We start from the raw sequence: 144179 nt of genomic DNA on the forward strand, positions 1-144179 counted from the left end.
GTTGTCACTTTATGTGGTTGTACAAGATTCCTGGACATCATTTGAAAAGAGTACAGTGTTTCAAAATGTCCTGGATAAATTACCCACCATGACCTGGTCATGTTGCCCCCTAATCATCCCCTGTCCCTTAGTGGCTAACTATGTCTCTCAGCCCTTCAGCACCTAATTGCTATAGTGTTATGAGCGTACTAGAACAAGAATGATTGCCATCACATCCATACAGGTGGATGCTACACATTGGTGGTGGCTGAAGTGGTTCCCCACTGTCTATGCAAAAACGCTCTGAGTTGGTTAGAAAAGTGCTATATAAATGTAATTAATTAAATATAAAGAAACAGGTTTATCTGTGTATTTATATATTTAAAAAGCATAATCTGTGCATACTGACTTCTTTACAAGGGTGCAGTGTATCTGTGTGCACATAATAGTAGGTTTAAACAGGTAAAATGTGCATATGTGTGCATTTATACTAAAACAGGTACAGAGGCTAAGGCAGTAGGTTTTAAACTACAAAGCTGTTTTTTCAATTGCTGCTCCTGAGTCACTGTGTGACTGTGATTGATTCACTTCACTTTCCTCACCTCCAGTTCTAAAGAGACACATATAAACGATTATGATGTATTCTGGTCTGGAAATTTGAAATAGATAAGAATCCAGCTAAATATGTATTAATAATAATAATAGGTTCAGTATTAATGTGTGAAAAAACTGCATTATATGTGTACAAATATATTGAAGCAGACACAGTGGTGTGTGTGAAGATATTGTTATTTATACTATTGGAATGTGGCACATATAAGTGTATTTAGCGCAGGTTACATTTTGTCTGTATGAAGACTTATCTTTACATCTTTTCATTACATCTTGCCTGAAGAAGGGGCCTGAGTTGCCTCGAAAGCTTGCATATTGTAATCTTTTTAGTTAGCCAATAAAAGGTGTCATTTTGCTTGACTTTTCACTAAAGACTTATCTTCAAATAGCATTGTGTGTGTGTTTAACATCACAAAGATACTGTATGTTCCAACAGGTGTGCTCTGTCTGCTTACAGATATATTTATAAAGGAACAGGTTATGTTTTTCACATACATATATGTGTAAAGTGATGCACTGAGTGTGTGTCTGTCAGTGTCTGTTGTGGAGTTTATTTCTGTATGTAGCAACTTCAAGTAGGTGTATCTGGCAGTATGTGGGCAAAAATGTGCAATTTATATGTGTGGAGATGAATATTTAAATACAGATGACATGTGTGAGGCAGTCTGTATATATATGTAGTGTGGCAAACATATGTTTGTAGATGTATATGTGAGCAATGCACACAGGGGTTCAGCCTGTCTGGCTTTGTCTCTCTCTCTCTCTCTCTCACACACACACACACTCTCCCTCCCTCCCTCTCTCTCTCTCTCTCTCTCTCTCACTCACTCTTATGCTTGCTCGCCCGCCTGCCTCATGTCTTCCTTCCCTGCTCCCTGGCTCTTCAACAGGAGAGGGGAGGTGTGGCCAGAGCCCTGTCTGTATAAAGTCCAGGAAGCCTCATTTTTGCAGCTAGTCTAGAGCTTGACTGCCTTCTGTGTGTGTGTGTGTGTGTGTATTAGAGAGACAGAGGAGAGAGAGTTGTCTTTTTGACTGTGAATTAAGGCTGCCTGAGGAGCACCACCTGGACTACGGGGAAGCAAAGAATAAAAGATTTCCATTTTCTCTTCTGCCTTTATTTTGTTTTTGAATTGTGCATGAGAAATAATTCTTGCCAGCTGTCTTCTGGTCTGTTACTACTTTAAGTGTCTAAAGAAGACTTTCTTCTTTTTTCTCCCTTTTGTTTTTGAAAAGAGGTCTCATCGTTGTAACTGTAAATCTTGTAGTGAAGAAGACCCTACTGGTAACATCTGCACAGTGCACCTTGTGCAACATTCATTTTAGCTGATATATTGTTCAGAGGTGGCAGTGGACCTTTTCTTTGCTGAACAACTGGGACTTCTACAGCAGCTTTACACCTGCTCACTTTTGTCAGGAAACCTGGATTCATGCTTGCAATGCCCTCTCCTGGCATCTCAGCGGCGGTGCTCCTGCTCTTGCTAAGCTTGTGCCTGAGTGATGAAGCCATCCGCTGCCCACCCTGCTCTGAGGAGAAGCTGGCACGCTGCAAGGCACCAGTGGGCTGTGAGGAAACCGTAAGGGAACCTGGCTGTGGATGCTGTCCAACCTGTGCCTTAGGGAAGGGCACCCTGTGTGGGGTGTACTCCCCCCGTTGTGGCTCTGGGCTCCGGTGTTTTCCACCCCCTGGGGTGGATAAGCCCCTCCATTCCCTGATGCATGGTCAAGGGATCTGCATGGACCTGGCCGATGTGGCACTGCTTCAGACTGGTAAGTCCTATGACCCAGTTTGCTCTTCTATAATGTTAAGCTACAATGAGGAATATGTAGAAGAATGATAGGCACAGAGCAAGGGACTAATATGGTGGGAGTCGGGGGTGTTGGGTGTACTTCAGTCAGATGGCACTCCCTTTTTCACAGTCGCTTATAGACACAGTTAAGTCTTGCTGCTGCATTTATTCATCACCAGAAGGTGTGGGATAAATTCAAACAAAAGAAATCCATAGTTTTAGCCTGCATGGTTCCATGCAGTTCTTCCTTGCAGGTGGAGAAATCCAGTATTCCACCCCAATGAGCAGATATACATTCATTTTAAACTGTAGGTACCTGTGTGCGCTTAAACTGTTTCATGCTCTTTTGCTCCACTGTGGCTCTGTGTAATTATAACCTGTATTAATGACTTCATTAAGTGGCTGAAACACGACACTGTAACGCCAGTGCTGGGACGCCGCAAGGATTACATAGAAGGAGAATTAAAATATCATTACATCATTGGGCTCTGGGCACTTCAATTCACATACCAATGACTAGCAGCTTGTCCCTGTGGAGAAGCTTTACAGAAACCGGCATGTGCTTTGTTAAATCGAAGGATGGACCAATATGGAGCCCACCACATTTAAGACCACTGTGGTAAATGACATTTGTGCAGGATATAATTCCACTGTGTAGAGGAATACCTGGAATGACTTTGGGGTTGGTAATGGATTATACAATGAGCAGAAGGACTGACCTGTGCTTAATGCAGAAAGGCAGTGCTCCCATCCCATAAGCTGTCCTGGTTTCTTAAAGTATCTTTCACAAGGAGCATAAGAAAGCAATTTTATTTTATATAATAATCTATAACTTGCTGTAGACATTATTTTATATATAGGTTGTTAGAGTGATCATTAATATGTAATCTTAATTCAGCATTCAGTAACTTCTTGTATAGAGAACTATTTAAAATATTTATTTTATATTGTACCTTTCATACTTTCATCCATTTGTGTTTCTGTTTTCTGAATCAGCTTCATTAATATAGGGTTATGCTGAGCCAGCAACTAGTTACACCTTTGTAATGAATATAGACTTTTTCACTACATAAGCCATCAACTAATATACATAAGGTATATTTTAAGATAAACCTTCACAAGATTACATAATGCTGTAGAGCACCTTACACAGAATCCCCTGACAAATAATCTTTATTTCCATAACATCTTTTCTTGGAAAATCTTATGAACATATATTTTTTTGTTTTAATATTGCCTGTTATATGTAGTGGCTAATGCCAAGTAACCTTTATTTTACATAGCAACTTTCATTATAAAGTATTTCACATGATCTGTTTTATATTGTACCTTTATTTCGAATACTATCAACAGTAACTATGAAGTAATGTGTTATCCACAGTAAATACTATTAGACATTCATGGAATCCCTTGACAAATAATCGTTACTTTATGTAGAACACCTTTCCTGGGGAATTATGAATACAGTATTTTATATATACAGTGGCAATTTTCAAAATGCATAGTGTAAATCAGTATTTTTTTTATATAGCAACTTTCATGGTGGGCAGAGCAGTGGTAAAGCAGGTAGTGCTGCAATCTTGTTAATCCAGTGTCTTGTGCCAGGATATTTTCTTTGTGGAGTCTGTACATTTTTCTCGTGTCTGTGTGAGTGTTTATTACACATCTACAAAGAATTGCAGTTTAGGTTAGTTGGCAATTAGAAATTTGCCCCCGTATGAGTGCAAGTTTTGTTATGTGTGAAAAAGGGCCCTTCACTGGATTGGCGGCCTCTCCAGAGTTGTTTCCAGCACTGCTGGGATAGGCTTTGATCCCACTTTGGCCCTAGCATGGAGTAAGTGGGTTTCAAAATGTTATGTAACTTTGATGCCATGGATTTTATTGTGTCTTTATTTACACAGAAACTTCTATTGTGGGTATTACCAACCGATGTATGTTGTAAGATGTTTTCAACATAAACACTATCAGACAGTTAAATCGTGTACAACATATTCAAAAAATTTCAATAAATTAAATGTAAATTTTATAAAGTGTCATTAAAGTGGAGCAAAAATAATAAATCCATATTCAATGTAATTGTAAAAACTTTCAAGATAAACTGTTATCAAATAGTTTTACACAGCATCTTTCTTGAAGATTGCTAGCATTCATTTTTTAATCAATTTCTTCAATTACAAGTTCATGGGGATTCAGAACCTATTCTAATACAATTAGATGTCTCTGGAGGAGACATCTGTCTATTTCTGAGCACACTCACATTCCCATGCTTACTCATATTAGGCTAGTTTAGTTTCCAGTCAAACTAACACGCATTTTTTGGGGATATGTGAGGAAACTGACATACTAGTGAAAGCCCATGCGAACATGAAGAGTATATGCAGAGCCACACAAATTGAGAAACTACGTCCTTGGAGCAGTGAGTCAGGAGCCACAACTATTGATACCTCAAAATACTGACAGCCAATGTTTTTTTATTACATTGAATCTTTCCTGTGGAGCATTATCAAGAATCCTTCACTTTGTAAAGCACTTTTTATAGTGAATATTAGCAATTTAGAGCTCGCATGTCAAACTCACTACCATTGGTGTGCCGCTTCGACTGCCATACGTGCATCTGCGGGCCTCACTGTAACAAATACTATTATACTGTTATACACAGTTACTGTAGCTTTCTTTCCAATACTGAAAACTTTTAAAAAATGTGCCACTTAAAGTTTAAATTTTAAAGAAAAGCAATTTATTTCCATAAATCTACGTACAACAGCGTACAATTAGAGTCTTAGCCTCTTAGCTAGGTCCTTATATAGGAGTCTTACAGTCTGAGATCTATTTCTTTTGTCCCGACACTTGGAATCTCTTGTTAGTAACCAGTTTGTCAATTCAGGCTTTAAATCGTGTGCAGCTGCAACTTTTATGAGGGATGAAAGGTGCTCGATGGTAAGTCTTGAGCGATGTGGGGTTTTGGTAGCTTTCATTAATGAAAGCAATTGCTCACAAAGGTAAGTGGTAACGAACATAGACAGTACTCTTGATGCCAACTTACGGATCTGCACATATGAGGGTGGCAGGTAAGTATACAAGTCTGGCACACCAACTTTGTTCTATTTTGCCTTCAGATTGGAATCTGACTGCAGTTCAATCAATTCCATTTGGATATTCTCAGGCGCATTCTCTACGTTGTAAGAGTATGGTGACGTAAACAGTGCAAATTTCTGTTCGTGTAAACTGAAATCATGAAAATGCTCACTGAATTCAATTGCTCAATAATTCAAGTTGGAAAACAAATCCTCCAAAAATCAAATTTCACTTTACTAAGTTTACTTCAAAGTTTATATTGTAAAATAAGCCAATATGCAAAAAGCCCCCTGACCTGCACTAATTTTACAATCTCAAAATCACAAAAATTTGTTAATAAACAACTCATCAACTTCTCGCGTCTACTTCAGATCTTCAGCTGTAGTCTGCACTAAATGTTCATTACAATACTGGCACAAAATTACATAAAACTAGAGCAAAAAAAGTGAAAATATCCATCCATCCTCTTCCGCTTATCCGAGATTGGGTTGCAGGGGCAGCAGCTTGAGCAGAGATGCCCAGACTTCCCTCTCCACGGCCACTTCTACTAGCTCTTCCGGGGGAATCCCAAAGCATTCCCAGGCCAGCCGAGAGACATAGTCCCTCCAGAGTGTCCTGGGTCTTCCCTGGGGCCTCCTCCCGGTTAGACGTGCGCGGAACACCTCACCAGGGAGGCATCCAGGAGGCATCCTGATCAGATGTCCCAGCTACCTCATCTGACTCATCTCGATGCGGAGGAGCAGCGGCTCTACTCTGAGTTCCTCCTGATGACTGAGCTTCTCGCCCTATCTTTAAGGGAAAGCCCAGATACCCTGTGAAGGAAACTCATTTCAGCCGCTTGTATTTGTGATCTCGTTCTTTCGGTCACTACTCACAGCTCATGACCATAGGTGAGGGTCGGAATGTAGATCGACTGGTAAATTGAGAGCTTTGCCTTATGGCTCAGCTCCTTTTTCACCACGACAGACCGATGCAGAGCCTGCATCACTGCAGACGCCGCACCAATCCACCTGTCGATCTCCCGCTGCATTACATGAAAATATGTGAACTATTACTACTCGTGATGGTCAGTTCTGCCCAGTGGCCAGTCTCAGCAGATTAGCCAGTAGTGTATCCTGCCAGGATGCTGCAGCCTAGCACTTCAGTTGCGACGTCGCGGCTCATTAACTTTGGTTAAGGCTCATTGCGGGTCGGGGGGTGGTGTCGAGGGCTTGGGGCAGTGTCATGCCTAGGGTATCAAGGAGTTGATGCCGCAGCTGCAACTATACTAGCAGATGATGTTTCTGGTACCATAATGCCATGGGAAAATGTGGTTTTGTCAGAAGGCGGAAGTAAGAAAAGTCAATAAGTTACGCCGAAGATGCAGAATGATTCAATCACAAATAATAGTAATCATTTTGTACAAGTTTAGTGCTAACTAGGATCTGTCTTGCGGGCCGCAGGCTGCGTGTTTGACATGCCTGATTTTGAATATTTTGATGTATTTGATAGTCAACACTTTTCACAGAGAATATTTTTACTTCTAACATGAAAATAATATTTATATTTTATAATAATATCTAAATTGTATATTCCACCAAAGACACAATAATGCAGTGTACACTCACCTAAAGGATTATTAGGAACACCATACTAATACGGTGTTTGACCCCCTTTTGCCTTCAGAACTGCCTTAATTCTACGTGGCATTGATTCAACAAGGTGCTGAAAGCATTCTTTAGAAATGTTGGCCCATATTGATAGGATAGCATCTTGCAGTTGATGGAGATTTGTGGGATGCACATCCAGGGCACGAAGCTCCCGTTCCACCACATCCCAAAGATGCTCTATTGGGTTGAGATCTGGTGACTGTGGGGGCCATTTTAGTACAGTGAACTCATTGTCATGTTCAAGAAATCAATTTGAAATGATTCGAGCTTTGTGACATGGTGCATTATCCTGCTGGAAGTAGCCATCAGAGGATGGGTACATGGTGGTCATGAAGGGATGGACATGGTCAGAAACAATGCTCAGGTAGCCGGTGGCATTTAAACGATGCCCAATTGGCACTAAGGGGCCTAAAATGTGCCAAGAAAACATCCCCCACACCATTACACCACCACCACCAGCCTGCACAGTGGTAACAAGGCATGATGGATCCATGTTCTCATTCTGTTTACGCCAAATTCTGACTCTACCATTTGAATGTCTCAACAGAAATTGAGACTCATCAGACCAGGCAACATTTTTCCAGTCTTCAACTGTCCAATTTTGGTGAGCTTGTGCCAATTGTTGCCTCTTTTTACTATTTGTAGTGGAGATGAGTGGTACCCGGTGGGGTCTTCTGCTGTTGTAGCCCATCCACCTCAAGGTTGTGCATGTTGTGGCTTCACAAATGCTTTGCTGCATACCTCGGTTGTAACGAGTGGTTATTTCAGTCAAAGTTGCTCTTCTATCAGCTTGAATCAGTTGGCCCATTCTCCTCTGACCTCTAGCATCAACAAGGCATTTTCGCCCACAGGACTGCCACATACTGGATGTTTTTCCCTTTTCACACCATTCTTTGTAAACCCTAGAAATGGTTGTGCATGAAAATCCCAGTAACTGAGCAGATTGTGAAATACCCAGTCCGGCCTGTCTGACACCAACAACCATGCCACGCTCAAAATTGCTTAAATCACCTTTCTTTCCCATTCTGACATTCAGTTTGGAGTTCAGGAGATTGTCTTGACCAGGACCACACCCCTAAATGCATTGAAGCAACTGGCATGTGATTGGTTGATTAGATAATTGCATTAATGAGAAATTGAACAGGTGTTCCTAATAATCCTTTAGGTGAGTGTATATTGTGTAGCACATTTCAAGGTTGACCAAGTCAGGTGCAAGTATAACCAATTTCTGTTCTTTTGGCCAGCACTTTGACACACAAGACTTAACCACTGGGCTTCCAGGCTCTGAACTCAGGTCCAAACCCTGAGTGGAGTATGGATAGCATGTATGTCACCCTGTCAGTGCAAGTGACTTATCTGCCTTCTAACTGCAAGGGTGTCTTCACTTTGGAGTGAACTTGTTCCATTTGAGCCCCACTGAAACATCTTTCCTTTTTGAATATTATCAATAAGTATTTTATATATGCTCCTTCAATGTAAACGCAATCAATTGGCATGTAATATCTTGATTATCATGCCATACCATTTTCGAAGCCTGCTTAACCCTGAACTAAGTTGTGGAACACTGAAGCCTGTCCCAGCAACCATAGGGTGCAAGCCAGGAACAAACCCCCTAGACAGGGTGCTAATACATTGCAGGGTGACACACACACACACTAGGGACAATTTGGTGTTGCAAATTCACTTAATCTGAACATCTTTGGACTTGGGAGTGGAAACTGATGCAAATGAAGGAAGCCCACTCAGTCACAGGGAGAACATGCAAACTCCACACAGGGAGGACCTGGGAAGTCAATTCTGGTCTCATTACTGTGAGGCAGCAGCATTACCACTGTTCCACCCTTATGATTTTCATATTAAATATGTTTCCCAAAACAATGCACATTTTAGCAGTACTTTTATCAATCCCAGGGAGGCTAAGAAAGCTGCATTGGATAACAACCTACATCATTAGTGGGGCTTGAACCTGCAGCGTGACAGTTTCCACTGTAATGCGTTGCCATTAGGCCACACTTGCTTGCTTCATCAAACACTTTCCAAAGCAATAAATAAAGTATATTATAATAGAAAATAAAAAAGCCACAAACTCACAGGAATGACAATAGCTTATTGTAAAGCACCAGAATTTTGGGGGGCTGGGTGGAGAGGATCTTATACAGAGAACATGCATATGGTGAAGTGGCAATGTTGTGTCAGCAGAAAGTAAAATCAAGAGAGCTGTAGTATGGCATGAATGTTGAAATATCTGTTCCAACCCCCAACCCCTATAATTCAGGAAGCTGAGAGTATTTAAATCCATATTTCTGCTGTATGCCCCATGCAGCTTCAAGTTATCTGCCTTGATGGTTACATCACACTTTATCAAAGAAGCCAGTATTTATCATACCTGCTCTTCTATGTGGATGTGCCCACTGGGCCATGTCTAATCAAACTCTGTGGTTAGAGCTCAGTAATTATTTTGTAAGAGAACGAAAATTGAGAGCATGAGGGAAGTGCAAAGTCATGCTTTTGTGAATACAGCCTGAATTCAATCAGCCATCAAAAAAGCTGGAAGCCTTTTCATTTCAACAAATGGATGACTTTAAAAAATAATTATCCAAAGAAGGCCTCCTCTGGTTTCATGGGAGCCTGCAGCCCTGATCTGGAGGCTCTTTCACCCGCAGCTAGAAAGCTGGAATTTTAAAGTGAGTTGCAAACAATGTCTCTTTCGGCGTTGCCTGGAAGATTGTGTCTGTCAGAGCTGCGTTCCTACAGCTTGCCCATTAATTCAGAGAATCAAGCAGATTTCCAGCACTCCTAGGGTGAGCTAAATCAATGCCTAACAAAATAAAATGTGCGGGGAACAGACTGAATGGCCTGGAGGATGGGCTGTCTGGCTCACATGTAATGTTCTCTGTTCCTGAGTCACTGATGAACTTGACAAGTCTTGAATTTAAGTTGGAGACAGATAAGTGTTCAAAAATTACAATATAACAGCATTGTATAAATGTTTGAGGACACAAAGTATTGGTGCTTGTCAGTTATCAGGTTCTAAAATCTGGAAGTTTTTTTGGACCCATTTTTATGTTTGGTTAGTTAGCAACTTTTAAATCCCTGTTTTTAATCAGGCCTGTGTGGCTGGAGACATGACTATTACTTTATTTTGAGAGAGCCTGAGTGCTGCTATATCATGGATTCTACTATATTCAAGTCTTTGTGGAGTTTTCATGTTTTCTCTGTGTCAGAGTGAGTTTTTCTCCCTCATCCAAAAATCAATGTGTTAGGTTAATCAGCTATTTTAAATAGACAATGTATGTATATGATTGGGTGCAATTATTGATCATCCTTAATATTATTAAGTACACCTTAGCTTTATATAGTAAGTGGTGGTGTGGTGGTAGTTTTTGCTGCTGTCATACAGCTCCAGAGTCCAGCCTAGGTGTTACCTATTTGGAGTTTGCATGCTTTCCCCATGTCATCTGCCATGTGTTATTTCCTTCTTGTTTTCCTTTCACAACCAAAAGACATGCAGGCTAGGTTGACTGACACCTATCTGAGCAATCCTGCGTTGATTCTAACCTTGCACCCAGGCTGCCACTGGTTATTCATGGACCTTAAATAAGCAGGCTAGAAAAGGGGAAAATTATGGGTTGTACATCACCTGATACTGTCATGACAAGCCATTCTGCATTTGTTGTTGAGTAATTTCTTAAAGGGTTAACTAAAAAATTTTCAACTAAATGTATTTCATTAGGACATTCTGATCTTAATTCTCTTCCAACAATTAAAATGAAATATAGCAAAGATAAGACATGAACTGAGTTTTAAGAATTAAGTTAAAGTGCCTATGTTACTAAGAATGGGTGGTGGAGAAACCATGGCTCAGTGGTAGGTATAAAACATTTTTTTGTTGATTATAATAATGTAATTTTACTTATTCACAACTCACACAATTCTATCATTCCTATCATCGTTATTAAATTTTACGTATTATAATTTATTGGACATTTCTAAATGTTGCTTAGTAGGAATGAAGTTTAATAAAAACAATAATAATTTAGTAGAAGCTTTTATCCAAATCTGCTTAATCTAATTCAGGGTTGTGGGGTTTGATTCCAACCTGGCAGTAATGGGTGCAAGACATGAAACAACTCCAGTCAATCTGAGGGCCCAGGTTATCACTATGACAAATGGAAATTTGGAATTCACACAGTGAGAAAGTTGTTTAACAATTAATGAATTTAGTCTAGCTGCTGATATCCATATTGAGAGCATGTACCACATTGCATTGTATAGATGTGCACCTTAAAACTCACCTGAATATCAGTAGATTAAGGACAGAATAATATGAAAGCACATACTGTTTTAAAATCTCAGCAAAGGTATCAGTTTGTTCATTGTACACACTACTTTCAGCATTAATTAATTCACTCGTAGCAAAAGTTTAGGCTGAATTCCTTTTTTAGATTCTGCACTTGGTATCTTAGTGAGATACTAAGAATTATTAAACAAGAATATGTATGTGTACACTTAATTATGTGAGACTACATGCAAGTGACTACTAGCATAAAGCATTCAGACCACACTGCCTATGTGTGTGGGAGTATTAAGTAAGGTCCCATTTTGGGCCTGTATATATTTTACAGTTAAGTGCTTCCTAATATCAGATGGACCACCATTTACAGGAAAAAGTTTGTGAAGGCGGTTCCTGGGCCAGACTTAATTATACAAAATGAAAGAATCACTTTAAATGTTCACATCAACAAACATTGTATACTGTCACAAACTCAAACAAGAGCCATAGCAAGGTTTGGGGCAGCCACCCTTATATTGTTTTCCTAGCTGCAACATTGCAAACAATTGATAGCACTGATGTGCACAAACCTGAGTCCAAAACAGAACTGAGGGGATAGGGGAAAGGTGGAGGCATTTAAAGATCAGTATAGGAAGTGACGTCAAAGGGGCCGGGACCGGAAGGATCTTCAGCCCATAGGCTTGGTCCCGGAAATGACATCAAAGGGGCCAGAACCGGAAAAGTCTTCCTCCGTAGGTTCAGACCCGGAAGTGACTTCAACAGGGCCAGGTGGAATTTCCCGTGAATGGTCTGCAGAAAAGCGAGAAAAAGTATCTGTGCACTCTGCCACATCCCAGTCTGATTTGGAATTGCCCTCATTCAAGCCCTTTAGCTGCCTACCATGCACACGTGTGTGACAACACATAAATTCAAAAGAAAAGAGTTGTTATGTCAAGTTGGCAGATGACACCAAAATTGGAAGGACAGAATTGTTATGGAAACAAATGTAAATAATTGTGTTTTTCTCATTTCTCCAGAGCCTTAATTAAATGTCATGTAAATCATGTGTTGCAAGCATGATTAATGCTGACTTAAAAGAATCAGACTTTGAAATGACGTTAGGGGTTTACATTGACTTTTAGCATTATCACCTTGTAGTCAATGAATAGCAGCTATAAATAAAAAGGTAATAAAAAGTCATAATATATGATGAAAAGTGATTCTATGCCCAAATTGCACAACACATCAATAAGGTTACATGGTGAGAACTTTGTGTAATTTTTGTGAAGAGCAGTATGAACTGTAATAAGAGGGGCAAACAAAGAAAAGAAGAATGTGTAAGTACTCTGTCAGGCTGAGGTAATCAAACACCCGCCCCATGTGACAGGAAAAACTACATGCAGAACTAATCCATGTCCTTTTCATCCAAGTTTATGGGGTGTGGAGAGTATCCTAGCAAAATCTAATGCAAGGCAGTAATCAGATGTAGGGAACTTCTTGAGGACTCTAAAATGATCAGAAATAAAGTTGATCCGGCATTGCATTAATCCAGAACTGCATTAATATGGATATTTTACTGAGACTAAGGGCTAGTGCATACAAGATAAAGTACCTTTTTATGCAGGGTGCCATTGCACTGAAACAAACTGCCGAATCTTGAAGCTGAAGGGGAGATACCAAACTTTCTAGACTGACTAAGCCTGATGTTGAAATAATACATGTACATAGAGTAGCTATTAATCCACCAAATGAGCGTGATGGAATGAACGGATTGGTCTCATTTGTCAGAGAAGCCAGCTTTGATGACAAGTATGTGACAGATGGAGTACAATGTGCTTTTGCATGAGAAGATGCAACCATGTTACTGAGATAACTTATGACAACAAACAAACAAAACAGTAGCGGGTGGAGGGCAGGGCATAGTGACACTCGATCAAATTTATCTTTGTGTAAATCATCTAAGCTCCACAGTGTTCAGGTCAAATAACCTGAAGCCTGTGGTGATGAAATGAGAACACTGGTCATAGCTGACAGCTCAGATGTAATCCATATGAAGATAATTGAAAACAGTAATAACATCTGACTTTCAATAGTTCAGATGTCATCCAAGGCAACAGTTCTTTAGTTAAGAACTGAGTTTGGCTTTAAAATTGACAGTACAGTGTTTTGACACCTTGAGAACTTGAAATACTTTTGTGAGTGTGAAAGTGCCATAATTACTGTATTTTACTATAGTTAATGCATTTCTCATGGAATATTACCAGGGACCAGTTTATCTATAAGGGCACCTGTTGAATATTGGATGTGTGCTCAGCTAAAACAGATGTTAGAGAGTACAAGTAGTTAATAAATGTTTCCCTCTAAAAATTTACTTTTAGTATGGCACATTTTGCAATTAGTGGCCAGCAAGTGCTTTTCAAATCAGTGTATACACAATTATATACAAACATATAATTACGGCTCTGGAGAAAGGAGGAAAACACAAGTTCACCTACACTAGCCTGAGCCTTATAATCTTTCTTCAGGTAAGCAGTCTTTGCTTATGATATCCAAAATTACTTAGTCTGTTTAGGCAGCATCAGGTGTAATTCAAGAAAATGCATTAAGCTCATTTTTATAACCTGAAATAGCAGAAATATTAGAAAAGAAGGAACAATAATTCAAATACCCATGTCTGTTCACACCAATACAATATAAATTTGCCAACGCACATGTTTAAAATTAAAACCCACAAAGTTATAGGAAAAGTGTGTGAACTCTTCAGCCTGCCTGGTACAAGATTGGAACCCATAACCTCAGCACTACTAACCTTCATGTTACATGTATTAATATGTCCTTGACAGATTATATCTAATCTCTATATATATAAAATCCAATGTCTGCCTGTCTGCTTTTCATGGGAGAACTACTTAACGGATTTAGATCGTATTTTTTTCTATAATTTGCTTCAACATTCCAGTTGATTTTGTGACTTCTCTCATCACGCAAAGTATCATAGTTCGTTTGTGGTACCGATTTATTTGACTGAATCCGAGAGAGAGGCTCTGGGCCGAGGGGAGGGGGACGGGACCCATCTGACTCACATGCTAGCCTCAGAGCGTAACCTTAACTCCACTCAGCGAACGAGAGAACTACTTAATGGGTTTAGATTGGGGTTTTTTCTATAAGTTACTTGAACATTCCAGTTGATTTTGCGACTTCTCTTATCGCGCTAAGTATCATAGTTCACTTGCAGGAGTGATATGTTCACGTTAATCTGAGACAGAGGTTGCAAGCCAAGGGGAGTGGGAAGCGTGACATCCGGGGTGGGGAGTCCGTCTAACTTGCCTCCGCTTAGCTAGCGATACCTGTTTTGTTTATTGATTTTTAAAGTATGTCTTGTTTCACTACTACGTGGGTGAAGCAGCGGGGGAAGGCTAGTAGTTAATATAATGCTAATGCCTGTGTGTGTGTCCAGTCATTTTGAGCAATCTGATTGGTCAATTTGTGTTTAGTGGATCAGTAATAGGGATGATGACACAGTACATTCGAGATGTGAACTTCAATTCCTGATTGTGCCAATTTTTTTTAAATTATTTTTATATAAAGGCGGATAGTGTACCAATTGACATTGGGTTGCTAAATACTAACAAGGCACACATTGAATCACCTGAGTATGTGCAAGAATACAAATAATGTTTTCATAGTTGGTAATGGAGGCCCTTCTAAAATTAGTGTTTGTCAAAAAGACAAGAAAGCAGGCTTTATGGGAATTTGAACAAGATAGGTTCAGGCACACAAGGATACTTAGGAAAGACGTAGAAGGAATGCTAAAAGTGCATGTAGGGCAAGAGATATTAAATATGAAATAGTTTTTAAATATATTCTTTTACATGTTTTCAGCAGGTAATGCAGCTAGTATTTATATAATAATAAAGTGAAAGAATGAATATTTTTGTATTGAATAATGATGTGACACCATCACCCAACGTTTCAGAAGTGTGACTGTAGCTTCTCAGGAATCAATTAGCAAACTCTGCTGTTTATCTAATATTTAATGTGTTGCACAAACTCCTCTTTTTGTAATCTTGGATATTTATATGGTTGAGGCCATTTAGTTGACTCTCATTTATCACCCTTTTGCATTATTACCTCTGACCTGATCTCTACCACCTCAATTATAGTGCATCTCTTCTTCAGTCATTTTCTTCAATTTTCTTGAGCAATACCTCTTATTTATTGTTGCCTGGGTATAGTAATTATTCACAATTAAATCATTTTTAATTAAATAAATTATATGCATTCTTGTAATCTCAATATCAGTTGCATGGATTTTGATTTGGTGAAGCTCATGTGAATGAAACCATAACATGCTATACCATCTTGTAAACCCGCTTAATCCTGAGCAAGGAAATAGGGCTACAAATGAAACATCAGTGTGAAAATATAACATAAGGACAATAATTATCATTCCTCAGTACCATCCCAAACAACCAATTCCACACAATCGCACATAGAAATATTCATTGCATTCATGTGGAAGACTCTGAAGTTCAATGGGTTATGCAGCTCAGTGGGACTCATTGGTCTTGTTTTTTTTAATTTGATTTAAGAGTAGATGCTGCTGTTAAATCAGTGCATGTGTTTTTCATGCCTTTACTTGTAATATTTTCACCTTTCATACCCTTTGTCATTTGATTTATCCTCATCTGCAACACTGGTCTCAGTATATTGGTCAATCTGCTTAATTCTTGTGTCTGTATGACTCTGTTGTCCCACAGAAGTGAATCATCATCTAAACCAGTGGTTCTCAAAGTGTTTCAGACAGAAGATCACTACAGTATTCCCAAAGTCAAAGAAACAGTGGACCACTTACGATGAAAAGACATTTAACATAAATTCCACATTTTTGTTTTTTATATATTTATATGTTAAATGCTAATATTTAAACCCAACATTATTAGAGTTATATTTCAAAGTCACTTTCAACCAATGATCCGTAGAGCCTTTGGCCTTACTTATCATGTAGTGGTAGGCAAAGTATTGACACAGCAGAAATTCAGTCGCTTGGAAGGCTTGACAAACAGGGTAGTTCAATGATGCAGTGTTCATGCTATTGATATAGATTAGTAAACATGGGTTTAATGACCCAACATGCTTGTTTAAAAATTGTGTAAATGCATAACAGACTAACATATATGAGCAATTTGAACAGATTTTCAGATGTGATGACTGCCTTCTTGTGAATCACTTCACTCATGCTTTGATGAGCACTGATCTAAGCAACACCACTTCTCTCTCTTTGCTTTTCAATATTAAGTCCTTCATCTTTACTTACCCCCGAGGGTAAAACCTGCTGGGCAAATGTAATTGCCTCACGTGAAGTAGGGAAGCCATGCAGTTTGCTGAACATTCCCTTAGTTCTTATAGGTAGGTCACCTAATTTTCTTTTCATCAAAAGTCATAATTATCAATATGAGGTTTCAGGTTGGAGTTCAGGAGGTGACGATTCAGCAGTGGGTACTTTCCAAACCCATTGTCCGGATGTGGGAAGAGTATTAATCATGTCACCTCATGCATCATTTTTAATATACCGTAGACATAGAAGATCACAAGCCTTACTAAAGTCTCCAGAGGTTTTAATTTTGAGAATCAAACCGCATCTGAAAAAAATCAATAAAGAGTGTTTTTCCTTCTGCCAACATCTTTGAAGCTTTGGCCCAGTCTCCTTTCTCTTTTAACTTGCCTTAATTCTCTCAGACTTTCTACTGCAATATTCCTTCTTTTTAATTGTGGGGCAGGACGCTGATGTCATCTGTCATTAGCACCCTCTTGGAGAGCAGCCTGTTAGTGTTGCCCAGCTAGTATTTAGTTATGCGTGGGAAGTGTGATGTGATGTTTAACAACGTGGCCAATGATGAGGGTCCCAGCACACTGAGGTGATTCAAGTGCTTAGCCAGCGTGGGAGGTGCTGGCACACATCTTACAAAAAGCCGAAGCACGATCTTCTCATGAAAACGTCTCTTCCAAAACTTCACAGCTCATAATGCTTAGCACCATTTTGCTGTCTGTGTCTTGATTTCAAAAAAGCCATTAAATGAGAATATGTATGACAGGTTTTTGGCTGCTCTCTGGGGTAGTCCACAAATCCCTTTCCTTTGCTCTTTACTGTTACCTCATTTCTTCACATGTAATCCATCTTCACTTCCTTTAGCCCATCTTGGTCCATCTCCTCAATTTCAACCAAATATATGTCTTCGTAGCCTCTAACTTCAAGTGGACCATACTTTGTCACCTTCATTCTCCTTAGAGTCATCTCTTCACTCTGGACTTGTTCAATGACACCAAAACATCTATCCAAACGCTCTCATTCCAATCACTTATATGAGCAATGCTGGCTCACTTGGATGGAGAGATGTGTAAATGTGAGGACACATGCAATGGGCCAATGGTCAGCTCTATTAGAATTTCATGCAAGTAATTCATCAGTCCAATTGATTAATCAATCTTTATTTTGAAATATATAGTGCTAATTATAGAACTCAACATGGCAAGGTGCCCTAAAAACCAAAGAAACTGGATTAAACAGATCCTTTACAGTTTCCTTTTTTTATCTCTTTATTGTGGTCAGTTTGTTTCAGCAAGAAATTATATCTGTTGATAATGAAGCAGAATGTAGCTGCCTGGAGATTTAGAACATTTATGCTGTGTTAGACAATAAGTATTTGGTTTTGTTTTTTTATATAGTGCTTTCTGTGCAGGCCAGGCATGTGGGCTGCATATATGATTTACAATAATAATATCCTTTTTTCCTGACAGCACATATACCATTTCAGTTATAGGGAATCATGTCCTACTCATTAGGCAATGGACACAGGGAACCAGCCTTTCAGGAAACACCAGTCCAGCACAGGTCTCACTTATTCACTATGGCCAACTAACCTAACCTACATGTAGACAGAAATAAGAGTATCCAGGGAAAATTCAATACTGTCAGTGTCTATGTCAGGATTAGAATGCAGATCATGGTTGGATTCACTGGCAAGTAGGTCTTGTGTGTCGTGATGGGCTGGTATATGCTGGTATAGAGATGCTGGTATAAGCCCTTACTTCCCAACTTTGTATTGAAAGTAGTAGGATAACAAACCTTGGAAAAAAAAATTCAAACATTAATAATGTATACTTTAGAGTAAGAGTTCCCAAACTTTTTTCGGCCGCAGACCCCTTTACCAAAAACTTTAGTAAAACCATCGACCCCCTAGTCATTTACTTTACTTACTCAAATTAATAAATTGTACAGTACTCGATATTAAATATTTCACTAGATATCAAACTTTTCATCTTAATTAGTTGTAATTAATGATTGAAAAAGATAAAAGGACTATGGAATATGGCATTATCTTGTGCAACATTTAATATCGAAACCTGCACTAACGAAAATTAAATCAAAAAAATACGAGCAGAGTTTTTTTACATTTTTGACATTTATGAAATAAATATGTAAATTCAAAATAAGTACAAATAGTCCAAGCTGTACCGTCTGCATTTCTTTTTTGGTTCAGTCATATTATCTGAGGAAATAAAAACTTTTATTAACAATTTCGACAGCCCCTGTGATAAAAAAAACAATAAAGTATGTACTTACTTGAAACAGAAGATTTTTGTTCAAACTCGAATAAATATACTGTGTCCTCTGATTTTCTTTTTTGTAGTACTGCTCCTCAATAAATAATTATATTCAAAGTTCAAATCATAAATAAGTACATGGCACATCAAACAAACCAATTTATAGTGTTTTATGAAAGCATGACCGTACAAGACTGATAGATTCTGCTAATATCGAATATCCATCGTCTCGTCCCATCGCGAGCAAGTGCGGACATGCAATGTTTTTTCATGCCCACACTTGCCTTGATACGTTCGATAACACAATGCACAGACATGTTTGTGCTACATGTATTTTCATGCATTCTTACGTGTGACTCTTTTACTGACACATTTTACCTTTTTGATCGGTATGTAATGTGTTTTTATCAAAAAAGTGTTTTTTTGAATTATTTTACTTCTTAATTAGGTACCTATTGGAATCATAGATATTTTGAAATAACAAAGAAATAGCAGTAGTAAGGGGGTCTATTTTTGTTGTCGTCAACCCCCAAATTTTTTTATTGAAACTATCGACCCCTAGAAAGTTGAGATCGACCCCAGGGGGTCGATATCGACCACTTTGGGAATTCAATACAATAAAGCACCCTGTCCATCATTACATTTGCATTGTACCCTTGTGTGACTTATAAAGAAATAGCAGAATACCCGCGCTTCGCAGCGGAGAAGTAGTGTGTTAAAGAAGGTACGAAAAAGAAAAGGAAAAATTTTAAAAATAACGTAACATGATTGTTAATGTAATTGTTTTGTCATTGATATGAGTGTTGTTCTCATATCTATCTATATATCTATCTATCTATCTATATATATATATATATATATATATATAGCAAAATACCCGCGCTTGGCAGCGTAGAAGTAGTGTGTTAAAGAAGGAAAGAGAAAGAAAAGGAAACATTTTGAAAATAACGTAACATGATTGTCAATGTAATTGTTTTGTGTATTTGGTGGCAGCGTCACAAAGTTATTTTCGTCTAGCTGCATCAGAAAATGTACCACGCGTCTGACACGCCTCCTTTTTACTGTTTTATCACAGCTTGGATTGCTGCTGTCATATACACACACACACACACACATACACATACATACACACATACATACATACACACATATATATATATACACACACATACATACATACACACACACAAATTATATATATGTGTGTATGTATGTATGTGTATATATATATATATATATATATATATATATATATATATATATATATATATATATATATATATATATATATATATATATATATATATAATCTAGATAGGTGTGTGTGTGTATATATATATATACACATACATACATATATACACATATATATATACTTGTGTGTATGTTTGTATGTGTCTATATGTGTGTGTATAGCTTTGGTCACTGAGTGCAAGGGAAAAATAATAAAATGTAGTCTATAAGTTATTAAACAGTAAAACATTAACGTTTTAAGAAGTACAGGTACATTGAGCACTACTGGAGTGGTTATGGTAAACTACATTTTAAAGACTGTGTAACACAACAGGTAAGTAACTAACAGCAGCTAAAATGTATATGGATCATCTCTCGGTAGTAGATCCCTTTTGAAAGGCGCTACACGACGGCTGTGGTATAGAAATTACATTTTCTATGTGAACTTTCAAATTTGTGCCTCTGGTAATGTGCCTTACCGGCAATTAAAGAAAATTATTTTGTGTCCTTTGCAATGTTAAGAGAGAAAGGCTTTGGTTTGGGATAAAAGGAAAAAAGGTGTAAAGAAAGGAAAGTTGCCTTTCCTTTTATATAGTATAGAGAGATGTGTTCGCTGACGATATGAGCATCTTCTGGGGACAGTCGCGGTGGGTCTTGTGTAGACTGGTGAGACGTCCCGCCATTAATCGGCTGTGATGGCACTGTCAGTCTTCCACTCCTGTGCGTATCTTCATAATCCGAGCTGAGGACCTCATAATCGTATACGTGCAAAAGAAAGTGTGAATCGCCTTAATATTATTTTGCCGTGGTGTAGAAAAGGGGTCCCGTGTTTGCACTTGTCTGGGCTATAGCGCAGGGGAGGAAGAAAAAAATTAAAAGTGCTCACTTTGACTTAAGGCAGAAGCGCAGTCAGCGTCTCAAAGGCCGGCACAGCTATGCACGCGCTGGCTGCTCGACTTTTGCTGGGCAGGAGACCCCTTTTGTACACACGTTCATGATATCAAAAGTCTCAGCGTTCTTTGGAGGTAATTCATATATTATATATATAGCAAAATACCCGCGCCTCGCAGCGGAGAAGTAGTGTGTTAAAGAAGTAATGAAAAGAAAAGGAAACCTTTTAATAATAACGTAACATGATTGACATTGTCATGAGTGTTGCTGTCATATATATGCCTGCCTAAATAAGTCACCCTCGCTTCGCTCTTACTTTTTTACCGTTCATTTAATCATGGCTAGTGGCGGAAAACTTATAAAATGGAAGGAGGATGGCTTTACCAAAACAATTATTGATGGCGAATCGATTATTCATAAAGCTTGAATTGGTGATCTGTTTTTCTGTGTTAACCTCATATTTTTTCATACTTCTTCTCAAACTAAGGTGGTGCGAGGGTAAAATGAATCGGGATGCGCTGATCAATGTAATCGGTGTACCAGGAAATCATGCATTGACAAAAGCTCCCTTTGCTTGTAATGCAAAGTGTGATTAAATGCATTATTTTTAACGCGTATGGAGCACATGCATCGAAGCTTCTCAGCTGTGCTTGTGCTAAGAACGAAATGAGATGAATGGGAGGGGTGATGATGACGTGACTCCCCCACCCGCCTTAACTGTCAATCCCCACAAACACAGTCTCGGAATTTGCATAAGCACACCCCTTCACCTACAATTTTAACTTAGTTACAAAGTGATCAAAACTCTCGTTTATATCCTCGTCCTCTCATTAAACTTGTACCCCGCATCCCCGTGGGCATGTGAAACGCCAGCGTAGCCTGTCTATGAACTTAATTTAAAGTTTAGGTTTGCACCTTGCTTTCTTTCCGAGGTAGCAGGACTCATGAATATGGTAGTATATGTCACTCGCTCGCTTCTTATTGTTTTTCGCTGCCTTCTCAATTATATAATGCAAGTTTTCTTAAGCGCTTTTTGGAGGTCTTCCTGATTTTCTACGCACTGCGTTGACAGTCAGTTCACGTGATTACGTGGGAGGCGTGATGATGTCACACGAAACTCCGCCCCCCACGTCTTTCCAGCTAAACTCTATTACAGTTAATGGAGAAAAATACCTTCCAGTTATGACCATTAGGCGTAGAATTTCGAAATGAAACCTGCCCAACTTTTGTAAGTAAGCTGTAAGGAATGAGCCTGCCAAATTTCAGCCTTCTACCTACACGGGAAGTTGGAGAATTAGTGATGAGTGAGTGAGTGAGTGAGTGAGTGAGTGAGTGAGGGCTTTGCCTTTTATTAGTATAGATTTACAATGCTCTGCAAAAGACACAATTTATTGAACCTTTAACTAAATCATTGCACCCTATTGTCAATTTTAGACTATTAATTTATGTTGGCTTGCATGGTGGCACAATGGCTCATACAACTGTTACAGCCTCAAGGATTTGGGTTTACCTCCCATCCCAATCACTGTGTGGAATTTCTCTTTTTTTTATCATGACTTTACAAAGAAATATACTTTAGGCTAATGGATAGCACTAAATTAGCTGCCGGTGAATGTGGGGGTGTGCATGAGCATGCCTGGAAATGAACAACCATTGACTCCTGCCTTGTGCTAATAGTACAAGATAGGCTCTAAAATACTGCAACTTTAAAGTTTGATCGAATGAGTTCATTAAATGGATGGATGAATAGTTTTCAGTCTCCTGTGATTATGCGCTCCAAGAACAGTTTATACACCATAATGACTAAATTGAAAGGTCAATCAATTCAGGGGACCTATTGGCTAATATTAATCTATATAAAATACTAGCCATCCCCCGTGGCTTTGCCCACGCAGAAGGGAAACAGGACAATGAGGAGGGCCCTGCCCAGCTTCCTAGTCCTGACGTTACACTTCCCTCTCCCCTCGGCCCGCAGCCTCTTTCTCAGATTCGCACGAATATATCGCTCCTGCAAGTTAAATATGATTCTTAGCATAGCAGAGAGAAGTCGCAAAATCAACTGGAATGTTCAAGCAAAATAATAGAAAAAAAAAACAATCTAAATCCATTAAGTAGTTCTCTCGTTCGCTAACTAAGTGGAGTTAAGGTTACGCCCCGAGGCTGGTGCGTGAGTGAGGAGGGTACCGCCCCCCTCCCCTCAGCCTGCAGCCTCTCTCTCAGATTTACGCAAATAAATCAGTACTGCAAGCGAACTATGATACTTAACATGATGAGAGAAGTCACAAAATCAACCGGAATGTTCAAGCAAATTCTAGAAAAAAAATACAATCTAAATATGTTAAGTAGTTCTCTCGTGAAAAGGGGACAAACATACAGACAGACAAACATTGGATTTATATATATATATATATATATATATATATATATATAGAGAGAGAGAGAGAGAGAGATGTTATGGGCACCTTAATTCTGTTTTTCCTCATACATCCTCAAAGACATGTGTGTTAGGTTAACTGGTGACTCTAAACTGGTCATAAGTTGGTAAATGCACAAGTGAGTCTTTGGTTGGACTGGCACCAAGTCCAAGATTTTTTCCTTCTTAATGCCTGAATGAATAATCTCTAGTCTCTGAGACCCTGAATTGGATTTAAAGGGTTTAAAAGTGTTATTTTGTTTTCATTAAATGAATGGATTGATGGATTCTAATTGTATCCGCATATGCTTTATCTAGTGCCATAAGATGTTATGATCCTTGAGATGTGCTATATAAAAATCATACCTGGCTGTCAGTTAGTTAGTTGCTTATTAGCAGTTATTAGTTTCATATTAAGGTTGAATTGGCAGCTTCATCAATCTGGGTTCAAATGCTGGTTCAGTCACTGGCCGTAAGGCGTTTGTACATTGTCTCAAGATTTGTGCGGATTTCTGCTTATAGCTAAGGTTAACAGTTGATGTGTTAGGTGTGTGCTGTCTACTACGGGTTTCTGTCAAGCTCCTGATTATTCACACAACACAAATAATAGCCAAACATATCCATTACAGGGATGGATAGATAATGTGGTGTGGCGAGCGGCCGGGGACGGTACCCAGCCAGAACTCCCGGAAGGACCAGAAGAGGGATTATGCCTCCTCTGGACCACAAGGGGGCGCCCACCCTGGTGGCTATAGGGACCTGGGAAAGGAGCATGGAAGTTCAACCCTATAGGGGCCCTTTGTCACCGCCAGGGGGCGCCCAAATGCCTGGAGAGCCCTGGTCCTTAGCACTTCCGCCACACCCGGAAGTGCTGGGGGGGACGAAGACCAGGGACACCCAAAGTGCTTCCGTGTGCACAGCCGCCACTTCTGCCACACCAGGGAGTGGAGGCAGAAGTTCATCAGGAGTCAACTGGAGCACATCCGGGTGAAGATTAAAGGGGCTGCCTCCATCCATTCAAGGGCTGGAGTCGAGTGGAAGAGGACAGAACTTGGAGGAGAGGAGTGGAGGCAGTCAGAAGGGAGAGGCATTATGATAGAGGCCTGGACTGAGAATGATTGGTACGGGAGTACTGGGAAGGGTGCACTGTAAATAACAGAAAATATGAATAAACGTGTGTTTGGATGCAAACCAGCGACATCTGACTGTCTGTGTACGAGCTGCTTTCCACAGTGGTATTTAAAATACCGCTGAAGTGAATATCATATTATGTGTGTCCAGTGTTGTAAAGGTGATATATAATAGTGCCTCCTTTAAAGCTGCATTTTCTATCCTGTCACAGTGGATTTGGGCTGGAGGCATTCATGGGTGTCAGAGGAGAATTCTAACTTTATCAACATTTATGCTCTGCTATCTCCCACATCTGAAGAGCCAAATGCACAGAATCTAACATCATAAAAGCAGAGAAGACTGGAAAAATATGAACCTTTAATTTTCACTGTGTTGTGAGTGTCTTGCTACTGGGCACCAGGGGCTCTCTGGTGACATTGTAACCTTTTACTGTATGCACACAGAATTTAGAGTTATTTTTCATACATTATAAACAAACAGGAGCTGTTTTGTTTGTTCCTGTGTTATTGCAGACAGTCACATTTCGCAAGGGTCAAAATTAAAATAACAACAACAACAAACGAAGGTCGCTATTTAAACTGAGACACATATTTGGGTTGGAAGAACCTTGTCGTGAGCCACAGTAAAATATCAGCAAGCTGTGAGTCACCAGATAAGAAATGAGAGGTTCATCGAGCACTGCCAACAGATCACAGTGGCTCTTGTTTTGTCTCTTACTAATGTACTGTAACAGTCTGCTTCATGTGGCACCTTTCATGATAACATGTCTTGCTTAATCTACTCAGTATGGCCCTTGGACTCCAGTTTGATTTCTGTCAGGAGAGCCTTCAATTTGGAGTTTACATGTTCTTCCCTTGTACTTGTGGCATCCCATCAACAGTCACATGAATATGTTGTCACACTGACTTGTAATTTTATACTGGCAAATTGGGCTTCATTGTGTCATGTAGTAGAGTGGCATTCTGCCCAGGGTTGGATCATATCTGTCACTTAGTGCTTGTTCTCCTTCACACAGCCTGGAAGAGATTTGGAATGGGCAGGGCAGCAGTGAACCCAGAAGCCAGAAAAAGTACAAGAAGGCAAGGAGGGTGTTGGTTTCACTGTCAAGAGGTAGACAAGTGGGCAGGCCAATGTACCTTAGACAGCAAGGGGACAAACATAGGAAGGCTGCCCCTGTAGGACAGCCAAACTTTGCATTGTTTTATACTTTTATTTTTTGTGTCACTCACTTTACTTTTTCTATCTGAAAGTTTTTTTTGTTTTTTTCGGAATCTAGTGCACCTAGCAATGCATTTTAATTCTATTTAAAGAAATTCAGCTTAATGTACTCTAGCCCTGCCATTGTTTGGCCAGTCTTTAGAACTTTAAAAGGAGTACATATACATAACAAACCAGTCAATGTGATGTTTACAGCTAAACTATAAAATTAGAAAAAAATCAGAGTTCTTGTTAATGACATTTGCCGGGAATAATTTTGGGATTCTGCCAAATACAATAACAGTGAATTGTATTTTTTTGATTGTTATTGTCTTTATCAATGTGGTTAGTGATTTGTGAACCTAAATAAATCACATTATCTTATCAGTGCTCAGAAATACTCATACCGTATGTTTGAAATTGTTTCAATTCGTAATGTCAAGGTGGTATAAAATCACAAGATGGCTCATTCTAATGACTTAAAAAGAGAGAGAGAGAAAAACAGTCACTTAATCTGTCAATTTTGAAACATTGAGAAAAATTGTACTGTATCTGGAAAATGCATTAGGACTGTGCTCTGAAACAAAAACACAAAACTAGTTTAATCTCTCAGTACCTGGTGACCTTGAAGATTTCTCTTAACCAGTCAGTGGTCACATTGTAGAACCATGAGCAGAATTGTACAGCACCTGCAAAATGCAAAATGCCATGGGATTGTGTTACATATTGCTAGGTATTATATATAATCACAACCCTGAAAACAAAAGACTGCAGGGTCACCATTAACATCTTACGTGAACTGGAACAATTCACTGGCTAGTGCTCCTGCCTCACAGGTTGAGGCTCCTGGGTATGAATCAGTGCGGAGTTTGCACATTCTGTGTGAATACATATGTCTTAAAGGATACTCCACTGAAAAAAAAATTTTTTAATATATTACTTACCCCACATACTTTGTAGTGATGGCCAAAAGAGAAAACAATTGTCAGGCTTTCATGCAGAAAGTAGAGAAAATAGTTTATGACATAAAAAATGTCCATAGAAAAAAGAAACATAAATCTAACATTACGTGTGTTGCATAATCCACATTTTCATTATCCAGTTGTGTGTTTAAAATGCTCAAAACGCATGCATTTTTGCTAAAATATTGTTAAATATTCTTAGCATGGAATTCTTAGCATACACATCTAAACAGTAAACTAAAGTCATGGGAATGGTTTTTGAATTGTAGACCCTCCTCTCCCCCTCATTCGTTGGTCAAAAGTCCTATCTTCATTTCATAAGTGACTCACATAATGCTTTCAGTTTCCATTTTTTTATTTGCATTGTTTATCCCAGAAGTAACATTATTTCGGCAAAAAAGCATGAATTCTGTACATTTTGAGCAACAACTGGATGACAGACATGTAGATTATACGACATGAGTAATGTGGGATTTTTTTTTTTCTTTTTTCCATGGAAGCTTTTCACATCATTTTGTGTCATACAGCACTGGTTACTTTTGGATTCTATTATGTCATATACTTTTTTTCTCTCCTTGACATAAGATTCAATTTTTTCTATGCCACCGCTACAAAGTACTGTACATGGGTGTATGTAACATATAATAAAATATGATTTTTGGGTGGAGTATTTCTTTGCGTTGATTAAATGAGTTCAATAATAGATTGATGAATTAACTGTGTTTAGTATGAAATTGGGTCAGGACATATTACGTTTGTTAATGGACGTCGACTCTGAATTGGCCTGTGGTGGGTGAGTGTGCCTGGCATTGAATGACATATCATTTAAGGCTGTTTTTTACAAGGATGAGCTCCAGCTCCTTACAAACCTTAAAATGAAAAAGCGGGTTCAGAATGTCCATGGATGTGTAATGATTTTTTCAACTTTTGCCTTGTGTAGATTACATCCTATAATAAAAAAGTAATAAAATTGAAAAAAAGATGTAGCTCCAGTCACTGTCTGGAGAGTGTGGTTTCCAAATGTTGTGGGATGCATGTTAGATGCGATCTCGCAGCAAATGCTGGAATCAGATGGGAAGAAGGTAGATTAGGCTCATTAACCATGAAGACAAACAGCTGGCTTTTGTCTCATATAGCACCTGTCTGTGGCACCACTGTTTATACATGTAGTCTGTATATTTTATGCTTAAAACACAAACATATAAAATGACTTGTCTAGGGCCGCATGATGATTCAGAGACAGGGATTGAATCGGCACCCATGAGGTTTACATTTTAATGCCTTAGCCACTAGGTGTGACTGCCAAGACACAAGTGCAGTGGGCAGACAGTATGGTGTAGTGGTTTATGCCTTCGGCTTTAAACCAGAAAATTTCCGGTTTGATCCACATCTCTGACTCACAGGGTTCTCCAATTGTAAAAAGTGCATGTGAACAGTTGTGCTGAATCCCCGCCTTGTACATTGTCTTGGATAAATATGCCAGCGAAATGTAAAAGCCAGCATGAGGCACCAATTAAAAGCCATAAATTGCAAAGCAGCTCATGCAATTCTGAAAAAACTGGTAAAATGATCTTTGTGTAAAATAAATGACTAAACAACTAGAGCTGACTGCATGTGACTTTCCTGTTAGAGCTGATGGACCTGACCCTGAACTATAAGCCTGCCTGTCTGTTCTTATTATTGAGTGGAGAGAACTCTTGTGATCTTGCTAGGAAATCCATAAGGTAATGGCCAACTTGTATTTACTCAACAAGCTGAGTGGAAGTTTTTTATCTTTGCTACCTCAACCTTGACTTTTAAAAATAAACAAACAGAAAAACTCGCAAGTGGTCACTGAAATGGGGCTTGACGGCAGTACTTCATCTCACTTTGTTGTTGACACCTTCTGACCCACTGTGGCCTTCATGTGGACTATGAATGCCTTTAAATGTTCTTTTTATGTAGAAAGAAAGCATGCAGTAAAGCAGAAACAGTCATGCTGTATTTGAGAAGTGCCTTGGGATTGCGTTCACTATGGAGAGATACTATATAAAAGCTTCACATTCAGCACTGACTCTCTGAGTGACCTCATATGGGTCATTAACCATCTATTGATCACTTCACAGAAATATACTTCATCTGTAACACACTTTGACACCGTACTCAGTACAGAAAGATGCTACAGAAGATTGCTGCTGACTTCTTGTGTGACCTTGAGTGAGTAACAGTCCTGTACCCCTAAAATGTTTTCTAACTGTGTTTACTCTGAAAAGGCACATATGGAAAGCATATATAAATTTGGGATTGTGCTTGCTATGTGAAGATGACATATAAAGTCACATAGTGTATCCTTGTGTGATCCCAACAAATTGCTTAACAACTCATCGGGTGCATCTTAAAAATATTGAAAAGAATTGCACGTTGGCTGTAAACACACTTGGGATTGTTTTTACTATAGTAAGGTGTTATATACAATCACACTATGACAGATGTAATCTCCCATATTGTTCCCATCAGCGTGTCACTTCATCTGTTAATGACACACTCCACTTGTATGGAATTAACTGTCATTTGTAAATCACTTTGGGTAAAAGATGTCAATCAAATACAGAGTGAGTGAAAATGATGTTAACACTAATGGATTATTTTTATCTTGACCACACCTTTCCAGGTCAAAGGATAGGTCGTGGTGGACCATTGCCATGGCCTCCACTCTCCCCTGATTTGACACCCTGTGATTTCTGGTTATGAGGTATAATGAAGGAGCATGTGTGTATAGCAGAGAAGTTTGTAATATCAATGACCTGAAGGACAGAATAAGGACTATGGTATCATCTATTCCCCGTGAAATGTGTGACTGGGCTTTAAATGATACTGTTGCTCAGTGGTTTTTGTGTGTTGAACATGATGGCAAACAGGTTGAGACATTCCTGTAAATGATCTTGCACATATGAAGTATGTTTTGTGAATAAATTGTTTCCGCCATTCAAATGTTAACATAATTTTGACTCACCCTGTAAATCTTTGTGTGAATGTGCGCTTATATGTTGAAATCTGAAAGTCACAATTTGTACACTCTCAGTAAAACTCCTTCTTTATAAAACCCTTATGTTCAGATCTTTCTCTCCAGTGTTAAAATATCCTAAAGGCCTGCATTAAGAACTGCTGCGGAGTTAAAAAGCTGCACCCTGTGGCACTGGAGTTAGAAAGCTGAACCCTGTGACCCATCGCCTGGCGCTGAGGTAATGTTTAACACATCCTCAGTCACCGGGCAGCGGCTTATCTTTTGGTTTTTTTTTTTTTCTTAGAAACTGAAGGTTTCTCTCTATATGTTTCAGCCAGCCTCACTTAGTGATAACCTTATAAAGGCTAGGTGAGCGGGATTGGCCAGGGCGGAACACTTCTGTGATTGCGACCTCACTGTCTGGTGGTTTGACGTCTGGGTCTCCATCATGTCCTTTCTAAAACTTTTTCCATGTCTGACTTTTTTTTCTTTTTTTTGGGACTGTTGACAGATGGCATGACTTCACTTGCTTTAATTCGTTAATCACTTCGCCTTGTCTTGTTTGTGTTAACCTCTGGTTTGAGATGTAATTGCTGTCCAAGAGTTCTTCTAAAGCAGTCACAGATCATGAGCCCCAAAGGTGCAATAAAACAACATTTTATGAAGTGACCTGTCTCGAGGCTGGTCTGCGTGAATAAAACACCAGTAAGTGTTCAGTGGCTGTACATTCTGAGCTTTACTAAACTGTTTCTCAACTAATTTAATGTCTCACTATTTAGTGCTTAGGAATTTAAGTGACATCAAGCAAAACACATTATGCATGTCTGGCAGGTAGTGGATAAGATAATAGACAAGGCTGTCAATTCAGTCTCAATTTCTAAATTCTTTGTCAGTAATCCACTAGTGTAGACATTCTTGGAAATATGACTGGGAAAAACGATTATTGTGGAATACGCTATATACAGTAATAAACTAAAACACTAAATCATAATCATTATAATTTTGTGATTCAAACTGCTAACCTATTGGACTGCAAATCACGAGGATGCCAGTTCCATTCCAAAGAGCAACATTCTGTGTGAATGTGAATACGCCAATTATTCTACAGTACTACCCAAAAATGTGGTGGTTATATTAATAGGTGATTCCTAACAGACTGAGGAGTGCAATGGACTGGCACCCTGTCAAATAATGTTTCTTATATTGTACCAAGTGCTGCAGGGATAGGGTCCAAGGCCTGGTGACCCTGAATTGAATTACTTAGGTTTGAGAGTGTAGTATAATGTAATTTTACTTTACCTCTGAAATGACCATTGAAAGTAGCTACATTGCCAAGGTGCTATATAAAAACACAATACAATACAATACGATACAATTTATTTTTTGTATAGGCCAAAATCACACAAGAAGTGCTGCAGTGAGCTTTAACAGGCCCTGCCTCTTGACAGCCCTCCAGCCTTGAGAAAAATAATGAAATAATGAAGGTTCTTTGAATTGCAGTATTTACAAAAAATACCCTGGCAGTACTGGATGCAGGGCAGAAACCATACCTAGATAGGGCACCAGCCTGTTTCAGGACATGCACACCCACACTCAGACAGAGTTAATTTGCTTTGTTCATATTCAGAATGAGAGACCCGGCAAAGAAAACTAGCAAGTTCATCTTTACTTTTCATGTTATTGCTGGCTTCAAGGTTAACTGGAGTTTTTCACATTATCACTCCTATTTAATCAAATGGCCAGAAACTGTCCTAGGCTTGAAACAGCCCCTGAAAATCCACCAGTCCTTGCCAGGGACCACTCACATACACACCCTCACACAAATGACAAATGGGTATGGGACTCAAAGCCAGGATGCCATATCTGTAAAAAAGGCAGTGTTGACCACTTGAAACCAACACATGCGACCCACTGCTTTGCCCTTGCTCCTAAAAATGTTTGGCATTGAATGGAGAGGACTTTCACAACAGCCTCGCTGCATAACTATTTCTCAAGTTTTGGGATTGCACTTGGTGTGTGACTTTCGAAGAAAAAAAATACTATTGAATGATCCTGCATTAAAAGAACAGGCCTCTGAATCTGAGCACTCCCATTGCTGCTCTGTGTTTTGCTGAGAGCGACAGCAAATTGGATGTGATGAATGCTAGTTAGCGGCTTTTCAGGTTGTTATGATTTATGGATTATGTAAGTAAGCATAAAAAGCTGATTTCTGTTTGGAAAACCCTGGAAAATATTGCCTAAAGGCAGACCTGTCTGTAGAGAGAGCATAGCATGCTGTGAATGTTTGAGCCCAAGCTCAAGCCATACTCGGGACCACTGGGAGAAATATGACATAATAATGGTTGTGATTTGTAAAAATAGATTTTGCTTGGCTTGTGACCTCTTTAATACTGCCTGGCCATTTATAAATACTACTGTGGCCATTTTTAAAATGTTTTGAGACTCATGAGATAAGCCCAAAGACATTTGCCCCAAGATAAGTACCATATACATCTTGGAATTCAAACAGGATATGCCAAGAGATGGGTGGATGAAAGTGAAGTGGAGCTCTGTACTCGGTCAGACTGAAAGCCTTCCAGGGTGGGCATCATTTTCACTGCTGCCAAAGATAAAAGGCACAAGAGTTTACCCTCATCAGTAAGCCATTGTAACATATGTTCCATGTGCAGCCCTGGACACATCAACAGCTCAAAAGGAGTTAAATCAAACTGGAACACCAGTGGAGGTCAAGCGTGATGATAACTGAACAGTCAGCATAAAATCAAGACGTTATCCTCATGTGTTTTGTTGAAAGAGAAAACATTATTAGGCAGATTCCATTCTGCTTAGTGTGTCGCTCAGATTTCTCTATTTATTTTCTAAAGGCCATTAAAATCATTTAACGTGCTTCTCAAATCGGCAGATCAGGGAGGGGAGTTTGGCCGTTTTTAAAAAAAAACACATCTACTGTACATTTTTGTGATTTGCCAAGAATTTGAATGGTAAAGCTAAGGGTGGTGCTGCAGAAACAGCTTGTGCGGCTCTTCAGGCTGCCTCCAGTGAGCTCCCCAGCAAAGCGGCCCAAGGACCATGGCCAAGTGATTTATTTGTCTAAGTCAGTGGAGGTGCACAGCTTGAATCGAGATGTCCGTCACAGCCAACGTGAAAATTGCTAAGGCTCAATGTGGACCCTGTTTTCTAAAGATGCCTGCTATGTCTTCAGCAAACTGCCAATGATTCTGAATGCTTAACAGTCCTTAGCAAATCCCGCAAGGCTTTCCATGTGAGCAGCCTAAAAGCAATGTGCACTGCATGTGTAAGGCACTGAAAGCAGCTGGTTACTGTGACCAGGGTAAACCGCAGAGTAGTGCCATATACTGTGTATTAGGCAGTACAGCGTGCTATGGTGCTCTCAGGGGCACGTGCCCAGGGAAAATTAAAAACAATCAGTTGGTCAGCTTGCAGATAGACTACTCTATTCTGGACATCCTAGGGTAAAAAACTCTCTTTCCTACTGATCTCCCTTATGAATCAATTCATCTTTAAATCTCTGTTCAATTCAAAGCTTTGTTGTTCACTGTATGTAGTTTAGCTGTACATTATGTATGGTATACAATGTCCCATAGTATTCCTTTAGTTGCCTAAATTGTGTAAGATGTAAGGACAGAGACGGCCAGTTTTTTGGGACACCCTGAGGCAAATCCCATATAATGGAATGTATTAATACAAAAAGAAATGTGAAAATATGCAAAATAGTCTTCTCAGATATGATGCCGTCTCGAGACTGCCCAACATGGAGGTACTTCTGGTCATGTAGCAGACAGGCAGGAAGATGTGTGTTCAGCTGAACAAAAATTGGAAATAGCATTGGTGGAAAAGAGCTGTCAATCTTCTTGAGGGAAGAAAAGAGAGAATGTTATCACCCAGTACCACCCCTTGGATTGGTGGAGAATTACCATCACCTGAGCCATTAAACTGTCTCCCATGTGCATGACAATATATACATTTTTAAAGGAGTTTAATGCAATTTTGAGTTTATGGGGGGATCTGTGCCTATCCTGGTAGCATTGTGTGCAAGGGAGGAAACACCCTGCATAGGATACGAGTCCATCTCAAGGCACACATACACACACACAAACATTCTCACACTCACTTATACAGTAGATGGTTGAGAGTCTCCATTTTGTCTATCACGAATGTCTTTGGGGATATGAGAGGAAATCTGTGATACCTGGGGAAAGCACACCTGACACAGGGAGGACATGAAAACTGTACTGTATAAGGTAAATGACTGTGCAGAGGGGTGTCAACCAGGGACACTGCATCAGTGAGATGGTAGCGCTAAGTACTATGCCATTGTGTCACCTATTTTGGTTCCACGTGTACTATATTGTAATGAATGCATGATTTTCAGCCATGCTGTGACATACTACACAGTGTTTCACCATCTATTTATTTAAACATTTTCAATAAAAGAAATCATTTAATGAATGAATTCATAAATCCATACCTCTATCAATCAATCAGTCAATCTAATCAACCATTAATTAATTCATCCAGAAACTGATTAGTTGGTCAATTTGTATATAACAAATATTATATTTTGCCTCCCACTGTTAAAGGGAAAAATGCTACAAAGCAATGTACAATATACTTGCCACTACTGTATACCTTGATTTATGATTATATGTTACTAGCCATCCCCCATGGCTTCACCCAGGTAAAAGTGAAACAGGACAGTAAGGAGGGTCCTGCCTGGCTCCCTACTCCTGAAGTCACGCATCCCCTACCCTTAGCCCATAGTCTCTGTCTCCACTTAGCGTGAATATATCACTCCTGCAAGTGAACCATGATTCTTAGCACGATGAGAGAAGTCCCAAAATCATCCGGAATGTTCAAGCAAATTATAGCAAAAAAAAAATTATCTAAATCCGTTAAGTAGTTCTCTCATTCGCTGAGTGCAGTTAAGGTTACGTCCCGAGGCAGACACGTGAGTGTGGAGGGCCCTCCCCTTGGCCTGCTTCGTCTCTCTCAGATTTGCGCAAATAAATCGGTACTGCATAGCAAACTATGATACTTAGCGTGATGAGATAAGTCACAAAATCAACTGGAATGTTCAAGCAACTTCTAGAAATAAACTCCGATCTAAATCTGTTAAGTATTTCTCTTGTGAAAAGCGGACAGACGTATAGACAAACTTTGGATTTTATATATACTCAGGAAAAAAAGAAACGTCCTCTGACTTTCAACTTTTTTTACTTTCAGTAAACTTAATGTGTAAATATTTGTATGAACACTAAAAGAGTCAACACCATAAGACATAAACTAAAAATGTTTCACAATGTGTCCCTGAATGAAGGGAGGCTCAAATTCAAAAGTACCAGTCAGTATCTGGTGTGGCCACCAGCTGCTTGAAGTACTGCAGTGCATCTCCTCCTCATGGACTGGACCAGATTTGTCAGTTCTTGCTGTGAGATGTTACCCCACTCTTCCACCAAGGCACCTGCAAGTTTCTGGACATTTCTGGGGGGAATGGCCCTAGCCATCGATCCAAATCGATCCCGCTCCAGGGTGCAGGCCTCGGTGTAACGCTCATTCCTTCGACGATAAACACGAATCCGTCCATCACCCCTGGTGAGACAAAACCGTGACTCATCAGTGAAGAGCACTTTTTGCCACTCCTGTCTGGTCCAGTGAAGGTGGGTTTGTGCCCATAGGCGGCGTTGTTGCTGGTGATGTCTGGTAAGGACCTGCCTTACAACAGGCCTACAAGCCCTCAGTCCAGCCTCTCTCAGCCTATTGCGGACAGTCTGAGCACTGATGGAGGGATTGTGTGTTCCTGGTGTGACTCGGGCAGTTGTTGTGGCCATCCTGTACCTGTCACGCAGGTGTGATATTCGGATGTACCGATCCTGTGCAGGTGTTGTTACACGTGGTCTTCCACTGCGAGGATGATCAGCTGTCCTTCCTGTCTCCCTGTAGCGCTGTCTTGGGCGTCTCACAGTGCGGACATGGCAATTTATTGCCCTAGCCACATCAGCAGTCCTCATGCCTCCCTGCAGCATGCCTAATGCACGTTCACGCAGATGAGCAGGGACCCTGGGCATCTTTCTTTGAGTGTTTTTCACAGTCGGTAGACAAGTCTCTTTAGTGTCCTGCGTTTTTAGAACTGTGACCTTAAATGCCTACTTTCTGTAAGCTGTTAAGGTCTTAACGACCATTCCACAGGTGCATGTTAATTAATTGATTATGGTTAATTGGACATGCATGGAAAACATTGTTTAAACCCTTTACAATGAAGATCTGTTAAGTTATTTGGATTTTTAAAACATTATTGTTGAAATACACAGTCCTGAAAAAGGGACGTTTCTTTTTTTGCTGAGTATATATAGAGATGGAAACAATGGGTACAGTATAATGATGTGATGATTCATAAAAGGACAGTATGAAACTTTGGATTGAATTAGTTAGGGATAAAGTAGTCACAAAATTAATTCATCAAAACCATCCATTTACCTTGTCTTAATTTCTAGTCTGAAATTGTGTTTTTTAAAATCCTCAATAGTCCAACAAGCACATCCTTCACATTACCAGCAGACTAAAATTTATTGATCCACTTTAAAATAGTGTTACAAGAAGGAATTTTTTCTCATCGAGGCACTTTAAACCTGATATGAAATTGTCGTCGTACTTCTGTTGCAGATTTTGATTAAATGTATTCTGTATGTATGCTGTAATGGTGAAAACGCGACATGACAACTAGTTGTCCATGGACGCTAAAACTGCATTTATCATACAGCACTGTCACAACACTGTATATTCTCCCAGATATTCACTTACCCAGACAAAATTCTGAAAATCATCATGTCTTAGTGCTGCATTCATTATATTATTATGTCTATCCATTTTCTTAAAATTCTAAATGGCTGTTATAATCATGAAAGTAAAGTCAATTAGGCTTCAAGAGATCATAAGTGAAAAACAAATACGTAGGAATCCTAAATGACGAATCTGTTCTAATAGAGGTTGGTGGGGAACTAGAGCCAGTCTTGGAAACCACCTTTGTATGGGGCACCTCTTCATTGCAGGGCACTGTCACAGACACTATCACACTTGTACCAACTTAGTTTAGAGCTGATAATCAATCCAACACAAATTTTGTTTATAAGCTGGAGGGAAACATATAGTATACAGGGAAAAGCTCATGTGACCATATTTAGAATGTGCAGATTCCATGGATTCAACTCAGGTATTTGAAGCTGTGAGGTCACAGGGCTCACCACTGTGTCACCATGCCACCGATGAAGATATATTAATAAACATTGTAGTTCACTTCAGTAATGTAGGTGGGCTTTATGAGATGAAACTCACAGTATGAACACATGCTCATATTCAGCATTCCAGTGTTACTTATTCCATGGGCCCCTGTTTTTATGCTCTTTACATACTGTAAACCCTGAATTAGGATGTTGACCCACACTCATACTCAGTTCCTTTGGATTCGCCAATCAGCCTAACCTATACATCTTTAAAATGTGAGAAAAAACAATGGTAATCCCAAATGAGAAAATGGTGGACAAGCCATGTCAGAACTGTCCATCAGTAACATTTGCCACTATACAGTTTTTCAGTTAATTTACAGTTCAGAAAACAATGTCAAGCATGCTGTAGAGATTCCCAAAGTACTTTACTAGTATTAGATGTTTTTATTGCCACCTGGTTGTGACTTTGCAACAGTCATGCACCCAGATTCTTTATTCCAGTCCGTCTCCTTAACTATTGCATCAAATCTCCACACTTCAATTCTATGTGCTGTAAGCTACAGTTCCTTTGCAAACTGACTTTAGTCATATTTCAGGACTTAAGCAACGGACCTAAAAACACTGCAAAATGCACTGAGCTCACTACTGGCACCCCTCACAGACAGATGCTTTCATTTAAAACACGTGGTACCTATGGCGTAGCAATGGATTGTGCAGATTGTGTGAAGCACAAGTGCCTACGAGCTTGGGGGGCCCACTTGGGGCCGTATAGGTTTAAAAAAAATGTAATAACTTAACTAACATGGTAGCGCAGTGGGTAGCACTGCTGTCTCACAGTTAGGAGACCCGGGTTCGCTTCCCAGGTCCTCCCTGCGCAGAGTTTGCATGTTCTCCCTGTGTCTCCGTGGGTTTCCTCCGGGTGCTCCGGTTTCCTCCCACAGTCCAAAGATATGCAGGTTAGGTGCTTGGTATGTGTGTGTGCCCCGCGGTGGGCTGGCACCCTGCCTGGGGTTTGTTTCCTGCCTTGCGCCCTGTGTTGGCTGGGTTTGGCTCCAGCGGATCCCTGTGACCCTGTAGTTAGGATATGACGGGTTAAATGATGGATGTATAATTTAACTAAAACAGTGGTTTTACAGTCTCGATGCAGTGGCTTGAAAGTTCAATGTCTTGTTACCATCAACTCTGACCTCGATGGCCGGCAACGAATTGTATGCTGCTTCCTGTCTTCTTGAATGCTATAGCATCGATGTTTCATTGGCATTTTCCACTCAATTGTTGTCATCTTGTGCGTGTTTTCAATCCAGTCTGTCAACCAAGACACCTGTTTTCAAAGCAGCTGAACTGTTGCTGATAGGTTACTGTGTACTGTTGTCTACTTTCAATGACATTTGCACGGCTTACATGTTACTGCTGACTACGTCAGTGACTGTTGCTGCATGTGAACGATCATTCTCCAAGTTAAAACTCATCAAAAATGACCACAAAAGTGCCACGTAGCGAGACAAACCTAATGACTTGGCTGTACTCTCAATCGAACACGAGTTTTCCAGACAACTTCATGTGTCAAACATTGGTGAGACTTTTGCTCAACAGAAGGCACGCACGTGAGTATTTTACTCTACTAGTGATATTATAAGTAATATGATTTGTGACTTGTCAGTCTTTAAAATTTTTATAAGCTTTAACGGTTTAACAGATCTGTAATCTGTTTTAATGTGTACTTTAGTATGGCTTACTGTGCATTAGTGCCACTACTGTGAGGATTTGTGAGCATGAACACTTTATGATGTCCATTTTCTCAGAACTTGTGTAAAACAGGTCGATTGTGTAGTACTATCCTGTCAGCTAGTGTTGTCATTTTAATCCGTTACAAATTGAAATTACTTCATTTTATAGTACAGTTTCTACTTTGTAGCTTACTTTACATTTGAATCATCTTCCTTCACAAAGTTGTCTTGGAAAAGTAAGCAGGTCCACATTTTACATATATTTATGTACTACTACTACCCACACCTCCCACATTCCATTCCCACAATTTATTTTATTTTTGCTAACTTACAGCGGCTGTAATAAAGCGATTAAAAAAGTTACTACAAATTCCATTTAGAGAGCTGGTTTGTTTGTCACCAGCATGTGATCTGATAGTGATGCAGTCGCAAACGCCACTGCCCAGCCAGCCCCAAGGATCTAGTTGCGAATAAATTACTGACAGTTATGTCAGACAGGAGTGCCCCACCTCAGGGCATTGCACAAGGGCCTTCAGCAAGCCAGCTACGCCACTGCGTGGTGCCACATGCTCCCTGTACATCACCCTTTAGAGTCTCACCCATTTGTATGCACAGCATCATTTATGTAGTTTGGCAAAAGGATGCCTGACCTGACACAGACCCACACCAGAGGCACGTTAAAATAAACAATAAGAACTTTTATTTTTCTTCACCTGTGGGACATGTCTTCCCTGTGTCCCACATGCACAACACAGTCCTAAAAACACCTCTAAAGAAAGTCACCACAACACACTCTTCTTCTTCCACTACTCCTCCCGGGCAGCCACATCCACGTCCACTTCCCGACTGGCGCCCTGAGTAGTGGCTGCCGGCTCCTTTTGTAGCCCTCCCAGAAGTGCTCCAGGTGGTAATTGGCCTAACTTCCAGGTGTGGCTGCATTCCAGCCCACAGAGGCTCGTTGAGCTGTGCAGCTCCTCCAGGTGGTGGCCACGGAGCCCAACAGGTATGAGCTCCAGTGTTCCAAGATAATGGCCCCAATGCAACCCAGGGGGGCTGCCACCAAGTGTTCCGGGGGACATAGAGTGCACCACATGGCTGCTCCCCCGGATCCAGTGTTGAAGGGGCGTCCCGGCCAGGACCCATGCCACACTAGCTAACATGTTTCTTCCAATTTATTTACAAGTTAACTTTGTGTTGTATCACTCTTTCCATAGTTTCTTCAATATAACACAGGTTAAGAGAGTCAATCAGGGTCTTAAAAGGGAGCCAGTAGTAGAGACTGAACCATCATCCTTGTATACTGCAGATCCAAACCTTAACCGTGAGCCATAAATCCTATAACAACAAAAAAAAAATTAATGTAATACAGCAACTTTTCATTATGAATGCAAGCCAACTTACTTTGTAAGCAGCAGAGATTCACTCATGGTCACACAAAATCAGCCACCTGCCGACAGTCCAGTTATAAACACTTGGAAGTGTTTAGTCATTTTGGTTGGAAGTGCGTTTGTTAAACAAATAAAACGTGTGTATCAATGGGATGGCCATAAGTACTCTTGTCAGATGTTTGGATTAAAAGTGTTTCATAATCCAAAATACAGCGAATTCCCCCCTCACCACCACGAAAGTCCAGAGTGACTGATGGTCAGAGAAAATATGTTCTCCTTAAAAAAACAAAACAACACTGTTGCTGCTGAAACAATCAACAGTGTGCCAAACTCCATCCTTGGGATGGGATTGTAATGATCTGTTTGTTCATTTTTAAATGTTCCCTTTATTTAAATAATGAAATCCTACAGTGTGTACAAGCTTGCCAGAAGTTTTTTTTTTCTACAGCCTGCCCAAAGTTGATGCATTTTTAAACACTTAAAAATGCAAGGAGAGTGGAGACAAGAGAGCCATAGCAGGGATTGAACTGGGAAACGCAGTCATGAAGGCAGATACAATTTGGACCCTAGGTCTTAGACAACATGGTTGCTGCTCATCTCATAATGATAGAGGGTAGACATTATATGTGTTTAAGAACTGACAGGAGTAATATGGTCCAAATGGTAGAAAATATGGCACAAAATTAAACTAAAAGCTGAAAAAATGTGGAAGCAGGCTTCTCTCTCTCACTCTTTCTAAATAGTTTATTTAACCCAACTTGATTGAAAGCAGAGTGGCGTGATGTTCCATATTGCCTGGATGTTTAGAGCAGAAAGAGAGTGTTATGTTGTGTTTTTATCCACAATTTAACATACGATGGGCATGTCAGTATGCAAATGAGCATTGAAAATATGCTAATTGCATCCATTTGTTTTATTCTTAACTAGAAGATGCATACAATTTGAAAAACTACCCCCAAAAAGCAACTCCACTGTGCTCATGTCTTTTCTGCTGCAAAGAGAAACTGTTGCTTAGAAACGAAATGCAGAAGGTAACTAAAAAATCAGTCAAAAAGCAGCCTTAGGCCACGACAAGGGAAAAGTCTCCAATATGGCAACCTTGGTGTGAATTTAGTGATGATTTATACTAATGCTCATACTCAAAATTGCTTATTCAATCTTTCCTAAAGGTCCTGCTGTTATATGGGGTGTACAACAGACATTCAGTAATTTATGAAAGGAACATAATAGGAAAAAAAACAGGCTATAAGACTATATACCACCCCAAAATCTTCAAGGCATCCCAAACATACCACTATCCCATATAATTTTTTCAAACACCAGTACAAAGAACTGGAAAAACAAACAAAAAAGCAGATGTAAGGCTACATACTGATGTAATTGGTATATGATCACATCCTTATTAATTCCAAACTCCATCTTACCCACCAATCATTTACTCACACTAGTGCTGGGAGGTATACCGGTTCATACCGAAAACCGTTTTTTATTTTTGTTATGATATGGATTTTTCTTATACCGCAACACCGGTTTAAATAGCTTAAACAACGTTCGGAATGTGGCGCAGCGGTAAACTGTTTAAGGGGGGGACCTTTTTCACTGCTACACCGCTAAACACGCATGTAATGGAGCACATGCGTTACTGGAGGTAACGCATGGTGAAAATGGACAGAGAACATTCTGAAACTGAAGCTGCAGCACTTGCTAAAGTTGAACATGATGACACAGAAGAACTTTTGACGAAAAAGGGAGTCATGTCTGTAGTCTGGAGATACTTTGGTTTTAAAAAGTCGGATGTGGACCATTATTATTTTAAAATGTCTGACTGCTGTATCTATAGTACTGGCCAAGTAGCACTTTTTTTTTCCCCCAATACTTGAATACTGTGTAATGTACCTGGGTACTGTGTAATAGTGTGACGATGCCGGTCCCCTACAGACTCCCTCTTCCCACATGGGAGTCTGTTGAACCAACACTGTCGATAGTTATGACCGAGATGAGCTGACAAATCTCATTGAAGCCAGAGGATGGTGGAAAGTGCTCAAGTGCTTTTATTAAAAACAGTCAAAAGTAAAAATAAATGTCCATTTTGCAGTGTTAAAAAAATACAGTACCCAAATAAATAGCAAATCCATAAAACCAGTGAAACGTGGGGATAAAATCCATAATAAATAAATCTGTTAAAATAGACGTTAAAATGCAGTCTCTCTCCTCACTCGATCGCAGCCCACCACCTTCTGTCTCCCCGGCTCACCCATCACTGGTGGAGCTTCTGCAGCACAAACTCCTTTCTGCCGACCTCCAGCTTGGCTACTGCCACACTGCGCAGCCAGACTGTCTTCCTTCACGCTCACTCAGTTGCTTCTCGGAACCATTGGGATGCCTTTGCAGTTGCTGCTCCACGGCTCTAGAATGCCCTACAAGAGAACTTGAGAACACAGCTGATTGTGGGCTGTTTTAAAAATCGCCCCATTTTACATGCTTAGTCAGTGGGGAGAACCAGCCCCTAGAACGCCTCAGCCTACGCTCTCTCACGAAGCCCCAGCACGTGCTGCCATCTCCTTCCTGGTGTCTGGTTCGTCTCCCATGACTGCCTTTTCCATTCTTTAACCTCCTTCTGATCTATGTTTTCTTTTTTCCTTCCCCCTATCCTGCTGGCCCATAAATATACATCTCCGTGGACGCAGCACCTTAATCACACACCTTTGGAAGCCGATGAAGCAACTGAGAACGATCGCATCCACACGTGCAGGTGCAACTCACCCCAATAACCTCTTCAACTCCACCAACTGCAATCGCACCCGTGGAGACAGACACGGCTAACTGGATTTAAAAACTGGCCATATTTTTTTTTTTAAGCCACGGACCCGCTATGCCACAAATAGCATTATAAATGCAAGTTAGAGTTTTATTATTTATGTCTATAGTTTAGCTTGAAGCATGGTCCATATTAATGCAATTTTCAATATGATGGATCAGTTGTTAAAGATGTCATCACCAAGTTGCACTTGTTTTATTTTATTTTATTTTTATTTGGTGAGTTCTGTGTAATGTACCTGGGCTTGATGCCTTGAAGTAATAGTTGCACTATTATTTATTAGTTTAAATATTATGCAGTTTAATTATGGTAAAGTTGTTTAAAAAGTCACTTTAACATGTCAGTGGAGATTGTTAACATTAACAGAAAGTGTAGTTGGTTTACAAAAAATATTGACTATTTATTCCTTTTCTAAGATAGGTTCAGTGCAATACATCTTTTGACAAGCACCTCTGGATATTTTACTAAGTTTAAATGCCTCTTTGGATGGTGGAAAATATGTTGTTAAAATTTTAGTTTAAGTTGTTAGTCTATATTTTGACTGCAACTTCATTAGTGCTACCCCCTTGAAAACTATCACTTTATGGAGCCATGCAAACCTGTATTAATACTTGTGTGCACATTAAAATGCTTTTTTTGTACAATGTACAAAACTCATGACAGTGGAATAGGTTATTCTTAGCCAGTCTGCTGCAGTAATTGCAGTGGAAAATGTGGTTAACATCCACTCATGCATGGGAAAAAAGTACCGTTGAATACCGTGAAACCAGGATCATTTTGAAAAATACCGTGATATAGAATTTTGGTCATACCGCCCAGCACTAACTCACAGCATGTTATTGGAGAAAATACATCACTATAACTCTCACAAAGCCATGCCTAATTCTTTGTGCAGTAGCTTACATGTCACTTCTTCTAGCCTTCTTCCAGTCTTTCATCAGTTCAAAGTTGTGCAGATTCATTCCGTTTGTTACCAAGAAGTTACAACATTGTGAAGAATGGACATAGGGAAAATGTCAACATCAGAACATTCTCATACTTAATTTTGCTCTTAATTTCTTATAAACAGCTTTAAAGACACCATCAAGCCAGGTAGGAGAGATGCATCATACATTTACCTTTATGAGCAACCAGTGCTGACATTAGAGGGTCCTGGGCGCCTGAGCCAAATGTGCTCAGATTCTACCCCTGACCATGATGTCATTATTAAAAGGGACACCCTATAGTCTACAAGTAGCAGGTGAGATACCCTATACAGTCTGGTCTTCCCATTTTTATTTTTCATATATGAACTGGACACTGCTGTCCCTTCAGAGGAATCTGCTCTTCCCACTTGCTTTCTAGCCATGCTCTTTAGGGATAGTCTGAAAAAGAGAAGAGGGATGTGGTGGCTGAGGACTGTGTAGTATGTTTGTTTGTGTAGAAGAAAATATTACAAAAAGTAATGGCAACAGAAAACTTATTTTGGCAGAACAGCCTGTTTCAGAAAATGCCTATGGGAAGACCTGATTTAATAACGTAAAAGAGTGTGGCTGTGCTCAAAGTCTATCTATTTTCCAAGACTATATCTCTCTGGATAAGTGTGCTGCATTTTTCCTTCTATCTGTCTTGTGGCAGGCCTGTTTCTATTGCTGCCAGAAGCATCACTCTCACTCTGATGGCTCTGGCCAGACATTATACTGCCCATTCCATTCAAAGAGGGACATCTGAGGGATACTGATTTTTGACAGCCCATCATGCCATGCTTGAAGAATAACTCCTGATTTGGTTGGCTGTGCTTCCCACATTTTGAGCCTTAATTGAGGAAAGAAAAAAAGACTTCAGGCAATGACACTGCTGACCTGTTGAAGAGCAGTGTCAAAGTCCTGGAAAAGCATGATGTACTGGAGGGGGTCCAAAAAGCTAGGACACCAGGTCAAGTACATGAATCTTTGTTGCTTTGGGATAGCGTGAAACTCAGTAGCACCACCTGTGGGTTAGCCAAGCAAGTGCATCTGCTGCTGGCCTGCTTATGTCATCTCCCACAGTTCCCTGTTTGAGTTTGTTCCATTTGACAAGTAACCCATCATTCTACTTAAGCCTTAATGATGTTTTCTGGGTAATATATTTGGAATTTAAACATTGAAGAGTGTTGGGAAGCTTTTTACTGGCTTTACTGAGGGTCTGTCTTCTGACACTCCCAAGGGTGAGGGTCTGTAGTGAGTTTCAATGTTAGGGCAAAGCTTCTGGTATAGTACAGCCAGTCTTGGGGGAGATGGAGAATGGAAAGGGATGAGAAGAGAAAGGAGGGTAAAGAGGAGAGAGAGAGAGAGATAGATAGTGATGGGGAGGGGAGGTTTTTAGGTTGGGGTAGAGAGACTGGAGAGGAATGGGGGACTAGAGGGGTGAAGGGGGGGGCAAAAGTGTGGCTGACTTTCAATAGATTTGCTTTCTTTGTTAATAATGATTTTTAAAAAGATGTATTTGCCAGATAGTATACCAGCTCCCTGTTTCAAGGATAATATTTCTATTTCATTGTTATAACTCTCTGATTATCAAGTCAGCTTTGTGCTGAAGAAGCCAGGGTATAAAACCGTGACACTAATAAATCCTTTTTAAAATATGAAATGCTCCTTGTGCTGAAAACATGCCCACTATGAAGTTTTAAGATAAAAGTTTCATCACTGTGATGGATGTGACACAAGTGTAACAATGGTGCATTGCAAGCCTGGAGAGCAAATTGTAAGTGCTTATATGAATGTCCTGGTACTGTAAGTGCTGCAGGACTTGTCATTGTATGGAGTACACAGAGTATAGAGTTTAGGTGTGCACTAGAGTCCCTTATTTCTCAAAGCTGTTATCTTTCAAATTGATAATGATTTAGATGTTAGGTTCTTAGTAGCTAAGAAAAGACTAGTCTTGTGTTGTTCTGTTTGTATAGAGCCTTTCATTTCTGATGGTCAATTTTGTAACCTTGTCTGGTACCACTTGTTTCAAAAAGGTCCCCAGATTAATGTTTCTTCAGTTATTTTGGCCTCTTTTGTAAGTCACTTTGTATTGAAGCATCCAATGTCACATTTCACGGCTTTTAGTTGAGGGGCACGGGCAAGTCAGACTTTTTTTACTGTAGTTGCTGATCTCATTGCTGGACCACATCAGTTTAAACAACTGAAAATTACTGGGCATGTCCAATTTACTACCTGCATGCTGACCTTCTAGATGTTTGTTTTGTGATAGTCAATAGCGTGTTGCCTGATAAAGCCAGCGTCTTACAAAGGATTAACAGCTAAGAGTTCACCCGCCTCTTAGTCCTTTTTTTTTCCTTCTTCTATTCTGTCTTTGTACCCAAAACATGAGATATCAGCCAGAAGAAAGCCTGTTCTATTTGTGATGTCCAAGACACACACATTCCTTATTCCTTGTCACTGCATTATATGCCTTGTACTTTCAGATGAGCCTTCATTCACAGCTCTTATGCATACAAGCCCACTCCCACCACTAAAGATAAAATCAAACCCGAGTCGCAGAGAAGTTGGACTGATTTGCTGAGATTATGTAAATGAACACTATGACTGAAAACCATTGGAAATGTTGTGTAAAGTGAGCAAATGTAAATATAAGCATACCAGCAATTAACTTCTAGGCTGAGTAAACATCTAAGTCCCCTTCACATTATGCACAGATGATCCAAATTTGCATCTGTTGTGCGTTTCATTTATTGGTTATTACAGATTAAAAGATGTGAGGAAGAGAGCAGGGATGGTCCCAGATCTGAGGTCCATTAGTGACCACAACCTTTTAAAGTGAATAAATCATAACATGGATCTGATAAAAATGCAGAAAATGAAGCTAGGCAAAATTACTGTCGGAATAAAAAAGTGAGAAGACGACTTAGTACAGTAAGCCTGCATTTTAATATTTTATCTTGCCTTGTCATTACCTTATCTTGTTCTGTGTTATCTTTTCTTGTCTTGTCTCACCATGTCCTATTTTATCTGAACTAATCTTATCTTTTCCTTTTTGATTGTATTCCATTCTGTCTAGTTACATCTTATCTTGTCATGTGAGCTTTTGTTATACTTTAAAAGAGTAACAATGTTCGTTTGCTACAAGATTTCTGCTTTACTGAAACAGATGATTAGAGAAGAGAACAAAATGCTTAAGATTGAGCTTATGATTTCCAAATTCACCTATTTGTGAGTTTGTTTTTGATAATTAAATGGAAATTATTTTAAGAGTTTTGCAGCCTATTGTGGAAAAACGCAGATGACGTGCGCCTAGCCTATAAATATCAAGTAGTCATAAATGCATAACAAATATGTAATATTAATCATTGTTACCATTTATTATCATAAATACACACACAAATGTATCAAAATAAGTTACGTTTTGTAAAACAGAGTTTAAGGAGTTCACTAAAGAACTGCAGAACTATGCACTTTGTCTGGGGGATGCCACACATGCCTGCCTCACACACATGATTTGCTTGCACAGTGATCATTCTGTCTCACATTTCCCACAACTTTTTGCATAATCATGGGTTCAAAACATAATGCTTCTAGTGGTTTTGAAAGTGAAGACCCTTTAAGAAAAGGTTGCATTACTGGATATGTTTTATTCAGTGAAGTCAGCTGCTACAATTTCTCGCCAGTAAGGTAAATCAGGAGAAAAGAACAATAAATCTGTGAAGCCATTTCAGCAACTACTCCAGTGGGGAAAGTGGATAATAATGTTTTTTTTCAATTTGCGGGTAAGTTTGGTGTTTTACTGTTATCTAACTACATTACTATGTAATATTGTATTTATTTTGTATGTGTATTGCCTCTGTTTGTGTATGTGTGTGTCTGTGAGTGTAGGCATATGTTGCTGAAAGTAGTCACGGATTTTCTCATTTGTAGTGGTCCTGTACCCCTGACCTCCACGAATTGCAAGGGCCTACTGTATACAACTATTTATTTATATACTTGTAGCACTCTTGCCCTTACTGACCTTTGCATGGTTTGAGCACAACTCCTTCTCATCTAACTCATCAAGAAGATGTGAATTATTTATTTTTCTTTTTAGGCAGGCATACTGGTGAACTGGTGAGAGATCTAGAAGCCAAGTTAACGAATTCCAGTGAAATTTTTTTTTAATTTGCCATCTTCTGCACATGAGACAGAGGAAAAAAAATAAAAGAAACCACCCAAAGACACATCAAACAAGAGGAGAACTGAAATGCTGCTTAATGAGGATAAAATGCTTGCAAGGTTTCCAAAAATTTGAAGTGATGGATGTTCAAGCCTTCTAGTGAAATGTCTCCAACCCAACACTGACTTGTAGACAGTCTCTGAATCCACATTTCCGCTGGCTGTCTGGGCTGAGTCACTGCTTGGCTATCAGACCCCAGCTCAGAGTCCAGTCTGCTCCATACTGCTGGGAGAATTTTCTAACCTGCCCATGTAATAGGGTGAATCCAAAGTGAGAATGGCTTGCCAAACCCAAATAATAAAACTTTCTAATGCCCAGACCTGGACTCATTCCACATTCCCATACTCCACAACAGAGATTGAATTCCCTTCTCACCGACATGGAGGGAAGAAAAAACGACCATAAAAAAAAAGGCATTAAATCAATTCTAGACCCATTAGCAAGCATGCGGTTTATTTAAATAACTCAATCGATGTCTTCAGGAATTTGCAACAATCCCCGTGAGAACGCAAGGGACAAAGGCAGCCCCCGTTTTTAATTATTTAAAAAAAAAAGAAAGAAAAACAAAGTAGCAATAAGAAATGCAAAGCATGACTCTTTGGATCAAAATAGAGCAAAATGAGCCGGGTGAGTTTAAACTGGGATCATTTCATACTGAAGCCAGTGGGGGGCGATGTTTGATGACTCATCATTCTGAGAAAGAAGGCTTTCTGTGCCAAGGCTTCAAGGTATTCATTACTTGTTTTGGTGATGGCTTAGTTTTCCAAGAAATGCATTTTTTTACAGATCACAATGGTCATTACGTACAGTGCATCTGGAAAGTATTCACAGCGCATCACTTTTTCCACATTTTGTTATGTTACAGCCTTACTCCAAAATGGATTAAATTAATTTTTTTCCTCAGAATTCTACGCACAACACCCCATAATGACAACGTGAAAAAAGTTTACTTGAGATTTTTGCAAATTTATTAAAAATAAAAAAATTGAGAAAGCACATGTACATAAGCATTCACAGCCTTTGCCATGAAGCTCAAAACTGAGCTCAGGTGCATCCTGTTTCCCCTGATCATCCTTGAGATGTTTCTGCAGCTTAATTGGAGTCCACCTGTGGTAAATTCAGTTGATTGGACAGGATTTGGAAAGGCACACACTTGTCTATATAAGGTCTCACAGTTGACAGTTCATGTCAGAGCACAAACCAAGCATGAAGTCAAAGGAATTGTCTGTAGACCTCCGAGACAGGATTGTCTCGTGGTACAAATCTGGGGAAGGTTACAGAAAAATTTCTGCTGCTTTGAAGGTCCCAATGAGCACAGTGGCCTCCATCATCCGTAAGTGAAAGAAGTTTGAAACCACCAGGACTCTTCCTTGAGCTGGCCGGCCATCTAAACTGAGCAATCAGGGGAGAAAGGCCTTAGTCAGGGAGGTGACCAAGAACCCGATGGTCACTCTGTCAGAGCTCTAAAGTTCTCTGTGGAGAGAGAAGAACCTTCCAGAAGGACAACCATCTCTGAAGCAATCCACCAATCAGGCCTGTATGGTAGAGTGGCCAGACGGAAGCCAGCCTGGAGTTTGCCAAAAGGCACCTGAAGGACTCTCAGGCCATGAGAAACAAAATTCTCTGGTCTGATGAGACAAAGATTGAACTCTTTGGTGTGAATGCCAGGCGTCACGTTTAGAGGAAACCAGGCCAATACCATCCCTACAGTGAAGCATGGTGGTGGCAGCATCATGCTGTGGGGATGTTTTTGAGTGGCAGGAACTAGAAGACTAGTCAGGATAAAGGGAAAGATGACTGCAGCAATGTACAGAGACATCCTGGATGTCAGAGTGCCAGAGTCTCCTTTCATTTCTCCTATCATATCTAGCTCTCTCCTATCTCATATCTTACCTTGTGAGCTACTATAAGTTTTTTAATTGGAAAATTATTTGTTTGACTGTTATGAGGAAGTATTGTACAGAATTACACAAGTTATGAATTTATGACATCAGTCATCAATTTCTTAATATAGTTCTATGAAACACCAAGGCAATGGGTATAGAGTAGGGACAGAAAGTGAAAGAGATGACTATTTATCACAGCCAGTATCCCCTATCAATGAGAATTAATGTAACAAGTAAGTCTTTGGCAGACATGCCGTGAACATGCAAAAGTCACAGTAATAGTGCCCCGTTATTTTTAGAAGGCATGCATTGCTGAAATTATTGTATGCTAAGTTATAGACCATCATGCAACTGGGCAGTAGAGTGAGCATGTGTTTAAGAATGACCTTAGACAATTCATTTCAGTTCAGTATATTATTTTAAGGTGCATCCCTTCTTAGGAGCTCATCTAATTGTCTTGTTTGCAACTCTTACCCAATATTACTGTTGACATGATAAGATATTTATGATGATAACATAAGTATCCTTTAGCACTGAATAGCTGTCAAGATAAGATCACATGAATTTTGACCATTTAGTCCATCAGACTAAAATTGTTAGCTAATATCTAAGTTATTCTAATATCTCATCCAGATACTATTTAACAATTCCAAAGTTTCATCTTCAGCTACATAACTGGATAGTAGTTTGTTTCAAATTCCCATTAACCTTAATGTATAGAGCTTCCAGACTTTTGTCTTAAATGCATTTATTCATTGGTACACTTTAATACATCCATCCATTATCCAACCCACTATATCCTAACTACAGGGTGACGGGGGTCTGCTGGAGCCAATCTCAGCCAACACAGGGTGCAAGGCAGGAAACAAACCCCGGGCAGGGCGCCAGCCCACCGCAGACTTTAATACATTATTTGCTATTTACAGTAACTCAAAGAAATCTGCAAAATGAATAATGCCTTTGAGATTTTTTAAGACCTGAATTAGGTCCTCACAGAGCCTTCACTGTTCTGGAGTAAACCCTGTCAAAGTATGATGATTTTCATTCCATGGATGTACTTGATTGCTCAGTTCTACCCAACTTCTAATGTTGTTTAATTTTTGTTTAGTAGAGTATTATCAACTTGTATAACCAGGTGGAGAGCAGACATATAGTGCAGTAACACTGCAGCTGCTTCTGGGAAACCGGCAAAAATGTCGCACCTCATTTTATTCACAATCAGTGTAACGGGGTTAAGATGTGAACCTCTTTGCTCTTTTCCTTTTGCTTGAACTAGTCAAGACTTCCAAACACCTATAATATGTTACATACAGAGTACAGAAGTGATTAAGAAGGCTAAAAAGTTGCTGGGTTACACAGCATTTTGTGTTGAGAACAAGTCAGGGGAGCTATTTTTAAAGTATACAACACACTTTTGAGGCCCCATTCAGAGAAGTGTGTGCAGTTTTGATCACTGTATTAGAAAAAGGTGGAACCATACCAGAGAAGTCCAGAGGAGAGTGACCAGACTGATTCCAGGACTGTGGGATGTGAACTATTTGATAGAAATGACAGCATTTAAGTGAACAAAAATAAGTGGAATATTGAATATTATGAAGGGAATGAGTAGCAATGATGCCCACTCTTACTTAAAAAAGAGTCTCTCAACTAGAAGATGGATTGACAGGCACGAAATTGATTAAGGCACGAAACATCAGAAAGTCTTTCTTCACATCCTGAACTGTAGGTACATGGAATAAATTACCTGGACGTTTAGCAGACAGAAATAGTAAGCAAATCTTCAAACTTTGGCCAGAAGAAATTTTTAATAGTTAGGGAAATATAGATTTAAGAGTTATGCCTACTGAAATGGACAAATTACTTTCATCAAAACTGTTTTTATTTTTCACTTGCCTTTTTTCCATTTTGTATCCATTGCACTAGCTTGGCTGTAGAGTCTATATACTCCCTGTTGGTATGCGTAAAGCTTTGGAGATTCAGCTTGGAGTCCTACCTCCTATCCCTCCATGTAATGTTTTCTGTTTCACAGACCTCTTCTAGGTATTTTGTATCCCTTATTAGACTGTTGGAAGTGATGAAGATGCAGTTTCTTACATTTGTTGAAGCACAAGCCTGTGATAATGCCAGCAGTAGATAACATGCACCCCCTGGTGAAATACTGGAAGCAATAAAGTCATAGCATGAGAGTTCATGTCATGGTTTCTGTTGTGCATATGTATGATTGGATTAATAGTAGAACCAGTGTATCCCTGTGGGAACACTGAAACCTGAGAAGGTACATCTTGGGAGACTAGTATCTCAACAATTCTGTTACATTGACGTGGCATTTCTGAATGCCCATTGGTAGCATCATGAATGCAATGGTTGCAGTCCCCTCACCTTCCGTGTGTATTTCGTAATGTAAAAGACTGTGATTAGACCAGCAGTAGATGCTATGTGTATCCTGTTGGAATGCTGGAAGTGGCAGGAGATGTCCGTTGGTAACTAGCCTGCCATATCTCCATGTTATGAGTTCTTTTGTGAAGACATGTGATCAGACCAACACTAATATTAGTGTACCCTCAGTTGGAATGCTAAAAACAATGGTGGTACGTACAGCTTAGAAGCCACCTTCCAATCCCTTCATGCAATCCAACATAACTATAACTTGAGCAACAGGCTAGAGCTGCTCTGTTTTATTTATTTATTTTTTCACTTTTCACTATTTATTTCGATTTTCTTTAACTTTAATTATGAAAAAAATATTTTAAACAATAATACATTTTGGACATAACAAAAAACAAATTAATTGAAAGAAAAATAGCATTCCCATAATGCATGGTGAAGCAGCAAGCTTCCATGTAACAGAGGAAAAATTTAAATATCCCAAGAATGAGTAATCAAAAGACTGAGTCTGATTTTAGTTGGCATGTTTTTACTTTAATTGTGTGGTTACTGCTCATAACCCTAACAATAGGTTGATTGAAGACACTAAATTGTGCCATGTTGATTAAATGTAATATACAGTAGGCGCTACAATGATGCAGTCTAAAAAAGTGGATGGATAGCTGGATGAATGGTTGTAGGGATTAGAAGAGTGAATGGATGACAAGAAGATGTTAAGAATTCTAAGGGAGTCTGTCTATTTATCCATTTATTTTAATTCCCTGTTAAACCAGTTAAGAACAATGGTTTGAAAAAGAATGATATTCTGAAATTGAATACAATGAATGACCAATATTTGACTTCAAGAATAAGTCATTTTTCATTTCAAGGTCCAACGCCTGAAAATTCCATAGTTTACATAATAAAAGACCTGCTGCTATCATCTCTTGTAAGCTCTTTAGTGATGTTGGTATGAGTAGCTTTTCTTAATCTGGATTTCTGGACAGTGGCAGCCCCTTGCTTCTCAATTTTCACACCTTGCGCTTTGTTCAGGAATGCATTTAGCAGCCAAGTCACTGGGAAATATACTGTCCACCATTCCAAAAGAAAATTGGAGGAGCGGAACACTCAGCCAGTAATTGGGCTCTTCTCATGCATTTTCATGCTACTTAGTAAAGGGTCCTTTGAGTTAGTAAAGTAAACGTTTTTCCATCTTTCTGGTACAAAAGCTTTGAAAAATGAGGTCAAATGCTATATTTCAGCTTCCCCACTTTAATTTCTTCCAAAAATGGGAAAAACCTCCAGATTGTGAACAACAGTCTCAGACGGAGGCTCTTTGAAGCACAGCTGAGATTGGACCTGGAAGTGCTTTGCCTGTTGTAGCTGAGCCCTTCAAAAAGCTCACATTGCTGCACTTGTAGAGGATTAACACTATTCATTACGTGCCCACTACCCTCAACTGGTGCTCACACTTGTGCTGATAAGAAGCAACTATGTTTGTAGAGGCTAAGTGAAAACAGACCAGAGGATTGTCTGCTAATCCTTTGTGTTTGACTGAGGAGAAACTCATTTGACAAGGCGCCATCAGACTGTCTGATATTGAGTTGGTCATGCTTTCATAATTTGTAGTTGGTTTTCACTTTCGAAATACTGTGCTGTGATGTGTGATGATGGGAATGTCCCTGAGCTTAAATGGTGACATTTCATGTGAAGATTAGCAGGCTTTATTTTGTATAGCACCTTTTATGGTTTACAATGTACACAAGCCCACCAGATTCCCAATCCCTAGTAGTAGTCATCCAACGCAGAAGGCTCAATATGTTTTCGATGCCAGCAGCAGGCATTGGATGGAGCGGTTTTGAGCTGCTCCTAGAAAAGGTTTGAGATTTCTCTGAGTACACTGGACCACCATGTGTCTGGGTCGGTTACATGGTCTCTTGATGTCACTGGGCAGCCATTATAGAACTCTCTATGTCCATCTGTTGTTGATATGACACACAACTTGGCCGGTTCATTGCTGCTTTGACTTCTTTACATAGATAATGGGGTCTGCTAGTAGAGGCCTCTTCCTGAAGTAAACACTGCTCAGATCTTCTGTGTACTGCTTTCTGGTGTTGTAACCCATTAGACAAAATTCCAGTGCACTAGTGATAGTATGGAGCCCCTCATACTGCATCTTGGTCTCACTCATGTAGTAAAGTGCAAGGAGTGTGGCAATGTTGTGTTTCGTTGTTCATCTTCCTTGGGAGATGACTTCTGATGGTAAAGGATGCCCTAGCTTCCCATGTACGCCTGCTGATCTCTCCATGAAGATCACCAAGCATCTGGAGACACCATCCAAGGTAGATGTAGTCCTCACTGTCCACAGTGTTGTCATTGTTGTTGTCCAGTGTCCTTTAATTGGTTTTGGAGAAGTGGTTCCTCATAATTTGCATATTGGAGTTTTTTCGACCCACAGTCCTCATCAAAAGGTTCCCTGGCTGAACTGGGAGAATCTTGTTGAGGCTTCTTTACACCGTCACATGATAAGGTTATTGTTGGCGAAGTATTAATAGTTCAGCTCCCACTTCCACCCATTGATGTTGACTCCATAGTCATTCCAGTCAAGCTCCTGGACAAAGTCTCCTAAACATTCTGAGAAATATATGAAGCTAATGGTGTCCAATAGTGTGCTCCCTTCTTGACAGGTACTGTGATGGCATGGTTGATGTTCTGGTTTAAAGTCCAGGACATGGGTATAGGTGGCCTTGATTCCTTGCCTTTGAAGTGCTTTGGTGATTTCTCTGTGCTCCAGGTCAAAAATTTTCGCAAAGTAAATAAACATGAGTACCAGTGGAAGCTTGTACTAACATCTGATCTTTATCAGGCTTGTGACCATCCGGATGTAGCCAGCACAGCAGACGTTTTTACAAAATCCTACTTTTTCAACAGGTTGCCATTCTTCCAGGCAGGTTTGAAAGTCTTAAGGATCACCTTTGAAAAGATCTTATAGATTACTGGAAGGAGGTGAATGGGAAAATAGTTCCTTACTTTGGCTTCATTTGCATCTTCTTGGTATTCTGATTCTTTGTTGGGCCCCAAATCATGTTTCTTTCTTAACCCTTTTGTGGTTCAGTTATCTGCTTGTTTTCTTACTCTTACCCCTTGCTGTTATGCATGTGTTCCATGTTTCTTATATTACAAAGATATGGTTGAAGGCTGTGGCAGATGACTTGAAACGAATGAATCTCATCCCCTTACTAAGAGTCACTCTGAGAGTGAGGGTCAAAAGTTTTGCTTGTAAGGCCTGTGCTGCGTGGTTTACATACTTACTGTATACAGCATGGGAATTGGCCAATCCAATGACTTCTCTGGGTCACATGGTATGTCAATGGTAATAATTAAAACAGCAAACTTGTTGTTTACAGTCTGCCTTAGTCACTAGAATGCAATACAACATTAACTCAGTTGTTTTTGTACTCCTGACATGTAAGCTATGGCAGATGATATACCTTACATACGGATCCAACGGTGATCCAGTTGTTGCTTTTCAAAGTCTTAGTGACTAGGACATAGTGCTGGGCGATATGGAAAAATCATATATCACGATATGGATTATTTTATATCACAATAACGATATATATCACGATAAACCACCCACAATAAAGTACGTTTCCAGTTATTCTCTTAAAAGTTTGACAAAAATATCATTGCATACTTTTTTTTGCAACTTTATTTTGAAGTGACATTTAACTGAACTGTCACAAAACCACAAGATGGAGTTTCTTTGTGAAAAAGTTCATTTTTATTTTTGATTATCACTTATATAAAGGGTAGAGTATGCATTGCATAGCGACAAGACATTATCATTCATTTGTCATAGCCTATTTAATGCAATATTTTCTTTAGTAATTGATAAAATTAGGTTAGAAACGATAGAAACGATAGAAGAGAAATAGGACGATAGACACTTTTCTATCGTCCCCACGATATATATCGTCATATCGCCCAGCACTACTAGGACATACTACATATTCAAGCCAATCGGTTTCATATTTCCAAAGCATGTACACTAATAAGGAAAGTGTCTCTGTCAGGGTCACAAAGAGTCAATGATGGAGGTCCTTTACAGTCCAGATCCATAGCCTTTGGGCCACATTTCACCTTTGGCATTGTTGTTCAGACTTTCTTACAGTGTGAGTGCTGGCAGGGGGAACATTTCTTTCATCATGACATTGACAGTGATTAAAGCTGCAGATCTGTGGTTTACAATTCAATGCCTTATGCTCTCGGCTACATCGCCTATCAGCACTGCTCTGACGTTCCTGTCATCTGACTGTGACGTGTTTCTTATGAGATACTTGAAACACGTCACTGCCTTACCAAGCACAAAGTCATTCAAGCTGGACAGGTAAACCTTATCTCAACAGGAGGTTGACTTCAGCCAAAAAAACATCCATCACCCGCAAGCAATTATTCTTAAACATTACTTGATGTCAGGGTATGATGTGCTCTTCATGTCCCATTAGGAACAGCATGCCAATGAGTAAGTCTGCTGGTAATAATAGCTTTCAAACCTGACACTTAAATCCATGCATCACTTCAGTGACATAATTTCAAACAATTTGCGTACAGGCTGTTTCAGTTATAATATTAAATATTGCACTAGATGGCTACAGGAAGCAGGGGAAATGTCACCTTCTTCTCCACAATGGCTTCGTCCAGAACAAGGACTAAGATGTGAGGCCATTAATGTAGACATGTTTTCAGTCACCTTGTGAAAAAAATAAAAAGTAAAGGAGAAAAACTGGGGTGGCAAAAATTATCTCCGCAGGTTTCTTGGTAAATTGAAAAGAGTTTGATGTGTGCAGCACATAATTTTCCCTAGATGAAGCTATGATTTTAGAAGTAATGTACTGTAGGCCAATATTTTCATGTAAAATGTAATGGAAAAATCTTATTTTTTTAAATATGTTATATTCACAATCCTCAGTTGTTCTGAATGTTTCTGTAGTGAAAAACCTAAGGATGCAATTTGGTATAAATTGCTATTCTTCTATCACTTTACAATGCCAGGTTTCATTCAGATTGAGTATTCCTTTTTTGACTTATCATGTTCATAGCCTGAGATCATGACACACACACATAAATCATTCTTGCAGTGGTCACATCATGCTTAGGGTGGTGGAAAACATGTAAATCCTTTTAAGTGTGTGTCCCGTTAACAATATTTCCCTTATAAATACATTTTTGGTATATGTACAGAAATTCATAAGTACAGGGTTGTATAATCCTACAGATGCTTCACCTCTACACTGTCATTGCTGTGAGCAGCTGAAATCCATCTTGCTTTTTTGGCAGAGAGGTAACTCACACTTACGGTGAAATTTTTACAGCATCAGTTGGGAAAATTCATGATCAATCATTAGCCTTTAGTCTCCAGCAAGTTAAATCCCATCGCTATTATCAGAAATGTGATCATTTTTGTTTTGTTTTGATATGTGATTTCTTTTTATAACCTATTGTTTTGTTTTTTTACATCATCACATAGCCAATTGGTGTTTGTGTTTTCTATAGGCAATGGGCATTTCTGAGAGTAAAGTCATGGGTAATGCCATTTTGTGGCTATAGATATGACATGTTGATATAAATTCACTATCAAAGACGGATGTGTGAACAAAGAAGAATCTGAATTTTGACCAAACAAAACAATGACTCTGTCAAGATATTTGTCATTCAAGTAACAAAGGACAAATAAAATTGAAAAAATGAATTAGTGACTTTGAATGATGTTTTCTTTTTACTGTGAAATTGGTTTTGCCCCTGTAATGTAATGAAAGGTAAAAGACAAGTTCAGTATAACAGCACAGCCAACAACCTTGATGGTTTTCTTTTGCTTAATCTAAAAAAGAAAAGACCTCTTGAAATCTCTGCCATTTGTTGCAAAATGTATCCAGTATGACACTTCACTGATCTTATTGAACACACTAAGCAATGAATACTTGAGCAACTATGACATAAATGGGCATATTGATTGACTGCAACAATTTACAGATATATGCTGAGCCTGACCTCCCCAAAGTAAACATTTAGTTATGGTAGTCTGGAATTTTTAGAATGAGAAGAATGTAATTTCATCCCAAAGACGAGCTTGCTCTTCTTACTAAAGTTTCAAGGAGGTAGCATGATAGCAACCTGAGAATTTGCACCTACCTTGAAATCAGAAAAAAGGCCGACCCTTTCCTCATCCTCAGATTGAAACAACTCATCTTCTGTTGTTCACTACAGTTGAACTAATCTCCTCAAAGTGAAAGTCTAGATATTCTTTAACAGAGAAAACAAACTTTATGTCAAATTAAGGTATATCCCAAAGAAGCAGCTTTCCCTCTGCAATGTACCACAATTTAATGGTCTCTAAAGTAAAGATCTAATGGTGCTAATGGACAAGAATCCCTTATGAAGAAGAACTTTTAACTTCATCTTGAATCAGACTTTATCCTAATGGTCCACCCGTTTTTAATCTTAAATTTTTAACTGAGACACCACCATCACATATTGTTAACATCTAAATACTTTATGTTCTTACATTCCTAAATCTGTGCGTAGCCAAAATGGATTAGCTAAGTAAGAAAAGTCTAAGGCCCAGTTAAGAACAATAACCATGACAAGCTTGCAGTGTCCATGAAAAGGCATTGATGCCCAACTAGCTCCATGACTTCCAAACTAGAAAATGATAAAAGAACACAACCATATGACTGAAACATAATAAATGCCTCTTTGGCAATCTTAATCATATTACTGTCTGTTTGTTTACAATTTATACACTGCCCTGTTACACAGACCTAATTATTTTAATTTTTTTTTTTGTTTTTACATATATGTCAAAATCAGGAGGAGCAGGTGGTAGGGCTAGGCCCTGTCACCAGGCAATGTATGTCAAGTTTTCAATCTACATTGACATGTTTGATAGGATGTTACTAGAGTAAGAGAGTTAAAAACTGGAATACAAGAGAAATTGACTAAATCTTGACTAAAGGTCAGGATATCATTGATTGGGATTATGTTTTTCAGACAAAAATTCAAATTGTGGACCATCATGTTCTACCTTTTCCTAGAGGCACCCTGTTAAATTAGATTCTGGAGACTGTGCCAGTCATCTGAGTAAACTGAAGTTAGCAAAATGTTTATGAAAGTAGTTTGAAATGATGCATGCTTTGTGGTACATTATCCATTTGATAAAGGACAGACTATGACCATAAAGGAATTAACATGGTCAACAACAATACTGTGACATACATCTAATGATCGTGTTGTTTTAAGTGGTTTAATATGTGCCAAGAAAACATTTTTAAACTAAAATGATTTCCATCCATACTGACATTTTATCTTTATTTTATGAAAATATCTTTGTTCATACTAAAATGACTGAAAATGCATATGACGTAGATATTTACTTGCACTGGACATGTTTGTATCAACAAAAAATCCTTCAAGGGCACCACAGGCCATGAAATTTATTGCAAAAGTTTAATAACTGGTAAATTATATCTTTAATGCATAAACACAACATTCAAACTGTGCAAAATGCAATTTAGATACATATAGTTAAGTAACACAAGTGCCATGGGAAGCAACACTTCTGTGTTCACTGTGCTGGAATATGATTTTCTTCGATGAAGGGTGTTCAATCAGGAAATGAGTCATTGTAATGAGGATCCAATCAGGGAAGGGGCACATAAGCCCAAGCAGATTAGAGTGTGATAATAGTCTGCATTTTCACCTGTCAACATCGCAACTCTTAGTTGACAGTTTCAAAAGTATACATCTCTGGAAAGTGTTTTTTTTTTAAATCTCGGTTTTGGGGTTAAAGATGCTGGGGTAGTGTGTACTAAAGGCAAAAATGGAGACTAATGTATATGTTTTTAAAGGAAAATGTATTAATGTGGACGTAACCTTAGATCATTTCACCATGTAACTATCACCAGCTTGTATTACTAATGTGAAGCAGTATGGATGCATTCATTCATTAGGTTTATGCTACATTCTGAGCCTACTTTCTGCCTGTTACTGCACAAATCAAAAATCCATTGGCCAGGTGACATTATTTAAATCTTCAATTGTCCTATTTGATTAACAAGTTCACTCTGTAGCCCATCTGCTTTAGGGTCCCATGTGTTGTGCTCTCAATAATATACTCTTCTGCACAAAGTTGCTCATTGAATGTTTGTGAGTTTATAGATATTCTAGTCATTTTCTTCTGATGACTTACATTATTAAAGTGTTTTTCTTCTCTTAGAACCACTATTCACTGGGCATCAATATATCAATCTTTTGTTAATCTCTTTTATAATAAGCAAAAGGAGATCCTGCAGCGGACTCCCATTCCGTTCATGGTTGGCTCCTGTCTTCCACCTAATGCTGCCATGTAATGAGTCCCCCCCAGTTTGACTCAGAATTAGACTAAATGGTTTTGATAATGTAGGTAGGATATGTACTGTATGTGCAAATCTCAAGTGCTTCACATACTGAGGAATTAGCTTACAGCCACTTTGATGCCGAAAGTTAAACTTTGAACCTACATCTTTGCACACAGAAGCTCAATTCATTGACTACAAGGCTGCTCTCTTTTCTTCACAGCCTTAATGTTTTGCCCAACCCCACTGCCCTTTTAATTTGTGTAAGTGAGGTGGCATAATAGTAACAAGGTGATACAGTCAAGTGACATTCTGCTTATAGCTACAGAGACTTGGTTTCAAATCCTGATTAATCAGTTAGCTAGGTCATTGTTACATGTTGGCATTTATTAAATTTTTAAAAAAATTTCTTACATGTTCATCTTGGCATAGCTGTTAACCCTGCTACCTCATAACTTCAAGGACTTGGGTTTGATTACTGCCCAGGATGCTGTCTCTGTGGAGTTTATGTCTACATGAGTTTACTTAGAGCACCCAGGTTTCCTTTTGCAAAGTAAAGACATATGCACCTGGGTAAGAGGATTTAAATCAGTTGTCTTACTGTACATGTATGTGCTGTAATAGAACGAAGTCTTGTCCAGGTCTGTTTCCTATATAGTCTACTTCCGGAATAAGCTTTGACTCTGTGGTTAAAAAAATGAATAGATGGATGAATGGTGAGCATTTGTTTGAAATTAAATTTTGTCTGACTTCAATCCCACCACTTCTCCCACTTTATTGGATATGCCAGCTACAAAGTACAGGTCAGAACTGTAGCCAAAATTTCATAGAGATGTGATTGGCTCTCACATTCTTGATTTTATATATCACATTAGGAGCATGTGTTTTGACAGGTTGTGTGGAAAGTTAATGTCTTCTTTTATTCTGCATTGCTGCTGCCAACATCTGGAATGTGAAATTCCAAAGATTAAGTTTTACATTCCTCCGTCTGCTGGCCAGACCTTGGAGTTTTTGAAAGCCATGCAGCAAGATCGGGACTTTCTTATTCTCTATGAAAAACAAATGAAAAAAAAAGAAAAGAAACAAAAAGTAAAAAAAAACTCCAATTCAACAGCAAACATAGGCAGTTCTTAGGGGCATTTTTGTAAGAAACAGTCTTATGTGGAGGGCTGTCCACTTGCCACTCAGCTTGCCTTCCTTTTCTTGCTGGTCTCTTCCTGAAGTGGTGCTGCCAAGTGATGTGGAGTTTCAAGGCAGGGCAAAGCGAACAGGAAGCAGCCTGTTTTTAAAACTCTGTATAAGAATGCACACAGCGCCAGCTGTTTCACAGAAAGGTCAACAGATGACCTTGTTTAGCAAAAAACTATAGGATGCAAAGGTGGAGAGTTTGCCCATTTGGCAAAAAGAGTCTTCAGTTTATAAGGATTTGTCTGTATTGCAAAAAACTTTTTCATAAATGGTGTGATGTAATATCAGAAAGGCATGTTTTCAAAATACATGAAGATTTTTATACATTGATTTCAAATCAATTTATTTTTATTTAGTGCCTATCACATTGATAAGCTCAAAGTACTGTAGTTTTATAATAATGTACTATTGGATAGGTGATTTGCTTAGGTTCATTAAGTGAGTTAGTTGTGGGAAAAAACTGGCAAAGTTGTTGTTAAGAGAAAAATGTTGCCTATATAGTATCTTTCCAATCAGGATTATAAATACAAATTTACAGAAAAACTGGAGAAGAAAAGAATCAATAAGTGGTGGGGAGTGAACATTCTCTCTCGTGATTTTATGTGGGGCCTTGTGAAAGTGAACACCATTCCAAGGTTACATTACAAATGCTGTACGAGCACAAAAGAGTCCAAGCACTGCCACTTAGGGTTACACAGTGAGACGATAAAGAGATGGAAAATGCATTCATATCATTAAAGAATAGGTTTGATATTTTTCAAGTCAAACTTATTTTTTCTGATCATTAATCTGGTACTAGATATGATATCCTTTATTTTTTAAGATTTATTAAAAATGCTTCACTAATGTGCCTCTCCTTGCTGGTTAAAATCCAGCTTACCGACACCAGTTCAAAAGCTTTATAACTTACCAAATGGATCAATTTTTAAGCAGATTTTGATTTCAGAAAATATGAGTTTATGAGGCATGCTTCTGACACCTAAAGAAATTGAAAATAATACATTTTATTTTCACATATGACTCAGATGCCGCCGGGAGTGGCAGCCTTTCCAGCAGCTCCGTTTGTGAATCTCCCCTTGGGATTAATAAAGTATCTATCTAAATCTAAATCTAAATATGCATTTTTTTTGCAGAATCTTGGGACTGTTTTTTCACATTACAAAGCTAATGCTGCATTAACAAAAGTATCCTACCATGGAGAGCATTTTTAAAAGTCTGGGCTGGTGTGAATGACATATCTCTGAATTTTTATGGAAAAATGTGGTGGTGTGGATGGGGCCAAAGAGTGCTAAGGGCAAAAGCTAATAATTAAAAGGTTAAAATACTCTATATATAATCAAATAGTGGAAGTCATATTTAACAGTATCACTGAAAAAAGTATAACCTCCATTCAACTTAAAATAATTAAGGTAATGATTCACACTTAATATTTTCAATCTGAATCAATATAATTCTTTTTATCTTATTGAACCCACAATTTTTAAGTTGAGGCAAATCATTTAGAGTGATTGGGTGCAATTCACTTGTTTTATACTGAAGTAAACCTATTTTTTAAGTTGTTACAATTTAAAATGGTTTATTGGTCATAACCTGTTTTTATGCTATTCGAAATATTATGAATATAACACATTCCAATGCTGTACTTTTTACATTTATTTAAAAGTCTAGTGTAAATACACAAGCATTTTGCAGTGTAAATCTTAAATATACAACAAAAAATTATTCAACCCTTTTACAGCTTTCTTGAAAGTATGTTTTATTACGAGTTCTTAAAATTAACAGTTGAGAAACCTGGTTACTTAACAGAAATCCTCTGTTATAAAAGTCTGCTGCTGAAAATGACCAGGGGCCTCTTGTATAAACGGTGCGTACGCACAAAAATGTTGCGTAAGAATACTTCCACGTTCAAATTGCGATGTATAAAACCTAAACTTGCCATAAAGCCACGCACATTTCCACGGTAGCTCATGCCCTGTTGTACGCAAGTTCTCTGCTCGGTTTTGCAGACTGGCAGCACCCAGCGTCAAAGCAGTGCTACTGTTCCTGTGTAGTTATCCTTTCTTTTTTAGATCCACATCCCTGATGCGGCTTTACCATATACACTGAAACTAACTGCATATTGTTTATTAGTTTAATGCATCTGATTGTAATTAACCTGTAACAATATAATGGTCCACAGAATGATCAAACTATTCCAAATACCATAACTCCTTTAGCACTGTTACTTTCACTTCCCCTCGGATAATACATCGGATCATCTTTTTCTATATTACTCTCACTGCACCACAGCTGTACAGTAGCTGATCGGAAAGAGAATTATCGGTATACAGCATCAAGCACATACTGTCTATTGAACTGCTCTCATATGACAAATGCTTCAGAGCCTTTCCTGTACGGACCTCGCAGTACGGAAACAGTTTCATCCCAAGAACTCTAAATGCACTCAATCAGTTCATCAAGTGCTCCTTGTAGAACTGTTTGTACTTATTAGTACAATCACCTGACTGTAAACTTGCGATACGGTTATAATATTGCACAACCTGAGCCACTTTATAAAGCACATATTTACATATGATGACGATATCATTTTTAAGATGAAATGCAGCAAACTATGTTTATTATATTATACAGATAAAACTTCTATTTTAACTACACGGTGCGGCAGCGCTAGCGAGCCACAGGCTCTCCGTCCTCTGATTGTTCCTGCCTCGCACTGTATTCTTGCTGGTGCTGACGCGACACTGGAAGAATAGATGGATAGAATAATTAAACACATACTACAAAGATATTTCGATGTTCCTTAAAAGTTTTGAAGAATCAGTGTTCTAAGCTTACAGATGGCATAATGTCGATTACAGAGCTGTTTGTGTGGCGATGCGCTATTTGGAGAGAAAAAAGTAAGGACAGGAATTGGAGGTTATTATGTTTGAAAGAGACAGTACTGCTACAATAAAGTATTTCATCGAAGGTAGCACACGGTGCAGCAAGCATCTTGCATGAGACTTGGACAATTACTGCGCCACCGTGTTCCCATGTTTAACAACATGCTTTAACTCCTATCATCATGAAAATAATATCACATATACATCTCAGTATTTTAATTATTCAGAGAGCTATAATAATACGAATGTAATGGATTCTGTTTCCTGTCGGAGGAAGAGAAAGCCCATTTAAGAAGCACGTAGTGATTCACACACATAGAGCACATAGAAGATCAACTACAAACAAAGCATTTAACATGCTACTTTAGTTACCATGGGATTGAAAAACTAGTAAATTAAATTATTTTAAGATTAAGTTTATGATCTACTTTAATGACAAAATAAACTACGTGATTAAAGTGGAAATTTAGAGATTAAAGTTGACATTTCATACTTTTTCCCCACTGTGTGCCTTTTTTTTTCTGTACCCTAATAAGCTTTCATATGACACTCAGACGGTGGGCTACAACTCACCTTTTCACTGCGACTTTGATATCTGACAACTTCTTTTGTATTTCGGGCACTGTGCGACTTTGTGAATGTGAGCTTTCGAGTTTCTCCAATACGCTATGTCACTCAATCAACTTCCTTTTGTTGTTTATACCACTGTTTAAACTAACAAATGGTACATTTTTCTTTGCCTCCACTTGGTATTCGCTGAAATTCTTCTATTTACCCTCTTGTCTTTGCCATTGCCTTTTCACAGAAGGCTGAGCTTAAGGGCTATTTATATTGATTTGCATATTCAAAGAGGCGTAATTCTGGGAGGGGTTAGGGCAGGACAGCAGGCACGTGCACGTGCGTTACTTTTCACGCTGACCGTGATTTATGTAGCGGAAGAACATGGAAGTTGCCGTACGCACAGATTTATGCATCTGGATTTTTTTGGTGCGTAAGCACATTTCCACTTTTGTCCGTACGCCATGTTATAGTGTGAATTCTATGCACAGCGTTATACATGAGGCCCCAGTCCTGTATAGCCATGTCCACTCCACTCGGGAAAGTGTTCTTCTTTTTTGGCAGTTGGAAAGCTAGCATGCTGGAAAGTTCGACTGGAAGAATATATACTGCTCAAAAGAATTAAAGGAACACTTTTTAATCAGAGTATAGCATAAAGTCAATGAAACTTATGGGATATTAATCTGGTCAGTTAAGTAGCAGAGGGGGTTGTTAATCAGTTTCAGCTGCTGTGGTGTTAATGAAATTAACAACAGATACACTAGAGGGGCAACAATGAGATGACCCCCAAAACAGGAATGGTTTAACAGGTGGAGGCCACTGACATTTTTCCCTCCACATCTTTCCTGACTGTTTCTTCACTAGTTTTGCATTTGGCTACAGTCAGTGTCACTACTGGTAGCATGAGGCGATACCTGGACCCTACAGAGGTTGCACAGGTAGTCCAACTTCTCCAGGATGGCACATCAATATGTGTCATTGCCAGAAGGTTTGCTGTGTCTCCCTGCACAGTCTCAAGGGCATGGAGGAGATTCTAGGAGACAAGCAGTTACTCTAGGAGAGCTGGAGAGGGCCATAGAAGGTCCATAACTCATCAGCAGGACCAGTATCTGCTCCTTTGGGCAAGGAGGAACAGGATGAGCACTGCCAAAGCCCTACAAAATGACCTCCAGCAGGCCACTGGTGTGAATGTCTCTGATCAAACAACCAGAAAGACTTCATGAGGGTGACCCAAGGGCCCCATGTCCTCTAATGGGCCCTGAGCTCACTGCCCAGCAGCATGCAGCTCGATTGGCATTCGCCATAAAATACCAGAATTGGCAGATGCACCACTGGTGCCCTGTGCTTTTTACAGATGAGAGCAGGTTCACCCTGAGCACGTGACAGAAGTGAAAGGGTCTGGAGAAGCCATGGAAAACACTATGCTGCCTGTAACATCATTCAGCATGAGCAGTTTGGTGGTGGGTTAATGATTGTCTGGGGAGGCATATCCATGGAGGGTCACACAGACCGCTACAGGCTTGACAAAGGCACCTTGGCTGCCATTAGGTATCAGGAGGAAATCCTTGGACCCATTGTCAGACCCTATGCTGGTACAGTGGCTCCTGGTGCACGACAATTCCTGGCCTCATGTGGTGAGAGTATGCAGGCAGTTCCTGGAGGATGAAGGAATTGATACCATTGACTGGCCACCACACTTTCCTGACCTAAATCCAATAGAACACCTCTGGGACATTATGTTTTGGTCCATCCAATGCCACCAGGTTGCACCTCAGACTGTCCAGGAGCTCAGTGATGCCCTGGTCCAGATCTAGGAGGAGATCCCCCACAACACCATCTGTCATCTCATTAGAAGCATGCACTGATGTTGTCAGGCATGTATACAAGAACACAGGGGCCATACAAAGTGCTGCGTACAATTTTGAGTTGCTGCAATTAAATTTTGGCAAAATGGACTAGCCTGCCACATAATTTTTTCACTCTGATTTTTGGGGCGTCTTTGAATTCAGGGCTCTGTAGGTTGATCATTTTCATTTCCATCAAACGATGTGGCATCCTTTTGTTCCTAACACATTACCCAGTCTATATCAGTATAGATATCCAGGAGGATTTCTTATTCCCATTGAGATCTGATGTGTTTTCAAAGTGTTCCTTTAATTTTTTTGAGCAGTTTATAAACGGCCCCTCCCACACAGCACACAAACAACCTAAAATATTAGTTTAACTGAAATAGAATTTTTATGTTCATTCCCTTCACCATAGCTTACTTTGATACAACACATTTTTTTACTTTGATTGAGATCTGAAACAAAATATTTCAAGCTACAACTCTAAATGATTAATCTTAAGTTACTTGAAAGAGAAAATTTACGTTGAATGAACAACATCAATGTTATACTTTTTTCAGTGTAAAAATCATCTCAGACATTCTCATCTTCAATCTTTTGGAGGGCTTTATTGGTATATTCTGATTCTTAGCAATATGTGCCATGTTCTCAAGGAGATCAGAGAATGTGCTGTAATCAGGAGATGCATATAAATGGGACAGACAGTAATCAAAGTAAAATAGGCAGGAAAGGGACTTATGCCAGAAAACAGGACTATCCAGAGCCATGTGCCAGACGTTTTTGTGAATGAAACGGCTAATGGTTCTGTTACTAAAGTTTTCTAAAGTCCTCTAATGTGAAGGGACATGGCCAAAGGCAGAACTGACAAGAGATGAGGTCAGAGAGAAGGATACTAGAGAGAAGACAAAAGTACTAATCATCAAAAGTCCAAATCAAAAATCAAAGCCTAAACAGAGCAAGCAAAAAAGGTCCTTACACAGATTTGCCCCAACCTCCCCCAAATAAATTACAAAATACAGTAATACCTGAGTTTACAAAGCAGATGTGTTCCAGGATTATCAGGATTTTAGTTTGTTGTAAGAACCACCATTACTAGAGGCAGATTTAACTTAGGAAAAATACGGACTTGGATTGTAACACAGGGGCTGATGTGGGTCAGAAACTGGGTCTGGGTAGTTACTGCGGGGCCCTTCAGCTTTTGTAGCCACCCAACAATACCACCTTGATTTTCTAAGGCTACTTCCTTTTGACTTGACACACTTACTTTCATCTGCCTTATTCACTCCCTAGATATTTATGCCACCAGCTTCATCTTGCACCTCACTTGTGCTTAGAGGCAACACCATCTGCTTCATTTTCCCCAACTCTTAGAGGAAATCCAAGTCAGGGTCCTTAAGGAGACTTACCAGTAGCCACACTCCCAGACTAATGGATTTTAGCAGCAGAAAGGCATCTCTAAAGAGTTTGCAGGTAAGAGCTTTCTATCTGCACCCTCTCTTCCTGGCTCCTTTCATGACAAAGTGCTAAAATATTTAGTTTCTAAATATTGTTACTTGTTTTCATGACCTAATGGTCAACTTTTATTTATTACTTTATAATAATTATTATTACTAGCCAACACGCGGCATAGTATACGCCGCATAATTATTTATTGATGGGTGAACACTTCCTGAAAGACACAGTTGTCCAAATGGGGTGGGTTTGAAGATACGACTGTCAGTGAATGAAAAGATGGAACTCTGGAGAGAGCAACATACAATTGTCCGTGACTGAAAACTGGTTTTGGCAGATACAAGCATATCTTTTTGAAAGTTTGGCCCTGTGCCCTATAAATTGTAATTGCAAAGGCCAATCTAACAGGAAATTGTCTGCGTGTAAAAGTAAAAGGCAAATTTGAATCTGATGGGGTCAGGGAAATCCAGGGAATAAGGACAGTTTGTGAGGTAGCAGCTGCAATAGTTTTACACTCCAGTACATTGCGTTCAATGCTGGTAACAGAAAGTCCAGTGCCATTACAGAGACCTTTTGCTGGCATGAGGTTTCTAAGAAGCATGACGACTGAACCAATTTTAATTTTGAGTTTATGCGGAGGCATGCCAGTGGGAGTAAGTCTGTTAAGGAATTCTTCGGGGAATGAAAGTTGATCTGCAGGATTGTCTGTGACGATGGAGTCAACGCTGGTGAAAGTTACTTCGTCGTTAGAGAAAAGTCCTCGAGAGCGAGGGTGGATGCGGGAGGAGGGTTAGAGTGGGCGAGCAGGGCTCTGTCATGCGTACACCATGGTCGGGCGACTTGGTCGATTATATACCATATTGGCCCGAATACAACGCAACCTTTTTTGACTAAATATTTTCCATTCAAAAGTGGACGCTTTAAATTCAAGGCAATTTAATGTAACAACTCTTCTTATTAGTACACCTATCTCTCCGACCGACCTGCGTGTTGATCACACGAGTTGCGAGTGCCGCGTTCAGTATAGTTCGGATCGGTTCGAGTACATGAGACTGCACAAGAGTTTCTAGCTCCAGTGGAATCGCTGGTTTCGAGCATTTCGATTCTGGCGTGCGTCCGGTGTACGCCAGCAAGTGGTTATTGTGTCTGTGATTCACAGGTAAGTGTAGTCCACGTCTCTCGCAACTGTAATAGTAGTAATTTGCATGTTTGCTCTAGCGGCGGGTTCTTTATTGCTCATAAAAAATGAGCAAGAGTTATAATAGTAGTGTTGAGAAAAAAGGCTAATCAAAGAGACAAATAAAGGTACCAGGAGAACCTACAATATAAACTTTAAGATTATGGTTGCAAACGAGGCATAGAGAACGAACAACATGAGAACTTCAAGGAAATACGGAGTTCCAGAAATAAATGTCCGTCTCTGGAGAAAAGATTTAACGAAATATATGAATGCAAATTCCTCAAGAAAATCTTTTAGTGGACCCAAAATAAGAAGGTTTAAAGAAGTTGAGCAGCGAGTGGTAAAATTCATAATAGAAAAGCGAAATGAAGGATTCCCAATATCCCATGAAGTTTTAAAATTTAAAGCGTTAGAAGAGGCTGCTAATTTAAACATCTCTAAAACGGACTTTAAAGCAAGTATTGGTTGGTGTAAAAGAATGATGATACGGAACGATTTATCACTACGACGGCGGAATTCTTTGAATTCTTTTATGAAAAATGAATGGAACGTGTTAAATTCTGATTTTTTTTTTTCTAACATCTTCATGAAAAAATTGGGGGCCGAGTTAAATTCAGGCCAATACAGTATATAGAAAAGCAGTCGGAACCAAAAAGAACAATGAAAAGTCAATGTGGCTCAGAGGTGCATGTGGACTGTAGCAGAGACGAAAGCGACTGAGGCTATGTTTGGTGAGGTGTTGCGTGCGGGCAGTGTGCATGCCTCGACAGCAAAGGTGGACGTGGGAGGAGGGTTAGAGTTGGCGGACGGGGCTCTGTTGTGCATATCCCATGATGCGGGAGAAGGGTTAGAGTTGGTGGGCGGGGTTCTGTCGTGCATATCCCATGGTCTCTGTCGTGCGTACCCCATGGTCAGGCAACTTAGTCAAATATATATATAGATAATTACGGTAATCACTTCCATATAATATCTTTACATTCTACACCACATTCATAACCAATAACAGGCAAGAACTACCATGGCACAGTAGCAGACGGGTACCTGAATTTGTACCTGTGCCATAGCACGTTTTATGCTGAATTCATTATAAATTAGCTTCATTTTCAAGAGGATTCATTAACTGAGATATTACTGTATATTTGTTTTGTTTGTTATATGGATAGTCCTTGCTGTGCTAAACTGTTAAATAGGTAGAGAATGATGAAGTCACCATTAATGCCCATAATGAGAGTAGCACTGAACATCATTGACATTAACAACATGAAAGCTATGCCAAACTAGCACAACATAGCAATGACAAAGGTATCCTTGCCTTCACAGTCAGACATACTGTACCTTTACCTAAGTCTTTACCTAAATCTAAGTTCTCAAATCACTCTCAGAAAACATCAGTAACAGCAAACCACAGAAAACCACACCCCCTGGAGGTGAAAGGTTGCTGTCGAGGGAGGCATTCAATGAGATGAAGAGCACAGCCAGAGTTCTTTTTAAAAAAACAAAATCTCATAATTCTTTTCCAAAAACAACATGAATATGCAGTTTCACAATATGTCCAATCACAAGACATAGATCAGTTCAAGAACATTCTTGGCTTGAGAATGAATGTATCTGGTAATTTTTAAAGCTTGTGTTTTCACGTTTATAGGGGCAACCCATAGATGCTTTTTCAAACCATAAAAGCAGGATTCTTCATTTACCAATCTTGGCTACAAATGAGAGTTTTTTTATTTCAAAAAGGCATGTTAGACATCTGTCTTACTCACCACAATAATTATAACTAGCAGATAAAGTGACTGAACAAGTCAGACTGGAGATGAATTGACACTCGTGTGCATTACAGTTAATCAGCTGGGGGTCACTGTGCTTGAGAGTTCAAAGCTGAGGTTAAGAAGTCATTTTGAAGGAGTGATCGAAAGACAAGGGAATCATCCCCATCAATATTAAAATTAGGCAGCTGCATTTCCATTGTTAATATGCAATGTAAAGCCAAACCCAGTTTGTAATTATGTTTGGACACCCAACATCTCCTCACCCACATTAAGCCCTCACCAAACTCTTAAGTCTAAGGTATATTTGTTTTTTTTAAAAGCTTTGTCTCTCAATAGTAAATGAGTTCCTACCCATTTATTATCGTATCACCACATCTACTGTGCACAGCCACTTAAAATGTAAGTTCAATAAGTAGTATTTGAATGTTGTTTGCACACATTTAGAGGGGTACTGGAGGCAGTATACCACCTCATTGCTCTCTTTTTACCTTTAAGAATAAGTCCGTAGTAAATCAAATAATAAAAAATGATTTAGCAATTCTGCATTGTTTACAGCAAACTAAATGATTCCTGCATTTTGTATTTGAATCAATGTGTGTAATAGAACCTTTCACAATGAGTACTTCCACAAAGAACAGAATAGTTGTATCTGTAAAGATCAAAAACAAGAAAGATAGCACCTTTAAGAAGGAATTTTGTAATAAAAAATTAGTGAAGGCACTCCATGCCTGGTACCTTATAAGAATAAACTAATTTGAACTTAAGTGAGCGTAGAAAGAAGCATTTCAGTGTGGTATTGCTTTTAAAATACTAAGGAAAAAGAATTTGACAAGCTATATTTTGTATGCATTTATATTAATCTTTTTTTTTCTAAATCACTCCAGTGTACAGAATAAAAAAAAAAAAAAACTGGATCCAGGCTAAACTGAGGTCTCAAGGCAAAGTTAGAAGTCAGTACAAAATTGAGCTGAGAAGCAAAGCCAGACGTCAGGAGCATGAGGATGTCACGAAACTGAAGAGGCACATGAGTTAGAGACAAAGAGGCAAGCCAAGACATACTTCTTAAAGAGCTAAACGGCCAGTTGGCATCTCAGATCCAATTTTAATAAAGTAGCTTTTAATATCGTTCTCTTGCATTCTACACCACTTCTGTGTTTGTGATAAGCTCTTTATAAAATAACGATTGAAAAACTGAATGAATTCATGATTGCCAAAGTAGGGCATAATCACGATTCCTAAGTTTTTTAATTTTAATATTACTCTTTCTTTCATAGTCAATTTTCAATAAAGGAAAGAAGAACAGGAGCATACTATATTAATGGTGCAATATAAAATATAGACTTTCACATTAATCTTGACAGTGGAACGCTGATCATGAAAAACAACCTCTTTCAGCAGGAGACCGCTTCCTTTTGGAATACAGTAACTCCAAATGTCAAATCTGGTTGTTTGAGATTTCCAGACAAAAAAATAATAAAACCTAAAAGTTCTAAGTATATTGTTCGGCCCCTAACGAAAACTCCCTTCATACCTCCCACTGCTTTGTAACAGTTCTGTGAAAACATCAGGACAGGAAAATATTTTTGTAGTTTTTTAGGTTTTTTTTTTCCTTCTCTAAATGAATCTAAGTATGTCTAGACACAAGACCAATTGCATCGTTTCCAACTTTCCAGACAGGGTGCAACCTTCCAAAGTGAAGAAAAATTGTCTGATTGTTAGCAGTTATAGAGAAGGCAATCAAGGAGATATCTTCTTGATTCTTTTAAAAGCTAATGTTAGCAGTACAGTACTGCTTATTCATCAAGCTCAGACAGAAACAAAAGCTAAATTTGAAAAAAAATATATGTGCAAACACTCATAAATGCACATACGTACAAACAGAAATGACGTGTAAGAAATCCCAAAAGCATGCTTTAATACAAAAGAGATTCTTCATAACATATCATAACTTGCCATAAGTTAAATAATATGCCAGAAAGGTAACTTATCCGTTTCCTAAATTTATATTGCAAATTGAAATCTTTCTGCATCTACAGTGGCACCAAATGGCAAGCATCAAAGTTGAGGAGATGTCAGCTTTAACAGGTGACTCAGGCAAAATATGAAAGTGAAAGCAAACCAATGTTGGTGGTTAATGTGAATGCAAATGCAAAACTCTAATTGGCTGACAGACACGGCAACCATTCCTAAGTAGTTTTCCCCAGGGATCAGTGACAAGTTTTAAGTTGCTGTTTCCTGATACATGTATGTTATAACGTCACAGTCCAAAGCCCAAATAATTAGTTGAGAAAAAGGTTCTCTTTTTGACCCAGCTGGCTAAGACAGTTGTTGTCAGTGTCATGGGAGAACAGTAAATGTCTTCACTTCCAGGTCCAGATTGGGCACAATTCATAGCTGAGGTCATTTGAGAATGTCCTGAGTGTACACATACACAATGCTCTGTAATTAGGATTAGGGTTAGTGTGATGCACGTGTGCATGTTGACTTCAGACTCCTCCATCTTTCCAGAAGCGTGTTGATTAAGTTCAAGCTTACTCTGTATATGTGAACATGTTTGTGTGCATTTTACACAAGGAACTTCCAGGGCTGCTTTTTGCCCAGCTTCAGCCCCTACTCATCCATAGGAAGTACATAAATGAATACTGACATCAGTATCCAAGTTATTTTAATTTTTAGCCTGCTCAGGTATACTTTTGCCAGTTTTCACAGGATTATTTTTGATTGGAAATAACAGTATTTCAAACTGGATCCAAATCTGGAAATAACCTTCCGTGCTGCTGTGATAAAAATCTTGTGATTTTACGCAAAAGCCATGTAATGTTTTCATTATATTTTCTACTGAAATGTCAGGACAAAAGTTACTTATATAATAGCTATAAATGTGAATCAACATGTTTAAATAAGGTTAGCTTTATCAATCTCTGGATGCCACAGTATTATCAGGCGTCTACTCAAGTGTGATTGACAATTCTTTCCACCAAACGGTATCCTTGTTTCATGTTACATTTACACTCACCTATGTGCTGTCACCATTAGTACTTTACATGCATTTTGCATGTACAGTCTTTTTAAATCTGCCACTAGCACTTTGGTTTAATATTTGAAAAACACATATTTATTTATTCATATTTATATCCTGCAATGAAACTGAATGGTGAAAATATACCTGATAGAAAAAAACATTGACTTCAAATTTGGATTCAGCATAAACTGGGCTTAGAAGACCAATTACTATCCTTGGAACAAAATTGTCATTGCCAATATAATTAATATTTGTCTGTATTTAATATTTACTTACATAAGTACCACATGAAAGAATGATAATTTGTTTGGTGAGTAAATTTAAAGGCAGATTTCTGCAAATTTGTAAACACTTTGACACTTTGAAGGGCTCATAGAAAGTAGCTGTACATGGACCACACCAAAAAATATTATTTGGCTCATCTTCATATTAACACTTATGATAGAAGGAAAAGATGGGGGAAGGCAGAAACATTTGGACACTGCCTCACCCAAGATGCTAGATGGCAGCTCCCCTGGAGTATAGCAGTGCCCTGGATTCCCACAGGGCATCCTGGGACTTGGAGTTCTGTTTCACAGTCCTGTTGGGTGCCACCAGGGGGAGCTATCGAAGGGAGTTATGGGAGTCATACTTTCCCTATAGCCAGTAAGTACTAATTGATCACCTGGACAGGAGCACCAGAGTACTTCCGGGCTGACTAAAGAATTGGAGTTCTCCATCTGACCCAGAAGTGCTGGCAAGTTATGTGGAAGGAAGAATAGAAGCATTTCAGGCACTATATAAAGGACTGCTGAAGACCCAGCAGGCGAGCCAGAGTCGGAAGGAGTGTGACAGAGCTTGCTGGGAGGTGTGGAGGAGAGAAGAATTGTGTTTTGATATTAATGTAATTGTGTTTATTGTGGCTGTAGTGCTGTGAAGGCACTGTGTAACAAGAAATAATTAAATTATACTTCTTGGTGCTTTTACCCTGTGTCTGTGAATCTCTCTGTTGGGTTTAAGGGGGTGACAGCAACCCCTAGCATTCTTACACAATTTGAGAGAGTCAATAAAAATATACCTTATAGCAAATAGGCAACATTTAGGAATGTTAACTTGCACCATCCACAAACTTACAGGCTAAATGTGTAAACAGCCATAAAAATATGCCAGGTATATGACTTTCCCTACATACTGTATAGCTGTGATTTTGTAGTGAAAGAAATATTGCAGGCCAATATTCCGTTTTGTGAAATAAAATTGAAGAATCAGATCTTGATGAAAAAAGTTGCTTTCACCCAGTTGTGTTGCATAAGGGGCATAAATGTGGCCCAAAACATAAAATTACTATAGTTTAAAAATCCACTTGAGTGATGTTGCTTAAATCAGTGTCACGATTTGCAACACTCGGTGCAATGAGACTTGCACCTGCTTGCGTCACAAAACTTAGTGACAGTGGCAAAGTACAAACTATGCCAGCTGTGCTTTATTTTGCTTTTGGAGGCCAGAAGAAAAAAATAGTGTGACTGTCCATTTCCCTTGTATTAAACTGAGTCACTGTGAGCCTGTATGTGCTTCACAAGCGAAACCACTGAATGTGCTTAATGTCACGCTAAATTAATATTTTAAGTACTTCCTCCACATTTTAATTATTCATTTATTCTCAGCAACTTAAAAAATCAGGTAAAAATCTATTTGGGTGTTTATAAGAAAACTGCTATATTAAATAATACAGAGTAGCATTTTAAAGCAAACCAAAAAAATCTCAGGTGTCAGATCAGTTGTACTGAACCCAGTTCAGTGCCTTGGCTGGGGCCAGTTGGTCAAGGAGTAACTCACAAGACTAAACTAAGCTGAGTTTCTCTCAGTGACCTGAATATGTATTCTTAAATTACAGTTCATTGAAACCAACTCAGACTTCACATGAAACCTAAATGAGCATAGCTGGCACTGAAAAATCAATTATACATGGTCATTTTAAAGTTATTGTGACCATAAAAGCAAAATCAGAACTATGGAAGTTATTTTCCATTGTTAATAACAATAAAGGAAACCAGCTTTTGCTTAGTGCATTGGATGCTTAGCAGTTCTATCATTAAGCAGCAGTAACTCTGTGATCTCAGGTTCAGGAGTGGATTGGAAAGGAATCAATAGAAAAACAATTATAGTGCCAGAGAAGTGTTTAAAAATCTGTTCTTGGTATAACTGCAGATCCAAGAGCAGAGCAGTGAGGTAGAAAAAAATGTCTTGTGATGGGTTGTGTTTAAGTAACAGAAGGTTCATTGTGGAAGTGATTTGCAAAAGATCTGTAAAATACATCAATAGTATGTAGTGTGACTGCTGCAGTGCGGTTTGGCTCCATTCTCCCATTTGCATTTGGGAGCCTCTTGAATCTGCAACCATTACCAAGATGAGCCGGTCAAATGAGGACGGCAACATCCAGCCAAGAGGCACGTGTATAAGTGAAATAGTGTTTTTATTAAAAACAGTGTCCAACAGTGCACTGCAATCTTCTTTAAGTAAATAATCCAAAAAACAGTGTAAATATGGAGATTAAAAACAGTCAATAAATATTACATAAAACATACTTGTAGGAAGCTGTCCTTTAAAATCCCCAAACCCTGTTGCATGACTTTAAAACTGACGCCTCCCAGGCTTATCCTATTCAGATTTCACAGAACGGAGAGATATCAACCAACAGGCCCAGTCAACCTTCAGACCTGCTTGTGTACCCACCGCCCCTCCCCTGGCATTCTTGGGACTCCACTGAGCCTCTGCTCCCTTGACTTCCACTACCATCTCCAGCCTTGCAGGGGAGTCCTCAGGAGTAATTACATTGCTCATGCTGCCATTCTCACCAGGAACAACCCTTATTCCCCTTGAGCCCTGGCCACACACTCCTCTCCCGGGGCTCAGATTCCCTTCCACCTGTTTCTTTCAGTTTTGCACCAACTCTCTGTTGTTCCTGCCCCTTTCTCCATTCATTAACCTCTTTCATTTTCAAGGCTCCTTTTATCCTTGCTGTTAAATTGGGTGCAGGTATCATTAAGGCGCCTGACTGATCTATCTGCCTCCGCATCTCACACGCACCCGCACCCAACTGACACCTGCACCTTCCTGGGGTGTGATCATTTATTTAAAATTAGCCAACTTTATACCACAATGACTAGAGGAATGTGATGATGAAAATAGTGGCAGGTGAAGCAAACAACCCTTCTTTTCCATTCAAATATCAGTTTTTGCTTTGAATAAAATGCTTTTATAATATTTTGCCATTATATTTGAATAATGGCATCTGATCTGACAGTGCTAGTGTTGATTTATTAATCCAAACTAGCAGAATACCCGTGCTTCGCAGCGGAGAAGTAGTGTTTTAAAGAAGGTACGAAAAAGAAAAGGAAAAATTTTAAAAATAACGTAACATGATTGTTAATGTAATTGTTTTGTCATTGATATGAGTGTTGTTCTCATATCTATCTATCTATCTATCTATCTATCTATCTATCTATCTATCTATCTATCTATGTTCTCATATCTATCTATATATATATCTCATATCTATCTATCTATCTATCTATCTATCTATCTATCTATCTATCTATCTATCTATCTATATATATATATATATATATATATATATATATATATATATATATATATATATAGCAAAATACCCGAGCTTGGCAGCGGAGAAGTAGTGTGTTAAAGAAGGAAAGAGAAAGAAAACATTTTGAAAATAACGTAACATGATTGTCAATGTAATTGTTTTGTCACTGTTATGAGTGTCGCTGTGATATATATATATAGCAAAATACCCGCGCTTCGCAGCGATGTCATGTATTAAAGAAGTTATGAAAACGAAAAGGAAACATTTTAAAAATAATGTAACATGATTGTCAAAGTAATTGTTTTGTGTATTTGGTTGCAGCATCACGAAGTTGTTTTCGGTAGCCGCATCAGAAAATGTACCACGACGTCTAACACGCCTCCTTTTACTGTTTTCTCACAGCTTGGATTGCTGCTGTCATATATATATACACACACACATACATACACACACACATACATACATATATATATAATATACATATATATATACACATACATATCTTCATATCTACATATCTATATACATATCTACACACACAAATTATATATATGTATGTATGTATGTATGTATGTATGTGTGTGTGTGTGTGTGTGTGTGTGTGTGTATATATATATATATAATCTAGATAGGGGTGTGTGTGTGTATATATATATATATACATACATACATATATATACACATACATATACTTGTGTGTATGTTTGTATGTGTCTATATGTGTGTGTATAGCTTTGGTCACTGAGTGCAAGGGAAAAATAATGAAATATAGTCTATAAGTTATTAAACAGTAAAACATTAACGTTTTAAGAAGTACAGGTACATTGAGCACTACTGGAGTGGTTGCGGGTAAACTACATTTTAAAGACTGTGTAACAAAACAGGTAAGTAACTAACAGCAGCTAAAATGTATATGGATCATCTCTCGGTAGTTGATCCCTTTTGAAAGGCGCTACACGACGGCTGTGGTATAGAAATTACATTTTCTATGTGAACGCTCAAATTTGTGCCTCTGGTAATGTGCCTTACCGGCAATTAAAGAAAATTATTTTGTGTCCTCTGCCGTGTTAAGAGAGAAAGGCTTTGGTTTGGGATAAAAGGAAAAAAGGTGTAAAGAAAGGAAAGTTGCCTTTTTCTTTTATATAGTATAGAGAGATGTGTTCGCTGACGATATGAGCATCTTCTGGGGACAGTCGCGGTGGGTCTTGTGTAGACTGGTGAGACGTCCCGCCATTAATCGGCTGTGATGGCACTGTGAGTCCTCCACTCGTATGCGTGTGTTCATAATCCGAGCTGAGGACCTGATAATCGTAACGTGCAAAAGAAAGTGTGAATCGCCTTAATATTATTTTGCCGTGGTGTAGAAAAGGGGTCCCGTGTTTGCACTTGTCTGGGCTATAGCTCAGGGGGCACATGAAAAAATTAAAAGTGCTCACTTTGACTTAAGGCAGAAGCGCAGTCAGCGTCTCAAAGGCCGGCACAGCTATGCACGCGCTGGCTGCTCGACTTTTGCTGGGCAGGAGACCCCTTTTGTACACACGCTCATGATATCAAAAGTCTCAGCTCTTTGGAGGTAATTCATATATTATATATATAGCAAAATACCCGCTACCGCAGTGGAGAAGTAGTGTGTTAAAGAAGTAATGAAAAGAAAAGGAAACATTTTAATAATAACGTAACATGATTGACATTGTCATGAGTGTTGCTATCATATATATTCCTGCCTAAATAAGTCACCTCCTCGCTCTTACTTTTTACCGCTCATTTAATCATGGCTAGTGGCGGAAAAATTATAAAATGGAAGGAGGATGGCTTTACCAAAACAATTATTGATGGCGAATCGATTATTCATAAAGCTTGAATTGGTGATCTGTTTTTCTGTGTTAACCTCATATTTTTTCATACTTCTTCCCAAACTAAGGTGGTGCGAGGGTAAAATGAATCGGGATGCGCTGATCAATGTAATCGGTGTACCAGGAAATCATGCATTGACAAAAGCTCCCTTTGCTTGTAATGCAAAGTGTGATTAAATGCATTATATTTCAACGTTATGGAGCACATGCATCGAAGCTTCTCAGCTGTGCTTGTGCTAAGAAAAGGAAAGATTTTAAAAATAGCGTAACACGATTGTCAATGTGACCTTTTGTAAGTAGTGCCTGGAGGATTCAGTGTGTTGAAACTCTAGAGACAGCGTGTGTATTAACTTGTGGATTTTTCTGTGAGTATTTGGTGGCAGTGTGACGAAGTTGCTTCGGATGACGGCTTAGAGCTTAGAGCGAAATGAGGTGGGAGGGGAGATGATGACGTGACTCCCCCACCCGCCTTAACTGTCAATCCCCACAAACACAGTCTTCGGAATTTGCATAAGCACACCCCTTCACCTACAATTTTAACTTAGTTACAAAGTGATCAAAACTCTCGTTTATATCCTGCGTCCTATCATTAAACTTGTATCCCGCATTACCTGTAGGCATGTGAAACGCCAGCGGTAGCCTGTCTATGAACTTAATTTAAAGTTTAGGTTTACACCATGTTTTCTTTCCGAGGTAGCAGCACTCATGAATATGGTAGTATATGCCACTCGCTCGCTTCTTATTGTTTCGCTGCCTTCTCAATTATATAATGCATGTTTTCTTAAGCGCTTTTTGGAGGTCTTCCTGGTTTTCTACGTACTGCGTTGACAGTCAGTTCACGTGATTACGTGGGAGGCGTGATGATGTCACACGAAACTCCGCCCCCACGTCTTTGCAGCTCTACTCCATTACAGTTAATGGAGAAAAATACCTTCCAGTTATGACCATTAGGCGTAGAATTTCGAAATGAAACCTGTCCAACTTTTGTAAGTAAGCTGTAAGGAATGAGCCTGCCAAATTTCAGCCTTCTACCTACACGGGAAGTTGGAGAATTAGTGATGAGTGAGTGAGTGAGTGAGTGAGTGAGTGAGTGAGTGAGTGAGTGAGGGCTTTGCCTTTTATTAGTATAGATAAACAGGGAGAATCTAAAGCAACAGTTTAAAATGACACCAGCTGGATGTTTGCTGTCTCTTTTGGTCTGACTATTGAAGTGTTTGACCATGTCTAGCTAGCTTGCTCACTTGTAAAATCAAACAGCCATTCATGAAAGCTGACTCCATCTACTGATCCACCTTTAAATTCAATCAGCCATTCAGAGAAGACCTTCAATCCTGCTTATCTCTATATCTCTGAGCTCTCCACCTTTTACTTATATAGCCTTCACATCTGTTTTTCAGAAAGCCATAAGCCAGAGATGTACAAAAATCGAAAACTAGGAATCAAACCAATCTTATGTCAGGACAACAGTGAAACAAGAATCGTAATTGACAGTTCAGAAAAATAAGTCTTAAACCAGAAAAGAGCTAAATAAATTATCTTAAGTATTTAACAAGCTTAATCTAATTTCTGATACAACATAACGGACATGCCGATATTGATGACATCACATATAGCACAAGCAGGAACTCATTTCAATAACAACCATAAATGCCATTGTCAGAATAAGGTGCCATCCAGAAGAAAACAAAACGGTGTCGCAGCATAATGGTAAAAATAAATACATTTCTCTCGAAGAATTAGATCACAAAACAAATATCAAAAATCTATTCTTTGAGTATAAAAACCTCATTAATGGTATATAAATTGGCCCAAACATTTTAAGCACTAGAAAAATTAAATTAAAAAATGACCAAAGCAGCCAGATATCACTGCTTAGCCTAATGCTCAGTGCACTACCATTCCAAAAATTTTAAGACCCTCCAGTTGCCTCTGGAAACACTTCGCCCTTCTTTATAAGCTTCAGAAGTGCTAAATAACTTTGGTTTATTTGTACTAGGCAATAGGATCTCACCCAACCCAACTGGAGCCACTGATCTATAACCTTGTGATATGGGGGGAAATGCAACTCATAGCTATATAACAATGGCCTTCTACCCACACTAGCAGCTGTTGTAAGATGGAGACACGAACATGGCAAGAAGTGGTTAAGGCCTCCAAAAATAAACATAAAGCAGGCCAGGACCTTCACTGGACCACCCAGGAGAGACTGACCCCAGACCAGCTTGCTACAGAAAACTACTTGCAGTTTTCTGGCCAGGCTAGGCCAAAAGTGGGAAAACTGGCATAACAGTTCAAAATATAAGGAAAGCCCCACAAGGGGGGAGGTGACCATAAACACATGGCTTTGCAAAAAAGGGCAAATAAAAAATCTTTATAATTAATAGTTTATTTGAAAAAAACTAGTGCAAAATGCTCAAAGGAGCGCAAAAAGAGACAAAAAGGATTTGCCAAATGGTTGCCAGCAAACAAGTTCCAATAATCTGAATTCTCAAAACAGTGACCTCCTAATCTGAGCCTTCTCTGCATAAATAGCCAGAAGGAGGGCTCAGGAACAGTGATGTCAGTGTGGCCCTGCCTCCTGGATCCCTACCCACAAAGCACAAGGAACTGAGGCTCACTTAAAGTAACAAAACATACTTATAACGTAAGGATAGGAAAAATAATGATTCTAAAACAACAATAAACATAAAATACACATGAATACAGATTGTTACATAACTGCAATAAGAGGGCCTTTTAACGGACATCTTTTTTGTTGGGACCTTTCACTGTTCTGTTTTACTTTAGTTAGATAACAATATGGACAGAGAGGCCAGATGCTCAGTAAGGTGACTTTATTAAAATATTTTGTCTATTCTAATATGAGTATTGGAATGCATGTCTACAATAACTCTGCTCATGTGGTATATGTGACAACTGCATATGAAGGTCGGTTAAAAAGTATTGAGCCTGACTTATTTCAAGAATCACTATTTAGTTAATAGCCACCTAACAGCGTTTGTTTGGTCATGGAAAAGTGAAGGTACCAACAGAGTACCATAGCTGGTAATCAGTATAAGATGGCTTGAGGCAGCAGCCCTATCTAATGTGCCTATCCATTTTGATATAGACTTAACATAATTAACAAAATTGATGAAATCATGTTAAAAACTTTAAATGGTAAATGGCCTGTATTTGATATAGCGCCTACTAGAGTTCAAGAACTTTAATGAAATTATTATTTATATTATATTAATTGATTGATTAATTAAATTTAAAGGTTGCCACAGAATGAGAAACAAAAATGAGTGTGCTCAGTATGATTTACATTCATTATCAATCTGCTTCACTGCCTGGAAAAAATCCCTGCTCAAATTAGTTAATCAGGTGACTTGCCAGGAATGGCATAAAATACTCTTAGTTAAGAATTTAATCTCTTTTACAGTATATGATTTGGAACAGACTAAGTACAGATGGCTCAGAGAGCAAAGAATGTTTCTTAAAGATTTGCCTGAAGTGACAGTGTTTATTTCGTATTTAATGTGCCAAAATTCAAGCTTGCCTAGAAGATAAGACTGTTAGTGTAACCCTGTTTGTAATCTTATGCAAAATTTGCCAATAGCCTTCAAAGCAGAAAATCAAAAGGAAAAAAATCAAAAGAGAGTTGTGATCGTGTCCAGTTGGTGAGCGAGCCAAATAAAGAGTGCATTCACTCAGGCTGTAGGTTTGTGAGGAACATATTATCCAAGCACCTCTGGGAGTTCTATTCCTTTCAATAAGGCACCAACAGGAGGAGAAAAGATATTTCTGCCAGTACATGGAGATATTACAGTTGCAACTAAGCATGTTAGTTTGGCTTGTCAAAATGTGGCACTGCTTATTTATATTGCTTCTTTCCAGGAATGTAAGCTTTTTAACTGTTGTTAGGTTGGCTGGTAGACACCTGCCAGAAATGGTCCAGCTTTTCTCATTTAAACAGCAGAAGCACTCGGCCTGCAAAGATGCTGTTTTTGATTCAGGCCATCAGGATGTGTTCTTCCCTGTCCCTGGTTCATCTTGTAAGACCTCCTGCAGGGGCATGGCTGTCCTAAATTAAAAATTACATTAAGCAGGTTTTGGCAGGAGGCAAACAGCTCCATGAAGCAGTGTGTTAACAAGACAGGAGAGCTGATTGAATCCATTTAACAGAGGGCAGTGTGCCCGAGTCCAAGCAATATGGCAAATTTAGAGAGATTTCATTTCAAGTTCACTTTTTTACATCTTTTTCCAAAAATTACAACAGCAACATCTTTCTTTTTTCACCACTTTGCATGTTTTTACATGTGTTTATGGGGATATCCTGTTGTTTTCTTCTTCTACTTAGTTCCTCTCATGCCCTGCACACCTGGACTCACATTGCATATCTGAACACTGCTGTTGGATAGAGACTATTGGGGAACAAAAATATATGTCTCCTGCAACATACTCATGAGTGGATTGTATTGTATTTACATAGACTCTTTGAAGAATTACAATTTGTTTTTTATACCGTTCCAGTCTGGCTTGGGCAGTGAGGATATGGTGGCACCTGAGGGTGTTGTGCCTTTTTTTTGGGGTCATTTGTTTCTTAGGGTTTTTTTTATAATATCTATTAATTTTTGCCTCCTTATTTCCCTGTATATATTCTAGGATGTTTGTACTGTTGTGTTTGAGGACATTATGTGTTGCTATGTAGTGGGTGTCATAACCTTACACATCCATGAGTGTGCTAGCATGTGTTGTCAGTCCATGTTTTTTGTTAAAGCTTATGGTGCTTCCTTATTACAAAGTTAATCTTAGTTTTTCATACAACATTGGTTATGAAGCTGATTCTCTTTCTGTTATTTAAAAACCCTTACACCCAAGTACACCCCTACCCCACCTGCATGTTTACATGAACCTTCAGTATTTTTATTGTTTGCTTCTGAATCAAATGGTGTATTTTTCATTATGTCCATATTTGAACATTTATGTATCACTGGAGACGTCACAGTCTCTGCAATCCATTGGTATAAAGTTTGTGAGTGTGTGACCTATTGAGTCCGAGCTAATGGCCCAGAAATTTGAGGTGGTACTTGCCAAAGGTGGCCTCCATATTTGAATCTACTATAAGTACTGATGTGTCATTTGTAGATATTTGCTGTTGTTTTGTGAGGTAATATGCGAGAGTACATGAACAGCAGAAAAGAGTAGTAATGCTGTTTCTGGTTTACAACCTATAGCTCGAATTTGCTTGGTCATTGGGAGGGCTCATCACATTGGTTGAAATCTACTAGCTGGGACTTTTTGATTGATGCGTAACACTTGGGTATTTCTTATACAGAATAATTGCTATGATTTTTTCAACTATTTTTTGTGACCATTTATGAAACACCACATGTATGATTTCATACCAGATTAAAAGTCACCTGGAAATATTATAACAATTTGATTACTAGTCACTTGCAAACGAGGTATTGATTTTTGTCTGTGTGTGGCATACATCGCCTGTGTAATATAGTGAATGATTTTTAAACAATCGTTGGGACTGGTATTGGGCTGCTCAGGGTGTAAGAAGGTGTATGAGAAACATGAAATTACTGATTAAGCAACCAAAATACTGTTTATGTTTTTTTTTAATTGGACTGTTTCACTAGATTAGGTTGAAAGCTGATGACACACTATTAATAATAATAATAATTTTTACCTGCATTTTTATCACTCTTTAATATTGTTTTTTATCAGTATGCTGCTGCTGGAGTATGTGAATTTCCCCTTAAGATGAATAAAGTATCTATCTATCTATCTATCTATCTATCTATCTATCTATCTATCTATCTATCTATCTAATAATAATAATAATGCATTTTATTTATATAGTGCCTTTCCCATGCTCAAGGCGCTTATTTAAACAGCAGAGTATATTTTGTACAAATACTTCTGCATACAAGACTAAACATAAATACATGTGATACAAAGCATTAAATAGAATAAAATACAATAAACCAAAGTAAAATACTAAAATCAATACTAAAAGAAAAGCCTGAAAAAATAACATATTTTGTGATATAACACACACACAAATTATCCTGAGCATCTGGACAGAGAGGTAAACTGAAAGAATGTTAAGTTAAAAACCTTCCTGAACTTATGAGTTTGAAGTTGTTTTTTAAAGGAATGAATTGTGTCCACTGATCTAATTAATTTAGGGAGGTCATTCCAAACTCTGGGCGCTATACAGTTGAAAGCCCTGTCATCCATAGAGTGCAGGTAAGTGTGGGGCACAACAAGATTGCCAGAATCAGAAGGACCTCACTGGGCAAACAGGAGCATAGTGATGGAGAAGGTCACTGATGCAGTCTGGTGCAAAGCCATTTAAAGCTTTGTAGGTTATTAATAGAATTATATATTCAATTCTGGAAGACACAGGAAGCCAGTGAAGGCGAAGCAGGATGGGTGTTATGTGCTTGCTGTTGCTGGTTCATGTAAAGACTATGGCAGCAGAGTTTTGGATCAACTGGAGCTGTGATATAAGATTAGAAGGGACAGCTGCCAGTAGGGAGTTACAATAATTGACGTGGCATGTTATAAAAGCATGGATACGTTTCTCAGCATTAGAAAAGGAAAGGAATGAGTGAACATGGAATATGTTATAGAGGTGAAAGTAAGAAAGTGTCTTAATGTAGTTTATGTGGGTGGAATAAGAAAGGAAGGAATCAAAATTAACACCAAGATTCCTTGCATTAGAAGAAGGTCTGATGAGATCACTGTCAAGAGTGACTAAAAAGGAGGTAATTTTCTTAAGTTGTACTGTGGGACATCAGTTGGTGAAGAAAGATTTACTGATCTTGACTTTGCTGATGATGCTGTTATTTTCGCGGAGTCAACGGAGGCTCTGACTGGGGTTTTCGAGAGAAAGAGCGAGGAGTGAGAGTGTCTGGGCTTGCGAGTGTCCTGGATACAAATCAAGATCCAGGCATTTAATGATCTCTTGGGCACAGCCATCAGCAGTGTGTCTGTTCTAGGAGAGAATGTCATCCTTGTCGAGATGTTTACTTACCTCGGCAACGACATTCATGTCTGTGGTGACTCTTCCTATTAAGTCAGTAGGCATATTGGGAGCGCATGGGGGGGTCCTGAGGTTGCTGGAAAAGGGTGTTTGGTGCTCTCAATATCTCTGCAAAAGGACTAAGGTCCAAGTGTTTAGAGTCCTGGAGCTTCCTGTTTTACCAAGGTCCGCATATATTCAGTTCTTGACTTGTTAATTCTCTTCTTGTGATGTTTGCATTGCCGTCATATGTGCGCAATTATTTTCTCTTGAGTACTCCAGTTTATTTTCATTCATTGTGCACTTTAGTTTAATTGTCAAATCTAACCTCAAACGATAACCCCAAATAGCACTTTGTGTGTGTGAGTCTGCGATCATGAAATGTATTAAGTGTTCTATCCAGTTCTGGGTCCTAACTTGTAACCAATTCTGGTGGATTATTTTCTGTGACTTTATAATACACAAAGTGGGCTGAGAAAATGGGTGTATGATTGAATTATAATTTATTCAGAAGAATTGGTAGATTGTTTTTTCACTTTCACATTACGTAAGTTTTATGTTCTTAAATAGTAAATCACAATTAAGCCTGCTATGATTCCATCTTGAAACACAATTAAAACCCAAGGGAGAATTATTTTTAAAGCCACTGTACAATTTACAAGCAGCATAGCAAGAGGAAAATACAAGCATAGTAACGTTTGTCTTCTTTCCAGGGCATTGGGCTTGTGCCGAGTTTGAAACTGAAGTGAGTGGCAAATGTAGGGAAAGGTGATTGGACACCTAATAGAAGCCATATTCCTGTAAAATCGCAAAGGCTGCTAACTGGTTGGTTACCGTAGGCAGGTAAAATGCTACACTATAGAACTTGCAATAATTGTGGTGTGATGGGCAACATACAAAAAAGTCAGAGAAAGAATGTTTGATTGCCTTTTGCTGTTTGCCGGGTTTGGCTAAAGGCAGCTTACAGTTATGAACTGGATGGTCGCCAGTCTCATTTATAGTCTAAAGGCCTTTGGCTCGACCTTGGCATTCTCCCCAGTTCACTTCAACCAAGGTGGGGGAGTGAGGGATAAAGGTTCTAAATTCTGCCATTCCATTTCCTGGAGCTGCACTGTGGAAAGGCACGGTTGCTCACTCAGATTTATGCTCTCTAATTTCATCAACATGCAAGTTTTGGCAGCCCTTCACTAGGCCTGCCGATCAAACCCTGCAACATTGGCAGGCCTTCAGTCATCAAGGCTGGCCAACAAAAAGCAGCATGTTGAAATGAAAAATGATTTTTTTTTCCTTTTGTTACAGAATCAAGAGACTAAATAGCAGGTCAGATGAATGAGACATTTCTATGCACAGCCAGGCAAATTTGGAGCAGTAAGAAAAAGTGCCCTGTCCAAGCACTAGCATAAAGCGCTGTAACTGCACGCTACTATCATGATTCATCTGTTAAGTTTTTAATAGATGCCTGATGGTCTCTGTACCACATGATATAAATTTAAACTAAAGGTGAGATGTTAAAAACTAATTTTTATATCCAAGAGAAGACCACTAAGTCCATCATGCACCTTTGATTGACTAATTGGCTAAATGCCGTCTAGGTCACTGCTTTTACTTGAGTTGGCAGGTGGTTCTAGATTTCCCATTTTATGTGAAAAACATGCCTCCTGCTTTTCATTTTGAATGCATTTCTCCATCTTTTCCCCCAGTGCCTTTTCTATACCAAAAATGTACTGACTGGCAGCCATTCAACTGGACACTCCTAAAATCTAATTCACTTTCTTCACTAGTTACTGTTTTGCCATGTTTTATCTTCTGATATACTGGGTGTGACATATTTCTCTTGAATCACACTGTTGGTCACACTTTAATCTAAACAGAAAAGGAAGACTCCTGGAACTTGGACCATCCAAACAACAGCCACATTCCCTGTAGCACACAGGACAAAAAATGTCAGCAAAGACACCAGGCCAAGAATCGGGAAAAGGCGAACAACAGTGGCAAAATGAAGACCAACAACATTCGAGAGGAGCCACGAGTTCTGGTAAGTGGAACTTTCAGCAAGGAACATGCACATCACCTTGGAAGCCTATATGTAATGGAATCCATAAAAAATGAAAATAGGACAAACAAGGTAGACTTTATCTTGGGGTTTATACCTTGCAAGGGTTACTATATCTTTCAGTTGTAATATGGGTCACTGTATTTGATGTTGCTTCTATGGGCTTCCAGGTTTTCTATTTGTAGTAAGGGTCAGTGTATTTTTCTTAACTACTATGAATTGGCATGTCCTTTATTAAAAGTGAGAACAACATTGACTTTTCCTTCAGGTACTCTGGTTTTCTTCTTACATCTCTAAAGTTGTGTAGATTAGGTTAATTGGAGAATCCAGATTTGGTGTGTGTAAGTGTACTGTATATGAGATTGATCCCAGCATAATGAACTGGTGTTTCACCGGAGTTGTTTCCTGCATGATGTTGCAGGGACAGTCTCTGACCCTTGTGACTCTGAGCTTAATTAAGTAAGTTCAGAATGTAATGTGATGCTACATTCTATTATAATATGGGTGGCATGTTGGTACATCAGTAACACTGTTCACAACCCATATACTTCATGTGTGTTTGTTCTTCTTGTGTCAATGTGCTCTAGTTTTCTACACCAGTTCAAAGACATACTGGTTAGCTGGATAGACAATGCTGATGCTGGCCATGATGTGTGTGTGCGTGTTCACTCTGTGTTGGCTGGTGCCCTGTCCAGGGATTGTTCCTGCCTTGCACCCAGTGCTTGCTGGGATAGGCTCCAGGTTCCTGGTGACCCCATTCTGGATAAGTGTGTTTTGATGTAGTAAAATCAATCCATACAGGCATAATTGTTAGTATGACTCAGTCAGTAGCATTTATTTAATTGTTGGTATGGTCATTATATTAGTCACTGATAGTATCTATCTATGAATCAATATATTATTAATTTCTAGTATGGATCAATGTATTATTTTCATACTTGTAATGAGTCACTATCAGAATTGGTTCTAGCTTTTGGTCTGGTTGCTGCCTCGCAAGACTCTGACTGCTCTTAACCTAAATACGATTAAGCAGGTTTAGGAATGTATGTATTTATGTATAATATGTTTCTACTGTATAAATGTATGCATGTACAGTATGTAATATAATAAGCCAGTAACTTCCATTGTTAATTATTAGACAGCAATGAATATTCTTCATTAGTAATAGGATTCGGGGATATGACCTAAAATAATACCTGGATTTTTTCATCAAGAGAGCCAGAGCCTCTCCCAGTAGCATTAGGCTCAAGGCTTAAACCAACTCTGGATGACATATCAGTCCATCAGATGGCCCACTCACACAGGGCCAATTTAGCATCACCAGCTAAATTAATACATCTTTTGAGAAGGGGAGGAAAACCCACAAAGACATGGGTATAATGGCAAACTTGACACAGACGACTAAGCATAAGATTGGAACCCAGGATGCTGGAAACAAAGATGGAGCAACAGTGTTAACCACTGCATCACCAACATATGCAATGAAAAAAAAACATTTTCAAACCTGCTTAATCCAATTCAGTATCGCAGGTTTAGCAGCACTGAATTCAAGACAGGAAGCACTCCTGGACAGGACGCCAATTCATGCACACATACATACTCTATCAAACAGGGTCAATTAAGAAAGTCTAAGTAATCTATCTTAGAGTTATAGAATGTAGTCCTAGTTAGGGGTTTAAACCTCACAGTACAGGAAGTACGCTTGTCTTGGTACATAAATAACATAGTTAACTCTGGCCACTTTTGCATATCACTTCTGTGTTTGCACCTGAACCCAGCTTTGTGTCCAACCTCACTCCTGGGAACTTGTATGCCTAAACCCTTCAACTTTGCATTGGTTTTCCTAATGTTGATCTGTAGATGTTTCAGCCTGCACCACTCAACAAAGTCATCCACCAGACCTCTTCATTCCACCTCCACTCCACCATTAGACCATAAAGTCGTCTGAAGACCTCTGAAGGCGGTATGCAGCACAGTACTCTTGAGACTCCTGTTTTTTTTTTTAAATCATCTGTATGGTATTAGATGAATAAGATATCTCAAGGCATCTGTTTTGCAGTTTCTGTGCTTGACATATGTCATAAATTGTTAGCCTGAGGTGTGACTATGCTATTCTACTTGACATGTCGTGGTGGTGAGGGTGATGGAAAAGAGAACAACTTAAGCTGGAGTTTCCACAATATGTTTGTGGATGTCACTTTGTGCCTTTGGTAATTAAATTATTTCAGTCTAGTACCTCATATTTTGCACTTTTAGAATTTTTCCCAAAGCCATCTTTTTCCACTGTGAACATTAGAGCCATTTAGTTTTCTAAGAAATCTGTCACTGTATCATTGATTTTTTTTCCAGTACAATTCATACTCAGGGCTATTGCTTAAAAATTATTTGGCTGTTGTGTCCTGTTTCATCTTGTTGGATTCCTGGTTGCTGGCACATTGATCCCACATAGTTTCATCCTTTCTTCGTATTGCATCTTGTGCTTTTATCCAAGGTGATGAAGTATGTTTGTGGTCCTGCTAACTTTCATGGCACACTTTTTCCACAGTTGATATATGGCTATATTTTTCTGAACATCAGATTTTCAAACTCCAAAACAATTCAAAATGACAGATGAACAAATACCATATTTTTAAAATGTTTAATTCTTAAGAGTCAATCAGTGCTTAAAGATGTGTTAATTGTTAGTTGAGCTAGTCTTGAACAGAGAAAAAAGGGGTTTTATTACTTTTATATACACACTTCAATAAAGTTTGAGGGACACACCTTAATAGGGAATGAAAAAACATGCTTCTGGATTTATAACTACATTCTTCTTTTAAATTGTTTTTATTATACCTTAATAAAGTGGTACCTTATAAAATAAAAATAAAAATACCTTAATAAAATGGTCATTCTGCTTTTAAAATGTTTTTATTATACCTTAAAACTGAGTTGTACTTCACAGTACAGGCTTATTATAATTTCTAGACTGATCCATTTTAGCTGTATTCATCAATATGAGTATATAAACTGGGCCACAGAGCCACCACTTGCTGGAGCAATTGCATTACTCCTCATGTGTTCTTATTTGATGTGCATATTAAAATAAATAAAAACTATATTACTCTAATCTAAGAGCATGTCTAACCAATCTGGGTACCATTTCTGGTTTTTTTGCACAAGTATTTACCCAATTACTCTCCTAACTAAGACACTTTAATTATAATGTCTGTTGAATAATGGTGCTTACCTTATTTAGAAATGTCACTTGTAGAAAAATTAGAAAAGACATGCCTTTGCCACTTAAAGAAAAAGCCTAGCTGTAATTGCAAATTGTGTTCTGCTTGTTACAATATAGTCATCATTTAAAATGTACTTACCCTCTTTGGATGTTCTGAATATTGAAGTGCAGTTTGTTATTTTGGTAAGAAGTCGCTAATTAAATTATAATTTACTATTTTTGTATGTTTGTTTATCAAAACAGCATTTCTTTTTTTTCTTGTTGGCACCGCCAAATTGCGGGTCTCATTGCCAGAACACAATTTTCACTTGCTGTGGACTGTGATACGGAAGGTTGAGACATGTGACATAACCAGCATAGTGCGTTATAAACCAACGCTACTGATCTACTTGCATCCAAGACTGTGGATAATTAAAGAGCTTTGTGCATGTTATAGTGTTTGGTAATAGTTATTATGACTTCCTAGTTCAAGCATCATTTCTGGTTTTAGACTTGCACTTCATCTCCGAATCAGTTTAAAGTTTCAAAACTGCTCATCTTCACTGGCAGTACAGTGCCAGGTTGGGAGCCTTAAAGCTTATAATCCTGGAAGAAATTCTGAGTGAGCTGTTGAGTGGAAGGACAATGATTTGAATACTGAGTAACATTCATTGAGGTACTGAATTGTCCTGAATTCAAATGTACGTCTTAACTTATCTGCATTGTGCACAGTTAGATTATGTCTTAATTTATTTTACCAAGATGACTAAATAAAATCTAAGCTCTCTAGACTATAGAGTAAATCACCATCAAACAAACATCCAAGATGTTAGTTTCAAAATGTTATACAATTTCAACTTTGTTAATTAAACTCTTGTCTGTGTCTAAAGACAACTAGTTTTTACTTATCCACTGATTGCTGGTCTAAAGCAGATAATTAATAATGCAATGCAAATCTGCTGTGAATTATAGTTTTTGGACCTCTAGATTCATTCTATAATGGTCTTGTGTAAAATAATATTTCTCTGTGGTGGGCTGACGCCCTTCCTGGGGTTTGTTTCCTGCCTTGCGCCCTGTGTTGGCTGGGATTGGCTCCAACAGACCCCCTTGACCCTGTAGTTAGGATATAGTGGGTTGGATAATGGATGGATGGAAAATAATATTTTTCTCATGATTGATTATTTTTTGTCATTTTCACAGTGACATCATCACAAAACCATTTTGTGGTAATCTTGTCTTGACAGCGTCGCCATTTTGGATGCTAACTGTACAAATTATTCAATGTTGTTCATAGCAATAGCTACCTTTGCTTGTCATGTAACTTTCAATGTAATCATGTATGACATTATCATGTTGTATCAAGATAGAGGCACTCATGCTTAAGTGTCCAAACTTGGGAATCTTTTTTCAGTTTATTTTGCTTTTGACCTTGGCCCATTTACTGACTTAGACTATTGAAAGCATTTTTAATTTGTCTTTCTGTTGCAGTCAAATTCCTGATTATCTACCTACAATGGTCAGAAGAAAAAGTATTGCTAGCTTTTATTGATTCATACCATTGAATGTCATCATCTTGCAAAAAAATGAATAGCATGTTTCTCAAAGATATCTCCCAGTGGTAAAATTTAAGGTACACAGATGTACGCCTTTTCAAAATGTAATCACCGATTTTCTAGCTGAAATATTGCTTTAAATATGGCACATTTTTCCGTCATCTGATTTCAGGCACCATGCCAAGCAGAACTGCAGAGGGCACTGGAGAGGCTGGCCTCACAAACAAGAACTCATGAGGATTTCTACACCATTCCCATTCCCAACTGTGACAAGAATGGAAATTTCCATGCCAGACAGGTCTGTACCCTCATCAGCAAGACAGCTGATTTATTTCATAAGAAAGTAATGTAATTGCAGACAGAAAAAAGAGTTTTCACATCACATATGTAAGGTGCAAAGTAAGTGAATTATGGTGTACAAGATAGTCTCATTAAGGAGTTTCATAAAGTGTATGTAATTTGGTACAGAGCAAGATCAAACTAGAGGGGACTCTTGGTAAATTATATGAGCGGAGGAGTGCATCTATGGGACTCGTATTATACTGACAGAAAATTCATTCCTTGTTAAATGAACAGAGGCACAATACTTACATAATTTATACTCAGGCTTTAGTTGCTGTTGTCCAGTCAGGGTACACTGGGAATCCTAAGCAGATCAGGCTATACTCCTTAAACCATCAAATCCCAGAAGGAACAGTACTACTAGTAACCCTGATCAACTGTAAAGAGATCCAACCCTCTAAAAGAACTCTGGATGAAAGACAGAAATTAATCCAAAATGGCAATTAAATGATTAGCCATGTTACACAGTTGGAAGGAAGAGAATGAAAACTATCTGTCCAGAAATAAGGCTAGCCAGTAACAGAAAGAAAGAAAGAAAGAAAGAAAGAAAGAAAGAAAGAAAGAAAGAAAGAAAGAAAGTTGAGTTTTGGAAAAAAAAACTTTACCATTAATTGTAAAAAAAAACAAAAATACACTACAAAAAACAAAATAATTATTAATACAAACATCAAGTTATTTTTTGTGGGAAATTATTTCCTTATGATAAAGAGCAAACCAACAGGTGTCTTCAAAAAGTTGCACAAGCCTCACCAACTGATCTCAGAGGTTCATGCCCTAATGGGATATAAGGGGTCAAAGTTATTCCTTTTCACAAAACATTTAAAAAATAGAGATCAGTATTGTAGGCATGTGGAATGTCACTTTATGCTATTGTGAGCTTGCTAATTACAAATATAACATTTTTAATATTAGATTCTTAACCAGTGATCCTAGTCCCCTAAGAGTTACTCACAGAAGGTTTCTAATGACATATTTCAAAAATAAACATGGGGCTATCGTATTAGACTATTTCAAGGTCAGTTATTACAATTAAAATGTTATCTTTGGTTTTTGATACTTTATTAGGGGTCTAGCACTCTATGGACATCTATGAGAGGGTGCACAATTTCTATTACAATCAAGAATATTTTGATATTAAACATTTAAATTGAAGTACACAAGCTAATATTTCAATACTTGACACAACCATTCCATGTTTATTATGTACTTCTACCTCATAAAGTAAATCATTTAATTTCTAATGAACACCACAAATTAGAACATCGTATGCTGATTCAATTCTTTTATTTTTGCTTTTTTTTACCAAAAGAAATCATATAAAGGTAAGTATACAGAAAGAGTAAAATTATTCATGAAAATATAAAATAGCCAACCCTGTGTCCTTCGGGCCCTGATTGTCCTATGGATTGTTGGTCCAGTTTCCCACTAGTAAAATACAACTAAATATACTATCTTTTTACTTCCATAACCCCCTTTCTCAGATAACTAACTGTGAGGCAAACCCTTTCCTACCATTCTACGCCCAAAAATGTTTGTATGTCTGATGGTTGGAAGGAGCTTTTAAGCCTCTTGCCGAGACTACATCTAGGATCATGACAAGTGATCTGTGAAGAACTTGTCCTGGTCGCCCCATGTGTCTTTGCAGTCTTGAACCCCTATTTGTAATATTAGTGTCAGCCTATAGAGGCTGTGCATGAGCAAATACACACTGCTGTTGTGAATTATCATCCCTGGAATAATATTTTTGCAGAGCACCATCCATTATTTGTTAATATGGGTATCCCTGCTGTGCCAATATAACACTGATATCTTTTCCTTGTAGGAGCCTCACACATTGTAATAACAACACTGACCATGTCTATATATATACCAAATTAAAAGTCAATTCATAAAAAAATATTTTCCAAACAAATTATGTCTTTCACCAGAGGAGCATACAAAATAAGTAAGTCCTATTTTATCTTTCCACTTTTTGCAAAGTTACTTTTGTAAGAGCAGTTACAAAGTTAGCAACATGCAGTTTTATTAAATTTAATCGTGCAAATACCATAAGTCAGTACATAGTTAATAAAAGACAAATTAATAGCATTAAAAACAAAAATAAGAATATTTCAAAAGGGTTGAATTATACTGCAGAAGTCAAAACAACTAAAAAAAATGTTTTCTCTCCCCTCAGAAATAGCATTGACCTGTAATGAAAGGGCCACTCAGGGCAATACTGTATAAACCATGATGTTGATGATGCCATGCAACAAGCACCTCAGTAGATTTCCATTTGTTATATTCAGTGGTGGCCCAAACAAAAACAATTTTCTGTACCCCCAAAGTTTGTCTGTCCAAATATTATCCGTTGTTTTAATTAACTTATTCTACTGAGATGTCTGCACATATTCTATAAATCTTCTCCTATAAATGTTATTCATCTATACTGATAGGAGTTATCATGTGAGAGAAGCCTCCATATCAGAAATACTGTTATCAGGTGCAGCACACAAATGAACAAAAACTGTGCCACATTTTGGTGTATGATTGCTGATAAGGAAACCTGCAGTGAATATTTTTAGATTTGGAGGAATTCCGACATAAATTTTCTGAAGCAGTTAGTTAGCTTTGCTGAAAGAATGGAGTCCCAGCACTTTTGCCATCCTTTCTTTACTGTACCGACAGTGATAAGTCAATTAAGTGATGAACATGAGTCATCATGGATTTAAATAACAGTATGTAAATTCTAATTGATTTTACAATTATGATGTCCATTTAAATGATGCTGTAGGGCCTAGAACAGAGCTCCGCTAAATTCTGTAGGTTAATAACAGGCCTTAAAAGAAGTCACACTGAAAAGAGGGTGGCACGGTGGCACTGCTGCCTCGCAGTTAGGAGACCCGGGTTCGCTTTCCCGGTCCTCCCTTTGTGGAGTTTGCATGTTGTCTGTGTGGGTTTCCTCCCAAAGACATGCAGGCTAGGTGGATTGGCGATTTTAAATTGGCCCTAGTGTGTGCTTGGTGTGTTTGTGTGTGTCCTGTGGTGGGTTGGCACCCTGCCCAGGATTGGTTCCTGCCTTGTGCCCTGTGTTGGCTGGGATTGGCTCCAGCAGACCCCCGTGACCCTGTATTTGGATTCAGCGGGTTAGAAAATGGATGGATGGATGGATGGACACTCAAGAGAGGCTGAGGTTACAAAGAGGCAGACAAGATGTGGTCAAACTTCTTCTGTTTATCAAAGAAAAGTGTCTAGTCAAAATGAAGTGTTCCCATTAAAAACACAGTCATGTGGAGTCCAGGGTAATATTGTTGAGAATTTACTGTTTTTTGTATTTCTTGTAGACATAAAACATTTATTTGGTTGTACACATCAATTAATCACTGACATCCTTCAGCCTAAGCTGACATAACACATAATGCCTCAGCTAGTACCTTCATTTTGAGAAAAATCCAGAATAGATCTCCCTGGATAGCAATTGAAACATCAGCATTAACTGAGGCTATCATATTATTGATAATAAAAATCTTTCCTGTATAGGAGAGCTGTGCTAGCACTCATTGCTAACTGATCAGGCAACTCCTTCCAGTTAAAGGAAGTACTTAGACATGACTCGCTCCATTCCTCTACTCTTATTCCTGTTCACTTTTTAAAATTATTGAAAATAGTATTGATTCCCTACCAGCACTATAATGTTACCTGCATAGACTGATTTTCAATATTTACTGGGTGATAATGGATAGACAATCTTCCTGCTATTCTGCTTATTTCATTCAGAGGGGTTCAATAGCTAAGGAAAATCCACAACTAAAAAACAAGGCTGTCTGATACCAATGTCTACTTTAAACAGAGAACTGAGGCCACCATTGATCTTAGGCACACAATGAATGTCACAGCAGAGCATCCTAATCATTGAAATGAACCCGATTGAAAGCCAAAGCAATTAAGTACCTTTCTCAGAAACTATTGATTAGGACACTCTCACAATCCACCAAAATAAGTCCAATGTGCAAGCCAAGTGACTTGTAGACCTCAAATATTTTTCTAATACATACTGTGTATTTGGCACACAGTAACTTTGGTCAGCATGTATGATGAATTCCATGACTTTTCCCAGTCTGGTAGCCAAGACTTTAAATGCAATTTTATAGTCCGTAGAGAGCAATGCCCGAGGCTGCCAGTTCTTAATCTCACATACAGTAGATCTCCAGTTTTTGGCAAAAAGTAACTTCTGCACTCTGACAGCACATGGGCAGTACTCCTTTCTCCAAGATATCCTGTATAACAGCCAGCAGGTCCGGTCACAAGACATTCCAGAATAGATGATAAAACTCAACTGGAATGCCATCAATTCCTGGAGATTTCCCTCAATTTAAACCCTCCATAGCTGCATTAAGTTCATTAAAGGTTATAGCCTTCTCTAGTCCAGTTTGCAGTTCGTGAAGAATTTTTGGCAGGTCATTAAAAATAGAAATCTTCCACAGACTGTGCTGACATATGTTTAGAAAACAATAATTCTGATCCATCTCAGTCCTTTGTCCTCAGGTGATCTTAAATAGTGGGTCATTTGGCCCTGGCCTTGCTTTTTGTCTAACCTCCTGAAACTTGAACTGTTCTGGGGGACCCTTTGCCCTCATATATTTAAAATATTTTTAGAATGAACCTTAACACTGGAATCCCTGAAGTTTGCAATTTTTTTTTGTTGTTGTCCCTGACCTCGTTAAATTCTCCTAACATATATCAAGACGTTCATAGCACCTTATCACTGCTCTAACAACCCATTTTTTTTTGCAAATGTGTGAATTAGCTGAACACATCCTGCTACACCCCACCCACCACCCATTCAGTCAGATAAAGACATTACCCTGTTGCAATCCTCATAGCTGAAGTCTGTGTTGAAATGTTTATCTGGCGATGCGTTTGTAAGGAATTATATAGGTAATGAAATAGCATGATTTGAAATACATACATTACATGTGTGTTCTGTGTCTACAACGATTTATGTGTAAATACAGAATGACAGAGGAAATGCGAGGCAATAAATGCTGAACACACGGCTTAAACAAAATTTTTTCACATGTTCTAGTAATAACAATAGAAAATGTTTTCATATATTACAGTATAATGTTGATGTGAAGTGTAGGATGTGAGAAGATTGAAGTCCAAATATCCAATAAACACTTTGAAAAAAGGTGTAACAAAATAAGTATGCTTTTATTCAAGAATAAAACCAAAGACAAAGAAATTGCAAATTGCTCAATTGACGTTGCTGAAGTCCAACAATCAGTCGGTACAAAATAAAAGACGTTCACATACATGTATGTTTGTGCTTTTCATTTTCAACCACTTGTCACAGCAGTAATGCTTTTTTTGTCTCAGATGGTGCATTGGAAAAGCTTCTGCTTCCCATCCTCAAGGTCACAGGTTCAAATCTTGCATCGTCCTTACATTTAGTACTTTCAGTAGTGAGCTGCTATTATTATTATCACATAATATAAACATACAGTACATGTGATATGAGTCTGCAACATCTTGTTTAAATTTATGGTACTTGTAAAAGTTAGCGCTGAAGGGATAAAAGCATTCATACAAATGCAACTCACTCATTTCTTCTTGGTGTCATGTTGACCAAGCAGACACCGCAGTGTCTATGGTGGATGTTACTTTTCGTTGCACATGGACATTCACATCAACACGTTATTTGAACAATTTTATTATTCCGTTTTATTCAATAATCCAAAAATAAAACTGAATTTAAAAAATCATTCAAATTCAGTTTTATTCAAGAATCCTAGAATTGTAAGGACTGCAGCAGGGCGATGCCTTCATCTGACTGAATGGGGGGCTGGGGGTGTAGCATGTTGTGTTCTGCTAATCCACATATTTGCAAAACAAAAGCAGGCTATTAGTGCAGTGATAAGGAGGTACAAGCTTCTTGGCGTATGTCAGGAAAGTTTAAGGAGGTCATAAACAACAAAAAAAATTGTAAACTTTAGGGATTCTAGTGTTAATTTGAATGGGGTATTTTTGTTTACAACTAACCTACATGATATGTAATAACTTTTACATTTTTAATTATTTTGTATTGAATTATACTATATTATTAATATTTTTATAAAAACACCTTCTAATACAGTAGACATCCAAAAGTTTTAAGAATTGTGCACTAAAGTTGTTTCTAGAGCCCCTAAGGGATTAGGGGCCCTGAATCTTAAACTTAATTAGTTAAATAGTACGTCCAGTCCTGATTCCCGTTATGATTTGTACTATACTCTCACTATGCCTCTAAACTGATATCATTCTTCAATTCCCGGAGGAAAGCCACTGTTAAGCACTCCTCTCTCAAGAACTTGCACAGCACAGTCCTCTTCAATGCACCCATTAATGTTAACAGTACAAATTTGAAATCTTTTAACTTTATAAAGAAAGAAATAGTAAGAAGATGAGGAAAAGGTGAAAACTTCAGATCCATTACAAACTTTCTTAACTATCAACTATCAAATATCTACCCTTAGTAGATATTTCTGTTCCATAGCACCTTTTCAGAAGTAATTTGACTGAAATAATACAACATAGGGCAGTTCAGTAGGTAGCATTGCTGCTCAAGAGATCCAGGATTGTGAGTATAAATCCTGCATTTGGTAATAGTCTTATGTTTGCATGATTTTTCATTTGGCTATTCTGAATTTTCTCCCTCGTGTGCATTGATGATTCCAAGCAGGACGCTACAAAAGTGATCGGCCCTTGCATTGGACTGGTAACCTGACCAGGGATGTATCTTGCATTTTGTTACTCTTTCAACTGCTTAAGGAATTTTTGAATCTTCTCTTCTTCTTCTTTGGCCAGCCTCACGATACACAGTGCCCTTTCCACAAATAAATCATAGAAAGCACAGAAAATGACTTAAACCTGCAACCAATCCAACACACATCTACAACTCAGTCTACTCAGTACGCTTGTAAGAAGAAAGAAAGAATTGAGAAGAGTGGGTAAATTAAGGTAGTTCAGATGCCACCTAAGCAGGTACTTGTTAGGTCCAGCAGTAGGCATTCTGTTGTTTTCTTTCAAGGTCATCTTTTTTAATTTGTTCCTGTCACTTGTTATAATTTAGAAACTAAATGATTTTGGTCATTCCACTGCATAATAATGTAAAAATTTTACAAGATCATTACATTATATTATTTTATTAGTTAATAGCTGCATTATCTGAATATCTATCACAGACCATTTTTAAAAGGGGTCTCTGCTTCAAGTATACAGTTTATCACAAGTGCATAATAGATTCTGTTTTAAATATTTTCCTATATAATTTCATTGCTTTCTTCATATATGTGATTCACTGTTTAACTAAGAGAATTCTGTTGATTTAACTTTTGTAAGCGCCTTTGTGAATTTTGAACATGTTCTCATGTATGGTCAAAAGTAAGCCATGGCCTTTAGTCCAGGAATGTACTTGGTTTTGCACAGCTTCAAATATCATTTTCATCTTTATCTTTATGATGTTGCTGAGTTACCATTTTGGTAGGTATATTTTTATGGGTGCCACCATTTCGAACATTGTCAGGCTTGATCGCTGCCTATCTTATATATAAATGTCTACACGTGGAAGTGTGTCTATCTGTCTGTCCGGCCCGGAAATGCAAGGCTACAGCATGAAACTCAAAGAGCCAGCAAGGCGGCCCCAAGTTAACGAGTCAGAGGAAGAAAGAAGTCGAGGCTACAGCATGAAGCTGAAAGAAAGCAACTCTGTTGCCAAAGTTAAAACCTCTGAGGAAAGACAAACGAAAGAAAAACTTGCTTAGTCGATGATAGACAAGGTGGGTGATCATGTCCGCAAAACGAAGCTGCCGAATCTGCATTTCAGTTATTTTTCTGACGATTTCAATAGTTTCTAGGAGCCCAGGCTTTTTACAACACGGGCTTACACAACGAGTTGTTTATATCAAAGAAGCCAATGGCCAGTCATATGGATGGCTTCAGTGTGGCATGTGGCATCATGTTAAAATCACAGTGCCATTGTAACATCCAAAATTTGGATAGAAACAAGGGAATGGCCTTGTAACTACAGCATTTCTGTCTCATTGTTAATTTTCATAAATTTTAATCCATTGTGCGCGTCAATCTTTCGAAAAGTACTTAACTATGCATTTCTTGTAGTATGGTGATGAGGATTTCATTAAGTATTGCAAAAGTGTAAAGGCATATTATACACTTTAAATCTGTCCAATCACCTGTCCAGCAAAGCATAGTTCAGAATTGCACCAGCTTTAGCATGCCGTCCGATTCAGAGCTCATTTAATGCACTGCAATAAATATGTGGTAAAATAGAGTGTGCAGTTAATGATCCATAATATATATTCCTAAGGTATAGGCCCACAACCAGCTCTTCAAGGTCCAGCACACTGATCACACTTATTAATGTCTTCTCTTGTTGTATTCTGCCCACAGTGCCACCCTGCTCTCGATGGACAAAGGGGCAAGTGCTGGTGTGTAGATCAGAAGACAGGTAACCGTCTGCCTGGCACTCCAGAGGTGAAAGGTGAGCTGGACTGTAACCGATTCATCTTGGAGAACCTGAGAGAGTGAGTCAAGACAGCTGGGTAGCCATCAGGATCCTTGAGGACTCACCCTAGCCAAAATCTGCTGGTGCTGTTTTTTGAATGACTAACAGAAGGGAGAATACCACAAAACCTCATTCAATCAGTGGTGAACGGTACTAGGGTGTGCAAAGGAAACAGATAATGCAAATTCCATGAATTAGGTGGAAATCAAATCAACAACCATGCATAGGCATCTATCATGTTAAGCATAAATGAATTAAAATCTTTGCCTTTAATAGTGCAGAGTACCTAGCTGTTAAGCTGATTTGATATAATTAATAGAAGCTCTCAGAGGGTTGACATTTTGCTTGAGATAATTTATATGCATATAAGCATGCAGCAGGATCTCACTTACTTCCTGTGGGGCTCCTTTGCTGCTTCAAGTGAGTTGGGGGAAACAAGCCAGCCAGTCCCCAATGTAATTATTCTTTCTGTGCTCCCCTCAAAGAATCTCACAAACTTTACATTTATACAGCATAATGACACAGATTGGCCCTCATTTACCCACAACTCACAAGAGTATTCCATTCAGTGGTGTGATTGTACATTGATTTACACCCCCATTTGGGCCTTTCCCATTGCCATGGTAGTGTTCTTATTTACATACGGTATATGTACATGTGAGGTGTGATCAAAATGTTTTTTTATGTAAGATTTAATCTTAATTTGAACAACCAGAGTAGACATAATATTAGCATATGCTGCCCCATTTAAAGTAACCTCTCCTTTATGATAGATATTCAAGTCATTCACTACTGTATACTGGGTCCCTTGTTCATTTTGCAAAGCATTGTTAGAATCTGATCAAACTATTCGGCTTCACTTAGCCTTTTAGGAGCAGAAAATATATCACACAGAACAAAGTTTACTGCATATGGAGGGTGTGACATAACAGGATTTGTTTTGCTACAAATTTCTTAATGGAGACAGCAATGTATTTGTGTTGATGTATTTAACATGCAGTTGTCTTTCACTGTATCAAAATGAATGACAAACCAAAGCAAAATCTCTTTATATCAGAGTTTGTTTCCTAACCAACACTTTGTTAATCTTTATTTCACATCTGACGTTTCTGTTGTTTTCTTTTTTTAGATGTGGTGAGGCTGGTGACTACCAGTGGGAAATATTAAGTTCTCTCCTACTTTTACTGATCTGTTTAGTCCATTCCTTCCATGGTATTGTCTGTAATAGACAGAGCCTTTGAAAATTTTGATCGCACCTTATGTTTATGTTGTATACTATACATGGGCATAACATCCATCTAAAACATTTCCACAATCAGTCTAATTGTGATGGCATGTAGATGTTGTGGTCAAGTGTCACACACACTCATCATTTTGAAAGTATAGCTCCCAATCTGCTCCCATTGACCTAGTGGGCCCAGTTCCTGAATACAGAGAAATTATGCCCATTATGAGTTCAGAATATCAAGTCTTCTTAACACTTCTTTAAAGTGGATGTGTTACAGTACCCCCACACCCACTTTTATAATCAAAATCTCACCTCTATGCATACATATATAGTCTTTTCAGCTATGCTGGTTATGAAGTACTATGGACTGTTCCATCTAACTAGTCTACAGAAACTCTCTTATGAACCTTTTTTCAAGAATTGCTTAAACCTTTAAAGAATTAGAAGAAATAAGCACTAGCTTCCAAGAAGTGGGAGTGTTTTTTTGCACATCCTATTCAATGTCTAAGCTACAAAAACATCTTTGGGTAGTGCAGTACTGAAAGTATTATGCATGCACTGCATGTATGTTCCTTGACTGTAGGGGAACAGAAACAGCATCTCATTGCCAGCAATCATAAGCTTGAGATTTCCATCTCACTCAGAATCAAAAATTTGCTGCTGCAGGGTAAGAAAGCCTGCTGTTCAGAATCCAAATGCCGGCACCATCCTCCTCCCTCCCTTCCTTCCTCCCTCCCTCCTTCTCTCTCCTTCAAGCAGAACACTCCTGTCAAATCACAGCATTGCTTTTAGTTAATCTGCATCTTTACCATTCAAGCATGTCTGTCTTTTATAATCATGGCTGCAACCCCCCACACCCCTGCCCCTACCGAATGGTCTAGATGGATCGAAACAAGAAGCCAACTAATTGCCTGGCATAATAAAGTTTCCCCTTCTCTGTGCCTTTTTGCTGTCTCAGATTAGAAAAATTAGTAGAGGGAGTGAAGGCTGATGTGCTATAGAAAGAACTGATGTCTCTGAGGAGGCCTCTTGTAATTTCTGTATAATTACTTTCTTTTATGAATAGAGCCATGTGTCCATTTATTAAGTTGGTTAGTGGCATGAAAGCAGAACCATTGGGTGGTTCAGCTGGTCCAAATATTGTAACAACTTTCAAAAAGCACTGGACTTGGAAAACATTGCCATTGAGCATTTGGGGAATATATTGTGGTTCTCTGGAACCTAAACCTTTGGCAGTTTTCACTGCTAGAATCTGAATATAATTTCCCCTGTAGTTTAGAGGGGTTCACTGATTCAAAATTATAAACATAGCAAATTAATTTCCTGGGTCAATACAAACTAGGCAGTATCTGTAAAAACAATCACTATTCCTGAGGACATCATGTGACTTATCTGTGCAGTGTCTTCTTATTGTAAAAGAAGCCACGTGCACTTTTATTTACTTAATATGTTCCAAACTGTTTTTGCACCGAAGGTCTTCCAAGGGCCGGACATGAATTCCTGATGCCGGTGCTGCCTTCACAGGCTTGGACTCCAAGACACATGTTGATGGTGGAGCAGAAGCTGACTGCCTGAATGCTGCCTTATTGTTTTGGCTCGTGCTTTTCTTTGTGACAAGCTCTTCTCAGTAAAACACTACGTGGAATTCAAAAACAGAAAGCTTAGCAAAACAGCCTCAATAACAAATTATTTTGGCAGGAACAAGCCTACTGTGATGTTGTGTGCCGAAATCAGGGTTCAGGGTCACTTCTAGAAACAGGCGCCTGCTAAACACTCAACATGGGCGGCAGCTGCTTTTGTAACAGACGTGCAGAATGTGACTTCATTTTTTTTTTTGTGAGGTATGTGGTGTGCAAATTTTGCATCCCTCATGGAACTTAATGTCTTGCTTACACAGGTCCCAGAATTTTGAATGAGCCTCTTTTACCAAAAAAAAACATCTCATACATACATACATACATAAATACATACATACACACATTTTAATAAATGCAAACAGTGCTGAATAGCTCTTATGTAAATGGCGTAATTCTATAAACTGGTAGTGGCTCTGTAGTCAAATTAGCATGAATGATTAAATATTTGTTAAATTTGTATACACTTTTAATAATGAAAATAAACATTATGAAACAAAGGTGTAATGTGACATCATGTATTCACTGACTCTGTAGCAACAGTTTTCTTGCCGCTTGTTTTGTTTTTTTAGCTTAAAATGACACAAAGTGCACAAGATTTACCAAGCAACACTGAACTGCAGAAGATAAGTAAGAAAGATAAAATACTATAGCAGAGCTAGGGGAAGTATTTGGTAGGGAGGTCAACCTCCACCAGGCCCACTGATGGGGGAGCGAGGCACATGACAGTGCTAGGGGCTTACTCTAAGGTCTATATGTCATTTTCAGAAGGTTGCTTTTTCCCCACAAGAATTAAGGTTCTTCCAAGATATGGTCAAACAATAAAGCGGTGGTGGCAGGGTCAGGTAGGTATAATCTGCCACCCCAACCAATTAATCCTTACCAGAAAGTGAAGGTGTCTCCACTTTTAAGTAATAAAACATATGCATATGCTCAGATTTCAGAATTTATTCTGCTGTATATTTCTCAAAGGTCACCTAAATTTGTCTGTGTTTGTCTTTCTTAAAACCATATTACTGAAATATATTCCATGAAGCTATTCAAGTGAATGCAAAAAAAAATTGGGTAAAATAGATCATTGGCCCAACTCCAATATGTTGATATTTCTAAGACAAGTTATCAAACATAAGACTTTGAAACAGCAGTATAACACTCAAAAGGTAATGGGCTTGTAGAGGTGGTCCTAGGTCAAGATTAACTCTTCCTTCTTCTGTAATTGCCCTAGTGTTTTGAAATATCTATACCCATTAAAGTGCTGGTAGTAACTAAGTAAGAAGCACAGTGATGAGAGTAGTAGTACAGTATCGCCTGGTCCACCTGTTGTAACTAGCTTTCAGACAATCAGGGGATTTAAGACATACAGCCAAGCAAGGTTTATTCATTGGCACTGTCCTTAAATTTGGACATAGTTGAAATTGAGCTAAGGATGATCTTGGAAGTTGTGCCTAAGGTTCATTAACACTTTTGTCCAGAGAGATTTTGGTTTATTTACAATGTGATGATTTCATCGTTCATATTCTCTCATGTTTGTTATTCTCGAAAGTTGCATAATTGGACTCAAATGCAGCATACCTCCCTTTTTTGAAAAGCAGATCTAATTCTACATATTTTCCAAATACCTTTTTAGAACAATGAAATTTTTGACTTTTATAAGTTAAAATATGTTTTGAGTTGATGCATGATATTGCCTGATTCTATTAAGAATGGTCCAGTTGTATTAACTGTATCGTGTTTTACGTAACACTGTTGTAACATTTTGCGTGCTTGGCTCAGTGATTTTAATGGCTTTACTTAAATATAAGCCAAGGCGACAAATTCCCTGGAATCATGCTAGTTCCTGACCTGGGAAATTGCCAAGTAGAGTTTCCGGAGATATCCATGTTATCTTTTGTTTTCAAATGACCTTGTAAATTACCAATAAATTCCTAGGATAGCCTACATATGTGAAATGGACTTCAGCTTGAAAAATAAAAGCAGTCTTTATTTAAACTTTAAGATCATTGAAAGCATTATCCTTTTTAATATTTGTGAGTAAATGCATTCCTATTATTGAAAGTATACTCTGTTTCAGGTTAGAGTATATTCAAGTCTAGTTTAAGTACAAAATATCAACAGAATCCATGTCAGCAAAACTGTATGACAAAAGGAAATTACTAAATAAATTTGGCCACATGCGGTATATCACATTCACCATACGCCCAGTAATCACTGGCATGCTTAAAAAGGCTTTGTCAGTTACCTCAATGTGCTTTTAAGTATTATTTATACACATTGCATAGGTTAGATCGGAGTTGTTTATGAAGTGGGATGTTAAACAGTTTGAATTCTGAATAAAACAATAGAACCAGACAGCATCAAACTTATTTGTGGCCAATCAAAAGATGGGATTGTGCTTCACTGAGAGATACGGGTTCGATTCTCTGCTTGGTTAGAGTCCGTGTGGAATATTAATTCTCTCCAAAGATGTGCTTTTTCAGGTTAATTGGCCCAATGTGGATCTTTGCAGAAATGTGCCTCATAATGGACGAGTGACTTGTCCAAGATTGGTTTCCTGCCTTTCCCTATACCTGAGTGTATGGACAATGACTTCCATTCCCCTGTAAGAAAACAAAAAACTGTAACCAGTGGTAAAACAGAAAGCTTTGGATTTTATTTCCTGTTTTTAAAATGTTTGCATAAGTGTCATTGACTTTTTGCCAAGAGTCATTCTTACTAACTTAGACAGGCAAGCACATACAGTCTTTTTGTTAGCACCTGGTTAGTTGTTGTCTTTTATTCTTCAGTAAAAGCCACATCTTCAATAACACTAGATTAGCATTCTCTAAATGCTCAGAGGTATGAAAATCACTGCCTGCTTGAACAATGTCACAATCAGAGGGTTTCCTAAATGGATGGTCCCAGCCTTTCAACACCTTCTCTACTCCTGTCTTCACACCACTAATAATCTGAACTTTCAATTCCTTCTAAAGGAATGTGGTTGTGGAAATCACTTCCCTCCATTCTGTTTTAGTTGGTCATTCAAATAAACAAGACATGAGTTGGCAACGTGTTGAACCTCAAACATTTTCATTTATGGCACACAAAATTCTCTGTACCATAACATTTCCTTGGCTTTTGCTTTGCTAGAGGGTTTTGGCTACCCAAAGACCACATTGTTTTTCAAAACAAAAAGTGCTTACACACGAGAAACTTCCAATTTAATCTTTTTTCTTTTGAGTTTAGTATTTAAATGGAGTTCTCTGAAATGTTTACTAAGTTTCCATAATAAGGCACTAAACACTGCTCATCAGCATTCTCTTGTAATCAGAGGTCAGGAATATGATTTGGTTTTAATCAGATGTTATACTCCGGGTTAAAGGTCAGCTGGTAGCTAATTAAACAAAAATCCACTGAAATGCAAAGTTTATACAGTATAACCCTGAAACTGCTCAAACATCTAGTAAGCAATTCTTCCACTGTTTAAAACTCATTAAACCCAACTCTCCTGCAGTCCAAAGGTCATTAAGCTTAGTAGATTTCAAAACTGTAATATTCAGCTTGGTAGAAAGGCTCAGATGTCAAGGAGGGTAACGCAAAACTCACAGTAGATGGGTTCTAGTGAAACAGTCAAAAAGAATCTTAATAAGCACCAGTTGGTTATACAACCCCAATTCCAATGAAGTTGGGACGTTGTGTAAAACGTAAATAAAAACAGAATCCAATGATTTGCAAATCCTTTTCAACCTATATTCAATTGAATACACTACAAAGACAAGATATTGAATGTTCAAACTGATAAACTTTATTGTTGTTTTGCAAATCTTCACTCATTTTGAATTTGATGCCTGCAACACATTCCAAAAAAGCTGGGACAGGGGCATGTTTACCACTGTGTTATATCACCTTACCTTTTAACAACACTCAATAAGCATTTGGGAAATGAGGACACTAATTGTTGAAGCTGTGTAGGTGGAATTCTTTCCCATTCTTGCTTGATGTACAACTTCAGTTGTTCAACAGTCCGGGGTCTCCGTTGTCGTATTTTGCGCTTCATAATGCGCCACACATTTTCAATGGGAGACAGGTCTGGACTGCAGGCAGGCCAGTCTAGTACCCGCACTCTTTTACTACGAAGCCACACTGTTTTAACACATGCAGAATGTGGCTTTACATTGTCCTGCTGAAATAAGCAGGGACATCCCTGAAAAAGACGTTGCTTGATGGCAGCATATGTTGCTCCAAAACCTGTATGTACCTTTCAGCATTAATGGTGCCTTCACAGATGTGCAAGTTACCCATGCCATGGGCACTAACACACCCCCATACCATCACAGATGCTGGCTTTTGAACTTTGCGCTGATAACAATCCGGATGGTCCTTTTTCTCTTTGGCCCGGAGGACACAACGTCCATTATTTTCAAAAACAATTTGAAATGTGGACTCGTCAGACCACAACACACTTTTCCACTTTGCGTCATTCCATCTCAGATGAGCTCGGGCCCAGAGAAGCTGGCAGCATTTCTGGGTGTTGTTAATATATGGCTTTCGCTTTGCATGGTAGAGTTTTAACTTGCACTTGTAAATGTAGCAACGAACTGTGTTAACTGACAATGGTTTTCTGAAGTATTCCTGAGCCCACGTGGTAACATCCTTTAAAGAATGATGTCGGTTTTTGATGATATTATGGACAGTAGATGATGAAATCCCTAGATTCCTTGCAATTGTACGTTGAGAAACGTTGTTCTTAAACTGTTGGACTATTTGCCCATGCAGTTGTTCACAAAGTGGTGAACCTCGCCCCATCCTTGCTTGTGAACGACTGAGCCTTTTGGGGATGCTCCTTTTATACCCAATCATGACAAACACCTGTTTCCAATTAACCTGTTCACCTGTGGAATGTTCAAAACAGGTGTTTTTTGAACATTCCTCAACTTTCCCAGTCTTTTGTCCCAGCTTTTTTGGAATGTGTTGCAGGCATCAAATTCAAAATGTCTGAAGATTTGCAAAACAACAATAAAGTTTATCAGTTTGAATATTAGATATATTGTCTTCGTAGTGTATTCAATTGAATATAGGTTGAAAAGGATTTGCAAATCATTGTATTCTGTTTTTATTTACGTTTTACATAATGTCCCAACTTCATTGGAATTGGGGTTGTACTTACAAAATCACAAATGTCATTATTTTTTATGGCAAATTGTACACCAGAAGTTATGTTGTATTTTTTTTGAGTCAATTCCTATTTGGAATTATATTAAATTCAACATACATTCAGCATGTATAGTGCCCTGCATTGAAAAATTACAGAGTTAATTATTAAAAAAATAATTTTGCCTCATTGCAGACCCAGTTTTCAGTTTTTCAAACAGGGCACCAGTGTGTGACAGCAGCCACTTGGCTTCAGGGACCTAGGCTTAATTCCTGACCCAGACACTGGCTGCATGAAGCTTAAATTACATTTCATCAAGTATTCCAGGTTTCCCCAGCCTTCCACAAAGCTTAGTAATAGTTCCATGAGTTACTCGCAATTATCCTGGTATATGTGAGTATGCTCTGTAATGGGGTTTCCGTTGTTGAAAGGAAAGGCAATTCATTTTTGCATGTAATCACAGACTGAATAAAGTGAGTTTAGATATATAGAATGATATAGAATAATATATAAAATGATGGATCTCTTCAAATAGTTTAAAAAATGTAATAATTTAGTCAGATGTTGACAGTACAGTGGAGAATACAAGAAGTTCTAACACATTATCATTTTTAAGCTGTTACCTAGGAAAAGCTAACAGTTTTAATGTCTCCCAATACTGTTGTCGCCAGGAATTACACACATGGTTCAGGTGCAAGTGAGACAAAGCTTCATGATGCCTGGTGCTTTACTGTGAAAGAGGACTAAACCACTGAATTCTCCATTAAATCATCTTCTCTGTCAATTAAAGTTTCAGTTTTGAAACTTTTTGACTGAAATAACGTTCAGTCCAGGAGGAGCTCACATGAACACCCAAGACCCCAGGGCAAGGGAATACTTTAGGCCAGTCACCCCTTCCCAAGTCAATCATAACTTTGTACATTCTTTGCAGGGCATTGTTTTGAGTGACAGCATGGTGTGTTATAATTTTGAGGACCTTCTAAGTTTTTATCAGACAGCATGGATCTCTTCAACTGTTAATATTATTGGAGGGTCCTTTTCATCATTTGCTAAGAAAATGGGCATTGTTTTGTACTTCAATAATGTTGTACAGTTCATCACATTAAGATTTCCTTGAAAAAATTAGCCCAAAAAAGATCGCCAGTCCTATTTACTTAATTCCTCCAAAATTTACAATGATGCTGTCACCATCACTGTAAGCAACCTAGCAGGCTGACAGGTTTAATAAAGAGGTAGAAAAAATTTGAAGCAATAGAACAACTTGAATGAGAACAGACTGTTAATTGTGTTTTTGTTTTTTTTCAGCAAGTATACATAATGTTATCTTATTAGCACCCCACTTGCACCTTCCTGCTCAATATGGACCTCTTTCTCATTTTTTGTTCGGACATGGGTCTGACGGAGCCCTGTCACTCACTGCAACATCAGAAATGAGCCTGTGGTAAGGCTAAGTAGAAAAACTATACTTTGTGGCTATTGCCTTCTCTCCCAGTATATTAGCTTTACTTCAAGAATCCTGATCTCTTTTTCTGTGACAGCAAAAATGATATTTTTCCAAACAGTAAAATAAAGTAAATTCCCAAGAAGATTCCAAACTTCATGAAAACACAGGGGATATACTGGAGTTGCCGCATGTTTACCACATTCAGAAAATGGTTCCCATTAAGGTCACAAATGCCTGGAAAGCATGTGCATGATTTGCCAAACACTAAACCTATCCAAGAAAGAAATATACCTATAATGCTACTAATGTTTTGAATTATCTGTCTGCAGAATTAAGTGTAAGATGTCAGTCCATCACAGGGCAGAGAAATGAACATGTTCATTTCAGGTCTGCGGGATTCATGGCATGTGTCAAAATATGTCTGGACTTAAATCCTTCTTTGATATTCTCATGTTCAAAAAGTGAATGTTGCTGTTTTTTTTTAATTGTATTCCCCATGTTTAAACTGATGGGATGTAAGAGAAACTGAAGACGCATCATGCTTCATCACTATCACCTCACCGGTTTATTATTATTATAATTATTACTATTATTATTACTATTATTATTATTTGTAATTTTTTGCACTAAACTAGAATCTCTGTTTTTAGTTCAGTAAATTTAAATGTGTATTTTCATCTTGTGTGTAACTTCTGACTCTTTTATAAAAAAATTTTGAAAATATAAAAGCTTTAGCCAACAAAAAAAGAGAATTAGAAACACAGATTACAATAAGAGGATCAGTGTTCCGGTCTTTCTGTTGTCATCTCTTAAAAACGAAGGCATCTCAGTGTAGATATTTGGGCATTTTCACAGCTGGCACAGAGGCAGCAGGGAAGGACAGTTTCTTATGGAGGATTTCAAGTCAAAAGGATGGTTAAGAGAGCAAAGGGAAAGGGACTTCAACAAATGTAGAGTCTGAAAATGCACACCTTCTCTTTGACTAGTGACTCTTCGAAATGTTTTATGACACTAGAGAGTCATGACTGTTGTGCCAAAGCCTTCATCCAGCATCCCTCAAGTCCTCCATGTTTTTCCAGTCAAACCCACGCTGGCTTTGCTGTGCTCTCCGGACATTGCACTCAGCAGTATCACTGTGGCTCAGCAGCATCCTTTGACATCACAATTTGACTCTAAGCAGCTGTCTGACATCAGCTTCAAAGCACGCAGGCTCACAGAAGTGAATGCTGGTCTGTTATTTGCAGCAGAAAGGCTTGTTGTTCTCTTGACTACACAGGAAAGGCTCAAGCTACACCTAACAGACACATCATGCTTCTCTGGATTATAGTAAAGAATAAAATCAAAGAGTTTGACTTTGTACAATACAACATAACATCTATCTGCCTTTGAGAGATGTATTGTGTAATTTGCATCAATGTATTACACTTGATTAAAGTACTCTGCTTATTGTGAACTGTTTCTTGTCTTTTTAATGCAGTTTTCTACGCAGCACTCCCATCTGTTCTTTCATCTAGCAGTCATTTGTCCAAACTACCTCAAATAATTGGCATGATCCCAACCAGGACCCAATCCTGGAATGGACCCAAGTCCTTCACTTGTCTTATTCAGGCTTGCTTATTACAATACATGGCTTATAATACTTCTTCTTCAAATACGTTTTCCTCTTTCATGTAGGGTTGTTATATTGGCCAGCCTCCTCCATTCTCAATGTATACTTCCTTGCCTGATAGTCCTTTCTCCCTTGGATCTGTTTTTAGACAGTTTAACTACTTTCTCTTTAATTGTTCTCTACTACTAAATCCCAATGTTTCAGTATCTATAATTCTTCTGCTCATATTGTTTACTTCTCTTCACATGACATGCCCATGCCACTTTTACTTTCTTTCTTCAAGATTTCTCCAACTTTAGACCTTATCAAACCTTGTTTCTCCATGCACATCCATGTCAAGATCCTCATTTCTGTAGCATCCAGTTTCCCTTCATACACATTTTTAACTGATCCATACCACAACGCTGGTCTTCCCCCTGTTTTATACAATTTACTCTTTGCTCTTGTACTGACTGTTTTATCACATAATGCTCCTGATACCTTTTTCCCCAGCCATATTACATTCCATGTTTTATTTCTATATCTCAATTTTTGTCGATTTATGACACTTCCACCTTTTTAACATTTCTCTTTGAAGGTTAACTTCTCCATCTTGTTATTGCCCCTTAAGTCTTAGTCAGATATTGTGTCTTTTTCTACAGGGTTTATAATTACTAGTTTTAACTGTTTCCGTGATACATGGAATCGATTGTATCACTGATGGAACAGAATTTTAATGTTTTGATCGTCATTTTACAAAACTTCTGCAATTCACAGACATGGAAGGCTGTGGACGACCCTCCAGTTTCTGGCAGCGATTGGCAGTTGGCCACCCACAAAACACATGGAACATAACAGATACATAAAATGTAGAGAATACTTCAAATCATAAACAAAAGAATAGTAACATATATAAGTAAAGCAAACATTTTCAATAAAGACATAAAACAAGCATTTGAGCACCAGATGGTGGAGGAACCTTGGATGAGATATGACAGGTATAAAAATGGTGCACACAATATAGAACTCAAAGTACAAATCAACAGACAAAGACAAATCAGAATCCAAACTGCTGCACTCTTCCTACTTGCCCATCTTACAGGTATCACACCCCATTGCTACCTTTACTCCTTTGACCTTTGTCTCTCTCCTTTTATGATTGTGGCCCCACATCCACCCACAAGTGAGCCACACAGAAGATGAACCAAAGTCGGAGTGGCAGTAACACCATCCATTGTGCCACTATGTATAGCCTCTTGAATTTTACATTTTTGCCTGACTTTGTTTGGGCTTTGGGAAACCTAAAAATCTCATACATAAAGATCCATACCATCTATTTCTGTTAAATGTAAGCTCAGGGAAGCTGGGGCCCATCTCTGAATGAGATACAGGCTCATCAAGGGATACACCTGGGCAACTGTCACAGAACACTACTTGACATTTGGCATGAATTCTGAGATTCCATAGAAAAGCCACAGAGGCACAGGGATGGCATACAAACACCATACCAAAGGTATCTTGCCACAGAATGGAGCAGGGGTTTACATATTTGGTGGGTGCCATTACTGCTCACCCAAAATACCAAGTAAAACATGATATAAAGGTGCAGCTCCCAGGACTGGTCACCATAGCTGGCTGTTTTTCAGCAGGATTGCACAGCTGTCCACATGTGGAATGCCCAGGAGACCCCTCACAGTAGAGTATCAGCTCTACTAACCGACTGACATCTCCGCTGCTCTCTAGGAATCCCATGCTCATTTCATCCAGACGCCTCACTCGTTCTTGGAGGTTGTTTGGTCTCCCTGCAGGAGGCATTGAGAAGCCAAACATTTGTTGTAAATGGAGCTGTCTTGAATTCCCACACAGCTGGAACACGCGGAACAAGTGTAGCTGCCGGCCCGCTGTCCTGCTAAGGCGTACCGCAGCCCTGACCACAACAAAAACAGGTCTCGCCACAGCAAACGTTTGCGAGAGGCGTAGACTGCATCTCATCCTGGTTGCCCTCAATGGGCTGCCTGTTCTCGGCTTTTGTGGTGCCAGGTCTGGACGGGCTCAGTGCCACACTGTCTGCGGTCGGGGGGCTCCGTAGAAATGGGTTCAATTATCAAGCCACACACGCACTGGATGGGGATGAGTCAGGCAGGACTGAAGAGTTGACCCCCAGTTTTGTTCCTGCCAAAAGAAATCCAGCTTGTCTTGAGCCCCTGTCGGTGGGCACAGTTCAGAATAGCACTAGAGATTAGATTTGAATCTCTAGCCTCCTTTATTCACTTTTTTTAATTCTGTGGATGTAAACTGTTGCAGCCTGATGAAGGTTCAGATAAGGTCATAAAGGAGGCTCCAGTCTGACGCCAGATGCCATCCTGGTTAATTAACATGATGGCCCTAAATGAGTCTTGCTGCTTCTTGCTAGCTTGTTTCACAGTTCCACTATCTATCATGTTTATAGCTGACCCGTGGGCACCTTCTACTGGATCACCAAACATTCTGAGCTTGGTCATGACGCCTCATGTACTGTGGAGGAAGTCTCATTCCATCCTTTTATAGGTCCCAATTTGTCCATTGCAGGAAAACATATGGACAAGCAAGGTAGAAGTAAATACCACAAAATGTCACCTCATGCAGGAGGTAAACGCAAGTCTCAGTGCTATGAGGTAGGAGATCTAATGTTGCTTCAACCCGCTATTTTCCAAACCCGCTTATTTCAATGGTAGTGTTCCTACCCAAGAAGCATAGAGCCCAAGAGTAGGATGGGCAGCCAGTCCACCGTGGGGAACACTCACACTCAGAGTCACCCACAGCAAAGGCAAAGCTTTGTTTTGGGGCTTGTGGGGGGGGAGGGGGGCTCCCCCATCCAGAAGCCAGGCCAACCCTCCATTCAGAAGCAATATTGCTCTTTAATTATTATTTGTCAAGAAACAGAACCCCATAAAACTTCAAGGGGGGGTGGGGGGTGCAAACACAATCTCATCCCTTAAGTTGATCAGCAGTAAAGACTGAGCCGCTGTAACCTTCAAGGGGGAAGGAACAACTTATTGATTGCCCACCCAGTTTTTTCCAAGTCCGCCTACTTTTCAATTACCAACCCACACAGAGCCATTTTGGTAATCACTATTCAGTCCAATCTGCAAATCTTTGGGTGGAAGGAGAAGAGTGAAATACCTCGGAGCAAATCCACACAGAGAACAGGCTTGGAAGATGAATCCTGCTGTGAGGGCTGTGAAGCTAACCAATGCACCAGGTGTGCAACCCATCCTCCCTCCATCGTCCAAACTTTTTTTAATTATGGGGTCACTTAGAACTGGAGCTAGAATTGAGCTAGAAATTGAACCCTGGTTTCGTGAACTGTAAAGTGGAAGTGATAATGCATGTAAGAGAGAACATTCTTTTCCCATTACTAGGTCGGCAGTGCCCAGAATTGAACCCTGGTTGCTTTTTGATCAGGACCCCACTAATCCATTTTACAGATAAGACGTGTTTACCACAGGAGTGCAAACAGCTGAAGTTTATCACTGTGGGAGCAAGGTAGGATCCCAGTACACTGAATTTAGAGTGTCTTCAGAATGTGTGTTGAAAACCAAAATGAAAATTTACAAATTGAGACAAATAAAATGAAATGAAGCCTGGAACCCAAGAGCTGTGAGACAGCAGAGTTAACAAGTCCAACAACAATAACACATTTAAATATCCCATGTATCTTTGAACAGTCAAGCATGCTCATTAAGTACTTCATGTATCCTTTCCATCCAAATATCTTTTTTCTTCCAAGTTTTTCAGAATACAACTCTTCAGGTATCTTTAGACTTCTTTCAAGAGGTTAACAGCGTCCAGTAAACCTCCTCCTGCCTTCACCCCTGATGTTCCACTCAGATTCAGATTCTTCTTTGAAGCCAATGTAGCTTGAGCTTCAGGACCCCAGAAGTGACTTTATTCTACATTGCTTACAAATGTTGGGTGTCTACTTTATGAGAATGGGAATTTAAAGCCCCTAAGTGTAGCAGATAAACATTTAAAAAATGGAATTACCCAATTGAAGAAGATAACACTGGTTACCCAGACCTCTTTGCAAAAGAGCGCCCCTCATAACAGTATGCAAGTCATCCATTGAGAAACAAGGTGCACATGTCCCCAGTGGGTCACTCCTCCCGCATTGTCTTTTGACGAAGAGCATAGTGACACTTTGCTTGTGATCTGTGAAGACTTCATCTCCAAGGTTTATTAAATGACTGAAGTACTGGTAGCTAACGTTAAACTGAAAATCAGACATTACATCTCATCCAGCTCTGCATCCCCATAGGATGGAAGTACAGAGCATTCAGAAAACTTTTTGCACATTCTGTGGTGTTGCAGCCTTGTGCTAAAATCGTTTATTTTTTCCCTCTTCAAACAACACTCAACACCCCAGAAGAACAAAACGACAGCAGGAATTTAGAGGTTTCTGCCAATGTATTAAAAATAATCAGAAAAATGGTATCGTGCAATGACTGCAAAAACACATAACATTATGCAATAATTCAATAATTGTGAAAATAAACTTCCCCTAACACTCACTCACTCAGCCCACATTTCCAGGATAATGGTGGCATTCGGCAGGTTTCACTTCCTCTGCCCAGAGAATTCCATTGCAGAGCGTCTATGTTCAGTTGGTGGGAAGTGTCTGTCCTGGAGGGCCGCAGTGGCTGCAGGTTTTCATTCCAACCCAACTGCTTAATTAGAAATCAATCCTTGCCAGTCTCAGGCCTTATTTAATTTTATGGCATGTTAGTCTGCAATGTTAGGTTCATCTATCGTAATTTTTTTTCCTTTCCAAGGATATCATCCAAATGATTTGAAGCCTCAAACAGATATTTTTCAGTCTTTTACATTTCTCTCTTAAATGTTTTATTAAACCAAGTAGTGCGATCTAAATGGAAACAAGTTAGATTAAACCACAAAATCACAAACGGAAGCGATGACGAAGCAGCCATTTCATCTACTGTTTTGTCTTCAATACTAGTGTGTCAAGTGGCCCCGCCTCCCAAGGCTCAAAATAATACAAATGACATAACTTCAAGAGGCAGCAGGCACAAAAACTAACATTACTCATAAACAGAAAATGATCAATAAGTAAAATATGGATCTAAATATTAAAAAAATGAAACCAAGACAAAATCCGTGATATAACTAACAAAGAGAAAACATACCTGAGTCAGGGGCAATACCCTGTCTGAACCGTGAAAGACGTTAACTTCAGACTGATTGGCTGATAGGCATAACACATGCAGCACCTTCAGAAAGTATTCAGTCCCCATTCTTCACATTTTGTTATGTATGTATTCATGTTTTTCCCTCATCCAGCAAACACTCCATGTACCAGAATGACAAAGCAGAATTTTTGCAAATTTATTTCAAATAAAAAGCTGACATATTCCATTGACCCAAGTATTTAGACCTTTTACTCAGTACTTGGTTCCAGCAGCCTTTAGCAGTGACTACAGCCTGGGGTCTTCTTGGGTTTCACGTGAGGAGCTTTGCACACCTGAAATGTATCCCGTTCTTCTCTGCAGGTCCACTCAGGCTCTTTCAGGTTGACTGAAGACCGTCAGTGGAAGGTTATTGTCAGAATTCTCCTGAGATGTTTGATTGGGTTCAAGTCTGAGCCGGGCCTGGGCCAAGAAAGAACATTTATGAAGTTGAGTTGACCCTAAGCCATTCCTGTGTGGTCTTTTCTTTGTGCTTAGCATCACTGTCCTGTTTGAAGGTGAACCTTCAGGCCAGTCTGAGGTCCAGTGTGTCTTCATAAAGGATTTGCTCCATTCAGCATTCCCACAACCCTGACTAGTCTGACAGTCCCTGATGTTGCCACCACAATACCTCACCTTATAACTTGGTAACTGGTGCCTGGTCTCCAGTAGGTGTTATGGTGGAGGTCAAAGCCGATTTGGTGTCCTAGGAGAAAAGGGGTGGACAGTGCTCCTTGGTGTCCATAATGGATTGGCAGTATTAGACTTTGATGACCTTCTCCTTTGGTGTCCAGAGTTTGAGTCCTTTTAGTTACATTAATGGAGCTCTTGCCTCTTAACTTTCATCAGACAGCATGCAAACATTATTACTAATCTTCTTTAGACTTGGTCTCCCTCGGTGTGCAGAGCGCATCTCCGTTCAGTTACATAAGTGGCACCCCTCTGTGTACATAATGCAGGACCTTCTTAAAATATGGGCACACTGGCTCCCGGTTAATTTTAGGGCAGATAAACATCCTAATTTTAACATATAAAGCCTTAAATGGCCGAGGTACGGCTTACTTGTCTGAACTTATCATGACTTACAAACCAGAGCGCACATTAAGATCTCAAGATGACGGTCTGCTTAGGATTCCAAGGATTAATAAAATAACAGTGGGAGGTCGAACTTTTAGTTACAGGGCCCCTAAACTGTGTAGTTTTCTGCCTGCTACTATAAGAGATGCCTCTTCGATCTCAGCTTTCAAATCCCGGCTGAAGACTCACTACTTCAGTTTAGTATACCCTGACTAGAGCTGCTGATTTACTGTACAGACTGCATCTCTGTTGTTAGTTATCGGCACTAAAACGTAAGTAACATGATAGTTATAATCTGTTACTAAACCTCACCTGTTCTGTTTCTCTTCATGGTGCTCAAATGTGGCACTTGGTGCCATGGCCCACCTACCAAGTTGTTTTGCCTGCCTAAGGTAAAGTCATCTCTAATGGAGGATCACAGGAATCGTCGGGTAGAGGGGTCCTTTCATTGGATTGGCTGGTCCAGCTGTGGAATGGCCAATAGGGTGAGGCAGCTTGATGGCCGAGGTCTCCAGGACTCCAACAAATCCAAATTCTATTACTAGCTTATGGTTTATAAAGCCTTAAATAATCTCACTCCATCTTATATATCGGAATGCCTGACGCATTATATTCCAAATCGTAACCTTAGATCTTCAAATGAGTGTCTCCTTATAATTCCAAAAGCTAAACTTAAAAGAAGTGGTGAGGCGGCCTTCTGCTGTTATGCACCCAAAATCTGGAATAGCCTGCCAATAGGAATTCGCCAGGCAAATACAGTAGAGCACTTTAAAACACTACTGAAAACACATTACTTTAACATGGCCTTCTCATAACTTCACTTTAACTTAATCCTGATACTCTGTATGTTCAATTCTTCATAATAATTATTCACAGTGGCTCCAAAATCCATACTGACCCCTACTCTCTCTTCTGTTTCTTTTTCCGGTTTCTTTGTGGTGGCGGCCTGCGCCACCACCACCTACTCAAAGCATCATGATGCACCAACATTGATGGACTGAAAGCCAGAAGTCTACGTGACCATCATCATCAGGTCCTTCCATGAAAACCCTAAATACAAAGAGGACTGTTTGATTTATGTTAGGTAGATTGCCCAGAGGGGACTGGGCAGTCTCTTGGTCTGGAACCCCTACAGATTTTATTTTTTCTCCAGCCTTTGGAGTTTTTTTTGTTTTTTCTGTCCACCCTGGCCATCGGACCTTACTTATTCTATGTTAATTAATGTTGACTTATGTTTATCTTTTATTGTGTCTTCTATTTCTCTATTCATTTTGTAAAGCACTTTGAGCTACATTTTTTTGTATGAATATGTGCTATATAAATAAATGTTGATTGATTGATTGATTGATTGATTATATGATAGTATCTGTTAAACTCTTCTCCGTACTTGTAATATTTTTATTCTTATACTGTATTGAGGATTACTTGTGTTCTGTTCTGTGTATTGTATTGTATTGAACCTACCTGTAAAGAGGTCTCTTTTTGAACTGCCTATCCCAAGGTTTCTTCCATTTTTTCCCTACAAGGGTTTTTTTTGGGAGTTTTTTCTTTTCTTCTTAGAGAGTCAAGGCTGGGTGGCTGTCAAAAGGCAGGGTCTGTTAAAGCCCATTGCAGCACTTCTTGTGTGATTTTGGGCTATGCAAAAGTAAATTGTATAGTATTGTATAATGGGCACTGGACAGAGGGTCCCATGATGTTTCTAATGCCTGTATTAATGTAATGTATGTTTCTGTTTTGCTGTCAAAACATGAGCCCCAGTGCACTTTTTTGCCCTTTGGGCTATTATGTTATTAAGACGGCCCATTAAATAACATGGACTTTGCTCTTTAACTTTCATAAATGCCCTAACCCTAATGGATTCACCGTCTAAGGCTGTAGTTTTTTGTTGTGGGTGCCCCGTGTCACCCCTGACAAGATGGCATCCTGGATGCCTACCCGTGTCCCCCATACCTAAATCCATCACTGATATTTAAAAATGAGGCCAAATTGTTCAATCTCGTTTCTCATTGTCTGAAAGTCCTTTATCGTCTGGCCACTGTGAGGGTGCGAGTCCGGCTCATTCCGCCTTCTGCCCTTCTCTCTTTAACCTCCATGTTTTCTTGTTTCTCAATTCTTCCTTCTCTCGCGTTTGCGCTTCCATTTTAAAATGGGGATGTGGCATATCTGAGCAATCAGGTGTCAATTAAGGTCGTGGATGATCCTACACCTATACACTAAGTGCAGGGCTGTCCACTCCCGTATCACACCCGGGAACCACTCACCACGCTGCCACACCACCCACATGAAGACACAAGCGTGGTGATTATTTATTTAAAAATGCCAAACAACCACGGACCTCACTTTACCAGAGCCACTCTGCCATAAAGCCCAGACCCGTGGAGGGTTGTAGTGATGGCTGTGCTTACGTAAGTTTCTCCCATCTCCACATTGGTTCTCTCACGCTCAGCCAGGTTGTTGGTCACCACTTCTCAGTTTATGGGGCCCACAGTTCTGTTGGGAACTTTCAATGCTGCAGATGTTTTGTTGCCCAGATTGGCACCTTGACACTGTGGCCTGCAGAGGGCGCACCGCCATCCAGACCCTGCACAGACAGATGGAGGACACAAGTTCAAGGCACAAACAATTTTTTATTTTTATTTTTTTTCCTCGTGGGAAACACCTTCCCCTGTTTCCCACAAGTCCAGCACAGTCCCCAAGCACTAAGCACTACTCAAATTTCTCTTCTTCGTTCTCTCTCTTTTCTCCTCCACTCCACCTGACAAGCTTCGTCTCCCACCTCCCGACTCTGGCTCACCCAAATAGTGACTGTTGGCTTCTTTTATATGGCAGCCGGAAGTGCTTCAGGCACTTGTTTCCAGCAGCACTCCAGAGCTTAGCAGCTGCTGCAGCACCCCCTGGTGGCACCCACAGATCTCAATAGGGCTGCATCCACGGTTCCCTGAGGGGGTCTGAGGCACTGCTAAAACCCAGGGGGGCTGCCACCTAACGCTCTGGGGGAGGTACTGCACTGAATATGCTCCCTCCCCCAGTCCTTTCAGCGTGGAGGTGTCCCAGCCGGGCAAGGGTCTTAGCCGTCCGCCACACCACAAATCTGTCTCTAAGCTTTGTAGGCAATTCCTTTGACTTTATGGCTTGGTTTCTGCTCAGCTGTGGAACCTTCAATGGACAGCTATGTGTTTTTACTGATCAGTCCAATTCATTGAATTGACCACAAACAAGGTGTAGAAACATCTGAACGATGATCAGCGGAATGAGACACACCTGAGCTCATAGAGAAGGGTGTGAAAAATTGTGTCAGTGGGATATTTCGCTTTCCGCTTTGTCATGCTGGGGTCCTGAGTGTTGTTTGATGAGGGAAGCAAATGAATTGAATTGATTGTCAGTACAAGACTTCAAGACAACAGAATGTGTACTCAATGGAGAGATCTGACGACTTTCTGAAGCCACAGCATATGCTGAGACGTTTAGAGCCCACACAGCACTCCATAAAGAGTGAATTCCGTGAGCCCAGGGGTACACATGTGGTTCAAACCTGACACTGTTGGAAGATGGGCGACCTCAGCCTGAATGTTCCACTTGCCTGTGAATGAAGCGTAGCTCCGAAAAAAAAAAAAGAAACACACAAGCACATCTTTAAGAAAACGTGTCAATCCTAATAATAGCATTTGGTTTCAATTTTCCAAGTCATTAAATATTAGACAGAGCAAGAGAGGGTCTGTAAAGAATGTTTTCATAGCGTCTGTGGGCCTTTAGTTGTGAAATCATTAAAAGCAGAATAGAAAACGCACAGCTATGCAAGGCATCTTGGCATGGACAATGCAGGGCCCTACGCTGGTGGAGCCCGTTATTTTATTACACGTCAGTTTGGGCATTCAAAAAAATCACTATGGACACTTCACGCTGAAGCATTTGAGCAATTTTCAAGATAATCTCAAATGTGTCTGTTTATTTTCCTAAGAGGGGAAGGTTGTGTAACAATCATATTAAGGGACACGCGAAACCCGCTTATCCATGGGGGAATCCAGAGGGCTCACAGCTTATGGCCTGCTGCTAACGGTTTCATAAGATGGTCAGGGGGGAGCCACCTTGAACTCTGCCAAACTGAATCTCCTGCTAAGACGTTTATATGAGGGAGCACATACTGTGTGGTAAAGATGGAAGGACGAAGAGCAGGAGACAAATGTAAATCAAAGGACACGGAAAGGGCTTAGTCAGGGGAACCGGCTAAAGGTGGGAGGCCGAATTAGTGACAACCACAGATTACATAAGAAAGTGACAACAGGTAACTCTTTGACAACTGCGAGGGTTTCGACCCTGGTGAACCCCGGTTTTGGCCAAAAGCCCAGTATTATAATGTGAAAATTCACAAATAAAACTTGGACCCCTGTATAGTTGTGGGACATGTCACAACAGGATATTTTTGTGGTTTAATTTATTAAATTCTTTTAGTTTAGGGTGTCAGCTAGGGTTGGCCTACATGGATCAAAAGGGAGAAGAAAGAAGAAAATGGGAGAAAGGAAATTGAGAAGCAAGTGAGCACACGAGAAAAGCAAGAGCCAAGGAGGAGGATCATAGACATATATAGGTAAACGCCGCATTCAATGTGTTGCCCAGTCGACACGATACGTCAGTGCATCTGCCATATTGTAAGTGGCAAAAGTGCCATTTAAACTAATACAGGTAGACGTGGAAACCGGGTTTTCTGATGAAAAAACACATTAATTTTTAAAACAGTATCGTTTACATACAATAGATTTTGGTGAATCGTTTGCATGCAATTATTTATATCCATTTATACACTAATAATGGCAATTATTAAATAATAATAATTATTATTATTGTTAAATAATTTCTCCTATATAAGTAACATTTCTTCGACTGTCTTCTTCCATCTCCGAAACATTTCAAGACTTCCTCCTGTTCTTACGCAGCACAGTACTGAAGTATCGGTTAATGCCCGAGTCACCTCACGTATAGATTACTGTAATGCTATTCTATCTGGCATCCCACAAAAACGTATCCATCGCTTACAACTTCTTCAAAATTCTGCTGCCAGGATAATAACCTTCTGTTCTAAATCCACTGAACATATTACTCCGATTCTCTCTCAGCTTCACTGGCTCCCTGTTCACTACAGAATACGATACACAATCCCGCTCTGAACATTTAAAACTCTCCACAACCTCACTGATCTCCTCCAGACTGACAGTCCACTCGCTCACTCAGATCCTCATCTGCAGCTCGACTTTCTGCACCACACATCAGACTCAGTGCTCTGGGACCTCGAGCGCTCTCATTGTGCTCTCAACTCGGAATTCTCTTCCCTCTCATATACGTTAGCTCGACTCAATAACACATTTTAAAACTGCCCTCAAAACTTCAAATCTTTTCAAACTGACATACCAATTGTGAATTTTGCACTGTTACTGCCAGTTATCTTTCTTTGTTTGCTAATTATTGCTTTTTGATTTCTCATTCTCTTGTTTTAATTTTACTAATGTTGTTAAATTTTATTGTAAGGTGACCTTGAGTGCTAAGATTATAAAACAGGATTTTCTAATGGCCAAATATAACCAAAACAATTATTCAGCCTTACCTATGAAATGTAATCCCCCTGGGATTTGGTTTGGAGCGTACAGCAGTTTGTACAATCTCAGGCAGCACGTTATTCATTACTTCACTCCACAGCAGTGCCACTCGCAATATGGCGGCGACGTTGACGTACAATGCTGCTAGTCATGCGCCGTCTAGTATTTCTATGTCTATGAAGAGGATGGCTAGAGCTGAATGGGTGTTTCCGGTAGAAGTGAGAGAGCGAGCGCGGTGCCTACACGCACACAGCCGCCAGCGGGGAGAAGACGTCACGATCTACTGAATAACTAAGGGAGCTGTAAACCTGGAGAGTGGCAGCCGTCGATCTCACAGTTCTTTTTCTTCACCAAAAATAACTTTTAATTTTAACTATATACTAAAAAATATTAAGTAACACTACAATTTATAAGTTATGATTTTGTGTGATACCTTTCAGTATTGTTTACATATTTTTGGCTCTGTGAGTTTCAGTGATCTTTCAGCAAGCAACGAAAATATTCCCATTTTTTTTTTCACAGCAAACAATGAAACCTGCAAATGTGAAATTCTCGAATCTGGAGGGGTGATTGTACATGTAATGAATAGTCAGTCAGTCATTTTCCAACCCAATATATCCTAACACAGGGTCACGGGGGTCTGCAAAGGGCGCAAGACAGGAACAAATCCCTGGGCAGTGCGCCAGCCTACCGCAGGGCACACACACCCACACACCAAGCAGGAAACCCATGCAGATATGGGGAGAACATACAAACTCCATGCAGGGAGGACCCGGGAAGCAAACCTAGGTCTCCATACTGTGAGGGAGCAGTGCTACAATTGAGCCGCCGTAATGTAATGAATAGCACTGTTTAAAATAGTTTATGGACGTTTGAGTATTTAAAGGTACTTCCTACACATATTTTGTTTTGTTTTTCCAAGGCGAGGAATTGAATTTTAAAGTTAGCTTATTAAATCATTGCCCTCTTTTCATGTTCTGAAATATTTTTCCCCATCATCCCCGCCATTTTGATTGTTTACTTATTAATGGGATTCATAAAAGATGGCCAATAAGGTGGGAGCAAAGTAAAGAGCAAACCGATGTTCTCCTGAAAGGGAGATCTAAAAGTTAACAAATCCAAAAACACAAACAGTACCTTGAAATGAGAGGAGCCATTAAACCACAAAATCACAAACAGAAGCGATGATGAAGCAGCCATTTCGTCCACTGCTTCGTCTTCAATGTCAGTGTGGGCAGATCCTCTGCTGCAGTGTCAGGTGGCCCCGCCTCCTAAGGCTCAAAAATAATGCAGACTACAAATAACGTGACTCCAAGAGGCAGGTGACACAAAACTATGCTTTGCTCATGAAAAGAAAATGATCAGTAAGTAAAATATGAATCTAATTATATAATAGAAAATAAAACAAAGCCGAAACCAGTGATATTCAACAGGCACAAAAACAAATTAACAAACAGAAAGCATACTTGAGTGATGGACAACACCCTGCCTGAACCGTGAAAGATGTCAGCTTCAGACTGATTGGCTGATAGGCGTAAGAGCCAACTCTTTAACACATTTTATGATGCTAAAAACATTTGAATTCATTTTTTCCGACATGAGACAACAGTAAACATCCTAGAATCAGAAGGCGAAAACAGGATTTTAGGAATATGTGCAAATTTATTACAAATAAAAAGCATCTTATTCAGATGCTTTGCTCAGTACCTCATTGAAGCACCTTTACCAATGATTATGGCCTGGGGTCTTCTTGGGTTTCGTTTTTTGCTGTTCTTCTCTGCAGGTCCTATCAAGCCCTGTCAGGTTGACTGAAGACCGTCAGCTATTGTCAGGTCTCTCCAGCGACGTTCGATTGTAAATGAGATTGTTGCCTATCTCCTCTCCCAGCTCCGGCTCTCCTGGATGTTGCAGAGTGGCTCCGTTTATCTTGTACCCAGGAGTACGCTAGGGCATAGCCCAATGGAAGTCTTACAAAGTAGAAATTACTAACCCCAATAGCGCCCTCTGGTGGCCCCCACAGAACCCAACCGGGCTGCCCCAAAGGGCTACAATTCCCATTATGCCTTGCAGGTGTCTGTGTGGGAATCCTTGTGTGGGTGTGCCACCACTTAGCATGTCGGGGAAGTCACTGCTCCAACTACAGTGTCTCCCCCTGTTCCTTAATTACATTGGTCTTCTGGCCAGGTAATGAACAATGCTCTGTCCCGGTCAGGACCCCATCCCATGTCCCTTATAACGTGCATCACAAGTTCATTTTTCTTCCTCAGTATTGAGTTACCGAGTTTCATTGTAAAGGATTCGTATCTCAAAAACACGGTGATAAATTTCCAGTAGATCAACAGGAATTCATTTGTCGAGATTGTCCCGAGGGGTAAAGCCCTTCAAATTAGGGTGTTTGGATTTTTGTATGGCGGCACATCCTCATAGTAAAGAGTTTGAAATTTTGCGACACCGACTCACCTTTCTCAGGTGATGCAAGCTCACTTTCTTGTCTCAAAAGATTTGGGAGTTGTCGAATTTTGCGGCAACAACTCACCTTCCAGTTACAGTGCTGTGAAATCTCATCCCCCAGTGAGAGAGAAATTCAATTCTGAGTTTTGATGTTTTTTGTTTTTTTTATGTGACAGCTAATCACCTAAATATACAAGTACTTGAAAATATTTTTATGCCAACAGTCTGTCTCATAATTTCAGTTTTTGTATTATGGCGGTTTTCCACCAGTACCTTGTTATTCTGCCGAAGCAGAATGACTTTTATTTCAGACCAGAAGAAAACAGAAAGACACGCTGGGATCAAAACCAAAGAGACAAGCCAGAAACATGAGACAAGAATCAGAATCGTAAACTGGACAGTAAGTCAAAAAAAAAAAATACAAAGCAGTGCACGTTAAGTCTTTTTATTTTACCCAAAACACAGACGTCAGAATGACACCCAAATGACCCATGTAAAGGGTTGCGCTGATGACGTCATGTAAGCCACACTCTCAGGGACTTCTGGGAGGTTGACTCGGCAACGGCCGATATGAAACTTACATTGCCTGTCAATATTCAAAACGGGGTACGTCAACCACAAAGACACACGCTGATCTTTCACCGAGCCAGAAACGTCAGACAAGAATTACAATTGTCAGAAAAGTCACAAAACTGAGAATGAAGCACACATTAAGTCTTTTTTCGAAAACACAGATATCTGAATGGAGCAGAAATGACCTTTATAAAGGGTTGTGCCAAGGATGTCGTGCTCCCGGGGACTTCTGGGAATTTGTCTAAGCAACGGCCGATGCAAACGTCGCAAAACAGTGCTGCCCATAGCTATTCAAATTGGTTCCATGATAAGACGATAAAATGTGATATCTTAGTCAGGAACTATGACAGGATGAAATAAATCCCTTGACCTCAGAAACGGCAGAATAATAATTAAAAAGTCCCAAAATCTCCTCAGGAAAGTCTACAAAATTAATAAAGGACACCAATCACAATACTTGTATGAGCACAACAAGTGAAGCTGTGGACATGGAGAGCTCAGAATTCAGTGTTGTGACTTCTCACTGTTACGTCTCAACTTAACTTTCGCTATTTAACAAGCATTTTCTTGCAGCTCCATTCTGACGCCAATCACCATGAAGCTCTTTGGGTAGAAAAATGAGAAAAACGAGTTTCTCTGCTTGTAAAAGCATATCTCTTGTTTTCAAGGTTATTTTTTCGGACTTCGAGAACAAGAATCTTTCAATTTCATTTCGGAAGTAAGAGCACAAATTCTGGTCAGTGTCATAAAACGTTGTTCCAGTGGGAAACTTGGGGCAGTAGGTTTGGGAAGATGGCGGGGAAGCCGGGTGGGAGAAGAAGATGGGTGGTAGAAAACAGTGGTGTGAGACTTTCAGAGCTTCTTTGTGACTGGCAAAGACATTATAATGGGATTAGTAGTAACACAATTTCACACATCCAGAGCAAACATAAAGAATACCGTTTACTTTTTCAACGTCCATCAATTGGCACACTATTCCAGGTTTTTTTAAATTTTATTTTTGTTTACTTTTCCTGCATTTACTTGTCACGTCAATGCTAAATTCATAGAATTTCGACCGGTGCTTCATGTGACCCACCTTTGTCCATCTTTGTCTTTTGTGGTTACAGTGACGCCTCAGCACCTTCACATTTTTCACATGACCGCTCGACAATCCACCAATGTGTGGTATCCCCCCCGTGGATCAAGACAAACCTATATTTAGTACTTAGTGGCAAATTCAATGTGAAAATCGTGCACTTAGGTGGCAATCGTGTCTTTCGGTTTCTTGACTCTCCTTTTTTTCTTCAGTTTACGTCTTATAGTTTCCCCCTTTTTGTTTTGGTTGCTTCCATCTTTGTGGCTTCTGACTTTCTGCTTGTTGCTTTTGACTATTTACTGGCAAAGTGTTCTCACTCTTTACGCAGTCCTTAAACTCAATAATCTCATGGGATGTCGTCTCTTATCAGTTCCCAATAGAGGACTAATATTCTCAAGTCAGTCACCTTTTTGACTTTATCACATGCCACGGTTTAGGGTGTAGCAGTGGCAAAACAAACGTCATCTATACATATAAAGGAGAGTTGGGATCCGAGAGACTGTGTTTGTGTGTTTGTGGAGGGATGGAGAGTTAAAGCGAGTGGGGGAGTCACATCATCATCTCCCCTCCCATTCACCTCATTTCATTCACTTCATTTTGCTTCGAGCTGAGCTCCGCAGCTGACGTGGTCTTGCCGTTCTTTTTCCTTACTGTTTAGTCCTCTCTCCTTTACTGATTTACTGTTTACTAGACACAGTACTTACTGAATAGTATTTTTTCCTTTAGTGTTTCTATTTAGCGTTTCTTCGTGTTTAGTAGACGAGGTGTACCGGTGTTCCCGGCGGTGTTGCGGTTTACTGTTACTTTCTACTTCATTTTTGTACTTTAATGTTTAGTAGAATTTTACTTTATCTCATTTACTGTTGTTTTTTACTGTTGTTCCCGGCGCTGTTGCCCTTTTTTACTTTATCTCATTTAGTGTTTGGTAGACTTTTACTTTATCTCATTTACTGTTGTTCCCAGCGGTGTTGCTGTTTTTCCGTCTCTATTTTTTATGTAGCATGTTCACGAATTAGTCATTGAGAAAATTTATATATTTCGGTTCCAGGAGGACAAACCAAAAATGATGTATGTAAAGAAGCTCTATAAGTCGCATATAGATACATAATTATTCCAACTACAGCGACTGCAGTGAAGCGCACGTGGTCTGCTAGTTATTTAGAAAATTAAAAAAATCTGCATTAATCCTCTGTAATGTTGTGTGGAATGGAATAACATGAAATAACATTCACCTTTTCAACTGCAGTGTTCATCGGTGATTTGCTAAAAAAATCGGGAGTGCGCTGCCCTCGACTTTCTCGTATACTGAGACTGAGGGAAAGGTCATCAGAACCACTTCCAGTTCAGCAATAATTCTCAAATATGATATTATTGATAATCTCAATACACAATCATTTATCTCTATTTATAATCAAACTTTATATTAAAATGATATTTTTGTACTTAGTGAGGTCAAATGGTGGTGGAATTTTTTCATGATTACATGTGCATTACCGTGGTTATGTGCAAAGTAAAAAGAATTATAGTCACCTAAAAACATAGAAAAAGTGTTAGCATTATTTAACACCAGTAACAGCGCACTGCACTTGACTTATAGTTTTCGTCCTCTTTCTCCGCAAGTTCAGCATTTGTTTGCTCAGAGGTTGATGCGCTTGCTGCTTCCTGAGCAGCTCTTCTTTTCTCCAACCTAGCGGCCGCTTCTTCTCTTCTTTCGTCAGGATCTTTTCGTGTTAAAACTGACTGAGTCAGTGTTTGTGTTGTCATTACTTAGTACGTTTTCTTAAATTTTTCACTTACGCTGGCACTCAAGTCTGCCTCTAGAATGATTTAAGATATGAAGAGGTAGGTGAAGTGACGGCGAAGGTGGTAGGGATGAGAACGGTGCCCATACGCATGCGCCACACCGCCGCCCTGCTGGCCGCTGCCTAGAGTTGATTCTACAATAAATAAAAATAAAAAGAGGAATAACCTTCAAGGTCAATCATTACCATGGAAGCAGATAGTAGACGTCACGTAGTATATGTGTACCAAATTCCAGGTCAATAGGTCAAACGGTTTGCGAGCGACAGGTGATTTAAAATCCTGGACAGACAAACGGACAGCCACGGTAGCGTATTATATAAGAAGATACAGTTTTTAATATTGTGTACACATTTATGTTTCAATGATACAAAAGTTCAGATGGTTGCTTAAATAAAATACTACTTCTGGTTTGAATAAGTTTTCTCAAATTTCATATCTGTTTGATTTTTATCATTATAAATATCTATACAAAATCTGAATGATTTATCTGTAATTATAACCATAGTTTACTTGAAAAATTCATGAAAGTAAAATTACCACTTCTGGTTGCACAATTGTTCTCAAATTTCATATCTACTTATATTTTCATCATTTCTAATATCCACACAAAATCTGAATCATATATATTCATTTACTAGCAAAATATCCGCGCTTCGCAGCGGCAAACTACTGCCTTAAAATTTTTATTAAGAAGAAAAATAAACCTTTTTAAACTGAGGGAAAATATGCCAATAATTATTTGTTAAGGATCTCTTTGTATACCACATTGTCAGTTCGGCCCTCCGGTTGTAATATGACCAAGCTGTGCATTGAGCTTACTCTTGAGCATGTAACTTACAGTTGGCCATGTGAACAGTAATCTTGTTTCATATCTCACAGCTTGGATTGCTGCTGTCATAATCGGTTTGAGTTTCATGGTTTGTTTCAATTACGACAGTATTTGTAGGACTTATGTTGAAGAGACATTCACCATCTGTCAAGCATTGTAAGTATACAACCAGTTTCATTGATAACTTCACATCCAGCTTTTGAGAGTTTAAACATTCATAAACATCAAAGTGTCCACTACTGAAATCGTCACCTGTGAATCTAAGATGTTTAAGAGGCATTGGCGGTTGTCCAAAGGTGTAAAATATTTGGCCATTTCGGTACACTTGAAAGCGACAACCGAACAATTCAGCAGCAGCCATCAACTCACATGCAGATGCATAGGTGAAGGGTTTAAGCATTTCACTCTTCTAGTGCTCCTGTGTAGTATAATTATCTCCTGTACCGTCATTAGTCCACACCTTGAACCTGTCCCAGTCATTCAATACATAAGACACAATGTTTCTCCAGATATCAAGAGTGAGCCTGATATGGCCGTGCAATATGTAACAAAGAGAAGGGAAAAGGCAGGTGCCATCTCCGGGCATGGAAACCAGTTGGTAAGTGACAGTTCTTTGATCACCTCGATAGACATGTTAATGCGGGTCTGGTTGGAATGATAAAGGAAATGGATACCTGAACAATGTAAAGTAAGTCTAAAATACCTAAACAATAACTATAATCATAATAAATGAACAATAAAACAGCGGAGAAGCCGTGGATTAAATATAAAGGCTGTAGTTATCAGCAGGGAGACGTGAATCCCGTGGCGAAGCAAGGAAGGGAATGTAGAGACTGGAGCGACAAACGGCCTTATATAGGCAGGCAGCCAACAATGTGGGAGGCGTTGGGATGGGGGACCCAACGCCGCCTCACACGGTGACCGAGCTGCAGGCTATGGACGTATATATGTACGTAAGTAGGATTCAGTTACCGTTGGGAACCCGCGTACCAAATTTCTTGAAGATGGGCCCATAAGTAACAAAGACTGTTGGAAAGTTCAATATGGCGGCTGACAGGGGCGTCATACCACAGAAATAAATACGTACATTGGTTTCGGTTAGTGGAGGGAAGCCGCCTACCAAATTTCGTGAAGATGGGGCCATAAATAAGAAAGTTCAACATGGCGGACGTTGTCGACCGTTATGACTGTTACGCGTAGAATTTCGAAATTAAACCTGCCCAACTTTTCTAAGTAAGCTGTAAGGAATGAGCCTGCCAAATTTCAGCCTTCTACGTACACGGGAAGTTGGAGAATTAGTGATGAGTCAGTCAGTCAGTGAGGGCTTTGCCTTTTATTAGTATAGATTTATAAATATAGTTTACTTGAAAAAATCTGAAATGTGTTGAGGTAAAGCATCACTTCAAGTTTCGTAAGTGGTCCAAAAGTTGATAGGATTCTTTATTTTTGATATAAAGCAGGTGTACAAAATCTAATTGACCGAGGTCAAAGCATTCTCAAGTTATCACGTTTATACACAGACAGAAAACATTTCAAAAATGGTATTTTCAGACTCCGGAAGGTCTAAAGCATCAAGATTCATCAAAATCTCAAGGTCGGATTTTTTCACGATTCTTATACTTTCACTATACTATGTACTCTATACAAGAAAGTAAAAAATCTCACATAAAACCTCCATAAAGTCACATGGGAGACATTGAGGCCAAATGGAATAAGATGAAACTGATCTTCACCTTTCCAGCTGCTTTAATGTTGAGTTCCCAGTATGAAACTCCTATCAGATTTCTAAAAAGGTATTTGGAAGACTCTGAGGCCAAATGGAAAAAGTCCAGATTTGTCCGTTGTGATGATAATCACTGTGTTTCCCGCAATTCTGAAAACGTAATCTCGACCATGGAACGTGCTGGTGGAAACTCTGATGAGTCCGTGTTTTGGCATCTTCAGAATCATTCTGTTTCAGATTGGCCGTTTTTGAGTGTGTTTCTCCTCATTGTTTATTCTTTTTTCTCTTGTTATTCAGACATTTTGCTTCTTATGAAATGATTTTAATCATTTTGTGTTAATCTTTTGCATGGACACTGTTTGCAGGCTGTCGACGGCCATTGCTGGTCATAACACGTGGAAATCCCATGATTTATCAAGTCATCTGTTTTCGCCTAGAAAACCTGACACAGCACAGCTTCAGAGATCCGAGTGCTCAATCAAAAAAGTAAATGAGAAATATGAGGGGGAGTTATCGGAAAACACTCAGGTTAGAGTTAAGACTTGGGGGGGGGGCCTTCACACAATGACTTTCTTAAGGTTTCCCCCTTGTGTTCTTGACTCATGCTGGTCAGGAGGGATTCAGGAAAAACTTATGGCTCCATCTACCCAGAATAGAATTACACTGTATAATGGAGGTAAAAACATTGTTTGTCAAATATGACTCATCGTATTTAATTAATGTGTTTCTACTTTAGTGTATTTTCATTTTTCAATTATTTCGATTAGACGTAGCTGTGTGCGCAGAGCTCATAAGGGTAAGCTAGCATTGTATTGTAGAACAGAAAGAGCAGGCAGCTGCAATTAACTCGTAGATCACAAGGGGGCCACCGGACCAACGTCTTAGAAGGTCGGGTGTTAATAACAGTGTGTTATAAAAGAGAGTGGAATTCTGGGATGCATAATGTCATGATTAGGGCTCAATTTTTGCAGTCTTTACCTATAATGGAAGCCATATTGTGTACCATTGCCAGGGTCACATCCCACGTTTCTAGGGGTGGGTCTCCAGGGTCGTGACCTCGAATTAAAAGGTCAGTGTTTGCATTAAGCCTTTTCCGATCTGCAGATTAAACATTTTAAACCCTTTTTGAATTCTCTTTGGGATTTTTTTCATGTCTTGCCTGGTTTTCGACTTCTTGCCTGAATATTGACTGAGATTTTTGCCTCTCACCCGGGTTTCAGTCGCGTTGTTTTATTTTGTTTTTGTTTGTTTTGCCTTTTGCACACATCTTCTGGTTTTACTCAAGACATTAGTTATGTGATTTCCTAGCGAGTCAGGACACTACAAAACGTTTAAAGAATTCTGGGTACATACATACATAAAAAAAAACAATGATAAAATTAGAATGTGTATGTTGTGATTGGGTGGAGTAGTGACAGGTCGCAACAACGAAGAATACTTGGGACACCAACTGGGTCGTCCCATTTAATACAGTCCTCTAAGTTCGATAAATGCCTTTCTGGTGCGATTGTCTCAGGGCAAAAGAAAAAGAAAACTTAATTGGCTCGTATGTTGTCACAAAATAAGATCCTTCAAAGGAGCTCCATCCAGTGATCTGTTCAGCTTGTAGAAAGTCACTTCCTTCCGGGCGTCTGGGCTTCTTTTATCATGTGGGCCGGAAGGGGTTAAACTAAGTGCTCTCACTGGACAGTTTCTTGGAGAAAAGAAGAAGAATGTGTTAGCGACAGCACCCCCTATCACACCAGCGAGTTATCACATACCTCGAGTGAGCCGGTGAGAAGATCCTTGGATGCGCATGCGTGACAATGTTTAAACTAACCAGTGTGTAAGAAAAAGTGAAGTAGGGGCATAGAAACTTTGTAGTTAACATGTCTGTCATAATTACCTAAAAGTAATTCAACTGACAAATAACCAGAACTTTGGAATTTACCAGTTGTCTGATTTTTGACTAATTTAGCCTTACTAAGAATAGCCATGGGAAAAGAAAAGGTGCCTCCATTGGCTTGACGCAAATAACACACGACGTTTGAGATGGACAGACAGCACACAGCTTTTGATACAATAGATGTGTTATGCCGTGTTTGCTTTGCTATGACAGATAGACTTGAAGATACAACAGGACATCACACGGTCAGAGGACGAAAGTAGGTCACCTTATAAAATGAAAATGCACCACAATGTACTTTCTCCGGTCCTGTTCAATCTATATACATCAGACTTCCAATATGACTCGGAGTCCTGCCACGTGCAAAAGTTCGCTGATGACACTGCTATTGTGGGCTGCATCAGGAGTGGGCAGGAGGAGGAGTACAGAAAGTTAATCAAAGACTTTGTTAAATGGTGCAACTCAAACCACTTACACCTTAACACCAGCAAGACCAAGGAGCTGGTGGTGGATTTTAGGAGGCCCAGGCCCATCATGGACCCTGTGATCATCAGAGGAGACTGACTGTGTGCAGAGGGTGCAGACCTATAAATATCTGGGAGTGCAGCTGGATGACAAATTGGACTGGACCACCATTACTGATGCTCTATGTAGGAAAGGTCAGAGCAGACTATACTTTCTGAGAAGGTTGGCATCCTTCAACATCTGCAGTAAGATGCTGCAGATGTTCTACCAGACGGTTGTGGCGAGTGCCCTCTTCTACGCGGTGGTGTGCTGGGGTGGCAGCATAAAGATGAAAGATGCCTCACGCCTGGACAGACTTGTTAAGAAGGCAGGCTCTATTGTAGGAGTAAAGTTGGACAGTTTAACATCTGTGGCAGAGCGACGGGCATTAAGCAAACTCCTGTCAATCATGAAGAATCCACTGCATCCACTGAACAGGATCATCTCCAGACAGAGGAGTAGCTTCAGCGACAGACTGCTGTCACCGTCCTGCTCCACTGACAGACTGAGGAGACCCCACACTATGCGACTCTTCAATTCCACCCGGGGGAGTAAATGCGAGCATTAATTTTATTTTCATTTTTTTCATTTTTATTACTCTTTAATTTAATATTGTTTTTTGTATCAGTATACTGCTGCTGGAGTATGTGAATTTCCTCTTGGGATTAATAAAGTATCTATCTATCTATCTATCTATCTATCTATCTATCTATCTATCTATCTATCTATCTATCTATCTATCTATCTATCTATCTATCTATCTATCTATCTATCTATCAATGGAGAGGAGGAGAAAGGCTGCGCAATGGTGTGTGCTTGTTTGGTAGATGAACAAGAAGAAAGGACATTTAACTTGCATGGACAGCTCTCTTAATCTTACCGATGCATAGCTTGGAACGATAATTTGAATTATTCAGGTTGTACATTTTCTGATATTTTGACTTCTAGGATTTGATGCCTGGTTTCTCTGCAAATTAAAATGAGTAATGATTAAAGCTTGTGTATAATCTCACTGACACTGCCTTGTTTACTGACATTATGGCTTATGATGAGTGTTCATATTGTGAGCTATGCTCATTCAAGTGAACTCTTTTAAAGACATTGATCTGAGAGTTGAAGGATTAGGGTATTCAGGCAGGAGGCTGCTTCTCCTGGCCTTTGGTGGAGTGTTCCTTACACGTTTGTTCAGGTTTGAGCTGCGCTTATTCAGGTGATTCAGGAAGAAGCCTCTTAACGGTAGTAATCTGGGAGCAGACCGGTATATCTGTGAATGTTGCAGTGGGTCTTGATCTTTGTAGAATCCTCTTCAAGGTAGATATCCACAAGAAGATTGACACATCTGTGAAACTTATAGCGTCCCTTGGCCTTTATACAGTCCTCTTGAAAGTAGAGATCCAGGAGCGAAACCACATATTTGTGAATCTTGTATCGGCTCTTGGCCTTTTCATAGTCCTTTCAAAGGTAGCAATCCAGGAAAGGACTAACATATATGAAAATCTTACAGCATCCCTTGGCCTTTGTAGAGTCCTCTCAAAGGTAGCAATACGGGAGAGGAACAACATACAGTAGAGTCTCGCTTATCCTACCTTCTCTTATCGACATTCCGTATTATCTGATGTCCCACGGCAAAAAAAAACCCCAAAATAACACATCAATCGGCAACAAGAACTGCAAGTTGCGATCGTGAGCGTAGTCTGTTTTTTGTTGCTTCCGACTCTACCGCAGCAAATTACAGTGGAACCCTGGTTTGTGAGCATAATTTGTTCCGGAAACGTGCTCACAGTCCAAAGCACTTGTACAGTATATCAATACGAATTTCCTCATATGAAATAATGGAAACTCAAATGATTCGTTTCACAACCCAAAACTATTCATATAAAAATGATTAATACAAAATATAAAGTAAAAATTCATAAAGCAAATTAACCTGCACTTTACCTTTGGAAAGAATCACGGCTGGTGTGAGTGAGTTTACCTATTATAGGACGACATTCCACCCAACAGGACGACACGCGGAAGAGCGTCAAAAAGCAATCGCAGTCTCCCAGCGCTGTAGCAGTTCGTCATAAAAGCGAATCCAAAAAGATCGCGGACATGTTATAAGCGCCTGCCGTCCATGGGTGATACAAGGAACAAGGAACATTATAAATGCGCAGGGCACAGTATTACTTGGCCACGACATTGCCTGACTGCTGTGTCTGTGTATAGGACAGTGGCAGATCCCGCTACAATAAATAACTAAATAAATATGCTCTTGCTGTTTCAAGCTGAATAAAGCTGGTGTTGCTAAAGTACTGAGACTCAGCTTTGTGTTTTCGGGTGCAAGACGGGGACTCGCACGTCACAGCACAAGCATACACACGCAGTCACAATGCTGTAGTAAACAGGATCGGCTCGTACGAATGTTGACTATATGAGTGACGAAGTTAAGGCTCTAGAAACGGCAATTAATTACATTCAGCAACAAGAAGAAGCTACATAATGATGTTGCAAAGATGGCGAGACTTGGCAGCGAAGAAACGGCACTCGTCAGGAAAGCAGACTACGATCAACAATGTCTTTAAATCATCACAGGACTGAACTTTTTAAGTACAGTACATACTGTATTTAACTTCAGACAATTCTGTAATTGTAAGGTCATTTTTTCAGTTAATTTATTCTGTTGTTTTGTTGTAAAACATGATTATTAGGTTTGAAATTGTGTAAACTTATAAAATAATTTGACGTTTAATACTCTTTTCCTTAATACCTCCCATCATCCAACATTTTCACTTATGTGGCGTTCTGCCGGCCTGTTTATGTCGGATAAGCGAGACTCTACTGTATCTGTAAATGCTACTGTGGCTCTTGGCCTTTTGTAGAGTCCTCTCACAGTTAGTGATCCAAGAGACGAAGAACATATCTATGAATCTTACAGCATCCCTTGGCCTTTGTAGAGTCCTCTTGAAAGTAGTGATCCGGGAGCAGATCGACATATCTATGAATCTTGGTTACAGCAGAGCTCTTGGCCTTTGCTAAGGCCTTCAGTAGAGGAAACTGAGGTAGCCAGCCTCAGCCATTGTTAAGGTATTGCAGAATGAATTTTAACTCCTCACAGTCAGGGTCATCTTAACATATGGGCACAATGGGCACTGGCCAGGGGTCCCAAAAAGTTTCTGATACCTATGTATGTTCCTATTTTGCTTTCAAAACAGGGGGCCCAGTGCACTACTTCACCCTAGGGCCTATGAGGCTGCTGAGACAGCCTGCTTGCAGTGAAGACAGGTAGCCCTTTGTAAGGACATGAGTGATGAGTGCCTGTTAAAGAGGTAAGTATTGTGGGGTGGACATGTACACCAAGACTAATAATTTAGGCATTTCCAGGATTAACTCATCCACCTATAAAAAAGAATCTTGAAGACTGGAATGCCCTCCAAAAAGTGTGAACACTTTCACAATAAGCAATTTGTGTATTTGTACAGTGACTCATAATTAATCTACACCAGTGCTTCCCAAACTCAGTCCTGGGGACCCCCTGTGGCAGCAGGTTTTTGTTCCAACCAGCTTCAATAGAGAAATTAGAAAACTAAGTTTGGTAAAAAAAAATTATTAAAATGTACCAAGCAGTTATATGGGAATAATGTAGTTTTATTTTCTTTTTAACAATATTTTCATCTTGATTTTCATTCAACTTTTCCATTTGTTCTGTTTCACTGTTCGCTAATTAGTGGGTCTGACGCTAAAGTAGTTGCAGCCTTTCACAATTCAGTGTTGTTTGCTGGGGTGTCTGCTCTGCTCGTTTTTAATTGTCATTAATAAGATACAACGAAGGGAGCAAACTTCACAAAGAAAGTGCAAAATACAGTGGAACCTCAGTTCACGACCATAATTTGTTCCGAAACTCTGGTTGTAACCCGATTTGGTCGTGAACTGAAGTAATTTCCCCCATAGGATTGTATGTAAATACAATTAATCCGCTCCAGACCGTACGAACTGTATGTAAATATATATATTTTTTTAAGTTTTTAAGTACAAATATAGTTAATCAGACCATAGAATGCACAGCGTAATAGTAAACTAAATGTAAAAATATTGAATAACACTAAGAAAACCTTGAACAACAGAGAAAAGTAACACTGCAAGGGTTCGCACTATAGTGTGACGAACCGCTCTCTAAAAACACTTTTTTTTTTTTTAATGAGTTTTAAGCACAGGGAAAAAAATGAACATTTGAAAAATCTGTAATTTAATAAACAACCAAGAAAAGTAACATTGCAACAAAGCACGCTACGAACCGATCGCTGTAAACAGAAGTGAAAACAAAAACAAGCCCAGTTCATTCTTTAACTGCATTCTCTGCCTTATGTGTCCAGCCCTCTCTCTCTCGCATGTGTGTGTGTGTGTCTCTCTCGTGTGCCTGTAAGTGTGTGTGTCTCTCGCACACCTGTGTGTGTGTGTGTGTGTCTCTCTCGCGCGCCTGTGTGTGTGTCTCTCTCTCGCGCGCCTGTGTGTGTGTGTGTCTCTCTCGTGCGATTGAGTGTGTGTTTCTCTCGCGCCTGTGTGTGTGTCTCTCTCGTGTGTCTCTCTCGGCGATTGTGTGTGTGTGTCTCTCTCTGCGTGTGTGTGTGTGTGTGTGTCTCTCTCTCTCGCTGTGTGTGTGTCTCTCTCGCGCGCTGTGTGTGTGTGTGTGTCTCTCTCTCTCGCGCGCCTGTGTGTGTGTTTGTCTTTCTCTAGCTGTCGCTCTCTCTCTGGCTCGCTGCACAGGAAATGCACAGGTAGAGACTGAACACATGCGGAAATTATCGGTGCGCACAAACCGAAAGGGAAACTGGCATGTTCGTATACCGAGTGTGTGATTGTGAACGGATGCAAAAGTTCGGTGAACTTTTTGGTCGTAAACCGATTTGTACGTGTTCCGAGACGTTTGTGAACCGAGGTTCCACTGTATAATGAAATCAACAAAAGAGAGTTCAGCATTTAAATAAGAAAAAAAAAAGAAATATTTGTAAATGTCTTATAAATGTAAAACTCAGGCTGCTGTACTTTTCTGAATGTAGAATAAGAGAAACAAATCCCAGCTAATTCAATGAGATGAGTGCTATCAGGTGTTGTCACTGATTAGGAATCTGATTGGAACAAAAACCTGCAGCCACAGGGGGGCCGCAGGACCAACTTTGAGAACCCCTGATCTACACTAGGGGTCCTCGGCTCCGGTCCTGGAGGGCCACAGTGGCTGGAGGTTTTCATTCTTTTTTTTTTTTTAATACTTTATTAATTTTATTGCAATCCATACAGAGCAATCAAGCTTTTACAAAAAGAAAAATTAAGTTAAAAAAAGATCGATCCCCACCCCTGAAGGAGGTTTTCATTCTAACCCTTTTGTTCATCGGTGACCAGTTTTTGCTGCTAATTAACTCCTTTTCCATTTATTTTAATTGACTTGTTTTTTTAAGATTTGCTCCTCTGAGTTTCTTCATTTCTTTCCTTAAATGGCACCCAAACAGAAATGAAGTGTGACGTGAGTGAGCCAGCAGAAGACCATCTAAGTCAGGGCCTCAAACCCCAAACCAGTTTCACTCCAACCAGTTGCTTAATTAGGTGCAGAGTCTTGGTGTTAATTAAACCCGTTCTTTAATTCCATGGCTTGTTGCTGATCTCATTATTTGATAGTTGAATTTCTCTTTTCTGTTAAAATGTTTTGGGGAACTGAGCAGTTCAACATTCCTGAGACCTTCATCTTTCTTTATTTTCAGATATTGTATGATGGACACCAGTTGTTTTGGCTCATTTTGTATCTCATTATTGTTTGACTGCTAACTAAAGAAAAAGGAACAACTAAGGTGTTGTGAGTCTTCAAGAGCTAAAGAAGCTAATCAGGAGCAAAAACAGGTCATTAATTAAGAAAAGGGTTGGAATGAAAACCTGCAGCCACTGGTGCCCTCCAGGACCCCCGATCTACACCATTGTATTCAACATCATGTGAGCTACAACACATTATTTTTTTACTAAAATGAGCGGATGTTTTATAATTCTAGAAGCTTCAGCAGGGACCAACACCAGACGGCATGGCAGCACGTACTCACACATTCACCGTCACCTGGCTCATTAACCAATCATGTCTGTCTTTAGACTGAGGAAGGGTCCAGTGAACCAGAAGGAAAACGATGGGTGAACTGAGAAAAACTGAGAAGAGAGGCACGCTAAGGCACTGAGCCCATGACCTCGGAGCCGTCAGGCATCGGTGCCAGTGACTTGTTCAATGGCTATAATTTGTGTGACAAATTTTTACAAACGTCTATTAGTGTGTGCGGTGAAGCACAAAGGGACGCCTATAGCTGATCCCACCTGCTATGCCAATTTGCCACTCTGGGTGAAGAAAACAAATAATAACCTATAGGAGCACAAAGCCGCCTTTTTCCAAATATTCCTACAGTAGCATTTTTCTCCCGTGAAGCAGATATTATTTAATATTGCAGCAATTTAGATTTTCTGCTTTCAGATGAAGGATAATTTGTGAAAAATCATGTGTTTCACATTAAAACTCTAAACACTGTGGTTTGTGTTCAAAGCATGAAAGATGGATAGAGGAAAGATTTTTAAATCCAATTATTTTATTTTAATCGCGGGCTCTTATAGGGAGACCTTATTAACTTTCCCACAAGAAAAAGAAGAAGATGCTGGAAGCAACCAACTACTTACTGACTTCACACAAAGTGTTCTTTTCACGTTTTTTTCTTTTTTGCTCCACTTAGACACATTTGTGGTTTCGGGTTTTTTTTTTCTGCTGTTTCCAAAATAATATTGAGATTTACATTTGGAAGCGATGACAGTCATCTGGAGTAATTTTGCTTTCTTTTTGGCTTGACTTTCATTACCGATGTACAGTCACCAGGCTAACCAGTTGCTGTTTCACCGTCTGTTCAGTTTACGGTGGTTCTTTGACCACCTCCACCTCGCCCGCTTCTCTTTTAGACTACAGGTCTATTAGATATTATTGGGTACAGGAGAGAGGGTTTGTTAATCCTTTCCCAAAATTTCAATCCACGAACATTGTCTATTGCATCCGTAATTCATGACACAAAAAGAGAAAAGGTCGCAGGCTGACGGGCCAGTCTAGAAGGTCTGTGCTGCTCAGCACTCACTGGGAATCCTCACCTGACATCTGTAGCCAAGAGTTTAAAGTGTGCCACCTTACGTTGTTACGTTATTTACTTAAAACGGGTAATTGAGGCCATGAATAGACACAGCTGAAGCCACGCAAACCAGTGGAGATGGGGAGAGTCAGGGCAGCTTTCCAAATCCTCCTTTTAACATTGAGAAAACCACAATGGCTACCCCAAAACCCGACACAGACACAAATTCAGCGCATCACACGTTTATTTACGTGGGGAAGCGTGTCTCCCTTTTCCCTCACAATAGCATAGTACATAAGCAGCAAATACAGTCCTTCTTCTTCCTTCTTCATCTCTCTTTGGCATCCATCTCCACTCTTCCTCTTCCTCCCGACTCTGACTCCTCGAATGGAGTGAGGCGGCTCCTTTTAAGCAGACCCTGGAAGTGTTCCCGGTGGCTCATTAATCAGACCTGGAATCAACTCCGGTTGTGGTGAAAGCCACCTGTAG

The 144179-nt window shown here is 39.2% G+C and overlaps 1 protein-coding gene across 1 annotated transcript; it reads left to right on the forward strand.

Moving 5' to 3' along the window:
* Positions 1–1502: 1502 nt before the first annotated feature.
* On the forward strand, positions 1503–106185 carry LOC120518039 (insulin-like growth factor-binding protein 4). Its single transcript, XM_039740591.1, has 5 exons — positions 1503–2358; positions 89006–89169; positions 94112–94237; positions 102709–102799; positions 105526–106185. Exons 1-5 carry the CDS (start codon positions 2019–2021, stop codon positions 105624–105626), a joined length of 822 nt encoding a protein of 273 aa, XP_039596525.1. The 5' UTR covers positions 1503–2018; the 3' UTR covers positions 105627–106185.
* Positions 106186–144179: the final 37994 nt, after the last annotated feature.

This window comes from Polypterus senegalus, chromosome 17 (assembly GCF_016835505.1).
Source record: "Polypterus senegalus isolate Bchr_013 chromosome 17, ASM1683550v1, whole genome shotgun sequence".
Lineage (NCBI taxonomy): Eukaryota > Metazoa > Chordata > Cladistia > Polypteriformes > Polypteridae > Polypterus > Polypterus senegalus.

Excerpts from the sequence above, each read along its gene's own strand:
- LOC120518039 (XM_039740591.1), top strand. The coding sequence starts at position 2,019 with ATGCTTGCAATGCCCTCTCCTGGCATCTCAGCGGCGGTGCTCCTGCTC. Across the intron at positions 2,359-89,005 it reads TGTGGCACTGCTTCAGACTG|AAAAGGAAGACTCCTGGAAC; the intron begins GTAAGTCCTATG and ends TAATCTAAACAG. Across the intron at positions 102,800-105,525 it reads TGGCACTCCAGAGGTGAAAG|GTCTTCCAAGGGCCGGACAT; the intron begins GTGAGCTGGACT and ends TTTGCACCGAAG.